Here is a 144,179-nt window from a genome sequence, read left to right as displayed (position 1 = left end):
GGACCCACTTGACTTACACACAATTTATCAAAAACAATTCCAACAACAACAAATGATGTTTGCTAAACAACAAGAGCAACTCAAGCAATAGTTGGAATACCAAAAATGCCTTGAGAAACAAATCGCATACCAGCAACATTTGTTACAATGACAACATATGCCACAACAACCACAAAAAATGCCTCTACAACAACAAGCACGCACATGGTCTCACATACAACCAATAGAGGTATCCCAACAACAACAACAACACATGGTACAACAATTGCAGTCAATACCACAACCAGTGCCACATCAAATACCACAACAAGTTCCCCAACAACAAGGACCTTTATGTCTTCAAGGTGCCAACATACCTCCACCACCTAGCAACACTTCATCAGACTCATTAGACACAAAAATGTCAGAACCAAGTAGACATAGTTCTCACCACAGCAAACGGTCTACTCATAGACACAAAAGACTTGAAGGAAAGACCATCATGCAAAAACCCAATGAAGAACTATTAGAACAATTCAAAAAACTTTCCAAAAAAGTCGAGGCATTGGGAGTCCAAAAGAAATAGGCTCTATATACAAAAAGGGACCTACGTCCTAACCCATTCGATAAAAATTTGTATATGCCTCCATTCCCAAAACACTTTGAAGCTCCAAGGTTTGAAAAATACTGAGGAAAAGGAAACCCTATTGATCACATTCAAGAATTTTGTGCTTCATGCACCAAACTCAGTAATGAGCCCACGTACCTTATGAGATTGTTCCCTCATTCTCTAGGTGGGCCTGCACTTGAGTGGTACTCCAAACTTCTTGGTAATATCACATCTTGGTCAGAGCTAGCAGACAAGTTTATCTCCCACTTTTCCTTTAACATTACAAATGAGGTGACACTTTTAGATTTGTGCTCAACTAAACAAAAGACTAGAGAATCATTCATCACATTCTTACTATGTTGGAGAAGCCTAGTTAGTCAATGCTCACTAGATATTCCTGCAGAACAACAAGTAAACCTGTGCATTGAAAACTTAGTCCCAGACTTAATGTATGAACTCAAAATCAAGAGTCCAAGCACCATTTCTAAACTAATGAAAAAAGGGGCTAGTATTGAAGATGCTCTTATCCATAAGGGAGACCTCAAGATAAACAAAGAAAACACAAACACCAACTCATCTAATGACAAAGCAAAATTTTTCTCCAAAAACAAGAACGTGACTAATGATGGTATTGTGGATGCTCGCACAATTAGCACAGAACAACCTCAATTGACTTTGAAAGGTGTAAACCCTACAAATTCACAAACCTCTAATCAAACATCAGCTCCACAATAGAAAACTGAGACTCCCATGCAAGATAAACCTTGAAAACATCCCAGAACCAAAGACAAGAAATTCACACTATTGGGGATACCACTTGAGACTGCATTACAATAGTTACTGAGTAATAACTTCCTGCAATTACCCCCAATCAAAGATGAACCATTGACTAAAGCTGATTGGTGGGATGACAAAAAGTATTGTGATTACCATCGCACCAAAGGACACAAGGCTTCATCATGCTTCCAATTGAAACATACAATACAAGACCTTATTGATGATGGTGTCATCACAATTGATCCATCACTATTAGCATCCAACTCTAATCACATTATTTTCAAAGATCCTTTGGGTAATCATGACAAAGAGAAACCCTCAAGTTCAAACTCAAACTCACAAGGTAATTTGAATTACACATGCACCGGCTATGACTACACCATCAATTGCTTTAATGAGTCTGACTTCTGCATATCCACATTCACATTGAAGGCTGAAGACCCTTGTTGTGCTATCACTACACACCATAGCAAGATCACCCTACGTGGAGCCCCATCTAGACCTACTGCTTCTACTAGACCTGCACCTCCAAGTAGACCTACTACTCCTACTTCAGCTGATTATAGCCTTGTTGAACAACTCGGCAAAACCCCTACACAAATATCCATTTTGGACCTACTATGCGTATCTTGCCAACACCATAATATCTTGGAGCAAGCCCTTAAAGAGTCAGTTGTCCTAGATAAAATTGATGTTGCCCAGTTCCAAGCCATGGTTGGGAACCTATCTGCATCACAACATATCACTTTTTCACCCCGAGATATTCCTAAGGACAAACTTAACCATAATGATCCCCTTTATCTCAAAGTCTTCATCCATAATGCCAAAGTTAGACGTGTCTTAGTAGATGGAGGAGCAGGACTGAACATCTGTACTCTTAAGGTTGTCAACAATTTGGGTTATTCTAAAGATGATGTGAATCCCTCTCGAAGAATCACAATAAAAGCCTATGATGATGGTGAACACTTCCCTAGGGGCATCATCACATTACCTATCAGAGTTGGTCCAGCTATTGAAGATGCATTATTCCATGTCCTAGATATAGAAATGAATTGCAACATGATACTAGGACACCCTTGGCTTCATGCTATGAAAGCAGTCCCTTCTACATATCATCAATGTCTGAAGTTTTCCTATCACAATGTAGAGGTTACCATTCCTGGCGATCTAGATCCTTTCCAATTTTGTGCTAATCTAAGAGATGCTACTGCATACCAAATCCCAATAAACAATGAAGCACAACCCAAAAATTCCTCTAAGTATGTGGATGTTGATATACTACTCAGTAAAGCCAATGAAAAGATGAATATTGAAGACAATGGGTGTGGAGAGTACTTTATGTCTCAAGTCTCTCACATTAGGGAGTCACCACTTTCTCCCATCACTACAAAGAATTATACTTCTATTAAATGAGAATACATCCGTATGTATTGAGAAAGCAAAAGAAAAATGAGAACCCACTTTGATATCTCCTAGCAAGTATGGACTTGGGTCTACCATCATGCAGAAACAAGGCTATGATGGCTACAGTGGTCTTGGATCTCAAAAACAAGGTATCATTGAACCTATCACTACAGAAGGACAACCTCCTAGTTTGGGGCTTGGTTTTAAACCATTACGAATAGGTCCTCCTAGTACCACAGTACCTACATGTAAGACTATGGATGTTTCAAAAGATGAAAAGGCATCTGAGGATATCCCACTTGAAACCAACAATCCCCTAGCCTCTGAGCATAACCCTAATGACCTAGTTGAATCAGTTACCCATATATCTACCTTCAACCAAAGCCCATTCAACACTGATGATGACATCTCCTCAAGTTATCTTGAACCTTTGGATTGGGACCAACGTGGACCACCAATTTTTGATCAATTTGACGATGATGACACTCTCATAATAGACTTTGAAGGCATTATGACTGAAGATCATAAAGAAGCAGTTTCTCCTAAAGAGAACACATTGGCATATTTTGGGGAGCCAACTCCACTTTCTAGTTACAAATCAAAAAGAGAAAAAGATAGCAAGCATAGGTCTCTTGGTAAAAATCAAAAGGCTCCATTAGACCATAAAAAATCAAAAGCTAAGAAGCTCCCAAGGATACAAAATGAAAAGTATGATGCCATGAATATTAGTGTTCCAGTGTTCAACATACCACAAAGTCTTTTGGAGCTCTCTCAATCAGCGTTCATGCGGAAGGTCATTGGTATCAACTCTCCCAACCCTCCCTTATATCCCTTTGTTTATCCTCCAATCTAGCTACCTAATTTGTCCTATAACCAAAATCATTCCTTTATCCAACAAGCCTTTGCATATGTCATCATCAGTGACATCCCACATGACATTTCTATTGACCTAGTTATCCTTAGATGCCTTGATTCGCAAGAGATAAACATTGTCTTACATATGGTACACGATGGTATCTCTCGAGGCCTTTCTAGTGGTTTGATTTTAGCTACAGACTCGGAACAAATCCTATGTAGTTATGGTCAGTCATGGATTCATAGCTCATTAGCTAGCAACACCAACAACAGATATCTTCTCAGCATTTGTCAGTGACATTCTTGATTTCATCCAAAAGTCCTAAAAAAATACCAAAAAAATAGCAAAAAGTCATGAAAAAAGAAAAGAAAAGAAAAGAAAAAGAAAAAAAATGGATGCCTTGATGAAAACTTGGTAAACAGGTGTCTTGGCACAAAAATTTGATTCAAGAGAAAAATTTCGTCCAAAAGTGAAAACCTAGCAAACAAGTGCTTTGGGCAAGTACCATGGTGAAAACCTGGCAAATAAGCACCATGTGTAATCAATTATTGCTCCTCCATCTATTAGGATTCCATCTAGACTTTTCCCCCTCTATCATTTCTTGATCATATCCTTCATATTGCAAGACATCCTTGGTCCCTTATCATGGCTCACAAACTAGTTAATGTCCTTTGTTACCTTGCCTAAGCATCACCAGTCTGCACACACACTCTGTCATTGGCCTTTGTACATAGTTTGAATCTTGTCTGGGGGCATATTACCTACATGGTGCATGAGTTTGAATTTGAACTGGGGGCATATCCCTAAGTGCTTTTTATCCATTAGACCTATCGCATAATAGATTGGAGCTAACACTTGTATATGCTTATACGATCCTAAAAAAATCCGTAAAAATCATAAAATGTCCTGAGAAAATCACTAAAAATCATAAGATGTCCTAAGAAAATCACTAAAAATCACATAATGTCCTGAAAAAATCCTAAAAATTCAAATATGATCTTGGAAAAAGCACTAAAAATCATAAAATGTCTTGAGATAAACCTTAAAAATTGTAAAATGACCTGAAGAAATCAGTTACACAAAAAAATCAAATATCCCCAAAAACCCTAAAAATCACAAAACCTGTCAAAAATTTGCAATAAACCTTGTACATATTCACTGTGGATAACCACCCCTTTTGCATTCACACTTGCACTTTGCAAATTGAAACTCAAAGCACTACACTTTCAAGACAATCACAATATCTGTGCAACATGAACCAACAGTCAATCCAACATGTCACTATGAACTTATCAATATGTCAAACACTATCTACACACCTAAAACATTAACAAGAACATAATAATGGACAAGAATAGCTGTTGGCTCACACTATTTAGTGAGTGATTTATTTTTGCTTTGTTTTTTCTTTGATCATGTCCCTATGCTACTCGATGATATAAATTGATCTATGAGAGTGGCCAGGATGGTTCATGGTCATCTTTTTTCCATTTCTGTCTATTACAATGTACCTTTTGAGAATTTGGGGCATGTACATATGCCTCAGGAAGGACAAGGTCATTCTCTATTTGCATCGTGCTTGTTTACGTAAAAGGCTTGCATTTGCGCTCTGGCCCTTTATGCCATGATGCGTTGCATTCCATTTGCCATATCAAAATAAAGCTCCATTTGACATATAGTGCACTTTCTAGAAGCAAAAGTCTTTCCATCATACTAACATCTACTCATCTCATCTTTCTTCATCATCTCATTCTCCATCACCATAATCATGTCTTCTGATTCACTAAATCATCTTCATCTCCCATTCATGCATTCCTGCATCATCCTGCACTGTCAATCAACTTTCTATGGCTTTCCACTTGGTTCAACCTTAGTTTGACATTTGTCTCATCATCTTCAACCAAATATGACCATTTTTGATGATTTCCCTCATGTTATGACATATTTCCATAATTTTGGGCATGCACGCACAATTTCGGATCATTCCGTCAGTTGCTATGGTTTTGTCTTCTTGTTGTCAATAAATTGACTTATCATATGATTATCTTAGTCAATTTCTTGAGGGGGCACCCATATATATCATCCCTACTAGGGCATGTTGTAGCTTTCTCATCAATTATTCTTTGATACAATGCTCTAAATCACATTGTATCAAAGAGGGGCAAAATGTAGATGCTCAAAAATAGTTCACATCTACAACCTCATCACTTCTTCATACTAATTTGTCCCATTTTCTCATTCTACTAACTTTGATCTTTTGGCCAGATTGACCATATTTTGCCATTTGTATCCCCTTTCACATCAATTTTATATCAACTCAGAATCATATCAAATCGACTCAAAATCAGTCCTAATCAACCCAAAACGTATCAAACATCCCAAATCAATCATCATTTATCCACTCCTAGGCATTGTTGTGGCTTTCAGTGTCTTGGAAACCTATCAAGTTATCAATCTTATAAATCTGACCTTAGTACTGTCATGGCTCTTAGTACTAGGTCAAAATATCATTCATGTCATTCAATCTTTGATCTTGTTGAGGCTTTCAATGTTAGATCATAGCATTATCAATCATTTTAATAATATTGACAGTGTCCATCAATGTTATTATGATCAAACCTTATCAATCAATTTCAATCTTGTAGCATTTACAATGTCGGTTAAATGTTACATATCAACCAATTCATGTCATGTGTTCTTGGCATGTTATCAACTTCAATCAATCAATTTGACCATGGCTTTGGTCTACCTGGTCATCATCTTATTCCATATCCATCATCATCACATTTTCATCAAAGGATACTGTTGCATTCATTTAATCAATTTGGCCAATTATCTACTAATTTTCTCTATAGGATTAAATAACCCATAATTTAATTCTATTATTCTCACTAATTATTCTTCCTAATTATCATCCTCAATAAATTAATTTTATTAATTAATTGATTCATTATCTGCAAACCATGGAAATTTACAATTTCCTAAGTTCTATTTTCCATCATTAATTCCATTTTCTACTAATTCTTATTTTGTGGAATAAAAGGATTTTTAATTCAAATATTCCATAAAATATTTCATCATCATGACACTTGGATGTGACACCTCATGGATTCTCCTTTGACACTTGGCTAAGATTTGTCATAATCAAATATTCTTATCTCTTATGCATGTCCCTATTTGGCTTATTCGTCATAGATTCTTGGCTTTAAGTGTGATGAGGAATCTTATGACGCGTCATAGATTCTCTTCCACATTTAGCCAAATTTGACTCTCATGTGTCATAGAATCTTACTTTTGGCATATTCTGTCATATGTGTCATAGGAATTATTATTACCTCTTATGCATGTCCCTATTTGGCTTATTCGTCATAGATTCTTGGCTTTAAGTGGGTTGAGGAATCTTATGACACATCATAGATTCTCTTCCACATTTAGCCAAGTTTGACTTGCATGTGTCATAGAATCTCACAATTGGCATATTTTGTCATATGTGTCATGGATTCTCAAAGGAATCTCTTCCCACATCACATATCTATGGGTGACAAATCCAATGCTCTCATCCTCCATGTCAATTATAAATTGGATACTCTTCCTCTCATTTTTGGTTCTTGAGTCTCTTGAATCTAGAATGTTTAAGTCTTGAGTCTCTTGAATCTAGAATGCTGAAGTCTTGAGTCTCTAATTTGCATTTTGCATTCTCTCTCTCACATAAAATCAGACTTCAAGTATTCTCATGGCATTATCCACATCATAGACTTTTGCTTCAATTTTGTGTGCACTATAGGCAACTTTGGAGCTTAAATCATTTGGAGAAGAAAGAAGGACATGGGAGCTACAAATGAAAAAGGGGGTTTCTATTGCTTTCTTGATTAGTTTGGCTTTCATGGTAGACTAGTGGGTGCTAACACATGATTATTGAGTTTTGTGATTTTCCCATAGTGTGTTATGCTTCTAACCCATTTTTCTAGTCCTACACATACCCAATGTAATGAAGTACTAATATTTTGAGAAGAGTGAAAAATGAATGTAATGATTAGCATGTGAATGTCAATCAATAGCAGAACAAAGTATTGTGCAAGGTGAAATCAAGAGTAGTCAAGTTACATCTATCACAAAGAGGTGATCAGCATTTTAAGGATCTAAATCAGCAATTTAGTTGTAAGTCAGATCTACTATTTCATCCTAACAGGTGAATCAACTTCAAATCCTTTAATAGGGTAGACTTAATAGTCTTTTCTTTAAATCTCTTTACTGAGTCCATACTTCATTATATGTTTGTAAAACCTCTAACAAGGTGGACCCAACAATCCTAATTGCTCCTAATACGAGAGATCATTAGAAGTGATCATTGTAATCCTTAAGAGGCCAACTTTATAATATAGTATTGAAGTTTTGTGGGTATCATCCCCAACCTAGTTTTACTTTCTATTTGTAAGGTTTCTGGGTCACCAAATATTATGTTCATGTGCCATGAAATTTTATGTTTCAATTTCTCATGCATGCAGTAGATTAGATCTATTAATGGTGAATGAATTATGTTAGTAAGTGCTAAATTTGTCAAAAAAAATTGAGGTTACTGATTCACCCCTCCACTCTCAGTAACCTAGCTAGTCTTTATTATTTCCAATAGGTTTTATGTCCTTATTCCATCTGTTTTTTCTCATTTGTTTGATGGGAAATGACTAGTTTATGATGGCTATTTCCTTCGTGTGGCTTCAAGGGTATTTATTTTTCCTTCATCTCCCTTCTAGTTTGCTAATAATTATCTTTGCCAGAGGGTACATGATCTTGATTTTTCTATTGTCATCTCTTGTCGCACTAGTACAAGAATACTTACTTTGCAATGAGCTACTAACCAACTATAGTTCACACACACCTAGCAACCTATTAAATGGGAGCTGAATCCACTACTGTATACAATGGTAGGTTCTACTAGTGACTAAAATAAAACCTAGGCTTCACAAAAAAGGTTTAGTAAGCTATAAAATTTCTTGGCCTCTAAACACTTTTTCCAACTCTTTCACAAAATCTCTCCCCAATAGTTGACATGGCCCACATTCTTCTCTTTAAATCAAAATCTATTGTATCCATCTTCTACCAATCACACACCCATAGCCATCAAAAACATGTTGAATTGGCTTATTTTGGTGAATATGTATGTGTCATAATGTCACTTGTATTTTGAAACTTTATATGATAGACATCTTGCCTCTTATTCTATCAGGATAATTTGGAGCTTTTGTCTAATTGTTTGTTTTGTGATCACCATCTATTATCACTTATCACTATTGTTTGTTTTCCTTCAAGAGGTAGTTACTATTCATTATTGTCTCACCTCCACACATCACAATATAAAGCTCATCCTCCCCTTCTTCACTATTAATTCACTAGTACCTATTAGATGAAACTTATTAATGTAAGAATTTGAGCTTATGTGTCCTTAGAAAAATCAACTCAAATGACTAGAAAATAGATTTGTAGTTGAATTAGTTGTTAAAATGATGGATATTCCTTAATTACACCATTCATCTAGGGTCTGAATTGAAGATATATAAAAAATGGAGCAAAATCATAAACATTTTTATAAAATAGATTGAAGAAGTATTAAAGCAAACTCATGAATGATATAAATTATTCTATTAAGAGACAACATTAAAAGCAGAACTATAAAACTTTTTATCCTTAGAGATATGTATGTATTTCATGACTTCATGGCTTGAAGCAATGTTTATATTGATTAAAAAATTTACAATGACTTGAGCTTACATTTTTTGGTTTTTGGTAATTTTAATATATGAATGGAGTAAATATGATGATATAAAAGATTCAAAGATTAGTTGTATGTTGATAATTAATACCACCCCCCCTCTCCCCCCCCCCCCCCCCACACACACACACACACAAGAAATGCATTATATTGTCTAATAATAAAACTCATTGTGTTAAATTTCTTCATGTAGTTCTTCAATAAGATAAGAAAGTCATTGTCTTAGATTTCCTTTTATATGAACCTATGAAGAAGGTTTAGAATTAATTGAAGTATAAGCACTATTTTTTAACAATAGAGAAATGATCTCAATGAAAAGAGTTTGTAAATATTTCTAAGACATAATAGAAAGTATTATAATAAAATGGATATGAGTTATTTTCCAATTTGTGCAACTAAAACTATTAGGTTATAGTATCAGAATCAGGAAATAGTGGGAACAAATTTTCATCTATACATGAAGGCTTCTGTTGGAATTATGATATATTTGTCATTAGTTAGAACACTTATTCAATTCTAAATTCTTATCGAGCTCATCACCTAGTCTATAGTTCACACCGAGCATTGAATGGTTACATTATAAATTCTACAGGTAAATAGTTGATACCGAGCACTCCTTTGGAAACCAAGCATATGGGAAGTTCCACAGTATTTACCATTTTCACAGTGGTTACCAAGCAGTTAGTGGTTATTGAGTAGAACAATGTTCTCCAAGCAGTTAGTGTTTACCGAGTGATCAAGGTAAACAAAGAACTTAGTGTTTATCGAGTGATCAAGGTAAACAAAATAATCAGTGTTTACCAAGTGATCAAGGTAAACAAAGAACTTAGTGTTTACCGAGTGATCAAGGTAAACAAAAAACTTAGTGCTTACCGAGTGACCAAGGTAAACAAAGGAATCAGTGTTTACCAAGTGGAGAAGGTTATCAATGGATTCAGTTTTTACCAAGTGACACAATATTCACTGAGTCACCAATGGTTACCGAGTTCAAAGCTACTTAGAATGATTAGTATGAACCGTGCCTCTACTCTTACCAAGTGCATGACAATGCAGTGTATTGTAGTGGATGTCGAGTATCAGAAGGTCACTGAGTGAGTTTGTGGAACCCAAGTTTTCTACAACATAGCCGACTCAGTAATGCTTGTTCACTTGTGTTTGGCCGACCTTGCCAGTGTAAATATTGGAATGGTATATATCATTTGAAATAATGAGATGTTGAAAATGGTTGGTTGGTGATGTGTTGCAATAATTTGAGAAGAGGGAAAGAAAATCACTAGCAGAACAGAGGAATACAGTAAAAAGTGAATCACCACTAGAACAAAGGAATACAACAAGGTCAACATTGATGCAAAAGGATATATCTGTCACATTAGGTGATCAGAGCACAAAGGATCTTATCAAAAATTAGTTCCAATCAAATCCACTGCTTCATCCTAATAGGTGAATCAGTTTGCTAAATCCTTTAATAAGGTAGACTTAACAGTCTTTTTTAAATCTCCTAACAGAGTGCATACTTCATTGTATGTTTGTAAATCCTTTAACAAGGTGGATCTAGAAATCCTACTTGCTCCTAACAGGGAAGATCATTAGAAGTGATCATTGTAAGCCTTAACTGGCCAACTTTATACTGTAGTATTGAAGTTTTGTGGGTATCATCCCCACCCCAGTTTTACTTTCTAATTGGAAGGTTTCTAGGTCACAAAATCTGTGTGTTCATGTGTTACAAATGTTTATCTTTTCATGCATATAGTAGATTAGATGGATGAATGGTAAAAATATTATTATGCAGAAATTCAATTAAAGTTTTAGAGTTACTGATTCACCCCTCCCCTCTCAGTAACCTTGTTAGTCTTGATTATTTCCAATAGGCTTCATGATTAAATAATTTTCAATTATATTTCAATAAGATTTTCATGGACATGAGAATGTTCTAAGAAAATATTTTTATCTAACCATGGACTTGGTATCATCTTAGGCTTCTTGTGATAAAAATGGTATGCCATTAAATTCTAGGTGAATTACTATAGACTGTAGTGGTGTCCCTTATAGTTTAGTATAGATTCTCCTTTTATAGTTTCCAAATAACATCAATCAACACCTTTCCTCTATTTATCTCTAATAGTGCTAGTCAGTTTCTTTGCAAGGATTTCACCATTTGAGCTAGATTTTGTTCGAATGACTTGGAAGGCATTAGTTGTGATGGGCATTATTGTCAACTTCTATTTTCCTATTGATATTACCATGACATTTCTCATTATTTACTTGGATAGAAATTCCTATTTATGGTAAGAAAAACTCAAGAATATTATCATCAAGTATTGAAGAGTACATTATTTTCAAATTAGTTCCTAGGGTATTATTGCTAGGAATACTACCCATATGCCTGCTGATAAAATAATATAGTATTTTCTATTCTTGAGATACTACCCATATTATTTCTAGGGTATTTAATTTTATTCAAAGATAGTAATCAGATATAGAATTGATTTTATATCTTATATATGTTGCTCCTAGCACAATGTCTATATTGTGCCACATTGAAAGACCACCCAAAAGGGAAACTAAAACTAACAAAACTCACATCACTAAAAGAACTATGGGAAGAATTCATTGTTAGTGAAGAGAAAGAAGACGTAGTAGTTCTCATACAATAAAAATTAATATCCACATTGATAACAATGAATTGTAATTCTACTTCCTTTTACCTACACAACTTGTGACTTGTATATAATATGCATTGAAAATCTAAAAAGGAAAAAGATGGGTCCAATTTAAGAACAAAGAAAATCCAATGCAAAGAGAATCTAGGTAAACTTTAGGTCAGGTGTAATCAATGAATCAAAGGCAATAAAACCATTGGGGATAATATTGAAGAATAGTGCTACTTAAAACAACAAAAGGATAGATAAAGAAAAATTGTGGCCTTGCAATTTAAACTTTGGGATACAAGCATAACTATTTGGGGAGACATTAATCCTCCCTATCTCCTTTCCTTTTATTCTCTCTCACTTTAAACTAATTCGAATGGATCTTTCACCATATTCATGAGAACTTCATGTTATTTTTGTAACTCTTTTGGGTAGCTCAACAAAATGAAGAGTGTATGAATCAACATATATATGAATGGGAATGTATGAATTATCATAGCCTTTCATGCACCATAATTTCTTATTATTATATATATTTAAATTGTATAATTTATTTTATTTTTTTGGATGTCACCCTTACTAAAGAGATAGTAATATTTGATTATTTAATTATTATCAATTATATACAAGATACTACTAATGCTTGTATTTCTATATTTGATATAATTTTATAGCTCAAATATTTTCCTCTAAAGAAAGTCCATGCCTAACAATTTGAACCTAGAAATAGGGTGACAATTTCTAGATTGTGGTCTTAGTTCAAAAGAAAAGGTGATGGAAAATGTTATTGTCCTTGCAAAAAAAGTAAGGGCTTCAACAATTGAAGAATTTTAATCATAATAGCTCAGAGACATTGTAGGAAACATGATTATAGTGAAGGGGGAAATGTTTTTCCTCCTTTGGTGAGTGTGGATATTGAACTGGTGGAGCATGGAGGTGTGAATATCAAAGAAAAAGGTAATGCTAACACAAGGAAAACCTGAGATGACCAAGGTCAAAAGGAACACCCATCTATCCAAGACACCTACAAGAGTAAAAATAATGGAAAAATAATAGAAAGAATAGAAACCAAATGAGATAGAAGAGGAAAACTATTTTATAGTTTCATCCAATCATCAATATACATGCCCAGCTATAATACCTTCTGGGTTATGACCAACATTACAATTTTGACTTCCATCTTCAATGATAAACTTTGCATTCTAACTTTACTTATTCTCCTCATCTACTTTCCCCCCTAAGACTCTACTTAGGACCCTTTAAATACATGCATGGCCACAAGTTGACCTATTTCAAATACCAAAAAAATAAATCCTTGCACTAAATGCAAACCAAGCCACAAGTTGGCTCTCAACAAATACAAATTACTAAATTAAATATATCATTTTCCAACATCACTTTATCATCAACTACTCTTTTCTTTTGTTCAGTGATTTCACATAACATTATGGCCTGTGATTCATGTTCCATCTTGTTGAAATATCTTAATGGAAAGAATGCTTCTGAGAGCGGGGGGTGAATCAAAAGTACTAGCTTTTAACCTATTTTTCTCAAATCCTTGTTAACATAATATTGAAATGTACATGCATGCATATCAACATTAAGAAATTATGAAAAACACATGTGCATCACCTCATAACACTAAAATTTTTGGTAACCTAGAAACCCTCCAGGAATAAGAAGGTAAAACTGGGGTGGGGATGATACCCACAAAATTACTGCAATAATAATGTTTGACCACTTCTGATGATCTACCCTGTTAAAGGCCTGCCCTATTAAAGGCTACAACACATTTTTAAATGTGACCTTGTTAGAGGATTTACAAACACTTTACATGAAGTGTTACCCTATTAAAGGATTTAATCACCTATTTAAAGGATCTACAAAATAGCTGTTAAGCTAACCTATCACCATAGGGTTTCCTTTGTAATACAGTTGCTAGAGAGTATTAGGTATAATAAACCTAATAGATTACAATCCTTTGATCACTAAATACAGGCACTTGATCTACTTTCTCTGATCTTAATCCTCTGAGATCTAATACTCTTCACTCTGAAATAGTTTTCCTTACACACCTTCATCCATTGACTCACATATTCAATGAGACTTCATATTCCTTATAAAGACATTTGAAGACTTAGGGTTAGATGTGGATCTACGATCCATATTGAATCTCTATTTCCTACTTATTCCTTGCACTTTTCTTATTGGTTGCATGCCTTCTCCATTTTTCTTATTGGCTGCATGTAGATTGCATAGGAAATACAAAAGATTTGATCTTATCATTTTAATCATTCGAGATTTATCATATGTCAGCCATGAAAATGGTTTACATCTGAATTAGTAAAGTTGCAAACTCATTTGTACATTCTGTGTTACTCGGCACTTACTGATTCCAAATGCTCGACACATGTAATAAACTAGCTCACTCAACTCCTGTTGCATTTATGTATTGCTCGGCATCGTCTGTGACTCACCACTCAAATATCACTCAGTACTTGTATCATGCTCGGCACCTAAAGTCATTTGGCACTTGATTCTCACTCAGCACCTGAAGATCACTCGGCACTTGTTGGTTTTTCTTACTCGACACATATTGTGGCTCGGCATACATAGTGTGCTCAGCTCCAATGTAGAAAATGGTTAAGTGTGGTGGCACTCAAATGTCAAAACCATTTTGAGACTAACAATCTCTCTCTTTGACATGAGTGACAAAAACACTTAACTGACTTCAAAATTGTTGTAACTCCTCCTGAGTTGATTATGTCATTATCTATGCTATCTTGGTAACCAAAATTTTATGGTGTATATCATGCTCTCCTTTTATCTTGTCTCCCCCTATTTAATTTGTCTCTTTATTTCCCTCATTTATCTTGTCTCCCCCTTTTTGACACTTATTTTAAAGGATTTTAAGGGTTAAGACCATATTTTGCCAAAAATGTGTTGTTTACCTCCATAATCATCCTGAGAGCTGTATCCCAATTATGCAAAGCAATTTCTAATGAATTGTGCTGGATGGTAGTCACGACAGCAAGGTGAATAAGTCCTTTTGAAGTAGAAAGATTAGGATCTTTCTTGAGAATAGTTTCAACATAGACCTATTCTTTATGGAGTACTTCTAAATGTGGGGTAATGGAGGATTGGAGCTATATTAGTTTTGCCTTGATGGTGGCCTCTTGTGCTGTTAATATAGCTATTTATTTTTGAGTGTGAAGCATTTGAGAAAAATGCTTCTTACTTTAAGCTAGATCCTTGGGTAACTGCATGCTTGAAATATTTAAATTCCTCTCCAGGCTCATTATCTTTTGGCTAGTTTCCTGTGTGAAGTATGAAAAGTAACACAACTTTGTGTACAATGAGAATATATTCTCAAGTACCTTTTCCACTTTGTCTATTACCTTTGCCAATTCAATCTGTGAAATTTCTATTTCACTAGATATTTTCTCATAAACTTTCCCTTGGAATTTTCTTTTAGACCATTCCATAAGTTTTACATTTGTCTCTTGGTCTACATTTTTCACCTGGTCAACAATATCTATCAATTGTTCCATTATATGCTTGGATTCATCTGGTGACTAAAAACTAAAGGCATCAATAAAGATGTCTTTAATCTCATGAAGTGTTTGTTTTTGTTTATGCTCCTTCCTGAGTATCTCTTGCCTTTTTCTTCTATTTAAGGCTTCCTATGCTTCATTGATTTTATCAATGCTTATTGTTTTTGAGTCATAACTCGGTATGACTATTTCCTCATCTAGTTTAGGGTCTCCATAGTGAAGTACCCTTGCAACTTTTGTAGAGCTCGATCTTGGTGCAAATATTTGCAGTGGCTTTTGTGAATGAGTTCCCAAGGTAGGCAAATTTATCAATGTTTGTATTGCCTCCTGCTCTTTAGGGGTTTCCTTTGTTTTCTCCTCCTACTATCTACCTTGATCAATTATTGTAATTTTAGGAAGTGCACCTTGAGTTTGTGCTGTAGGATTAGATGTAATAGTCTATCCTATTTGTTCTATTCCTTTGTCTCCTGCTGCACTTGGCTTTTGTATTGTTGTGTCAACTATGCCTAGTGAAACAACTGTTGGCATTTGAAGTTGACCACTAGTAGCTATAGAGATGATGGAAGGTGGTTCTTGTGGATTCACCTTATCTCTAATTTTGTTTTCTACTAGTTTTTGTAATTCATCCACACTGACCAATACTAGATTTGTACATAATCTTGCTTGTTGTGTGGATTGGTCAAGGATTCTTTTGAGATCCTCTGCAGTTAATGGATTGATGTTCTAAGCAAAAGTGTCAGAAACATCTTGTACTATTACAATTTTTGTAGGTGTGATGGGTACATGAGGAGGGCTAGAAGGCAGCAATTGTGTGTCTTGCACACTTTGGTCTTGTTTCTGCTCTTGCTCAGCTGTTGCTGCTTCATTTTTCTTTTGTGTCTCCTCCTCCATTTCTTTCTTTTCTTCTTCCTTCTTTTCCCCTTTTCCTTGGTCTACTTCTATCTTTTCTTCTCTCCTTTTCCTTCTTTCTTCAGGTGGAGTAGTAGCTTCCTCCTTGTATTCTTCTTCAAGAAAATCTTCAATCTTTTTGTACAAGTTCTTCCATGATTTTGTTGTTCTTTGTACAATTTCTTCCACTTTGTTTTGGAGAATGAAGAATGCCCTGTACTTAGGTGTAAACCTAGTATTATGCCTTTTGACTACTTTCTTTATTTTCTCCTTGGTCAAATCAGATAATATGCTTGCTAGGGTTGATTCTCTTATCTCCTTCTCCATTTTCAAACAAAAATGCCATTTGTCTTCTACAATTTTAGACAATTCATTTGGCAATTGTCCATCTAGTTCAAGAGGAGTATACTTGAACTATGCCATCATTTCATACACTGATTCTTCTATTCTATTTTGTTCATCTTTAGTGAACTTATTAAAAACATCTTTATTTATGTTACTTAAGTCTCCATTTCCAATCCTTTTACATTATGTATCAACTGAAAAATGGCTTACCTTTTCAGATTGATCTTCTTCATTAGTATCAAGTTGAGCCACATATTTTCTTCTTTTCCTTGGCTCTTCCTGTGTCTTTTTGATTGTTTTCTTCTTTGTAGCATCTTCTTTAGCTTTTTGTGTGGAGGCCCTCATTGTAGCTCTGGTTGTTGGCTTTTGTGGTGATGGCATGGTAGTTTTCTTTGGTTTGGACTGAGCTGGAGGCTATTCTATTGCCTTTCTTTTCTTTGGCTTAGCTATGGTTGGTGCATCCTTAGCTTCTTCTTCCTCAGCATCTTCCTCCTTGTCTTCACCTAGGCTTTGAGTTAATCCCATTGGGCTTTGTTCCTATTCATCTTCATCATCATCATTTTCATCATCATCTTGTTCTTCTACTTCAGCCTCTATTCCTTCACCAAATTTCTTCTTTATTTTCTTCATCAATTTATCTTTCTTCATCAATGTGGAGGCAGTCTTTAATTCCATATTTATCTTTGACCTTAACACATCATAAGTGCCAAAGTGTGGGGTACTCTTATCTATCTCTTCTACCAATAATGTAGTTATGGCTATAGATGCTTCATCTATGTTAATCTCATAACCAAATGTCCTTAGCCATCTCACCCTTGGAGCTGCTACTTGGATATAGTTGAAGCCAATGTCAACTAAGAAGCATATATCATTAATATGTTTTTCCACTAAGGAGGCTTGTATTCTCACCCTTTGCTTCATGGATTTCTTAAAATTCTCAAAATAGCTAGTCATTAGGGTATCAAAATTGTCTCCCATTTGTTCTATATATTCATTAATTTGGGATATGATAGTTTTATCACTTCTCCATGTAACTTTACCAAAAGAGGGAAATTCATTCTGAACATAAAAGAATACACAAAGTAGAATTGCTCCAAATTTGCATTGTGCACCCTTTATCCTTCTTATGGCAGCTAAGTTTTCATTAATCTATTGTAGTTGCAGTTCTGCAAGATCATAAGTAAGATCCCTTTTCATCAATTTGTAGCCTACATCTATTGCAATAAATGGCACACTGTTGAGTCTACTAGATTGATAGAACTTATGTGCAATAACTCTAACAAAAAATTCAACTAGAGGATCTTGAATGGTGTGAATTGTCATTCCTCTTTTGTTCCACTGAGAACCTATTTTCTTTTCAATAATCTCCTTGGATTCACTTCTCAAGGTCTTGAATCGATCTAGGGTAGGATATCCAGTTACTCTATGAATGATTCCTTTTGTGATTTTGATAGGGACATCTTCTAACCATAGACTATCATCATGAATTTTGCTCAACACAAGTCTAATCCATTCTATTTTAAATACGGTGGGAAAACTCAAAACTCGTGTTAAACCCTTCCTTTCAACAATTTTGTATTCATATTTCAAGACTCCATTGACACACATCTTCGCAAAGGCTTCTCTTATTTCCATGTCTCCTATGGCTCCTTTCTTTCAATTATAACATCTCCTTACATCCTAAACCATAACAACGTTTGGGGGTATGCAAGAAAGGGCTCTGGCAGGATCATTTTTGTATGAAACTTTAGGGATAGGGCAAAAATTAGGTTGTCTAACCTCATTAGATACTAATTGGACTTCAAACGACTCTTTATCTTGGGTTGTCTTAGAACATGAACCCATTTATACAAACTAGGGTTTCCTTTTTACAAAAATATGAAACTGCATAGCTCGGCATAAATGAAAATACCTCAAGACCGATGAAAATGCATTATAAGAGGTTGCAATCTACTTGGAATGCTGGATTCACTGGTATGAAGTTTCTCTACTCTCTTTCTCTTCTCTACTTCTTGATCATGATGAGGAAACATGATTTAAATTGTGATAATATACCCTATTTCCATCGCATTAAATGCTCAACTACAAACTTAGCTTCTAAAGGATTTTAACATTACTCTACTTGCACTACATTTCCACTTCACTCATCTTCCATAAGAGTTACTCAACTCGGCATTAGCTATTAACTTGGTCACTGTTAGGAACTTGGCATGTATTGGAGTTTTACTCAGCATCCAAAGACAACTCGGCATCATTATTCAAAATTTTGTCTTGGCATCTTGTTTCATGCAAATTTATACTTTGCATTGCTTCTACGTTTTTAGGGCTGATGTATGATACTTCCTTATATGTATCAGCCCTGTAGGCTCTTTCTTTTGTTTAATTGAATGAGAAATGATCACTTGACCTTGTTGGTAAAGTGACCCTTTCATTGTATGAACTTGATTCATTCTTTTTCTGCCATGTTTTCTTCATGTCTATTTTTATGTGTTCCACATCAATCTTTTCTTTGCCCTTTTTTACTTCAATCTTGGTGCCTTTGACCTTGTAGGACAGTTTCTGTTGATATGACCAATTTTCAAGCAATTGAAACATGTGGTTTGGTTCAACCACCTTTTATAGTTCCCTTTGAAATGTGTTCTTATCTAGTTCTGGGGTATATGTCCATATTCCTGACAACAATGACAGGTATACCTGGTGTTGTAATCCCAATGGTACTGACATTCATTTCCTTTTGTTTTTGCTAGTTGATTTGATGCCCACATAGACTTTGATCTACATTCAAATGCTCTATGTCCACACTTCTTACAATTATGACAATGTCCATCAAATCTTTGTGTCCTTGTGACTTTGGATCTACAGTCTTGTGTCATATGTCCTTGCATGTTGCACTTGTGATAGTAACTCTTGTTTTTAGGTGTGTTTGGCTGATTGATTCTTCTACTCTTGCAAACATTAGCAGTATGCCCCTTTTTATTACAATAATGGAAAATGGGTTTAGAATCCTTACCTTTGTCACTTCTTTGCTCAACACTCTTTCATTATTCTCCTACTTCAATGCTATTGTATCCAAGTCCTAATGTATCATGGGTTGATCTTGGAAATTTCATCAACTATTCAAAGTACTTGATGGCTTCACTTGACTTATTGAGATTCTCTGCTACCTCCTTTTTCTTTGTTCAATTCATTTTGCAGTTGTTCATTCTACATCTTCAAAGTATAGATCTCAATATCTTTCATATTAAGTTCATGATGAAGGTTCATCATTTGGGCAAGTGTATCCATTTGCATGTTTGAAATCCTTGTCAATTCAGTACATTTTTCTTCAAGTCTGTTTGCAAGATTTCTTTTATCATTTTACATCATGACTTTATCATCAACTATTCTTTTCTTTTGTTCAGTGATTTCACATAACATGATGGCCTGTGATTCATGTTCCATCTTGAGAGATCTTATCTCTTCTACTTGAACTTTTTTTTTCAACATCAATTCTGCTATTGCTGCATCAAACTCTTTAGTGTCTCCATTGGTAAATAGTTTTGTGATATCTATCTCCTTGTAGTTTGTATCATTTTCAGCTATGGCTATATCCTTTGTTCTTTTCAAGGATTTTCTTAGTTCCTCCCTTGCTTCCTCTACTTTTTGTAGAGCTAGTTGCACATCAATCACTTGATTGTCAATAATCTTTCCAAGTTTGAAGACTTCCATATTCAGACCTTTTTCTCCAAGCTATTAGACTTCTTCTTGTGAGAACCTTGTTGCTCTGATACCAATTGTTGAAATATCTTAATGGAAAGAATGCTTCTGAGAGGGGGGGGTGAATCAGAAGTACTAGCTTTTAACCTATTTTTCTCAAATCCTTGTTAACATAATATTGAAATGTACATGCATGCATATCAACATTAAGAAATTATGAAAAACACATTTGCATCACCTCATAACACTAGAAATTCTGGTAACCCAGAAACCCTCCAGGAATAAGAAGGTAAAATTGGGGTGGGGATGATACCCACAAAATTACTACAATAACAATTTTTGACCACTTCTGATGATCTGCCCTATTAAAGGCTACAACACTTTTTTAAATGTGACCTTGTTAGAGGATTTACAAACACTTTACATGAATTTTTACCCTGTTAAAGAATTTAATCACCTATTTAAAGGATCTACAAAATAGCTGTTAAGCTAACCTATCACCATAGGGTTTCCTTTCTAATACAATTGCTAGAGAGTATTAGGTATAATAAACTTGATAGATTACGATCCTTTGATCATTGAATAGAGGCACTTGATCTGCTTTCTTTGATCTTAATCCTCTGAGATCTAATACTCTTCACTCTGAAATAGTTTTCCTTACACACCTTCGTCCATTCAGTCACATATTCAATGAGACTTCATCTTCCTTATAAAGACATTTGAAGACTTAGGGTTAGATGTGGATCTACAATCCATTTTGAATCTTTTTTTCCCACGTTGCATCCCTTCTCCATTTTTCTTATTGGTTGCATGTAGATTGCATAGGCAATACAAAAGATTTGATCTTATCATTTTAATCCTTTGAGATTGGTTATATGTCGGCCATGAAAATGGTTTACATCTAAATTAGTAAAGTTACAAACTCATATGTACATTTTTTGTTACTCAACACTTACAGATTCCAGATGCTCTACACATGTAATAAACTGGCTTACTTAGCTGCTATTGCATTTATGTATTGCTCGGCGTCATCTGTGACTCAACACTCAAATATCACTAGGTACTTTTATCATGCTTAGCACCAAAAGTCATTTGGCACTTGATTCTCACTTGGCACCTTATCTTCACTGGACACCTAAAGGCTGCTCGACACTTGTTGGTTTTTTTGACTTGGCACATATTGTGGCTTGGCATACATAGTGTGCTCGACTTCAATGTAGAAAATGGTTAAGTGTGGTGGCACTCAAATTTCAAAACCATTTTGAGACTAACATTTCCCCCCTAAGACTCTACTCAAGACACTTTAAATACATGCATGGCCACAAGTTGACCTATTTCAAATACCAACAAAATAAATCCTTGCACTAAATGAAAACCAAGCCACAAGTTGGCTCTCAACAAATACAAATTACTAAATTAAATATGCAAGGTTGACCCAAACTGGAACCAAACACAAGCAACTAGGCTAAAGAAGGACCAGAACAAAATATTAACACTCAATAATGCTCTAAGTTGACAAAAAAAGAGAACTTGGAAACTAAAGAGAACTCAGCAACCAAAGAGAACTTGACAACCAAAGAGAACTAAAAAATCAAATAGAACTTGCAATCTAAAGAGAACTCAATAATCACTACAAACTCGACATAAATTAAGGAAATTGAAAATGCAAGCCATTATAACTTGACAACAACTAAAAAAAATGAAAGGATGCATGATAGCAATGCAACCCAATGATGTTCCTACATCAGACAATTAGGGTTGAAATAAATGATTTTCTTGAATCATTGAGATGTCATAGCCTGAGCTAAGTCCAACTCAAATTGGGAAATACATGTAGCATTTTTAGCTAGCCTATTTTACCATTTCACCAAGTATTCATAGTAATATTTTCTTCTTGTTCTCTTACTAAATTTATGATCCAAGACCTTTTCAACCTCTTCAATCTACTTCTTAGAATAATCATTTGATACAACAACTTCATCATCTAACTCATGATACTTATATAAATCAGAAACAATGAATATAGGAGATATATCCATGTCATTAGGTAAGTAAACTTACTATGTGTTCCAATTGGGAACCTTCCTTTCTTCAAATGAACCATCACATCATCACCAACTTCAAAAACATGATTCTTCTACACTTATCATAATTCTCCTAATACTTTTGATTACATTGTTCTAATCTCAACCTCAAATCCTTATGCAAAGAATTCATAAAATCAAAAAATTCTTCCCCTACAACACTTCTCTTATCTTCACTAGCAACATCCATTAAATCCAATATTCCTCTTGGTTGCAACCCAATAACAATCTTAAAAGGTATTTTCCCTATACTCCTATTCACAAAATTATTATATGTAAACTCAAATTGTGCCAATATTAGTTTCCAATTACTTGTCTTATCTCCAACTAAACATCTCAATAGATTACCCAAGATTCTATTCACAATCTCTTTCTGTCCATCTTTCTATGGATGGGATGTAGAACTAAACTTCAGCTTAGTACCCATATTCTTCCACAAAGTCTTTGAAAAGTAGCCTACAAACTTAATGTCTCTATAAGAAATAATACTCCTTGGTAATGCATGCAATCTAACAACCTCTTTGAAGAAAATCTTAGCAACATGCTTGGCATATGATTTCTTCTTACACGGTTTAAAATGATCCATTTTTAGAAAATCTATCCACAACAACAAATATAGTATCATACCCTTTCATTATCTTAGGCAATCCAAGAACAAAATCCATGTTGATGTCACTCCAAGGTTTCTTAAGAATAGAAATAGATGTATACAATCCAATATTCTAACTTACTCCTTTTGCAGCTTGACAAACCCCATAACTCTTTACAAATTTTTGAGCATCCTTATACATTTATGGCCAATAATGCTTATCCTTTGGCAAGCTCAATGTCTTATCAATTCCAAAATGTCTAGACAATCCACCACTATGTTTTTCCTTATTCAAATTCAACCTTATAGAAATTCTAGGAATACATAACTAAATTTCTATAAACATACCTTCTTTAATGAAATACTCAGCAAACTTACTTGGTTGTTCTATTAAACTAGGTGCTCTTCACTCTCTCCACATATAGAAAAATTAGGAATAGTATCTGACAACTCTTTCATCTCATTAAAACCAAGAGCTTCAATCTTAATATTAGTCAATAAAGAACATCTTCTACTCAATGCATTAGTAACTTGGTTAGTGACTCCAATTTTATGGTTAATCACAAAGGTAAAACTTTGCAAGTACTCAACCCACTTCATATGTCTTTGGTCCAATTTATCTTGACCTCAAAAGTATTCTAAAGATTTATGATCAATATACAATACATACTCCCTAGGAATCAAATAATTTCTCAACTTATTCAATGCTTGAATGATAGCATAAATCTCTTGGTCATATATAGAATATTTCCTTTTAGGATCATTGAACTTTTCACTAAATAAAGCGACATGTCTACCTTCTTGACTCAATACAACTCCTATTGCACTACCACTTGCATCACATTCAACTTCAAATACCTTATTGAAAGTAGGAAATGCCAAGATAGGTAACTTAGCAACCTTTTGTTTCAAAGTCTCAAAACTCTTATCAGCACCAAGTGTCCACTTGAACTCCTTTTTATCTCCCCTCATTGTACCTATCATAGAATTACAAATAGAATTTAAATTCTTGATAAAATTTCCATAGAAACTAGCCAAACCATGAAATAATCTTTCCTCACCCACATTCTCAGGTGTAGGCCATTCTAAAATTTCTTTAACCTTCATAGGATCCATTCTCAAACCATCAGCTGAAATCACAAATCCCAAATACATAATCTCCTCTTACATAAAAGAACACTTCTTCAAATTAGTCATCAACTTCTCCTTGTTCAATGACTGCAATACTTGTCTAACATACTCAATATATTCTTCCTTAGTCTTACTAAATATCAAAATATCATCCAAATAAACAATTAAAAACTTACCTATAAATCTATTGAGAACTTCATTCATCAACCTCATGAAAGCACTAGGTGCATTAGTCAAACCAAAAGGCATTACAATCCATTTATACAAACCAAATTTTGTCTTGAAAGAAGTAATCCATTCATCACCTTCTCTGATTCATATCTAGTGATAACCACTCTTCAAATCAATCTTGGTAAAATACTTTGCTCTAATCAAACACTACATTATGTCATCCATTGTTCGTATAGGAAACCTACATTTCACTATGTTCTTGTTGATAGCTTTGGAAATAGTACACATCCTCTATTCTCAATTCTTCTTAGGTGCTAATACAATAGGTACAAACACATGGACTCAAAATTCCTCTAATCAAACCTTCCTACAACAATGCATACACTTGGCTATTAAGTTCTTCATTCTTTATAGGTGTCAATCTATATTGTTCTTTATTTAGAAAAGTAACTCCAAGAATTAGATCCATGCAATGACTTATAATTCTCACTAGAGATAAACCATAAAGTATATCTTCTACAATAATATCCTTATACCCATTCAAAAAACTTACAATTTCCACTAGCACTTAGTCAATACTGCTAGTTTATGCTCTCACTCAATTACCACTAACTTCTATGACTTGGTCACTAGTAATTGGCCCTTAGATAATGCTATCTCCTATCACTCAGTCTCTACTAGTACAAATATTCTCCTACAAATTATGCAAAAATAGATTTTATTCTTCTTTATTTTCTTTTCAAATTCCTTTCCAATAACCATACAAATTCTCACAGTAGTACAATTAATTTTTGTCACAAAATCTTGCACCCTTGTCCAAAGTTTTTACTTGAGTACAACATTGTGAAACATGGAAACAACCTCCAAGCTATGGGACTTGAACTATGAGGTTGAGTCTCTAGAGAAGGTCGACTTCCTCTACTATTAGGTTGCACTTAAACTACTCTTGAAGAGAGAACAAAGAAGGAACACATAAAAGTAACTACCTAGTCTATTCTAAGGAGGTAATCCACCAAAATAGGGTGTTCAAATTTACCTTTTCCAACTAGTTATAAACTTAAAGGATACTAATCTAGACCTTGCTAGACCTTGATTACTCTAACAACCACATGAAAATGAGGCAATAAATGAATTCTAGAGGAAGAAACTTCACTCATTATCAGTCAATGCCAAAATAGATACAATCATGCAAATTGCAAAATATGGACAAGAACATGAACTAGAGGCAAAGAAGTCTTGCACAATGTCTTAATGGTTGAAAGAGATACAATAGAGAATTAAAATGGCTCAGAGACTGTTGGCCTAATTTTTCACTATGTAGAGGTTAAAGGAAAATCTTGTGAAAAATCATTTAAATCTTGAAATTTTGAAAATTAGGGTTTTATTCGTTGTATTTTTTCAAAGTCATCAGATTGCCCTAGTTTTAGAATACCCTCAAAATTGTTTTTAGAAAAATGTTTTCAATGACATTTTTCCCCAAGGGAGGGCTTGCATAAGCATGAGGTCATTATATTTTTGTTTAATCTTACATGACTGCGCTTAGCATACAAATTGATTAATCATTCTATTAATAATTACCTCTGATGACGCAAAGTCTTTTTAATTGTTGATACTATTCAGATCAATGAGTATCATATACCAACAATTTCAAGATGCAAGGCCTTTAAGTAATGTGGGCATGCAACTTGGTGACACGTAGCCTTTACATTCCTAAATTCTAGTGAATCATAAATTTTCAGGAACTTTTGTAGGTTTGTCATTACTTTTGCGCACGTCCTGATTTTCCCACAATGTCATTGTGGATTCGCCTGTAGATATATGCAGTTTATCACCAAGAAGCATCAGCCATTGATTTCATCTCAATCAAGGGCTAGTGCTTCCCCACAAGAAGAATATGCTCGATAGATAAATAATGCGGGGAAGCAAAAGTTGGACAAGTGGCATGGTCTAACAAGATGGGCCCACTGTTAAAAGAATAATGGTGAGATGTCCTTTGTGGTGTGTGTCAGATGAGTTGGAACAGGTGGAGGAACATCATTCATCACTATTAACCAATATGCTACTCAAATGGAAAAGTTTATATAACCATTGATCTATCAAAGATCAAAGGCCAGTGCATGCCCGCAATTTGAAATTGCATAGGAAATAAGTAATGTGGGAAAGTGGATTTTTGACATGTGGCAAGGTGGGGTCAAGTATTTGCAAAGCAGTATGCCACACTATAAACAATTGATGACATGTACTGCCAGATGTGCCACATGGAGGATTTTTGAATGCTGGATAGAAATGAAGTCTTATCAACTATAGATCTTTTGAAGATCTACGGTTAACGTAATCCTGCATTATGAAGCTACAAGTTAGATAAAAAAAGTGGGAATGCACCTTTGAAATGCATTTCACAGTGGGACCAAACCATGAAGAATGTAGGAGTCACACCATAGGTTCTGCCAAATGTGCTTAGCTAGAGCTATTTATGATCTAGGCCAGAAAGTTGTCAGAAATAAACACAATAGTTAGAACATGTGGGTTAAAAGCAGTCATGTCATTGGCCCAAGTGGATAATGAGAGCATAAAATGAAGAGTTGTCTCTGATCGTTGATCTTTATCCTGATCAACGAAAGGCGCTTCCTTGCATTTTGAATTTGAGTGAAGTTTAAACAAAGTGAGAATGTGCCCTGCAAACACGTATCCATGGTGACATCAAAAATTCTATTTAGATGCCCTGCATGGTAAAATAAGTATGGCCATTGATCTTTCAAAGATCGATGATTGGTGCAAGTTCACAATTTGAAGATGCTTGTTAGATAAGGAAAGCGGGAATGCGCCAGCACAACATGTGTACTGAATGATGCCAAGTACTTGCTCACCCAAAAGAAGATATGGGATCTACTGGTGTGGAATGTGGTTAGACAACATGAGCTCATATGGAAGTTTCTTATTGGTCAATACAGCTGATTGGTTTTTATTAGAAAGTGGATTAGTCTAGTCGTCGATCTTGTCTTGATCGACGAATGGCACTTCCTTGCAATTCTAAGATGAAAGGATTTTAAATAATGTGGGGAAGTAGAATTGTGACATGTAGCATTATTTTAAAAGCCATAATGCTTGTTACCTTTTAAATCAGGACCGTCTAATCTAGTGAAAATCTATGGATGGGATTCAAACTTGGATGCAAATTGCAGGTAATAGTTACTGAGAGAAAATATGATTCAGACCTTATGCGTGCAATTTTATTGTATGATAAGAGCCCAAAATTTCACCATTAATGAACCACTAAAGCACAGAGAGAATATTAGGGCATACAAAGTTTTTAGAGCTAGGACACAGAAATTCTTGGTTAACAATCCAATAAAATTGCAGAGGTTATCACATAGTGAAGAAGTGTGAATTTTGGTGGGTAAGTGTTGGAAATGAGAATGGAGTAACTGAGAGGGGGAGGGGGTGAATCAGTTACCACAAAAACATTTCACAGTCCCTTAGATGTCTAAAATCTTGATCTTAGTTACAGATTATTGAAACTTGATTATGCAGCAAATACTAATAATTATTAAGAACTGATAACCAAAACAATTCAGCAATCATGAACACTAGAGACACCAGATTTAACGTGGAAACCCAATATGGGAAAAACCACCAATGTAACTAGTTACTATTTTTCACTCTTTTGAAGTGATCCCTATTAGGAGCCAACCCTATTAAAGGTTACAAAACACACTGTTAGGTGTGACCCTATTAGAGGATTTAATCACCCTATTAGGAGTGGCCTTGCTAGAGGTCTTTAGAACAATTCAACTGAACTGTCACCTTGTTAGAGGATTTACAATAAGGCTATTAAACCCACTTTATTAAGATATTTGAAATCATGGCTACAATTTTTAGAAAGTAACAATGAATGATCAAAATATAATGCAACTTATCTTCGCTGATACAAATCTCTGTTCTGCTTCACTAGATCCTCTCTGATCACATAAAAGCTTTGTAGCTCCACAAGGATATCTGATCCTTCAAAAATTCGCTTGCACCTTCAAAATTTGCACATACATCTTATCCACACATGCACACTTGAATTTGCAACTTGATCCTTCATATATACCTTTCTGATTATCAAGTCGGCCTTAAATACAAGTTAAAATTATTAATAATTATACCGTGAGTCAGCTACATTCATCACATAAATTAATTTTAGCCTTAATTCCACACTTTTCAAAAATCCTTCGCTAACCAACCCAGCTCAGTAAACACTGTACCATAATGATCTTTAGTGTTAACCAAGTGAGGCTTGGTAAGCACTGTGAATTGTGAAAAAATCCTTTGGACACTGAGTGAACTCGGTAAACACTGACTTTCCTTCGCTTACCTTCCTAGCTCAGTAAACACCAAATTTTCTTCGCTTACCTTCCCAGCTCGGTAAACACTAACTTTTCTTCACTTACCTTCCCAGCTTGATAAATACTCTGTCACAGTTTCCTTCAATCACTGAGTGAGCTCAGTAAGTACTGAACTTCCTTCATTAACCAAGTTAGTTCGGTAGAAGCTATCTTTATAGTGTAATATACAACAACGCTCGGTAGACTCTGTAAACTACTATGCTTACCTTCTGAGCTCGGTAGACTTTGTCTGATGACTGATATGACATTTGTGTAACATCAAAGGCAACACTCAATTAACCAATTGTATCCAACAATCTCCCTCTTTGGCATTGATGGCAACACAACATGTCATAGCAGAATGAAATTTGAAAACAAGTCTTTCTCTTATAATGTAGCACAATATGTCAACATAATACTTCTCCCTCTTAGATAGAAACTTCTCCCTCTTTTAGTAATCTCCCTCTGTGAAGGAATTGTATAATAGAAAGATATGACAGTTTTATTCTCCCTTTAAAAATCCTTACAAATTTTAGAATAGATATTACAGTTTTACTCTCCCTCTTTGACAACACATGCCAAAGACAATGCAACACAGTAAAAGCTCTTCTTGTATGCCAAAAGTACTCTCAACTGGATTACAATGTACCTTATGTATAGATTCATATGCAATGACTTCAATACTCTGCTACATCAACTTGATAGATTTTCAACTTGTCATAGGTTGATGCATCACTTAAAACTTTATTTTAGTGAACTTCAGATAGGGGAGTGACCCCTAACTTACCTCTAAGATACAATAATGTATCCTTAGGTAATGGCTTTGTGAATATGTCAGAAATTTGTTCCTTTGTATGCACATATTCCAGTCTGATCTCCTTGTCATGCACCAATTCTCTAACAAAATGATATTTTATTACTATGTGCTTGGTTTTGGAATGCATTACTGGATTCTTAGGTATATTGATTGCACTAGTATTGTCACAGAACATAACAACTGGTTCTTTGATTCCCATCTTCATTCCTTGTAATAACTGCTTAAACCAAACAATGTTGGAACAGTTTACTACTGCAGCAACATACTCTACCTCTGCTGTAGATTGGGATGTACAATTCTACTTTTTGTTTGTCCAAGAAACCAATCTCTTTCCAAGAAAGAATGCTCCTCCACTTGTTCTTTTTCTGTCATCAAGATTCCCTTCCCAATCAGCATCAGTAAAAAATTTCAGATCCAAATTACCTCCAAATTCATACCATAGTCCATAATCTTCAGTTCCTTTCAAATATCTCATTATTCTTTTAATTTCCATTAGGTGAGTTTCTCTTGGTTTTGCTGAAAATCTTGCAACAATACCAACTACAAGAGCAATATCTAGCCTGGTATGAACTACATACTGCAACTTTCCAATCATAGATCTATACAATGTTTGGTCTACTTCTTTGGATTCATCATCTTTGGTAAGTTTCAATCCAGTACACATAGGAGTTCCAACAGGTTTGCAGTCCTCCATACCAAAATTTTTCAATATCTCCTTGATGTATTTTGATTGAGTAATGAAGATGCCATTCTTATTTTGTTGAATTTGAAGCCCAACAAAGAATTTTATTTCATCAAACATAGACATTTCAAATTCTTTGTTCATTTGTTCTAAAAATTCTTTGCAAAGATCATCATTCCCTATGAAAATAGTATCATCTACAAATATTTCTGCCAAGACAATCTTATTATCTGGTCCTTCCTTTATATACAAGCTACTATTATCATTAGTTCTTTGAAAACCAATATGAATAAGAGAGTTATGCAATCTTTCATACCATGCTCTAGGGGCTTGTTTCAAACCATACAGTGCCTTGTGTAATTTGCAGACCATGTTCCTTTTATTTGGATCAACAAAACCTTTAAGTTGTTCAATGTAAACCTCTTCATCCAGTATTCCATTGAGGAATGCTGACTTGACATCCATCTGATAAACTTTGAATCCTTTGTGAGCAGCATATGCAAGTCAGGTTTGGACTCCTTCCAATCTTGCAACATGAGCAAAAGTTTCCCCATAATCTATGCCTTCTTCTTGAGAGTATCCTTTGCATACCAATCTAGCTTTGTTTCTGGCTACCTTACCATCTTCAGTCAACTTGTTTCTGAATACCCACTTGGTTCCTATTATATTCTTATCTTTAGGCCTGGGTACAAGAGTCCATGTCTTGTTCTTGTCTATCTATTCTATTTCCTCATTCATTGCCTCAATCCAACTATCATTTGCCAATGTGTCTTTAATGCTTCTAGGATCAAAATCAGCAAGTAAACAAGTATTTTTCAACTTACTTCTTGTCAGGGTTCCTTCATATTTGTCTCCAATGATCTGATCTGGTGTATGATTTTTTCTGACATATTTAGCTAATACAGGTTCTTTACCTCTTGAATAAGTTTCATTGATATTTGCTTGTGCTTCAATTTCATATTTAGACTGTTCTGGCTTGGTTGCTTCAGACTCAGTAGATACTTGCTCGGTAGTGTCTGAATGTTGCTGTGGCTCGGTTTGAACTATTTGCAACTCGGTTACTAAAGAATCAGGAGTTGAGGATTCTTGAGTGAATGATATACTTGGTATAGTATCAGGTTCAATGTAAAAAAATCTCTTGTAGTCTTCAGGTATCTTTTTTCTTTTTTCTTCTGATTTGTCTGCAAACTCATCAACTTTCACATGTGCACTTTCTATGACTTTGTGAGTGGATAGATTTAAACATCTATATGCTTTGCTTTTGCAAGAATAACCCAAAAATATTCCTTTATCACCTTTTACATCAAATTTTCCTTTTCTAGATTCTTTCAAAATATAACATTTGCTTCCAAATACTTTCAAATAACTTACATTGGGTTTGTAGCCATACCATAATTCATAGGGAGTCTTGAATGAGTCCTTCTTCAACTATACTCGATTTAAGGTATGAACTATAGTGCTGATGGCTTCCTTCTAGTATTTGATAGCAATGTTTTTTTTTATCATTAGGTTTCTTGCACAATCCATAATGGATTTGTTTCTTCTTTCAGCTATTCCATTTTGTTCTAGAGTTCTTGGTGCTGAAACCTGCTTTTAATACCTCTTTCAATGCAGAAGTTATTGAATTCATGTGAAATGAATTCACCAGCTCTGTCTGACCTTAAACATTTCAGCATTTTCTGTGTTTCTTTTTCAACTCTTGCCAAATACCATTTGAATTTCTCAAATTCTTCTGATTTATTCCTTAGATACATGACAGCCATCATTCTTGAATAGTCATCAACAAAAAGAATGAAAAACTTTTCTCCAGTATAGCTTTCTATTCCAATGGGTCCACATAAATCAGTATGCACAATTTCTAATATATCTTTAGACTGATAGCTTTTACCTTCAAAACTAGTTTTTCCCATTTTACCAATTTGACAATTCTTGCATAGACCAACCTCAGGTTTCTTAATGTTAGGAATGCCTCTTACTTTCTTGAATTTTCTTATTTTTACCAAATTATCAAAATTGACATGACACAACCTTTTATGCCATAACCAACTCTCTTCAATTTGAGCAATAAAATATGAGCATTCACCAAGTTCTAGATAGAACAAGTTACCTTTAGTTTGGGTGCCAGATCCTATCAGTTTTCCTTGCTCATTCAACAGTCTCGCCTTTCCATGCATGAATTCTACCTTGAATCTAGTATTTAGTAACTGTGCAACACTTAGCAAATTATGTTTGAGACCTTCAACCCAGTAGGCATTATTACATATAAGTTCTTTGGATAGATAGATTCGTCCTCTTCATTTTATGAAATGAGGTTCATTATTACCAAACCTCACACTGCCACCATCATAGTCTTCAAACTGATCAAACTTAGTTTTATCACCAGTCATATGATGTGAGCAACCACTGTCTATAATCCATGTATCATTCTTACTTACATGAGAGATAAGAGCCATTTAATCTTCGTTATCACTATCAAAGTCATCTTTAACAACAATATAAACAATTTCATCCTCACTATTATCAGAATCCTTAGAATTTTCAGCCATAAAACATGATTTCTTACCTTTGTTCTTGGATGATTTAAAGTCTTTCTTGCCATTCCATTTGTGATCTTTCTTTTCATCATTGTTTTTCTTGTTTAGGCACCTTGCTACAATATGACCAATTTCATCACAAGAAAAATAGATTAGAGGAACTTTACCTTTTTATTTTCCTCTGCCTCTAGAATATTTCCTGGCTAGTAGAGCTTCAATCACTTCGAGATCACTGTCTGAACTTTGGCTTGATTCATTTTAACTTTCTGACTGTGATTCTATCTTCTTTTTGCTTTTCTCTTTGAGTGAGAGCTTGACTTGAAATGCTGATTCAATGTTTTTGGAGGCTGGAACATAGTTGTCAAAGTTATCTAGTTCAAATGCAATTAGTCTTCCGACTATGGCCTCAAGATTTATCTTATGATTTTCTTCACACCTTCTTTCTTGTATTGCAGAGACTCTGATTGCATAAACGGGAAGCAAGGTTCTAAGAACCTTGCTTACAACTGTTTCTCCTTTGATGTCATCTCTAGCTGCCCTAATTGCACTTACATATGCTTTAACTCTTTCAACATACTTTGCAATGTTTTCATCCTCTCTCATCCTCATTTGATCAAATTTTCCTCTTAGACTTTTTTCTTTTTCTCTTCTCACATTATCATCCCCTCCATAGATCTCCTTTAGCTTGTTCCACATGTCAAAGGTAGTTTTACAGTCCTTAATGTCATCAAATTCTTCATAGCTGAGAGCAGATGCTATTTCTATCATCATATTGTTGTGAGTCTTCTTTTCAGCAATATCATTAACTGACAATGTGCCAAAAGGTTCTTCATATTTTTCTTCAAGGTATTTCAGTCCAGTATCACCAATAGTAGCCAGATGAAGTTTCATCAATTCTTGCCATGCTGAGAAGTTATCTCTGTTAAGTTTTGGAATTTCTCTTTTGTAAGACATCTTGATCTTTGGCTTAGAACCTTGAAATCCTTTCCTGCAAGCACCAAAAAGCTCTGATACCAATTGTTGGAAATGAGAATGGAGTAACTGAGAGGGGGAGGGGCTGAATCAGTTACCACAAAAACATTTCACAGTCCCTTAGATGTCTAAAATCTTGATCTTAGTTACAAATTACTGAAACTTGATAATGCAGCAAATACTAATAATTATTAAGAACTGATAACCAAAACAATTCAGCAATCATGAACACTAGAGACACTAGATTTAATGTGGAAACCCAATATAGGAAAAACCACCAACGTAACTAGTTACTATTTTTCACTCTTCTGAAGTGAGCCCTGTTAGGAGCCAATCCTATTAAAGGTTACAAAACACACTATTAGGTGTGACCCTGTTAGAGGATTTAATCACCCTGTTAGGAGTGGCCTTGCTAGAGGTCTTTAGAACAATTCAACTGAACTGTCACCTTGTTAGAGGATTTACAATAAGGCTGTTAAACCCACTCTGTTAAGAGATTTGAAATCACGGCTACAATTGTTAGAAAGTAACAATGAATGATCTGAATATAATGCAACTTATCTTTGCTGATACAGATCTTTGTTCTACTTCACTAGATCCTCTCTGATCACATAAAAGCTTTGTAGCTCCACAAGGATATCTAATCCTTCAAAAATTCACTTGCACCTTCACAATTTGCACATACATCTTATACACACATGCACACTTGAATTCACAACTTGATCCTTCATATATACCCTTAAATACAAGTTAAAATTATTAATAATTATACTGTGAGTCAGCTACATTCATCACATAAATTAATTTTAGCCTTAATTCCACACTTTTCAAAAATTCTTCGCTAACCAACCCAGCTCGGTAAACACTATACCATAATGATCTTTAGTGTTAACCAAGTGAGGCTTGGTAAGCACTACGAATTGTGCAAAAATCCTTTGGACACTGAGTGAAATCAGTAAACACTAACTTTCCTTCACTTACCTTCCCAGCCCGGTAAACACTAACTTTTCTTCACTTACCTTCCCAGCTCGGTAAACACTAACTTTTCTTCGCTTACCTTCCCAGCTCCATAAATACTCTGTCACAGTTTCCTTCGATCACTGAGTGAGCTCGATAAGTACTGAACTTCCTTCGTTAACCAAGTTAGCTCAGTAGAAGCTATCTTTACAGTGTAATATACAGCAACGCTCAGTAGACTCTGTAAACTACTATGCTTACCTTCTGAGCTCGATAGACTTTGTCTGATGACTGATATGACATTTGTGTAACATAAAAGACAACACTCAATTAACCAATTTTATCCAAAAATAAGTACTCTGTGGTTTTCTAAGTAAATTTAAAGTATCTACTGTTGTGAAATTTCTAGGGTTCATTCAAAATGCCTCCCCAAAAAGAGTTTACTAGGAAAATAGATTATTTGAAATGTTCTGTGCATGATGACTTTCTTGAACAATTCCCCTTATCAGTGCATGAAATAACTAAGGGGAGGGAACTCATGCCAAAAAATTCTAGAATAGTTGTAGCAGAAGATTTTTACGACAAAGCTAATTGGGTAAGAGATGCCCAGGTTTCCATGGGAGGTCTAGAGTTATTTAAGAAATGGTTTTCAGAGTTAAAACTAGACACTCCTATGAGCAATGTTTGGGAGATTGATATTGGTAAATTAATAGTCCCCACTATTTTCTTTGATAGTGATTTATTGATGGACCTAGCAAAGAAATATGATCCTATTACGAGATGGGTATAAAATAATTCTGGAGACAATCTTTTTAGGCTTTTCCCTGAGCTATTCGGTGAGGTTTTCAACCTTAACCCTAACCATGTTGTGCATGAAATCATTGATATGGATGATTTATAAGCCATATATGATGCACAAAAAATTTACCTAAGAACTGGGCCACTACAGGAGCATACTGCCAAGGTTGGTAATTTTCCTGTGATTACAGCCAGTACCCCAGAGCCATTGTTGAGAAGACATTTCAACTTGAGAGCTCAAGCACTGTATTTTTCTCTTTGCAAGATTTTTGGGATAGATGAAGGTGATTAAATTCTAGGTTCTATTTTCCTTATAATGGCTCAAACCCTTCAATTTGGAATGAGTACCATTCTAGATTTTGCCACTTTTCTATCAAAAGAGATTCACAATGGTTTGGTTGGAATACCAAGGGGAAAAGTAAACAAACCATTCTGTTGATATTCATTGCTGATGCATGTATGCTTATACAAGGGATACACTTTCTTCTCCAAGGGTATGGAGTTGGAAACAACCAAGGATGGAGAAAGGAATCTAGTGCAGTTATGGAGTGTGGATATAGCTTCAGAAGCCACAGATGCTAGTTATGTAAGGTTTGATAGATTTTTCGCATCTAGGCTGAGATTACTTTGGAGAGGGGACAACCCCAAAATTCCACAAGCATTGTTGGAATTGGTTAGACCTAGAGATCATGCACAAGGACTATTGGTTAGTCATAATTGGGGGGATATAATCCCTTATAATGTTTCAACTATGATAAGGGTATATGGTTTTGTAGGAAAGCCACATGTGTTTCCTTTTCATGTGCCTTTGAAGATTGGGATTGCTGAGCTCTTATGGAAAATAGGCACTATAGATGAGAGGGAATTGATTAAGAAGGACACTTTCTTTCCAATTGTTACTGTAGTGCATGATTTTGTCTTTGTCAGAAAAGGGTGGAAGCACCTAAATTTGTTTTTAGATAGATATATAGAATGGCAGAGTCTCACACCAGATTCATGGACCCTAAAGGATTCTATGACCTTTTTAAAGAAAGGGAAAGAGCTTCCCATATGGTACATCAGGTTTACTATCTAGAAGATATAATTAGAAACATCTTCACATTGTAGGAACAAGAATTGAAAAAAGAGAAATGAATAGTTTTCAGTAAGACCCTGGAATTTATTAATGCTTTTGACCCCTAGTATGACCCATTGAAAGATAAGAAATACTGGGGAGCTAAAATACAAGCATTAATAAATAATTTTTCCATTATAATTCAAACCATGAATAAAAAGAAAGCTATGTATGTTGAGACACATCCAGACAAGGCTACAAAAGTACAAAGAAGAATAAGCAGTAGAAATGTGGTAGCTCCTAGCCAATATACATTGCAAAATAGAGGGCAGGTTATGTCATGATTCATAATGCGCAACAAGCACCCTATCATTAGAAGCCAAGGTCAAGAAGTCCATCTGCAGCTCGCTCTCCAAAAAGGCAAAAAATTAGAGCAGGGGTCTTCTTCTTCTCAAAAGGAACAATACTCCCCAAGGCAATCCCTAATCCATATAGATGATGAAGCATCTCTAAGGGAACAACTTAGACAAATGGGTGGAGAAGGGGATGTGATTGTCACTTCTATAGACCTGGATGTTGGAGAGCCACAAGAACCTCCTGTACCTTCATTGGACCTAACCATTGCTAATTACCAATGTAAGGAAATTGACCCAATATTTGCACAACTTCTGAAAGATTTATTAATGATGAAAATTTTGTAAGATATAGGGCTTTTGCTCAGTTTTTGTGGAGATTAAATATGGGAAATTTTGAGAAAGCCTTTGAGCAAATCAAGGCTGAGAAACCAGATAAACTTGACTTAGTTATTAAGGGAGAAGTGAAGTCAACATTTTTGAATGATTTTGCCCAGTTTACTCTTGAAGTCAGAGGCAAATAGTCAGACAGTCAGGAGTCCTCCTTCTGCCAGAATGGGATATAGAAAATGCTATTGTTTTTGATTCAGTAAGGAAGCAGAAAGATGTTCAACTAACAACTGCTAGAGAAATATAACAGGCTCATAGAGGAGTCAAGTTTAGTGATGACCACCAAGCCCTTGTTATATGGTCCATGGAAAAGAGGGAAAATACCAGGATGCATGAGTTTCCCACTGCAGAGCATACTGGTACATTGACAGTATATAGGTCTGGTGAAGTAAGTAGTAATAAAATAATGGGAATGGCCTCAAAAGTTCTAAAATTTGGTGGTGTTGTATCTGACCAGGAAGAGGATAGATTTACCCAACTCAATGCTAGGTTTGAAGAAGTTTTAAAAGCATATGAGGAAAGGGGTATATAGATATAGTCACTAGAAAACAAAGTGTCTCAAATGGAGAAGATACTTGGAAAGAGAAAGGTGGGAGAATCCAGTGCACCTAGAATTGCATACCATCCATAGTCATTTGTTAGAGCAACTCCTATTGTTGAAATACTAGACACCCCTGAAAGGCCCCAATTCTATACTGTAGAGGACTTTGAAGAAGAAAAAACCAAATTACATGAGTTGTAGGTAGAATTAAAAAATCAATATGAAGGAAAATTAAAGTAGGGTGTGATGTATTTAAGGGATAAAATACAATGGTCAACATTCTTTGATCAGTTGACAAGAATTGCAACCCTCATGGATGAGTTGAATAGAGATAAGGATAAATTGACTCCCCTTGCATAGAAGTGGAGGGAGAGGAATAATGATATCACAATTATGTGTATATCTGCCTTCCAAATGCCTTATCATCAAGTAGAGAAAATTTTTGACTTGTTAAATAAACTAGAAGATTTTGATGATAAAAGGGATTCTTTGTATAAAAGATTAACACATTGTTTTTCCCAGTATATTTATGAAAAAATCATTTTATTTCCTTGTGCTTTAGAATCTGTTGATACAATAAAGGAAAAGGAAAAGTGGAAGAAAGACTTGGATGAAATATTTTATGAAAGGATCAAGAACATCATGAGTGAAACTGGCCACTAGTTCTGGGCAAGGACAAATGAAGAGTTAATAAAGATACAGTTATTTTATAATGCCAAGAGAAAAGAGTTTGATGATTTAGAGGAATTTTCAAATTCTTTAGTGATTATACAAAGAGAGGCTCTAAATTTTGATTGGCCAGATGATGCTGCTTATAATGAATGGAAAAATTAGTTCATAGTACAAATGTCAGAAAATGATGAGGAGGAAGATACAAAAGTAAAAGTTACACTCATAGTTAGTAATGAAGACATGGAAAATCCCCAGATTAAAGTAAGTTTGCAGGTAGTTGAAGATGATATGTCACTTTTTAACCTCATGGTCACTTACTCTAATGATGAAGAATAAATGAAGAATTATATCATATTTTCTTGTCTCAACAATTAAGAAGTATAACAGAAAGGGACCCACCAAGCAATGTTCAATGTAATAGCCTTTCTGTTATTTTCTTTTGTCTTTTATGATAGATCTATGTCAGTATCTTTTAGAAGACACCTGTCACTTTCTTTTTGCCTGAAGCTTGTTGCATCTCACACTATTTAAGTGAGATTCCAAGGCTAAAGAATGGTCCAAATTCTAATTTTCTAAGTGATATGCTTAGTCTGTCTTTGGTCCAAATTGTTGAAAGCAAGTTTATGATGTATTTTCTCTGTCAATTCTCTGAGAATACATGAATATAGAATGAGCTATGTTTCTTTCTGAAGGTCATTCTGAGTCTATTGTAAATGATATACAATTTTCAAAGAAAATGAATACAAATTGTGAACTGTCCCCATATCAGTTCTTTGTGAATCTGGTCTCCTTCCAATTACTTGGTTATCTTAATATTGTATAAGTAAAGGCTTGTGCAATTGAATGCAATCTAGTTAGGTTGTATATCTGTTTATCACTTCTGTTAATTCAATGGATTAAATAAAAGCTTTGATGAATGTGATAAGGTTTCTTTAGTAATGGAAAGGGTTTTGAATGATAAATTCTAATCAGAATTGCTAATAGAATTTTTTGTAAGCCAACAAGTTAGATCTAAGAATTTGCTACAGACTCTGAACCCCAATGGATTAGGCATTGATCAAATTGATTCAGCTGAAGGAGAAATATGTCACAAATGATTGTCAAAAATGCAAAATTAAATCAATTTTACTTTTGTTTCCTATAGATCTTCAAAGCTGGCCAGTACTTGTCTGCATGGAATGTTTTAGCTTCAATTAGCCACTATTGTTAAGAACATCTACAGATCTGTAGAAGAAATTTTGGCCATATCTATTATATGGGATGTGTTTATCAAGTTATTAAGAATTATGTATGTGTTTGAGGATTTTGAGATGAGAATTAGAATAAAACTAAAAATAATCCTCATACAGTTTTCCCAGTCTTGAATCATCCCTGGGTATACCCACCCTGGTTTTGTAGAGCCAAAAGAGTAGAAAACCACCTTTGGTTTTGTTGAAGTTTGGTCCAAATTCTTTACACATGCAATTGTTAACAAGAATTGGCTGACCTTTATATTGTACAAGTATTATCATCTTGCTATTAAGCATTTTGTTGCTTAGTAGTTTTAGTCCTTTTAAAAACACCAACAGAGACAAAGGGAATTTACAATGTGTATGCAAAATATGCCAAGGAAAATAGAGAAGGATCTACTAGACTAAGAGGTTACCAAAAATGTGCTTCTATAGCTCAAGCATAACTAGATATTTCTAAAAAAACCACTTCACAACCACTACATCCAACCACTATTTAAAAATTGGAAAATATTTAATCATAGTACAAACTAGATGTTGGAAATTCACTTTTCCACCAAACAAGTCTTATAGAGGTCAGGAATGACCATCATTAATTTATAACTAGATAGATGGATCAATAAGTAATAATGGAGTGTCTTTCGCATTTATTAGACCTAGCGAATGATGAAAGTGGTTGTAAGAGATTAAAAAGATCAAATCCATCATCAAAGAGCTACCTCTTCTATCATAAGTGTTCCAAATTAGTTGTGTTATTTGGTCAACTAGAGTCAACCATCAAGCCTTGTTGTGTGGACGAAATATATTTTACAATTCTACCACTTTGCCAACATTTAGTCTTATATCTTATATTTGACTGCCCATGATAATAGCTTCACCACCACCTTTATTCAATAATAGTTTTTTCTTGTGAAACTACAACCAATTGGTTATTATTTCTTTGTAGCCTACCCTTGACATCCTTCATTAATCACCATGGCCTTGTGAAGACTAACATCCTAACCACATTTGCACCATCACCACTTTGACCCAAATTTCACTTTCTAACCCTACGACCAAGCAAAATAAAGAAATTTCTTGATCAAAACTCTAATTGTAGCTTCCCTCCTAACATGCTATGATAGCACACTGGCAATAGATATGAAAGATCTAACAGTGCAAAATGCTTCCTTGAAACACTAAAGATTTTTCCCTTACCACACTATCATGACTTAAATCATAGTATGCCAAATTCACCCTACAAAATATGATCACCCCATTGGGACCCTAAATTTGGTTGAACTAGCTAAATCTATGATGATGTGAACATAAAGAAATAATACCTTCACCACCTTGAGCCAACTTATCACTTACACCATTCTGATTGTGTGAATCACATGGTTTTAACTTGAAATGTTTCAAAGGAATACATGAAATAAAGTTGTGAGACTTAGGATAAGGACATGACCAATGTTTTAAAAATAGATCCTTGTGTAATATTGATCATTTTAATATCTAAAAAGTATGATTGTTATATTTCTCAACATTTTGAAATCAATCTTCTAATGGGAAGGCATTTTTGGCTAACGTTAACCTCATCTAGACTTTCAATCAAAGACATCAAGATTTTATTTCTCTCATTCACCAAAAGAGTATATTGGTTCAATATTCCATTATATATAGAATATCTATCATATTGTGAAGGTCTATCCAATAGAATATGACAATAATCCATAAGCATAATATCATAGAGAACTTTATCAAAATAATATCCAATCTTGAACTTCACAATACATTTTTCACTTACCAATATCTCATGCTCATCTTTGATCTGTAAAAAATGATAAGGTTTAGGATGCTTCATCCTTTGCAACTACAACTTCTTCTGATGCCAAATTTGTAGAACTTTGACTATCAATGATTACCTTGCAACATTTTCCAGCCATCTTACATCTAGTTTTGAAAAGACTTCTCCTAAGGACATGTTCCTCATCATTTCCCTTGTTAAATAAGCTTCTCCTCACCATTATATTTTCTTTAGCCTTAGGTCTACTTGGTGAACCCTAAATTTCCCCTTGAACCACAAAATTTATGTTACATTGTCCATTTCTAGAGGATCTATAGATAGATGCCCTTCTTTAACACATGTGAAATAATTACCATGAAAACCACCTCTGAAATAAGAATTACCTCTTCCTCAGTAAGAACTAGTACCTCATTGGTAACAACTACAACCTTCCCACTTAGTCATTCCTTTATCATCATTCTTCCATTTAGATTTTCCTTTTTCCTACATATAATTGTCAGAGCTTCCACCTTTTCCATAGGATCTACCTCTGGCTCTCTGGAATCTACCACCTCTACCTCTTTGTCTTTTCTCATGCTTCTTTGGCAAGATCTTCTTAGCCTTTTAAGGCATGTTGATATTATTCTTCTATACTTTCCAATTTCAAAAAACTTATTTCATCTTGAATCCCAAATCTCAATCTATTTATGTATCTTGCAATTTTCTCAACATCATCATCCACATGTCTAGATCTGATATCCAATCTATAGAATTCCTCAATGTACTTATTCACAATCATGTCACTTTGTCTCAAATTTTGGATCTTTCTCAACAAGATAACTTGGTCATCAATGAGAAGGAATTTTTTTTCACCTTGTTAACCATTTTCAGCCAAGTCCTAATTTTCTCCTTTCCTCTCCTTTCTCTATCAGTTTGCAAATGCTCCAACCATAGTGAGGCATGACCTTTCAATATTGTAACTACAATTTTCACCTTCCTCTTTTCACCTTCCTATTATTAGGAGTGTTTTCATACTCAAATAAATTTTCCATGACAGAGATCCAATCCAAAATAGCATTGGTGTCCAACTTTCCATTATAAGCAACAACTCCTATAGAAGGCTTGGAATGTGCCCTAGACAATACACTCAATAGTCTTGTTTCATTTTGATCTTCTTCGGGTTATAAATTATGGTATAGTGCCACTGCTTCATCATTACTTACATCATCAAGGTGTGCTCCTCTCCTTTGGGTTGTCTCTACAGCATCTAATCTGGCTTTGATTTATATCAATGTACCTAATATGACATTATAAGAATTTCCTTTACCTCAAACCATCTTTACAATTATGTTCCTACAAGATTGTAACCCTCTAAAAGTTATAGGTCAAGTCCTTGGATCTACCAACCTACAAACAAATTCAATTTAGGATTCTAGATCATCCAATCTCCACAAGGATGAACCTTAAGTTCTCATACCACCTAACATAGGGAAAAATTGACATAACTATGGCCAAAAGTACACCCAACTATCCAAGTCACTTGCAAGAGTAAACAATGCAAAAAATTAACACAAAAAAAAAACCAAACAAGATAGAAGAGGCAAAATATTTTAGAGATTGATCCAATCATCAATATACATGCCCAGCTATAAGGCCTTCTAGGTTATAACAAACTTTGCATTCCAACTTTACTTCTACTCTTCCTCATTTATCATTTCCCCTATGAATCTACTTAGGACCACTTTAAATACATGCACAACCATAATTCGACTTGTTGTAAATACCAAAACAATAAATCCTTACATTGAAATTTACACCAAGCCACAAGTTAGCTCTCAAAAATACAAATTACAAAATTAAATACACAAGGTCAGCCAAAAATGGGACTCGACATAAGTAGCTGAGCCAAAGAAGGACCCAGATAGGATACTAAAACTTGAGAATGCTCAAAACTTACACAAATAATAAAACCAAAGACAACTTTGTAACCAAAGACAACTTGTCAACCAAAGAGAACTTGAGAACCAAAGAGAAATTGGTAACCACTATGAACTCAAAATCAACTAAGGAACTCATAAATGCAATGCATTGCAACTTGGTAGCAACTAAGAAATGAGGAAAACATTCAAGATAACAATGCAACCCAGGATGCCCCTGCATCAAATGCTCACATGGAAGAAGATGATCCTAAGGTAAAGAACACAATTGAAGATGTTGGTTTTGGTGTAGTTGATAATGTGCCAGAGAAAAGGATTGAAGATGATGAAGATGATGATAGTCATGCATCTAATTATGATGATGAAGAGAACCTTGATACACCTATAATTGAAAAGGCATATGAGCCCCTATACCAAGGCTCCTAAATAATGATTCTCTCCACTATATTGTTGCCGGTAAACATCAAGGTTTTGAATGGTATATCCAATGTATAAATCTCATTTATGCTAAGGTATAGTGTCATTTTTGTAATATTTTATGTTAGTGTACCATTAATTTTCTTTATATTAATAATATTTTTCTATAGGTTGATAGGTGAGTGTTTGTTACCACCATCAAACATTCTACCTCACTCTTACCAAGAATTATCAACCATTATGAAAGATATTGGAATAGACTATCAAACAATACATGCATATCCGAATGATCATATTATATATCATAAACAACATAAATTTGCAACACAATGCCTTGATTTTCACATTAGCAGATATCAATTAGATCAAATAACCAAAAAGGTGTCTTGCAAGATTCTTTAGGACATTCCTAGTATTCCACATCTACAATGATTATTATGGTGTACTAGCTTTGTACAATTTATGGATTACCATGCACACAATAGAAGTCAAGATGACATTATGTGAATTCCTATGAATGGTTCTACATTTAACAACATAGAAGATAGGTGACCAGTATTTAAACAAGAACCTTGTAATATAAAGCTTTCATTGGTAGAAGACGATGTCAATCCATTTGGAGAGATGAGATTTGTTTACTTAGTCTAGGCTATTTTTGTTATTAACAATAAAATTCCTCCTTGGATGTCTATAAATATGGAGAACATAATGTTGGAAATAATTGTACTAGGTATTTTTCCACTTAATAGTCATCTAAATTAATTCATAAACATAGTATCAAAATGACCATAATAATTATGTTTTGTTTATGTTCATTCAACTAAGTAAGTACAAAGTCAAAGATATGAATGTATATATTAAGCCCTTAATTGATGTGTTCTTAGAGTTATGAAATGGGGTAACTATGTATGACATCTCTAGACCAATTGGTGAAGAATAATTTCAATTCCATGCAATGCTTATATGGACAATATATGATGCCACTAGACTAACACATTTTTGTGGTACGTAAAACTATCAACACATATTTTTGGTATGTAATATTGGTAACACATTTTCATTGTATGCTTAAGTTGTGTGTGATAATTGTATATATGAATCTTCTAGGACACATATCCAATTATACATGATCTTGTAGGTCTTTAGACAAAGGGGAAATTTCCATGTCCAATTTATGGTCCAAAGATGAAAACTTATCATTCAAAAAGTTAAGGAAAGTAGGTTTTCAATGAGCATAGATACTTTCTCCAAAAAAATCATAAGTATCAAATTACCAAAAATATATTTTTCAATGGGAGAGAAGAGACAACATCAAAGCCAAAAAGAATCACATTGTTGGCTCCTCAAATAATAGTTTTTTAATAACCTAGTGATAGGAAAACATACACCTAGGGGAGCTAATTCCTATGTTCAATGCACCTATTCAGACTTTGAGGCCAACTATAAGGTTATACTCCTTCTTAAGGCTTTACAAGACCTAGGTGGGTGAACCTTAGATTCATTCATATGGTACCAATTTCCAAAAACATACACTTAATCTATACAAGCATATAAAAACCTAAATCTTCTATGCTTATGTAAAAAATCATGGATATGAAATGGATAATAAGATAATGCATGAATTTGATAAACTAAGTGAGGGCTACTCTTTTCAACTCCTAAATAGAAAGGGAAAAGATATTTGATTAAAGATTTGAATCAGCATAACCCACATATGAAACAATAATATACATGTAATCTCCAAGTTGGTTAGTCCCTTATCCATTGGGTATTAACTAAGCTAGAACATACAAAAGGATACCAAAAATAGACTCATATACCTAGATATCAGATCTATCCATTCACTTTGAAACCAAACATTTATCTTCAAAACTCATACTTATCAAATACTTCCATGATCCCTATAATTCTGTCAATGCATTGTTGAAAATAATTGGTTAATTATATATTATCTTTGATGTTACATAAAACATCATATCTTTACTATATAGTGTATGTCAAGCTCACTTGGGAAATGAAGATAGTTTCCTATATCTATTGAGCATTCCAATGTTTGCCAAGTTTAGAAGGAAGTGACTACTAAGTTCACTTGGGAGTCAAAGAGAAGTTCATAGAAGTTGAGTATTAACTAAGATCACTAAGGTAACAAAGGAAATTTGGATGGAACTAGTATTAACCGAGCTCACTTGGTTACCAAAGGAACTTTGTGAAGATGTAGTGTTAATTGAGTTCACTTGGTTAACATAGGAAAAATCAGTTCTAAGTTAGTGTCTACCAAGCAGGGTCAACTAACAAAGGATTTTCTTGTTTTGGCATATTGAGTTCAATGAATTTTTTTGTTGGTTCTAGCTAACTAAGGAGATGATTATTAATTATTCTAAGATGTATTCAAGATGACTTGACAATGGATATGATACAAGTATTAGGTCAACTTAAGAATTGAATGTGTGTAAGCATATGGAAGAATAGAAGATGGTAAGAGGAAGAAAATTAGGAGGATAAGTAAAATATCCTTGAGGAGCTATAAGTATACATCTAATTAGGAAGGATCAAGTATTCAAACCAAAATTGAGATTTGTACTTAACAGTTCAATTGTGTTAGAAATCAAGTCATCTCATTGTTATTTTCTAACCATTGTAGGAGTGATCTAAATCTCTTAATAGAGTTGGCTTAATAGCTATTTGTAAATCCTATAATAGGGTCACACCTAACAATGTGTTTTTAACTTTTAATAGGTTTTTCTCCTAACAAGGCTCACTTCAAAAGAGTAAAAATCAGTAACTAGTTGCAATTGGTGGTTTTTTTGAAATTGGGCTTCCACGTTAAATCTTGGTGTCACTTGTTTTCATGCTACTTCTTTAATTTATATGAAACTAATTTAATTAAGGTTAATCATAGATAATATCATAATATTTGCATGTCAAGAATTTTCTTAGTTATAATTTTTATTTCAATGGTTACTGAGTTACAACATAACATCAATATTAATCAAATGCATGTGTGCTTGTTGAGAAACACTATTTTGAGTAGTGTTTATCTTTTGTGCTTAGATCCAAGGGATCTTAGATTTATTTTAGTGGTAACTAATTCATCCCTCCCATCTCAATTAATCTTATATTTCCAACAATTTCTATCAATCTTTTTGGTGCTTACAAAAAAGGTTTCAAGGACCTAAGCTAAAGATCAATATGTCTTACAAAAGGGAGATCTCTAAGTGAAACAGAGATAACTTCAAGGCATGGCATGAACTCATGAGACTTCATTTGGAAACCATTAGAGATTTATGTCTAAAGTACCTAGACACCAAATATATGAAACCTGCTAGAACTATGACTATTGAGAAAATTGTAGAGAAGAAGAGTCATACCATTATGATGATTGATATTTCTTCACCTCTCAACTATGCCAAATTTTTGAGGTCAAAGATTGTGGAACTTATTATAAGATGTGCATCAAGATTACTTACATTTATAGAGGAGATGATAATGTAATAAGAGCTAAAGATGAAAAACTCAGAGGAAAATTTGATCAAATAAAGATGAGATATGATGAAAACATTGCAAAGTATAGTAACAAAATGAAATCCAGTATTTGTGCAATCAAAGCTTTGAAATGAAAGATTGAAGATGAGATAGTGGTAAGCAGGTTTCTCAGAACACTTCCTCCTATATATGTAATTAGAGTATTAGAAATTCAAGAAATGAGATCCAATCCAAAGAGTGATATAACATTGGATGTAGTAGTTGGAATATTGACAACATTTGAGCTAGATAACTATGATAATTATATTCTTAGTTCTAGCAATCTTGAGTCTGCATTTGACACCAAATTGTCACTCAAAAAGAAAGATAAAAGGTCAAAAGGAAAATAATTTGAATGTGAAAAAGAAGATAGTTCTTATAATGATCTTGAAACTATTGAAGCATTACTTCCAAGAGGGTTTCCCAAAGGAAAAGGAAAATATAAAGGTAAAATTCTTGTTTCTATTTTTCTTGTGAAGAAGTTGATCACATTGCCGCAAGGTGTCCAAACAAAGAACTTCAAGGACTACAAGGATAAAGGTAAGAAGTCTTGTTACATGGCTAAATATACAAATAGTAGTAATGATGATGAGATGGTATATATTTTCGTAAAAGATGAATTTGATAATGATGAAGATAAAATGGCACTTATTTTGCATGTTAGAAAAAATGATACATGGATTATTGATAGTTTAAGCGGTATCTGGCCAGAGTAGAAAATGAAATAGGAAAGAAGATGAAATTTTTGAGATCAAATAGAGGAGGTGAATTTATTTCTAATGAAGTCAATGAATTCTATGCTAAAAGAGGAATCAAAAGACAAGTATCAACCCTTGGTACACCTTAGCAGAATGGTATAGTAGAAAGAAGGAATAGATCAATCATGGATTGTGCAAGAAATTTAATGATAGAAAATAATGTTGTAATAAAATAATTGAAGGAAGAAATTAGTACTACAGTGCATATAAATGTTTTAATTTATCCACTCATAAGGTCATAGAAAGTACACATGTAAGAACTGATGAGTTTACAAAAAATATTGAAGAAGAGAGCAACAAAGAACCTAAGGACTACACAAATTTTATCTAATTTGAACTTGATACATTGCCAAATCTAATTGGAATTCAGTTGACATCACCTCCCAAGTCCCCAATATCTCTAGAAGCTACTGAGTTGTAACTAGTGCAACTTGAGTCATAGTTTGAAGGACTCAAGTCATAGTTAGAGGCTACCAAGTTGTTGCTATAGAAAATCAAGTCTGGAGGACTTAAGTCACAAACAATGGGACTAGAGATTGATATAGAAGATCATGGTGAGGCTAGTGGAACAATTCCTAAATCTAAAGTACCCATGTTAGCAAGGTGTGTTAGAAGGCACCATGTATTAATCAGATCATTGGAGACAAGTCAGATAGAATAATGAAAAGAAAAAAAATTGAAAGGTAAATGTTTGCTTAGATTAGTTAAAGATGCTTTGGATAACAGAAGCTAGATTGAAGCAATGAATAAAGAGATGGAATAGATATAAAAGAATAAGACTTGGATTCTTGTTCCAAGACTGGAGGATAAGAATGTAATTGGCATAAAGTGGGTTTTCAAAAATAAGGTGAATGAAGATGGAGAAGTTTCCATAAACAAAGCAACATTAGTATGAAAAGGTTATTTTTAAGAAGGTATTAATTATGGTGACACGTTTGCTTCTATTGAAAGATTAGAAGGTGTTGGGACCTTAATTGCTTATGCTACACTTAAAGGATTTAAATTTTATCAAATGGATGTAAAATCTACATTCTCGAAGAGGAAGTTTACATAGAATAACCTAAAGGTTTGTAGATCCTATAAAAAATAATATGGTTTGTAAACTACATAAAGCATTGTATGGTCTCAAGAAAACTCCTAGAGCTTGGTATAAAAGACTTCATAACTATTTGATGAAGATTGGTTTTTAGAGAACAAGTGATAACAACAACCTATACATCAGAGAAGGACCAGACAAGAAGATTGTGTTGGAAAAAATCTTTGTGGGTGACATATTGTTCACTAGAAATGATGATTTATAAAAAGCATTTTTAGAGGATATGAGTGAAGAATTTGACATGTCCATGTTTGGAGAAATAAAATTCTTTGTTGCATTACAGATTTAGTAGAAGAAAGATGGTATCTACATTAATCAATCCAAGTATATCAAGGAGATATTAAAGAAGTTTGGAATGGAAGATTTAAGACTAGTTGGAACACCTATGTCTATTGGATATAATCTTTCCAAGAATGATGATTCCAAAGAGGTAGATCAAACCACTTATAGATTAATGATTGGAAAACTATAAAATGTAGTGTATACAAGGCCTAACACTACATTAGCAATTGGTATGTTGGCAATATTTTCACCCAATCCTAAAGAAAATCATATGATGACAATCAAAAGAATCATGCAATATATGAAGGGTAGTAAAGACTATGGATTATGGTACAAGAAAGGAGGCACTTTAGATTTGAAATCCTTTCAAGATGTTGATTGGGTAGGAAGTGTTGCTAATAGGAAGAGCATCGGTGGTGGAGCATTCTTTCTTGGTAAAAGACTAGTGTCTTTGACAAGTAAGAAGTGGAACTATATTTCTCAGTCTATAGCAGAAGTAGAGTATGTTGCAACAATAGTTAATTGTTCCAATGTTGTTTAGTTCAAGCAACTATTGGCAGGTATGAATGTAGAGATCAAGGATCTAGTGGTTATCTTTTTTTGTAACACCAGTACAATTAATATATCAAATAATCCTATGATGCATAATGAGACCAAGAACAATGTAATAAAATATCATTTTGTGATAGAATTGGTGCAAAATAAAGAGGTAGAATTGGAATATGTGAATACTAAAGAGAGAATTGTAGATATATTCACTAAGCCATTACCTAAGGATGATTTTTGTATCTAAGAGGTAAGTTAGGGGTTTCTCAGTCAGCTAAATACCTTAGTATCAAAGGATTGGACATCCTTTCACATTGACTCCATGATTAGATAGAATCATGTGTTTTCCTAAGAATAACATACTGACTTCATTTTATTTTGTCAATGTAAAAGTGTAAACTTGAGAGAGTGGTTGCAAAGTATATGCTCTAATTCCTCTTTAAGTCATTACAACTAAAATAGAAAAGGAATGATGAAGGAAACTAAGGTAGGAACTGAAATGACATCTTACCTTAAAGCTTAGAGTAATGTTGCAAGCAATGAATCTATCTATCTATCTGTGCTGCAGGAATAGTTTGATGATTATGTTATCAATGGTTGTAGGAGCAACATAAATCAAATTTTCGAAGAAAAAAACAAATAAATGAAATATATTATAAAAAAGTAGTTCACTCATCCAGTAGGCCCCCTTGGATGAGTGAATAGAAAAGAAAATCAAGACAAAAGGTGGAAACATGAACTTTGTATCCTATTGATTAATAGTAAGAGATTACATATGATTAAAAACAATTTTACACACTATTTTTATGAACAATAAATCTACTTTATCTTTCTCCTAGCTAAAAAATTCTTTCAAAGCTATAGCAAGCATTATTTAAAGGAAAACTACAACTTCCTACTTCTAGGATTACTCCATCAATGAGGATCAATTAAAAATTCATAAAGTTTACAATAGAAATATCATTAACTATGATTTAACTACTCCAAAAATATAGCAGATTGAGGGAGCTATATTAGTGCACTGTGATAATAGAAATCACACAACAATATACTTTTGTGATGATTCATCAATTTGGTTATCTTTGACTAAGCATTGAAATGCTAACTTTGAATATGTGTAATTAGTACCTACAAAGCATTGAGCACAACTTCTACATACATATATATTTATTTAATCATCAATGTTAGAAAAGGTCTAATGTTCAAACTATCACTTTTTGCAAATCCTATGGTTACATGAAGGAATCTACCCAAAGATATCATGGATGAGAAAGCATTTATCAGCATGTAATATTCCTTCAGTATACCATGGAAGTCCATAGATTCAAGCAAACACATCATATATGAACTATCTATACTTCAATCTTCATGTATTAACATATAGATAATATATTCATAAAAGCATAAGTTCCTTTGGTTAAACCATGGAGTTATAAAATGTTTTTGTAAGATAATTGTCTAAAAACAAGAAAAAAAGGTTCTCAAAATAATGGCTTTTTAGAGGCTAATAAGGGGTAATTCCCCTATCTAAAGTGCATTAAATGAATTTTAGTGATGCATCAACCATGATGTTGAAGATTAGTCAAGTTGATGCAGTATTGAAAAGAGAAGATTGCATATGAATCAATACATAAGGTACATTGTTATTCATTGAGTATTGCCTTTCGCATAAGATGTCAAAGAGGGAGAGTTTGATTTCATATTCATATAAATTTTATAATGAGGGAGAGTTATATTATGAGGTAGAATTTATAGAGATATAAAAGAAGAAGAGCTTGGCCTTATATGAAAGAAGGAAAGTTTTCTATTAGAAGAAGATATTGAAGACAGAGTTTACTAACAATGGGAGAAACTGAAGGGAGAGGGAGCTCAAACTAATAGAGGGAGTTCTCAAGGATGAGAATCAAAATTAAACTAAGGATATTTCCCTTACTTTAATTTTCTGTAAAATTTCATTGTATTATGACATATTGTGTTGACATCAATGCCAAAGAGGGAGATTGTTGAAAATAATTGGTTAATTGTGTATTGTCTTTGATGTTCCATACAATGTCATATCTTTACTAGACAATGTATGTCAAGCTCACTCGATTAATGAAGATAGTTTCTTTTCTTTACTGAGCATTCTAGTGTTTTCCAAGTTCAGACGCAGTGACACTAAGTTTACTTAGGTGTCAAAGAGAAGTTCATAGAAGTTTAGTGTTATCCAAGCTCACTTAGGTAACAAATGAAAGTTGATTGGAACCAGTGTTAACCAAGCTCACACCATTACCAAAGGGAATTTTTTAAGATGCAGTGTTAATTGAGTTCACTTGGTTAACACATGAAAATCAGTTCTAAGTTAGTGTCTACTGAGCAAGGTCAACTAATGAAGGATTTTCTTGTTTTGGCATATTGAGTTCAATGATTTGTTTGTTGGTTCTAGCTAATTGAGGAGATGAATATTAAGTATTCTAAGATGTACTCAAAATGACTTGAAAATGGATATGATATAAGTATAAGGTCAAGTTAAGGATTGAATGTGTAAAAGTGTCTGAAATAATAGAAGATGGTAAGAGAAAGAAAATTAGAAGGATAAAAAAAATATTCTTAAGGAGATGAAAAGATAAATTCAATCAAGAAGGATCAAGTAGTCAAAATATATTTGAGATCTATAATCAGCAATTCAATTACATCAGAATTTAGGTCATCTCATTGTTACTTTCTAACAATTGTAGCAATGATCTAAATCTCTTAATAGAGTTGGCTTAACAACTATTTGTAAATCCTCTAAAAAGGTGGCATTTCTAGATTGAAGTGTCTAAAGAACTCTAACAAGGCCATTCCTAATAGAGTTATTAAATCCTCTAATAGGGTCACACCTAACATTTTTTTGTAACCTTTAACAGGGTTGTCTCCTAATAGGGCTCAATTCATAAGAGTGAAAATCAGTAACTAGTTGCAATTGGTAGTTTTTCTCAAATTAGGTTTCCATGTTAAATATTTGTGTCACTTGTGTTCATTTTATTTATTTCATGTTTATGCAACTAAGTTAATAAATGTTAATGATAGATAATATTTGATGCAATGGAACTAGTAGTGTGTTTAGAAATAGAGTTCCTAGAATCCTCTTCACTGAAGGAATGATACAAATGGTGTCTTTTCCTTCCAAAATACACCAAAAACTTATCAAAAGTTCTCAAAAAGGTGGGTGATGTTATCCTAACCAAAAACCACTCCTAGGAAATCCTATCACCAAACAACTAATCACTAGTTCTTCTTAAGGGCATTAAAAAGGCTTATTTTGACTAGAAACTCCCCAAACAAAAAAAAGGACAAAGATTGACCCTAAAGAATATAAATGGTCTATTTAGGTCCTAAGAAACATGAATGAAGCATTAGATTCAAACTATGCAGCATTTCTTTAGTAGTTGCTTCACAAATCTAAGATAAGGCTTGTAGCCCTTCCAAAATTGAAAACATGATTTAAGTCAAAAAATATCCACACAACCCAAGGAATTAATAATATATTTAGATACCCTTTTGGGGTTTATACAACATTACAAGGCTCTAGGATCCCAAATTGAGAATGATGCAAGTAGGACTTGAAATCTCACTTGGGGTTATTAGGCAACTAGGCCTCACATAAAAAAGGAAGTACCAAAAATGCTGACTAAAAATCAAATTAAACACTTTGAAAATGAGGTGGATAAAATTAAATGGTCAAAAATCAAATCCTATTTCTTGGAACCACTATCTTGAGTTATAGAAGATGTTGATACGAATTCCTAGCATGCACATGGATCTAGCATGCCTAGGGCATCAAGTTTCTCTCTACTATATACCTCTTTTGTCCTAAAATGAAAAGAATCATATAATACATTTCTATAACTAGGATTCTACCCAAGGCCATTAAATTCCCATAGTGGAATCTTGAGTTATAAGAGAAAATAGATTAAACCCTGGGTATAGATGCAAAACTAGAGTTGTAATCAGTAATTTGAGGATATTTGGAGTTATGAAATGAATTAGAAACTCATTCCAAGTGAAAATAAAAGGTTATTCACTAGGATATCCAACCATGTTAGAGTTCCTTACATGTTTGTTAGAGGGCAATTGTACAACTTGCTACAACATCAGAATTGGTAGAAAACTTAGTATATTTTATTGATTCAAGGAAACATTACACATTGTATGCCTAAAACTCACCTAAAAGGGATATAAATTCCTTATCAATGGTTATAAAAACCATTTGAAATAGGTATGACCATTTGGGATTCAAAATAAAACTTTTACAAAAAGTTGCTAAAAGTTGCTTGACAACTTTTTAGCAAGTGTTGCATTTTTAGTGCAACTTTTTCTCCTAACAACTAAACCTGGTTTTAACCAATCCAACATGGATAATAAAATGTAAAAAAATGAAATACTAATATATCCTAATATTCTAGGCTATTTTACACCTTTGACAATAGTTGACCAAGGCCTTATAGTGTGCCAATAAGGCACATTTTCTAAATTTGTAGAGATACATGCAACATCACAATTACATCACCCTTATAAAGAGTTAGGTCAAAAACATTAAATATTAGTGAAATAAATAAAGTAGGGGGTAAGGTTATTTCATAAGCATTTTCTCCCATCTTATGCAATATTGTGCATGGGCCAAGTTTCTTCGTGTGAAGTATAGAATATCTACCTTTTCATAATCTCTCCTTCTTGAGGCATGCCCAAACTTTATCTCTTATCTAAAAGTGAACTTCTCTCCTTTTATCTACATGTTACTCATGGTGCTAATTGGTTTGCTATAGACTAACCTTTACCTCTTCTTGGACTTGGTTGACAAGTTTTACCAATTTTTCTCCCCAAGCACTGACTTTAAAGTCTGATGGTAGGTCTATCTAATCTAATGGATCTCTTGGATGTATACCATAGAATATTTGAAATGGTGTTTTTCTAGTGGATCTATACAAGGAATCATTGAAAGAAAATTATTTTTCAGGGAGTATAACATCCTAAATTTTATTGTATTTCTTGGTAAGGAACCTAAGAAGAATTCCAAGTGACATATTCACCACTTCTAATTGGTCATTAGTTTGTGGGTGATATGCAGAGCTATAGGTCAGGTTTGTGCCCAAATTTATTGTGAAGTGTACACCAAAAATGACTTTGGAACTTCACATCCCTATCTAAAACAATTTTTTTTGATAAACCATGAATTCTTACAATTTCTTTAAAGAAAACATGAGCAATGTGTGAGGTATCATTAGTACTTTTGCATGGCACAAAATGCACCATTTTGTTGAACCTGTCTACAACAACAAATACACTATCAAATACTTGTTTGTTTCTAGGAAGTCCTATGAAAAAATCTATTGAAATGGACTCCCAAGGTCTAGTAGGTATTGAAAAATCTTGGTATAACCCTTGATTTGTGCATACACCCTTAGATTGGTAACATATAGTGCAACTTTACACAAATTTCTTGATGTCATTGCACATTTTAGGTTAGTAAAAGCTCCTCTTGATCTGGTAAGTTGTTTTATCAATTCCAAAATGGACTCCCAAGATACCACATTTCTTCTCCTTAATGATTTTTAGCCTCATAGAACACCTTACAGTAAAAAGTTGAGAACCTTTAAACAAAAGATCATTTTGAATGATGTACTCAGAGAAATTAGTGTGATATCTCCCTATTAGTTCAAAAAGAACCTTAAATGCTTGTCCAAAGTCTAGATCTCCTATGATCCCAATGCTTTGTAGTTGAACTTCTTCAATGAGGAAAACCCTTCTACTGAGGGCATCAACCTCTTTATTTGATTAACCTTTCTTGTGCTTCAATGTGAAGGTGTATGCCTCTAGTTGCTCCATCCATTTGAGATGTTTGACACTTAATTTTTCCTAATAATTTAAAAATCTTAAGGCATTGTTGTTAGTATAAACAACAAATTCCTTTGGAAAAAGGTAAAGTCTCCACTTTTTGAGTGCCTGCACTATAGAATACAATTAAAGGGCACAAGTTGAGTATCTTTTCTTTGCATCATTCAATTTTTCAGAGAAGAAAACAATAAGATTTCCTTCCTAGCTTATAACAACACCAATGGATAGGTTAGTAGCATATACTTTAATATTGAAAACCTTCCTAAAATTAGGCAAGGTTAGAATAGGGTATTGAGCCACTCTATTTTTCAATTACTCAAAGGCATTATTTGCTTCATTTTTCCACAAAAAATTAGTTTTCTTCCCACCTTTGATTGTGTCAAGAATGGTAGCAAAAATATGACTAAATGTCTTTATGAAATTTCTATAAAAAAATTCTAAACCATGAAAAATTTTCACATCACCTTGGTTTTTAGGAGATGGCCAATTTCAATTTGCTTCCACTTTTCTTGGATCCATCTTTAAGGTTCCTTGATATATAACAAATCCCAAAATGGTAAGTTCTCTCTACATGAATGTACATTTCTCTAAATTGATGGTTAGCCTATGCTCATGAAGTCTTCTCAAGACTTGATCCAAATGGTTCAAGTTTTCTTCATTGTTGTTGCTAAAGATGTTAATATCATCAAGATAAACAACAAAAAATTTGCCAATAAATTCAATAAAAATTTCATTCATGAGTCTCATGAATGTACTTGGAGCATTGCTTAGACCAAATGGAATTGCAAGCCACTCAAAGAGTCCTTCATTTTTTTTAAAGGTTTTCTTCCAGTCATCTCTAGGTCTAATCCTTTTGATCCTTATTTGGTGATATCTTGATTTCAAATATATTTTAGAAAAATAGCAAACATTCCCAAGTTGATCAAGTAGGTCTTCAATCCTAACCCTAGGAAACCTATACATAGTAGTAATTTTTCTCATAGCTCTAATATTAGTGCATAACCTCCAAGTTCCATCCTTTTTTAGGTGCTAGGATAGAGGATACTACACAAGGGCTCAAATTTTTTTGAATTAGACCTTTGGCCAACATTTCCTTGATTTTTTTTGCAATCTCTAGATTCTGATTTGGAGTCATATATAGGATTCCTTGTTTTTCAATAAGGAACCAAGTATGAGTTCAATTTGGTGAGTAATGTCTCTAAGGGGAGGAAGGGAAGAAGGCATGTTCACTTTCCATGAAATTGTTGTATTTTCCTAGTAGATCTTTGACTCCTACTAGTACAGGTGACTTCTTATCATTTTTCTCACCATCCTTAGGCTTCATAATTAGTATGAAACCTCCCTCTTCTAATTCATCAATAGCTTTTATCATTTCCTTCTTCCCTATCACAATCCCTATGGTTTCCTTCTTATTTTTTGATTTCTAATCAGGTGATTTTTTCATGCTAAAATTTTTTCCATCTTGGATGATTTTATAAGTGTTTTTCCTACCACTATAGGTGGCATCCACATCATACCGCCATGGTCTCCCTAGGAGAGGATGAAAAGCATCCATTTCAACTATATCACACAAGAATTTTTCCTTAAAGTCCCCAAGAGAAAAATCTAATATGGTATGTTCAATAACCAATGTTTTTTCCTTTAGTTAGCCATGATACATTGTAAGGAAAATGATTGTGGTGCTTTCTTCAATCCTATTTTTTGCACCATTTATTTAGAAACTAAATTCTCTATAGATCTAGAATCAAAAAGTAAATCACACACCTTTCCTTGACATCTTACCCTTGTTCAGAACAAGTTATTCCTTCGGGGTGGCTCTTGGATGTGTGGGACTTATAAGAAGGTTTGCCTCATCATTAGGACTTCTCCTTCTTTTGCGTCTAGTTTAGAATAGTCTTCTTGGACCAATTGTGCTCTCCTTTCACCTTGTTTATTGTTATTTCTTTTCTTACGGCATCTGCTAGCATGATTTCCCAATTGGTTGAAATTAAAGTATTTGATAGTGCCATTACCTCTACCACCTCTTCCTTTGTTGAAGGTTCTACCTCCTCTATAGTTTCCTCTAGAGTTTGGTTCAATCTGATCTTTATCTTTTGAATTCTAATTAGTAACCTTACTATTGCTATACTATCCTTTGTTCAAAGAGTTCTTTGAAGGATTTATTGTCATTACCTTTTCCTTTGTTCTAATATTTCTTTCTCTTCCATTTCTCTTCCATCTTAATTCCCAGTTAATTGCATTTGTTTACAAAAGCAAGAGTATGCAAACTCAACTCTTCTTGAATGGGTAACTTCAAGCCATTCATATATCTAGAAAGTTTCTCCTCTTTACCATCTATTGCATTTGTCTTCATGCACAATTTTAAGAATTCTTCAGTATAAGAACTTACATCTAATTCCTTCTACTTCAAGCTTTGTTTCCTCCTATGAAGTTGAGCTCCATAGTCATTAGATACATAAGTCTCTCTCACCAATGCCACCATCTTATCCCGTGATGAGATCATATTTCTTCCTTTCTTTACCCTCTTTGTCTGGATGAAGTTCCACCAAATTAGGGCTGCTCCCTTCAACTTGGATCGAGCCATTTTTACCCTCTTCTTTTCTAGAATGTCTTCACATTCAAAGAAACTTGTCAAGGTTTCAATCCAATGCAATGCTATGTCAACATTCATTTTTCCATTGAAAGTTAGCAATTCCAACTTCCCCTCTATGGTTATTTTTTCTATGGACTTTAGAGCATTCAAGAGTGGTATTTGTTCAACAGGTACTTCACCTTCTTTTTCAAGGTCATCAAACTCAACATCTTAATTTTCATCACCAAATTGTGCCCCTTTTTTCTTCTCTACCCTTCCAATTCTCTCAACCTCTTGGAAAGTGTATTATTGGTTACTCATTGATCTCTCACTATCTTTTCTAATTCAACATTTATTACCTTAGTAGAGATTTCTCCATCTTCCTTAGTAAGAACCATGCTCTAAAACCACTTGATGCAATGGAACCAGTAGTGGGTTTAGAAAATATGGTTCCTAGAATCCTCTTCACTAAAGGAATGATATAAATGGTGTATTTTCAAGAAAAAATACCCAAAAACTTATCATAAGTGTTCAATAAGGTGGAAGAGATTATCTCAACCCAAAACTATTCCTAGGCAATCCGAATCACAAGGAAAACCTATCACAAAATACTAATCACTAGTTGTTCTTAAGGATATTAAAAAGGCTTATTTTGACACAAAACTTGCCAAACACAAACAAGATCAAGGGTGACCCTAGAGAACATACATGGTCTATTTAGGTCCTAAGAAACATGAATGAAGCATTAGATTCAAACTATGAAAAATTTCTTTAGTAGTTGCCTCACAAATATAAGATAAGGCTTGGAGCCCTTCCAAAACTAAAAACTTGATTTAACTCCACAAATCTCCACAGAAGCCAAGGAATGAATCATACATTCAAATTCCCTTTTTTTACTTATACAATATTTTAAGGCACTAGGATCACAAATTGAGAATGATGCAAGTAGGACTTGAAATCTCACTCAGGTTAATTAGGTAATTAAGCCTTCCATAACAAAGGAAGTACCAAAAATGCTAATCAAAACTCAAGTTCAACACTTTGAGCATGAGGGGGCTCACAAACCAAATCCTAGGCCTTTGAACCATCCCTATCTTGACTTATGGAAGATGTTTCTATGGATACCTAGCATGCACATGGATCTTGCATGCTTAAGGCATCAAGTTTACCTCTCTTGTCTACCTCTTTTTTACTAAAACAAAATAAATATCATATAATAGATTGTTCTAAATTAGATTCCACCTAGGGTCATTTAATTCCCATGGTGGAATCTTGAGTTATAGGATTAAATAGATGAAACCCTACATATAGATGCAAAACTAGAGTAGTAATAAGTAATTTGAGGATATATGGAATTATTCAATGCATTAGAAACTCATTCTAAGTGAAAATGAATTTTTTTTCACCACAAAATTCAACCATGGCAGATTTCCATACTTGTGCATTAGAGGCCATCTATAAAACTTGCTACAACATTAGAATTAACAAAAAATTTGGTATATTTTATTGATTCAAGAGAAAGTTACACATTGTATGCACATCACCCACTTGAAAGGAATATGTAGGCCTTCCTAGAAGTTATAACAACCATTTGAATTATATATGACCATTAGGGATTCAAAATACAACTTTTCCTAAATGTTGCTAAAAGTTGCTTGACAAATTTTTAGCAACTTTTGCTCATAACAACTAAAGTTGGTTTAAACTGATCTAACATGGATGATAAAATGTAGAAACATGAAATACTGATATATCCTAACATTCTAAGCTATTTGACATTGTTGGTGTTTGAAAACATTACCTGTTTCCAATTACCCTGATGAGAACAAAATGCATCTAGGGGCAACTAACTCCCATTATGAACACATCCATTCAGACACCAAGCCAACTATAAGACATGACCCTTCTTCTTATTCAGGCTCTACAAAACCTAGGCAGGTGGACCTACAGATTCTTTATATGGTACCAGTTGTCAAAGCATACACTGAATCTATTATGAAGCAGATAAAACCCTTATTTCTCTTGATAACTCATGAAATAACATCAATCTACAGTAGCTATAATGTAGATCTAGGAATCTCAAAAGATGAGTGAGGGCATTCTATTATAGCTCTTCAACATGAAAGGGAAAAGCATTGATTATTGATGTTGATGTTCAACAAATCCTCAAGCATGTAGCAAAACCTAATGATCCTGTAACTCATAAGTGCCTAATCCATTGGGCAATTTCATGAATCCAAAACATACATCTGTGACATCAGGACATATTCTGTATACCCAGACATCAAATCTATCTAATCACCTTGTGATTCAGACATCAATGTTCATTCAGATCTCATGGTCACAAAATATCCTTCTCAGCATGACTAGTAACCTTGTCAAACACATTAAGCATTTACTTGGCACTTTGTTCCAACGGCAAAATATATCAAACATACAGCCTTAAGGGGAAGAAAATTGATCTCAGCTCTTCGTTCTAGGACCACATAAGACTACAAATTACTGAGACAGGAGATGAGAACTAGAATGAAACTAATGAAATGCTTGCTCATATGTATTCATTTCCTTGAAACAATACAATGAAATGCATGAAATTAAAACATGAAACAACCTAATGTATCATAACTATCTGTACCATACTTCTTAATTGATGTTCACATGAGAAGGAATTGCTGAAGGAAAATTGTGTCACAGTCATGGGAATGCAACCAGAACTGGATCCAAGACCTTGGTATCACAGTAATGTGCAGATTTTCTCCAAAGAACTGGAACTTCCCAAAAACTGGAACCCTTCAAATGATAGAAAGAAAGAATGATATAGACAAAGGTGAATTCCCAGATTGAATCTGAAACTGACATCTGTCCACTTGAAATTCCCTCCTTTTGCAACTAGATAACTTCTTCCTTCCATCTCCCATTTTGATCTGATCTTATTTCATCATTTTCTGTAACTAAATTGCAAATGTCTATTTTTGAATGATGAAAGCTTGTTGAGTCATCAAAATATCTGAAAACCTGTTGAAATGCTTGGCAAAAATCGGGTTAAATTGAGTGAATGTGAGAAAAGTGAACTCCAACCACATTCTTACCAAGTTTTACTGATCCTCTAACTAGATTTTAAGCTTTTTACCCATTCCATTGAGAAAGCCTTAAAATTCACGTTTTTGGATATAGCTCAAACCAAGAAGCACCTGTGCAAAAACTAACTTTAGAAATGGAAAATTTGGATTCTCACAATTTCAACAGTATATGATAAAAGGCATATCTAGCCTTCCGAAAATACCCAAAATCTCAATTTGAAAAATGCTCCCCTGGTAGAAAATATTCAGGTCTGCAACTTTGATATTTTAAAATTTTTCAAAAATTTAAATTAATCCAAGGTTTAGACTTCTATTAAAAAGCCCCTTTGATTTTAAAACTCGTTCACGTGCAAACCCCCTTTTTTAAGAAAATAATTAAAAACTATTTTTTACATTCTTCAAATTTTCTCCTATCCTTTGAATCTGGGGTCAAACCTGTTGACCAAACTGATGACATGTGGCAAATCCTGATTGGTTCTCTTCGTACACTGTTGGTGCCACATCATCATCTTACTTGCTGTACAGTCATCATCGCTATTTCACTATGTTAATTTTCGTGCACCTTCCTCTTGGCGACATTATGATGACAGTCGGATCCGCCACATGGCACAATCTGGCACGCCCCTGACATTTGCTCGCCACATTATTATTTGATCATTTTTTTGCTGCCACTTGTCACCTTTCGATTCACTTTTGCTCCAGCATGAGGACCCACGATGCTTTACTAACTTCTCACCGAGTTTGAAATTTTCCTGCTAGTCTCTATGTCTCTAGCCAAAATTTTCTTAAATTTTTCGGCTAGCACCATAGCGACTAGCTGGATTTTTTGCTTTTCTAGCGGGCTTCAATTTGATGATGTAATCAGACTTTAATTGCATTTTCCTTCAAAATTATGCTCTAATCAGACCCAGCTGACATCATCATCTTTTGAGTTGAATTGAGAGGTCCCGCATACACGTGAGCTTCTGAAAGCTCTTTGCATTAGGACATTACTAAAGTTGTGTGCAATGGTATTTAAAATACAAAATACACTTCCACGCAAGGCATATGGGATTATAGGTTTCACCTTTGACCATGCCTGTAAAACAATTGGCATGGATTATGACCACCTTTGCTCTGTTCCCATGCTCAATAGAGAACCACAATCCTTTTTTAAGCCTCCCAATCCTTCATTTTTGATTGGGCTTGCTTTAAATAATGCCGCTAAAATTTTCTTTTAATGCCTAGTGTGGATTCCTTACTGCCAATGTGTGGGTTCTACTCATAATCTTGAACTATTTCTTGTCTAAAACCCACCCTGGGGTGCCCTACGCCTTTTCTTGTCTGTGGATTCCTACGGGCTTTTACTTTTGTTCTTTGATGGCAGCTTAATCTTATATTAGCCGTGGGTTTGGATGCCTTGGCAACTTCTCCCTTCAGCGTTGGTGGCTCCGTTCTTTCTTTGCATGGAGTTGGATCTCCTTTTCTTGATGGCGTCTCCCCTGCCACTCCAGTTCACATGCCATTTTTAACTGTTGCCTCTGCCTTTTAACATGCAGATTCTTTCATTTGTGAGCTCCCTCTGTTTGACTATTCTGATTTGTTGTCTTCAGTGGCGTGAGATCTTCAAGCAAGCTTCTTTGATCCATGTTTTTTATGATTAGAATGCTCTTCTTTTATCTGCGTTAATTCTACTATGTTCATAGGAGTGCTTTCAAACTAAAGTACCTCCCAATTTTCTTGACATGGGCTTGTCTTAAGTCTTAGCTGCTCCCCTGCTCTTCAAACGTAGAAGACTAAACCTCTTATGTGCAGCCAATGGGAGAAAAGGCTTTTTTTTTTTTTTTTTCAAAGTTTGCAGCTTCTTGCCTAGCGTGGTCATTCTTCTCCAAACACCTCCTCCTTTTAGATTGGGTGGTTTCCAACCTTGATGCCATGGGAGGTCTTTTTAGCTATGTGGCCATGAATGCTCTCACTGTCTGCAAAATTTGTGCATGATATGCTTGTCTTGTCATCCACAGTTCAGCTAAAGACCAAGCACAAGAAATTTCTATAAGTGATTGATTCTTTGGAGTCCATATTTTATTGCTCCAAGTGCTAGACAAGCATCACGCTCCTCGGGTTCTAGCATCTAAAGTAACAAAGCACACTCAAAATTATTTATAAGTTCTGACTCCAATCTCTTCAAGAAAAATCCCTTGTATAGCTGAGTAAATGTCTCCCTGATTACTTTGCGCTAAGCTGCATTCCTATGTCCCAATATCTCTATAATTAATTTCTCAATTGTGCCCCAACCTTCTCCCATTGCTCGAGACTTCCTTTATTCAAAATGCCTTGCTGCATGCCTTGGTTCTGATTGGATGTGGAAGATACACTGGCCTGCTACCTTCATTCATTGGGTTCTCTTTAAAGAATGTGGCTTTTAAAATTCACATGAGTGGCTACTCATGCCGCCTTGACTTGAAGTTTTTATCGAAAGGTGAATGAAATTGTAATAATATATTTCGTTGATTTCTCTTATTTTTTGTTCTCCTTCATTTCGATGCTCTTTTCACTTAGTTCCCCATCTTTACATCATCAAGGCACCTTCAAGATTCTACAAAAACTTGGATTCACCTAATGGAATCAGTCAGGCCCAAAGTGGGTCTGACTAAAAAAAAATTCATTTTTGAATGACTAAATCCTTAAATTGATCCACTGACCTTCTCAGACTAATTAGAATCAATTTTGATCATAGAATGATCGTTAAAATCCAATTTGTCAACTTTCTGCAAATTGTGAATTTGGTGTCAGGAGGTCTAATGTTCAAACTATCACTTTTTGCAAATCCTATGGTTACATGAAGGAATCTACCCAAAGATATCATGGATGAGAAAGCATTTATCAGCATGTAATATTCCTTCAGTATACCATGGAAGTCCATAGATTCAAGCAAACACATCATATATGAACTATCTATACTTCAATCTTCATGTATTAACATATAGATAATATATTCATAAAAGCATAAGTTCCTTTGGTTAAACCATGGAGTTATAAAATGTTTTTGTAAGATAATTGTCTAAAAACAAGAAAAAAGGTTCTCAAAATAATGGCTTTTTAGAGGCTAATAAGGGGTAATTCCCCTATCTAAAGTGCATTAAATGAATTTTAGTGATGCATCAACCATGATGTTGAAGATTAGTCAAGTTGATGCAGTATTGAAAAGGGAAGATTGCATATGAATCAATACATAAGGTACATTGTTATTCATTGAGTATTGCCTTTCGCATAAGATGTCAAAGAGGGAGAGTTTGATTTCATATTCATATAAATTTTATAATGAGGGAGAGTTATATTATGAGGTAGAATTTATAGAGATATAAAAGAAGAAGAACTTGGCCTTATATGAAAGAAGGAAAGTTTGCTATTAGAAGAAGATATTGAAGACAAAGTTTACTAACAATGGGAGAAACTGAAGGGAGAGGGAGCTCAAACTAATAGAGGGAGTTCTCAAGGATGAGAATCAAAATTAAACTAAGGATATTTCCCTTACTTTAATTTTCTGTAAAATTTCATTGTATTATGACATATTGTGTTGACATCAATGCCAAAGAGGGAGATTGTTGAAAATAATTGGTTAATTATGTATTGTCTTTGATGTTCCATACAATGTCATATCTTTACTAGACAATGTATGTCAAGCTCACTCGATTAATGAAGATAGTTTCTTTTCTTTACTGAGCATTCTAGTGTTTTCCAAGTTCAGACGCAGTGACACTAAGTTTACTTAGGTGTCAAAGAGAAGTTCATAGAAGTTTAGTGTTATCCAAGCTCACTTAGGTAACAAATGAAAGTTGATTGGAACCAGTGTTAACCAAGCTCACACCATTACCAAAGGGAATTTTTTAAGATGCAGTGTTAATTGAGTTCACTTGGTTAACACATGAAAATCAGTTCTAAGTTAGTGTCTACTGAGCAAGGTCAACTAATGAAGGATTTTCTTGTTTTGGCATATTGAGTTCAATGATTTGTTTGTTGGTTCTAGCTAATTGAGGAGATGAATATTAAGTATTCTAAGATGTACTCAAAATGACTTGAAAATGGATATGATATAAGTATAAGGTCAAGTTAAGGATTGAATGTGTAAAAGTGTCTGAAATAATAGAAGATGGTAAGAGAAAGCAAATTAGAAGGATAAAAAAAATATTCTTAAGGAGATGAAAAGATAAATTCAATCAAGAAGGATCAAGTAGTCAAAATATATTTGAGATCTATAATCAGCAATTCAATTACATCAGAATTTAGGTCATCTCATTGTTACTTTCTAACAATTGTAGCAATGATCTAAATCTCTTGATAGAGTTGGCTTAACAACTATTTGTAAGTCCTCTAAAAAGGTGGCATTTCTAGATTGAAGAGTCTAAAGAACTCTAACAAGGCCATTCCTAATAGAGTTATTAAATCCTCTAATAGGGTCACACCTAACATTTTTTTGTAACCTTTAATAGGGTTGTCTCCTAATAGGGCTCAATTCATAAGAGTGAAAATCAGTAACTAGTTGCAATTGGTAGTTTTTCTCAAATTAGGTTTCCATGTTAAATCTTTGTGTCACTTGTGTTCATTTTATTTATTTCATGTTTATGCAACTAAGTTAATAAATGTTAATGATAGATAATATTTGATGCAATGGAACTAGTAGTGAGTTTAGAAATAGAGTTCCTAGAATCCTCTTCACTGAAGGAATGATACAAATGGTGTCTTTTCATTCCAAACTACACCAAAAACTTATCAAAAGTTCTCAAAAAGGTGGGTGATGTTATCCTAACCAAAAACCACTCCTAGGAAATCCTATCACCAAACAACTAATCACTAGTTCTTCTTAAGGGCATTAAAAAGGCTTATTTTGACTAGAAACTCCCCAAACAAAAAAAAGGACAAAGATTGACCCTAAAGAATATAAATGGTCTATTTAGGTCCTAAGAAACATGAATGAAGCATTAGATACAAACTATGCAGCATTTCTTTAGTAGTTGCTTCACAAATCTAAGATAAGGCTTGTAGCCCTTCCAAAATTGAAAACATGATTTAAGTCAAAAAATATCCACACAACCCAAGGAATTAATAATATATTTAGATACCCTTTTGGGGTTTATACAACATTACAAGGCTCTAGGATCCCAAATTGAGAATGATGCAAGTAGGACTTGAAATCTCACTTGGGGTTATTAGGCAACTAGGCCTCACATAAAAAAGGAAGTACCAAAAATGCTGACTAAAAATCAAATTAAACACTTTGAAAATGAGGTGGATAAAATTAAATGGTCAAAAATCAAATCCTATTTCTTGGAACCACTATCTTGAGTTATAGAAGATGTTGATACGAATTCCTAGCATGCACATGGATCTAGCATGCCTAGGGCATCAAGTTTCTCTCTACTATATACCTCTTTTGTCCTAAAATGAAAAGAATCATATAATACATTTCTATAACTAGGATTCTACCCAAGGCCATTAAATTCCCATAGTGGAATCTTGAGTTATAAGAGAAAATAGATTAAACCCTGGGTATAGATGCAAAACTAGAGTTGTAATCAGTAATTTGAGGATATTTGGAGTTATGAAATGAATTAGAAACTCATTCCAAGTGAAAATAAAAGGTTATTCACTAGGATATCCAACCATGTTAGAGTTCCTTACATGTGTGCTAGAGGGAAATTGTACAACTTGCTACAACATCAGAATTGGTAGAATTATTGATTCAAGGAAACATTACACATTGTATGCCTAACACTCACCTAAAAGGGATATAAATTCCTTATCAATGGTTATAAAAACCATTTGAAATAGGTATGACCATTTGGGATTCAAAATAAAACTTTTGCTCCTAACAACTAAAGCTGGTTTTAACCAATCCAACATGGATAATAAAATGTAAAAAAATGAAATACTAATATATCCTAATATTCTAGGCTATTTTACACCTTTGACAATAGTTGACCAAGGCCTTATAGTGTGCCAATAAGGCACATTTTCTAAATTTTTAGAGATACATGCAACATCACAATTACATCACCCTTATAAAGAGTTAGGTCAGAAACATTAAATATTAGTGAAATAAATAAAGTAGGGGGTAAGGTTATTTCATAAGCATTTTCTCCCATCTTATGCAATATTGTGCATGGGCCAAGTTTCTTCGTGTGAAGTATAGAATATCTACCTTTTCATAATATCTCCTTCTTGAGGCATGCCCAAACTTTATCTCTGATCTAAAAATGAACTTCTCTCCTTTTATCTACATGTTACTCATGGTGATAATTGGTTTGCTGTAGACTAACCTTTACCTCTTCTTGGACTTGGTTGACAAGTTTTACCAATTTTTCTCCCCAAGCACTGACTTTAAAGTCTGATGGTAGGTCTATCTAATCTAATGGATCTCTTGGATGTATACCATAGAATATTTGAAATGGTGTTTTTCTAGTGGATCTATACAAGGAATCATTGAAAGAAAATTATTTTTCAGGGAGTATAACATCCTAAATTTTATTGTATTTCTTGGTAAGGAACCTAAGAAGAATTCCAAGTGACATATTCACCACTTCTAATTGGTCATTAGTTTGTGGGTGGTATGCAGAGCTATAGGTCAGGTTTGTGCCCAAATTTATTGTGAAGTGTACACCAAAAATGACTTTGGAACTTCACATCCCTATCTAAAACAATTTTTTTTGATAAACCATGAATTCTTACAATTTCTTTAAAGAAAACATGAGCAATGTGTGAGGTATCATTAGTACTTTTGCATGGCACAAAATGCACCATTTTGTTGAACCTGTCTACAACAACAAATACACTATCAAATACTTGTTTGTTTCTAGGAAGTCCTATGAAAAAATCTATTGAAATGGACTCCCAAGGTCTAGTAGGTATTGAAAAAGCTTGGTATAACCCTTGATTTGTGGATACACCCTTAGCTTGGTAACATATAGTGCAACTTTACACAAATTTCTTGATGTCATTGCACATTTTAGGTTAGTAAAAGCTCCTCTTGATCATGATAAGTTGTTTTATCAATTCCAAAATGGACTCCCAAGATACCACATTTCTTCTCCTTAATGATTTTTAGCCTCATAGAACACCTTAGAGTAAAAATTTGAGAACCTTTAAACAAAAGATCATTTTGAATGATGTACTCAGAGAAATTAGTGTGATATCTCCCTATTAGTTCAAAAAGAACCTTAAATGCTTGTCCAAAGTCTAGATCTCCTATGATCCCAATGCTTTGTAGTTGAACTTCTTCAATGAGGAAAACCCTTCTACTGAGGGCATCAACCTCTTTATTTGATTAACCTTTCTTGTGCTTCAATGTGAAGGTGTATGCCTCTAGTTGCTCCATCCATTTGAGATGTTTGACACTTAATTTTTCCTAAGAATTTAAAAATCTTAAGGCATTGTTGTTAGTATAAACAACAAATTCCTTTGGAAAAAGGTAAAGTCTCCACTTTTTGAGTGCCTGAACTATAGAATACAATTAAAGGGCACAAGTTGAGTATCTTTTCTTTGCATCATTAAATTTTTCAGAGAAGAAAACAATAAGATTTCCTTCCTAGCTTATAACAACACCAATGGATAGGTTAGTAGCATATACTTTAATATTGAAAACCTTCCTAAAATTAGGCAAGGTTAGAATAGGGTATTGAGCCACTCTATTTTTCAATTACTCAAAGGCATTATTTGCTTCATTTTTCCACAAAAAATTAGTTTTCTTCCCACCTTTGATTGTGTCAAGAATGGTAGCAAAAATATGACTAAATGTCTTTATGAAATTTCTATAAAAAAATTCTAAACCATGAAAACTTTTCACATCACCTTGGTTTTTAGGAGATGGCCAATTTAAATTTGCTTCCACTTTTCTTGGATCCATCTTTAAGGTTCCTTGATATATAACAAATCCCAAAATGGTAAGTTCTCTCTACATGAATGTACATTTCTCTAAATTGATGGTTAGCCTATGCTCATGAAGTCTTCTCAAGACTTGATCCAAATGGTTCAAGTTTTCTTCATTGTTGTTGCTAAAGATGTTAATATCATCAAGATAAACAACAAAAAATTTGCCAATAAATTCAATAAAAATTTCATTCATGAGTCTCATGAATGTACTTGGAGCATTGCTTAGACCAAATGGAATTGCAAGCCACTCAAAGAGTCCTTCATTTTTTTTAAAGGTTTTCTTCCAGTCATCTCTAGGTCTAATCCTTTTGATCCTTATTTGGTGATATCTTGATTTCAAATATATTTTAGAAAAATAGCAAACATTCCCAAGTTGATCAAGTAGGTCTTCAATCCTAACCGTAGGAAACCTATACATAGTAGTAATTTTTCTCATAGCTCTACTATTAGTGCATAACCTCCAAGTTCCATCCTTTTTTAGGTGCTAGGACAGAGGATACTACACAAGGGCTCAAATTTTTTTGAATTAGACCTTTGGCCAACATTTCCTTGATTTTTTTTGCAATCTCTAGATTCTGATTTGGAGTCATATATAGGATTCCTTGTTTGGCAATAAGGAACCAAGTATGAGTTCAATTTGGTGAGTAATGTCTCTAAGGGGAGGAAGGGAAGAAGGCATGTTCACTTTCCATGAAATTGTTGTATTTTCCTAGTAGATCTTTGACTCCTACTAGTACAGGTGACTTCTTATCATTTTTCTCACCATCCTTAGGCTTCATAATTAGTATGAAACCTCCCTCTTCTAATTCATCAATAGCTTTTATCATTTCCTTCTTCCCTATCACAATCCCTATGGTTTCCTTCTTCTTTTTTGATTTCTAATCAGGTGATTTTTTCATGCTAAAAGTTTTTCCATCTTGGATGATTTTATAAGTGTTTTTCCTACCAGTATAGGTGGCATCCACATCATACCGCCATGGTCTCCCTAGGAGAGGATGAAAAGCATCCATTTCAACTATATCACACAAGAATTTTTCCTTAAAGTCCCCAAGAGAAAAATCTAATATGGTATGTTCAATAACCAATGTTTTTTCCTTTAGTTAGCCATGATACATTGTAAGGAAAATGATTGTGGTGCTTTCTTCAATCCTATTTTTTGCACCATTTATTTAGAAACTAAATTCTCTATAGATCTAGAATCAAAAAGTAAATCACACACCTTTCCTTGACATCTTACCCTTGTTCAGAACAAGTTATTCCTTCGGGGTGGCTCTTGGATGTGTGGGACTTGTAAGAAGGTTTGCCTCATCATTAGGACTTCTCCTTCTTTTGCGTCTAGTTTAGAATAGTCTTCTTGGACCAATTGTGCTCTCCTTTCACCTTGTTTATTTTTATTTCTTTTCTTACGGCATCTGCTAGCATGATTTCCCAATTGGTTGAAATTAAAGTATTTGATAGTGCCATTACCTCTACCACCTCTTCCTTTGTTGAAGGTTCTACCTCCTCTATAGTTTCCTCTAGAGTTTGGTTCAATCTGATCTTTATCTTTTGAATTCTAATTAGTAACCTTACTATTGCTATACTATCCTTTGTTCAAAGAGTTCTTTGAAGGATTTATTGTCATTACCTTTTCCTTTGTTCTAATATTTCTTTCTCTTCCATTTCTCTTCCATCTTAATTCCCAGTTAATAGCATTTTTTTACAAAAGCAAGAGTATGCAAACTCAACTCTTCTTGAATGGGTAACTTCAAGCCATTCATATATCTATAAAGTTTCTCCTCTTTACCATCTATTGCATTTGTCTTCATGCACAATTTTAAGAATTCTTCAGTATAAGAACTTACATCTAAGTCCTTCTACTTCAAGCTTTGTTTCCTCCTATGAAGTTGAGCTCCATAGTCATTAGATACATAAGTCTCTCTCACCAATGCCACCATCTTATCCCGTGATGAGATCATATTTCTTCCTTTCTTTACCCTCTTTGTCTGGATGAAGTTCCACCAAATTAGGGCTGCTCCCTTCAACTTGGATCGAGCCATTTTTACCCTCTTCTTTTCTAGAATGTCTTCACATTCAAAGAAACTTGTCAAGGTTTCAATCCAATGCAATGCTATGTCAACATTCATTTTTCCATTGAAAGTTAGCAATTCCAACTTCCCCTCTATGGTTATTTTTTCTATTTACTTTAGAGCATTCAAGAGTGGTATTTGTTCAATAGGTACTTCACCTTCTTTTTCAAGGTCATCAAACTCAACATCTTGATTTTCATCATCAAATTGTGCCCCTTTTTGCTTCTCTACCCTTCCAATTCTCTCAACCTCTTGGAAAGTGTATTATTGGTTACTCATTGATCTCTCACTATCTTTTCTAATTCAACATTTATTACCTTAGTAGAGATTTCTCCATCTTCCTTAGTAAGAACCATGCTCTAAAACCACTTGATGCAATGGAACCAGTAGTGGGTTTAGAAAATATGGTTCCTAGAATCCTCTTCACTAAAGGAATGATATAAATGGTGTATTTTCAAGAAAAAATACCCAAATACTTATCATAAGTGTTCAATAAGGTGGAAGAGATTATCTCAACCCGAAACTATTCCTAGGCAATCCCAATCACAAGGAAAACCTATCACAAAATACTAATCACTAGTTGTTCTTAAGGATATTAAAAAGGCTTATTTTGACACAAAACTTGCCAAACACAAACAAGATCAAGGGTGACCCTAGAGAACATACATGGTCTATTTAGGTCCTAAGAAACATGAATGAAGCATTAGATTCAAACTATGCAAAATTTCTTTAGTAGTTGCCTCACAAATATAAGATAAGGCTTAGAGCCCTTCCAAAACTAAAAACTTGATTTAACTCCACAAATCTCCACAGAAGCCAAGGAATGAATCATACATTCAAATTCCCTTTTTTGACTTATACAATATTTTAAGGCACTAGGATCACAAATTGAGAATGATGCAAGTAGGACTTGAAATCTCACTCAAGGTAATTAGGTAATTAAGCCTTCCATAACAAAGGAAGTACCAAAAATGCTAATCAAAACTCAAGTTCAACACTTTGAGCATGAGGGGGCTCACAAAACAAATCCTAGGCCTTTGAACCATCCCTATCTTGACTTATGGAAGATGTTTCTATGGATACCTAGCATGCACATGGATCTTGCATGCTTAAGGCATCAAGTTTACCTCTCTTGTCTACCTCTTTTTTACTAAAAAAAAATAAATATCATATAATAGATTGTTCTAAATTAGATTCCACCTAGGGTCATTTAATTCCCATGGTGGAATCTTGAGTTATAGGATTAAATAGATGAAACCCTACATATAGATGCAAAACTAGAGTAGTAATAAGTAATTTGAGGAAATATGGAATTATTCAATGCATTAGAAACTCATTCTAAGTGAAAATGAATTTTTTTTCACCACAAAATGCAACCATGTCAGATTTCCATACTTGTGCATTAGAGGCCATCTATAAAACTTGCTACAACATTAGAATTAACAAAAAATTTGGTATATTTTATTGATTCAAGAGAAAGTTACACATTGTATGCACATCACCCACTTGAAAGGAATATGTAGGCCTTCCTAGAAGTTATAACAACCATTTGAATTATATATGACCATTAGGGATTCAAAATACAACTTTTCCTAAATGTTGATAAAAGTTGCTTGACAAATTTTTAGCAACTTTTGCTCATAACAACTAAAGTTAGTTTAAACTGATCTAACATGGATGATAAAATGTAGAAACATGAAATACTGATATATCCTAACATTCTGAGCTATTTGACATTGTTGGTGTTTGAAAACATTACCTGTTTCCAATTACCCTGATGAGAACAAAATGCATCTAGGGGCAACTAACTCCCATTATGAACACATCCATTCAGACACCAAGCCAACTATAAGACATGACCCTTCTTCTTATTCAGGCTCTACAAAACCTAGGCAGGTGGACCTACAGATTCTTTATATGGTACCAGTTGTCAAAGCATACACTGAATCTATTATGAAGCAGATAAAACCCTTATTTCTCTTGATAACTCATGAAATAACATCAATCAACAGTAGAAAATATTCAGGTCTGCAACTTTGATATTTTAAAATTTTTCAAAAATTTAAATTAATCCAAGGTTCAGACTTCTATTAAAAAGCCCCTTTGATTTTAAAACTCGTTCACGTGCAAACCCCCTTTTTTAAGAAAATAATTAAAAACTATTTTTTACATTCTTCAAATTTTCTCCTATCCTTTGAATCTGGGGTCAAACCTGTTGACCAAACTGATGACATGTGGCAAATCCTGATTGGTTCTCTTCGTACACTGTTGGTGCCACATCATCATCTTACTTGCTGTACAGTCATCATCGCTATTTCACTATGTTAATTTTCGTGCACCTTCCTCTTGGCGACATTATGATGACAGTCGGATCCGCCACATGGCACAATCTGGCACGCTCCTGACATTTGCTCGCCACATTATTATTTGTTCATTTTTTCGCTGCCACTTGTCACCTTTCGATTCACTTTTTCTCCAGCATGAGGACCCACGATGCTTTACTAACTTCTCACCGAGTTTGAAATTTTCCTGCTAGTCTCTATGTCTCTAGCCAAAATTATCTTAAATTTTTTGGCTAGCACCATAGCGACTAGCTGGATTTTTTGCTTTTCTGGCGGGCTTCAATTTGATGATGTAATCAGACTTTAATTGCATTTTCCTTCAAAATTATGCTCTAATCTGACCCAGATGATGTCATCATCTTTTGAGTTGAATTGAGAGGTCCTGCATACACATGAGCTTCTGAAAGCTCTTTGCATTAGGACATTACTAAAGTTGTGTGCAATGGTATTTAAAATACAAAATACACTTCCACGCAAGGCATATGGGATTATAGGTTTCTCCCTTGACCATGCCTGTAAAACAATTGGCATGGATTATGACCACCTTTGCTCTGTTCCCATGCTCAATAGAGAACCACAATCCTTTTTTAAGCCTCCCAATCCTTCATTTTCGATTGGGCTTGCTTTAAAAAATGCCGCTAAAATTTTCTTTTAATGCCTAGTGTGGATTCCTTACTGCCAATGCATGGTTTCTACTCATAATCTTGAACTATTTCTTGTCTAAAACCCACCCTGGGGTGCCCTACGCCTTTTCTTGTCTGTGGATTCCTACGGGCTTTTACTTTTGTTCTTTGATGGCAGCTTAATCTTATATTAGCCGTGGGTTTGGATGCCTTGGCAACTTCTCCCTTCAGCATTGGTGGCTTCGTTCTTTCTTTGCATGGAGTTGGATCTCCTTTTCTTGATGGCGTCTCCCCTGCCACTCCAGTTCACATGCCATTTTTAACTGTTGCCTCTGCCTTTTAACTTGCGGATTCTTTCATTTGTGAGCTCCCTCTATTTGACTATTCTGATTTGTTGTCTTCAGTGGCGTGAGATCTTCAAGCAAGCTTCTTTGATCCATGTTTTTTATGATTAGAATGCTCTTCTTTTATCTGCGTTAATTCTACTATGTTCATATGAGTGCTTTCAAACTAAAGTACCTCCCAATTTTCTTGACATGGGCTTGTCTTAAGTCTTAGCTGCTCCCCTGCTCTTCAAACGTAGAAGACTAAACCTCTTATGTGCAGCCAATGGGAGAAAAGGCTTTGTTTTTTTTTATTTCAAAGTTTGCAGCTTCTTGCCTAGCGTGGTCATTCTTCTCCAAACACCTCCTCCTTTTAGATTGGGTGGTTTCCAACCTTGATGCCATGGGAGGTCTTTTTAGCTATGTGGCCATGAATGCTCTCACTGTCTGCAAAATTTGTGCATGATATGCTTGTCTTGTCATCCACAGTTCAGCTGAAGACCAAGCACAAGAAATTTCTATAAGTGATTGATTCTTTGGAGTCCATATTTTATTGCTCCAAGTGCTAGACAAGCATCACGCTGCTCGGGTTCTAGCATCTAAAGTAACAAAGCACACTCAAAATTATTTATAAGTTCTGACTCCAATCTCTTCAAGAAAAATCCCTTATATAGCTGAGTAAATGTCTCCCTGATTACTTTGCGCTAAGCTACATTCCTATGTCCCAATATCTCTATAATTAATTTCTCAATTGTGCCCCAACCTTCTCCCATTGCTCAAGACTTCCTTTATTCAAAATGCCTTGCTGCATGCCTTGGTTCTGATTGGATGTGGAAGATACACTAGCTTGCTACCTTCATTCATTGGGTTCTCTTTAAAGAATGTGGCTTTTAAAATTCACATGAGTGGCTACTCATGCCGCCTTGACTTGAAGTTTTTATCGAAAGGTGAATGAAATTGTAATAATATATTTCGTTGATTTCTCTTATTTTTTGTTCTCCTTCATTTTGATGCTCTTTTCACTTAGTTCCCCATCTTTACATCATCAAGGCACCTTCAAGATTCTACAAAAACTTGGATTCACCTGATGGAATCAGTCGGGCCCAAAGTGGGTCTGATTAAAAAAAAATTCATTTTTGAATGACTAAATCCTTAAATTGATCCACTGACCTTCTCAGACTAATTAGAATCAATTTTGATCATAGAATGATCATTAAAATCCAATTTTTCAACTTTCTGCAAATTGTGAATTTGGTGCCAGGAGGTCTAATGTTCAAACTATCACTTTTTGCAAATCCTATGGTTACATGAAGGAATCTACCCAAAGATATCATGGATGAGAAAGCATTTATCAGCATGTAATATTCCTTCAGTATACCATGGAAGTCCATAGATTCAAGAAAACACATCATATATGAACTATCTATACTTCAATCTTCATGTATTAACATATAGATAATATATTCATAAAAGCATAAGTTCCTTTGGTTAAACCATGGAGTTATAAAATGTTTTTGTAAGATAATTGTCTAAAAACAAGAAAAAAGGTTCTCAAAATAATGGCTTTTTAGAGGCTAATAAGGGGTAATTCCCCTATCTAAAGTGCATTAAATGAATTTTACTGATGCATCAACCATGATGTTGAAGATTAGTCAAGTTGATGCAGTATTGAAAAGGGAAGATTGCATATGAATCAATACATAAGGTACATTGTTATTCATTGAGTATTGCCTTTCGCATAAGATGTCAAAGAGGGAGAGTTTGATTTCATATTCATATAAATTTTATAATGAGGGAGAGTTATATTATGAGGTAGAATTTATAGAGATATAAAAGAAGAAGAGCTTGGCCTTATATGAAAGAAGGAAAGTTTGCTATTAGAAGAAGATATTGAAGACAGAGTTTACTAACAATGGGAGAAACTGAAGGGAGAGGGAGCTCAAACTAATAGAGGGAGTTCTCAAGGATGAGAATCAAAATTAAACTAAGGATATTTCCCTTACTTTAATTTTTTGTAAAATTTCATTGTATTATGACATATTGTGTTGACATCAATGCCAAAGAGGGAGATTGTTGAAAATAATTGGTTAATTGTGTATTGTCTTTGATGTTCCATACAATGTCATATCTTTACTAGACAATGTATGTCAAGCTCACTCGATTAATGAAGATAGTTTCTTTTCTTTACTGAGCATTCTAGTGTTTTCCAAGTTCAGACGCAGTGACACTAAGTTTACTTAGGTGTCAAAGAGAAGTTCATAGAAGTTTAGTGTTATCCAAGCTCACTTAGGTAACAAATGAAAGTTGATTGGAACCAGTGTTAACCAAGCTCACACCATTACCAAAGGGAATTTTTTAAGATGCAGTGTTAATTGAGTTCACTTGGTTAACACATGAAAATCAGTTCTAAGTTAGTGTCTACTGAGCAAGGTCAACTAATGAAGGATTTTCTTGTTTTGGCATATTGAGTTCAATGATTTGTTTGTTGGTTCTAGCTAATTGAGGAGATGAATATTAAGTATTCTAAGATGTACTCAAAATGACTTGAAAATGGATATGATATAAGTATAAGGTCAAGTTAAGGATTGAATGTGTAAAAGTGTCTGAAATAATAGAAGATGGTAAGAGAAAGCAAATTAGAAGGATAAAAAAAATATCCTTAAGGAGATGAAAAGATAAATTCAATCAAGAAGGATCAAGTAGTCAAAATATATTTGAGATCTATAATCAGCAATTCAATTACATCAGAATTTAGGTCATCTCATTGTTACTTTCTAACAATTGTAGCAATGATCTAAATCTCTTAATAGAGTTGGCTTAACAACTATTTGTAAATCCTCTAAAAAGGTGGCATTTCTAGATTGAAGTGTCTAAAGAACTCTAACAAGGCCATTCCTAATAGAGTTATTAAATCCTCTAATAGGGTCACACCTAACATTTTTTTGTAACCTTTAACAGGGTTGTCTCCTAATAGGGCTCAATTCATAAGAGTGAAAATCAGTAACTAGTTGCAATTGGTAGTTTTTCTCAAATTAGGTTTCCATGTTAAATATTTGTGTCACTTGTGTTCATTTTATTTATTTCATGTTTATGCAACTAAGTTAATAAATGTTAATGATAGATAATATTTGATGCAATGGAACTAGTAGTGTGTTTAGAAATAGAGTTCCTAGAATCCTCTTCACTGAAGGAATGATACAAATGGTGTCTTTTCCTTCCAAAATACACCAAAAACTTATCAAAAGTTCTCAAAAAGGTGGGTGATGTTATCCTAACCAAAAACCACTCCTAGGAAATCCTATCACCAAACAACTAATCACTAGTTCTTCTTAAGGGCATTAAAAAGGCTTATTTTGACTAGAAACTCCCCAAACAAAAAAAAGGACAAAGATTGACCCTAAAGAATATAAATGGTCTATTTAGGTCCTAAGAAACATGAATGAAGCATTAGATTCAAACTATGCAGCATTTCTTTAGTAGTTGCTTCACAAATCTAAGATAAGGCTTGTAGCCCTTCCAAAATTGAAAACATGATTTAAGTCAAAAAATATCCACACAACCCAAGGAATTAATAATATATTTAGATACCCTTTTGGGGTTTATACAACATTACAAGGCTCTAGGATCCCAAATTGAGAATGATGCAAGTAGGACTTGAAATCTCACTTGGGGTTATTAGGCAACTAGGCCTCACATAAAAAAGGAAGTACCAAAAATGCTGACTAAAAATCAAATTAAACACTTTGAAAATGAGGTGGATAAAATTAAATGGTCAAAAATCAAATCCTATTTCTTGGAACCACTATCTTGAGTTATAGAAGATGTTGATACGAATTCCTAGCATGCACATGGATCTAGCATGCCTAGGGCATCAAGTTTCTCTCTACTATATACCTCTTTTGTCCTAAAATGAAAAGAATCATATAATACATTTCTATAACTAGGATTCTACCCAAGGCCATTAAATTCCCATAGTGGAATCTTGAGTTATAAGAGAAAATAGATTAAACCCTGGGTATAGATGCAAAACTAGAGTTGTAATCAGTAATTTGAGGATATTTGGAGTTATGAAATGAATTAGAAACTCATTCCAAGTGAAAATAAAAGGTTATTCACTAGGATATCCAACCATGTTAGATTTCCTTACATGTGTGTTAGAGGGAAATTGTACAACTTGCTACAACATCAGAATTGGTAGAAAACTTAGTATATTTTATTGATTCAAGGAAACATTACACATTGTATGCCTAACACTCACCTAAAAGGGATATAAATTCCTTATCAATGGTTATAAAAACCATTTGAAATAGGTATGACCATTTGGGATTCAAAATAAAACTTTTACAAAAAGTTGCTAAAAGTTGCTTGACAACTTTTTAGCAAGTGTTGCATTTTTAGTGCAACTTTTGCTCCTAACAACTAAAGCTGGTTTTAACCAATCCAACATGGATAATAAAATGTAAAAAAATGAAATACTAATATATCCTAATATTCTAGGCTATTTTACACCTTTGACAATAGTTGACCAAGGCCTTATAGTGTGCCAATAAGGCACATTTTCTAAATTTGTAGAGATACATGCAACATCACAATTACATCACCCTTATAAAGAGTTAGGTCAGAAACATTAAATATTAGTGAAATAAATAAAGTAGGGGGTAAGGTTATTTCATAAGCATTTTCTCGCATCTTATGCAATATTGTGCATGGGCCAAGTTTCTTCGTGTGAAGTATAGAATATCTACCTTTTCATAATCTCTCCTTCTTGAGGCATGCCCAAACTTTATCTCTGATCTAAAAGTGAACTTCTCTCCTTTTATCTACATGTTACTCATGGTGCTAATTGGTTTGCTGTATACTAACCTTTACCTCTTCTTGGACTTGGTTGACAAGATTTACCAATTTTTCTCCCCAAGCACTGACTTTAAAGTCTGATGGTAGGTCTATCTAATCTAATGGATCTCTTGGATGTATACCATAGAATATTTGAAATGGTGTTTTTCTAGTGGATCTATACAAGGAATCATTGAAAGAAATTTATTTTTCAAGGAGTATAACATCCTAAATTTTATTGTATTTCTTGGTAAGGCACCTAAGAAGAATTCCAAGTGACATATTCACCACTTCTAATTGGTCATTAGTTTGTGGGTGATATGCAGAGCTATAGGTCAGGTTTGTGCCCAAATTTATTGTGAAGTGTACACCAAAAATGACTTTGGAACTTCACATCCCTATCTAAAACAATATTTTTTGATAAACCATGAATTCTTACAATTTCTTTAAAGAAAACATGAGCAATGTGTGAGGTATCATTAGTACTTTTGCATGGCACAAAATGCACCATTTTGTTGAACCTGTCTACAACAACAAATACACTATCAAATACTTGTTTGTTTCTAGGAAGTCCTATGAAAAAATCTATTGAAATGGACTCTCAAGGTCTAGTAGGTATTGAAAAAGCTTGGTATAACCCTTGATTTGTGGATACACCCTTAGCTTGGTAACATATAGTGCAACTTTACACAAATTTCTTGATGTCATTGCACATTTTAGGTTAGTAAAAGCTCCTCTTGATCTGATAAGTTGTTTTATCAATTCCAAAATGGACTCCCAAGATACCACATTTCTTCTCCTTAATGATGTTTAGCCTCATAGAACACCTTAGAGTAAAAAGTTGAGAACCTTTAAACAAAAGATCATTTTGAATGATGTACTCAGAGAAATTAGTGTGATATCTCCCTATTAGTTCAAAAAGAACCTTAAATGCTTGTCCAAAGTCTAGATCTCCTATGATCCCAATGCTTTGTAGTTGAACTTCTTCAATGAGGAAAACCCTTCTACTGAGGGCATCAACCTCTTTATTTGATTAACCTTTCTTGTGCTTCAATGTGAAGGTGTATGCCTCTAGTTGCTCCATCCATTTGAGATGTTTGACACTTAATTTTTCCTAAGAATTTAAAAATCTTAAGGCATTGTTGTTAGTATAAACAACAAATTCCTTTGGAAAAAGGTAAAGTCTCCACTTTTTGAGTGCCTGCACTATAGAATACAATTAAAGGGCACAAGTTGAGTATCTTTTCTTTGCATCATTCAATTTTTCAGAGAAGAAAACAATAAGATTTCCTTCCTAGCTTATAACAACACCAATGGATAGGTTAGTAGCATATACTTTAATATTGAAAACCTTCCTAAAATTAGGTAAGGTTAGAATAGGGTATTGAGCCACTCTATTTTTCAATTACTCAAAGGAATTATTTGCTTCATTTTTCCACAAAAAATTAGTTTTCTTCCCACCTTTGATTGTGTCAAGAATGGTAGCAAAAATATGACTAAATGTCTTTATGAAATTTCTATAAAAAAATTCTAAACCATGAAAACTTTTCACATCACCTTGGTTTTCAGGAGATGGCCAATTTAAATTTTCTTCCACTTTTCTTGGATCCATCTTTAAGGTTCCTTGATATATAACAAATCCCAAAATGGTACGTTCTCTCTACATGAATGTACATTTCTCTAAATTGATGGTTAGCCTATGCTCATGAAGTCTTCTCAAGACTTGATCGAAATGTTTCAAGTTTTCTTCATTGTTGTTGCTAAAGATGTTAATATCATCAAGATAAACAACAAAAAATTTGCCAATAAATTCAATAAAAATTTCATTCATGAGTCTCATGAATGTACTTGGAGCATTTCTTAGACCAAATGGAATTGCAAGCCACTCAAAAAGTCCTTCATTTGTTTTAAAGGTTTTCTTCCGGTCATCTCTAGGTCTAATCCTTTTGATCCTTATTTGGTGATATCTTGATTTCAAATATATTTTAGAAAAATAGCAAACATTCCCAAGTTGATCAAGTAGGTCTTCAATCCTAACCATAGGAAACCTATACATAGTAGTAATTTTTCTCATAGCTCTACTATCAGTGAATAACCTCCAAGTTCCATCCTTTTTTAGGTGCTAGGACAGAGGATACTACACAAGGGCTCAAATTTTTTTGCATTAGACCTTTGGCCAACATTTCCTTGATTTTTTTTGCAATTTCTCGATTCTAATTTGGAGTCATATATAGGATTCCTTGTTTTTTAATAAGGAACCAAGTATGAGTTCAATTTGGTGAGTAATGTCTCTAAGGGGAGGAAGGGAAGAAGGCATGTTCACTTTCCATGAAATTGTTGTATTTTCCTAGTAGATCTTTGACTCCTACTAGTACAGGTGACTTCTTATCATTTTTCTCACCATCCTTAGGCTTCATAATTAGTATGAAACCTCCCTCTTCTAATTCATCAATAGCTTTTATCATTTCCTTCTTCCCTATCACAATCCCTATGGTTTCCTTCTTATTTTTTGATTTCTAATCAGGTGATTTTTTCATGCTAAAATTTTTTCCATCTTGGATGATTTTATAAGTGTTTTTCCTACCACTATAGGTGGCATCCACATCATACCGCCATGGTCTCCCTAGGAGAGGATGAAAAGCATCCATTTCAACTATATCACACAAGAATTTTTCCTTAAAGTCCCCAAGAGAAAAATCTAATATGGTATGTTCAATAACCAATGTTTTTTCCTTTAGTTAGCCATGATACATTGTAAGGAAAATGATTGTGGTGCTTTCTTCAATCCTATTTTTTGCACCATTTATTTAGAAACTAAATTCTCTATAGATCTAGAATCAAAAAGTAAATCACACACCTTTCCTTGACATCTTACCCTTGTTCAAAACAAGTTATTCCTTCGGGGTGGCTCTTGGATGTGTGGGACTTGTAAGAAGGTTTGCCTCATCATTAGGACTTCTCCTTCTTTTGCGTCTAGTTTAGAATAGTCTTCTTGGACCAATTGTGCTCTCCTTTCACCTTGTTTATTGTTATTTCTTTTCTTACGGCATCTGCTAGCATGATTTCCCAATTGGTTGAAATTAAAGTATTTGATAGTGCCATTACCTCTACCACCTCTTCCTTTGTTGAAGGTTCTACCTCCTCTATAGTTTCCTCTAGAGTTTGGTTCAATCTGATCTTTATCTTTTGAATTCTAATTAGTAACCTTACTATTGCTATACTATCCTTTGTTCAAAGAGTTCTTTGAAGGATTTATTGTCATTACCTTTTCCTTTGTTCTAATATTTCTTTCTCTTCCATTTCTCTTCCATCTTAATTCCCAGTTAATAGCATTTTTTTACAAAAGCAAGAGTATGCAAACTCAACTCTTCTTGAATGGGTAACTTCAAGCCATTCATATATCTAGAAAGTTTCTCCTCTTTACCATCTATTGCATTTGTCTTCATGCACAATTTTAAGAATTCTTCAGTATAAGAACTTACATCTAAGTCCTTCTACTTCAAGCTTTGTTTCCTCCTATGAAGTTGAGCTCCATAGTCATTAGATACATAAGTCTCTCTCACCAATGCCACCATCTTATCCCGTGATGAGATCATATTTCTTCCTTTCTTTACCCTCTTTGTCTGGATGAAGTTCCACCAAATTAGGGCTGCTCCCTTCAACTTGGATCGAGCCATTTTTACCCTCTTCTTTTCTAGAATGTCTTCACATTCAAAGAAACTTGTCAAGGTTTCAATCCAATGCAATGCTATGTCAACATTCATTTTTCCATTGAAAGTTAGCAATTCCAACTTCCCCTCTATGGTTATTTTTTCTATGGACTTTAGAGCATTCAAGAGTGGTATTTGTTCAACAGGTACTTCACCTTCTTTTTCAAGGTCATCAAACTCAACATCTTGATTTTCATCATCAAATTGTGCCCCTTTTTGCTTCTCTACCCTTCCAATTCTCTCAACCTCTTGGAAAGTGTATTATTGGTTACTCATTGATCTCTCACTATCTTTTCTAATTCAACATTTATTACCTTAGTAGAGATTTCTCCATCTTCCTTAGTAAGAACCATGCTCTAAAACCACTTGATGCAATGGAACCAGTAGTGGGTTTAGAAAATATGGTTCCTAGAATCCTCTTCACTAAAGGAATGATATAAATGGTGTATTTTCAAGAAAAAATACCCAAAAACTTATCATAAGTGTTCAATAAGGTGGAAGAGATTATCTCAACCCAAAACTATTCCTAGGCAATCCGAATCACAAGGAAAACCTATCACAAAATACTAATCACTAGTTGTTCTTAAGGATATTAAAAAGGCTTATTTTGACACAAAACTTGCCAAACACAAACAAGATCAAGGGTGACCCTAGAGAACATACATGGTCTATTTAGGTCCTAAGAAACATGAATGAAGCATTAGATTCAAACTATGAAAAATTTCTTTAGTAGTTGCCTCACAAATATAAGATAAGGCTTGGAGCCCTTCCAAAACTAAAAACTTGATTTAACTCCACAAATCTCCACAGAAGCCAAGGAATGAATCATACATTCAAATTCCCTTTTTTTACTTATACAATATTTTAAGGCACTAGGATCACAAATTGAGAATGATGCAAGTAGGACTTGAAATCTCACTCAGGGTAATTAGGTAATTAAGCCTTCCATAACAAAGGAAGTACCAAAAATGCTAATCAAAACTCAAGTTCAACACTTTGAGCATGAGGGGGCTCACAAACCAAATCCTAGGCCTTTGAACCATCCCTATCTTGACTTATGGAAGATGTTTCTATGGATACCTAGCATGCACATGGATCTTGCATGCTTAAGGCATCAAGTTTACCTCTCTTGTCTACCTCTTTTTTACTAAAACAAAATAAATATCATATAATAGATTGTTCTAAATTAGATTCCACCTAGGGTCATTTAATTCCCATGGTGGAATCTTGAGTTATAGGATTAAATAGATGAAACCCTACATATAGATGCAAAACTAGAGTAGTAATAAGTAATTTGAGGATATATGGAATTATTCAATGCATTAGAAACTCATTCTAAGTGAAAATGAATTTTTTTTCACCACAAAATGCAACCATGGCAGATTTCCATACTTGTGCATTAGAGGCCATCTATAAAACTTGCTACAACATTAGAATTAACAAAAAATTTGGTATATTTTATTGATTCAAGAGAAAGTTACACATTGTATGCACATCACCCACTTGAAAGGAATATGTAGGCCTTCCTAGAAGTTATAACAACCATTTGAATTATATATGACCATTAGGGATTCAAAATACAACTTTTCCTAAATGTTGCTAAAAGTTGCTTGACAAATTTTTAGCAACTTTTGCTCATAACAACTAAAGTTGGTTTAAACTGATCTAACATGGATGATAAAATGTAGAAACATGAAATACTGATATATCCTAACATTCTGAGCTATTTGACATTGTTGGTGTTTGAAAACATTACCTGTTTCCAATTACCCTGATGAGAACAAAATGCATCTAGGGGCAACTAACTCCCATTATGAACACATCCATTCAGACACCAAGCCAACTATAAGACATGACCCTTCTTCTTATTCAGGCTCTACAAAACCTAGGCAGGTGGACCTACAGATTCTTTATATGGTACCAGTTGTCAAAGCATACACTGAATCTATTATGAAGCAGATAAAACCCTTATTTCTCTTGATAACTCATGAAATAACATCAATCTACAGTAGCTATAATGTAGATCTAGGAATCTCAAAAGATGAGTGAGGGCATTCTATTATAGCTCTTCAACATGAAAGGGAAAAGCATTGATTATTGATGTTGATGTTCAACAAATCCTCAAGCATGTAGCAAAACCTAATGATCCTGTAACTCATAAGTGCCTAATCCATTGGGCAATTTCATGAATCCAAAACATACATCTGTGACATCAGGACATATTCTGTATACCCAGACATCAAATCTATCTAATCACCTTGTGATTCAGACATCAATGTTCATTCAGATCTCATGGTCACAAAATATCCTTCTCAGCATGACTAGTAACCTTGTCAAACACATTAAGCATTTACTTGGCACTTTGTTCCAACGGCAAAATATATCAAACATACAGCCTTAAGGGGAAGAAAATTGATCTCAGCTCTTCGTTCTAGGACCACATAAGACTACAAATTACTGAGACAGGAGATGAGAACTAGAATGAAACTAATGAAATGCTTGCTCATATGTATTCATTTCCTTGAAACAATACAATGAAATGCATGAAATTAAAACATGAAACAACCTAATGTATCATAACTATCTGTACCATACTTCTTAATTGATGTTCACATGAGAAGAAATTGCTGAAGGAAAATTGTGTCACAGTCATGGGAATGCAACCAGAACTGGATCCAAGACCTTGGTATCACAGTAATGTGCAGATTTTCTCCAAAGAACTGGAACTTCCCAAAAACTGGAACCCTTCAAATGATAGAAAGAAAGAATGATATAGACAAAGGTGAATTCCCAGATTGAATCTAAAACTAACATCTGTCCACTTGAAATTCCCTCCTTTTGCAACTAGATAACTTCTTCCTTCCATCTCCCATTTTGATCTGATCTTGTTTCATCATTTTCTGTAACTAAATTGCAAATGTCTATTTTTGAATGATGAAAGCTTGTTGAGTCATCAAAATATCTGAAAACCTATTGAAATGCTTGGCAAAAATCGGGTTAAATTGAGTGAATGTGAGAAAAGTGAACTCCAACCACATTCTTACCAAGTTTTACTGATCCTCTAACTAGATTTTAAGCTTTTTACCCATTCCATTGAGAAAGCCTTAAAATTCACGTTTTTGGATATAGCTCAAACCAAGAAGCACCTGTGCAAAAACTAACTTTAGAAATGAAAAATTTGGATTCTCACAATTTCAACAGTATATGATAAGGCATATCTAGCCTTCCAAAAATACCCAAAATCTCAATTTGAAAAATGCTCCCCTGGTAGAAAATATTCAAGTCTGCAACTTTGATATTTTAAAATTTTTCAAAAATTTAAATTAATCCAAGGTTCAGACTTCTATTAAAAAGCCCCTTTGATTTTAAAACTCGTTCACGTGCAAACCCCCTTTTTTAAGAAAATAATTAAAAACTATTTTTTACATTCTTCAAATTTTCTCCTATCCTTTGAATCTGGGGTCAAACCTGTTGACCAAACTGATGACATGTGGCAAATCCTGATTGGTTCTCTTCGTACACTGTTGGTGCCACATCATCATCTTACTTGCTGTACAGTCATCATCACTATTTCACTATGTTAATTTTCGTGCACCTTCCTCTTGGCGACATTATGATGACAGTCGGATCCGCCACATGGCACAATCTGGCACGCCCCTGACATTTGCTCGCCACATTATTATTTGATCATTTTTTTGCTGCCACTTGTCACCTTTCGATTCACTTTTGCTCCAGCATGAGGACCCACGATGCTTTACTAACTTCTCACCGAGTTTGAAATTTTCCTGCTAGTCTCTATGTCTCTAGCCAAAATTTTCTTAAATTTTTCGGCTAGCACCATAGCGACTAGCTGGATTTTTTGCTTTTCTGGCGGGCTTCAATTTGATGATGTAATCAGACTTTAATTGCATTTTCCTTCAAAATTATGCTCTAATCAGACCCAGCTGACATCATCATCTTTTGAGTTGAATTGAGAGGTCCCGCATACACGTGAGCTTCTGAAAGCTCTTTGCATTAGGACATTACTAAAGTTGTGTGCAATGGTATTTAAAATACAAAATACACTTCCACGCAAGGCATATGGGATTATAGGTTTCACCTTTGACCATTCCTGTAAAACAATTGGCATGGATTATGACCACCTTTGCTCTGTTCCCATGCTCAATAGAGAACCACAATCCTTTTTTAAGCCTCCCAATCCTTCATTTTTGATTGGGCTTGCTTTAAATAATGCCGCTAAAATTTTCTTTTAATGCCTAGTGTGGATTCCTTACTGCCAATGTGTGGGTTCTACTCATAATCTTGAACTATTTCTTGTCTAAAACCCACCCTGGGGTGCCCTACGCCTTTTCTTGTCTGTGGATTCCTACGGGCTTTTACTTTTGTTCTTTGATGGCAGCTTAATCTTATATTACCCGTGGGTTTGGATGCCTTGGCAACTTCTCCCTTCAGCGTTGGTGGCTCCGTTCTTTCTTTGCATGGAGTTGGATCTCCTTTTCTTGATGGCGTCTCCCCTGCCACTCTAGTTCACATGCCATTTTTAACTGTTGCCTCTGCCTTTTAACATGCAGATTCTTTCATTTGTGAGCTCCCTCTGTTTGACTATTCTGATTTGTTGTCTTCAGTGGCGTGAGATCTTCAAGCAAGCTTCTTTGATCCATGTTTTTTATGATTAGAATGCTCTTCTTTTATCTGCGTTAATTCTACTATGTTCATAGGAGTGCTTTCAAACTAAAGTACCTCCCAATTTTCTTGACATGGGCTTGTCTTAAGTCTTAGCTGCTCCCCTGCTCTTCAAACGTAGAAGACTAAACCTCTTATGTGCAGCCAATGGGAGAAAAGGCTTCTTTTTTTTTTATTTCAAAGTTTGCAGCTTCTTGCCTAGCATGGTCATTCTTCTCCAAACACCTCCTCCTTTTAGATTGGGTGGTTTCCAACCTTGATGCCATGGGAGGTCTTTTTAGCTATGTGGCCATGGATGCTCTCACTGTCTGCAAAATTTGTGCATGATATGCTTGTCTTGTCATCCACAGTTCAGCTGAAGACCAAGCACAAGAAATTTCTATAAGTGATTGATTCTTTGGAGTCCATATTTTATTGCTCCAAGTGCTAGACAAGCATCACGCTCCTCGGGTTCTAGCATCTAAAGTAACAAAGCACACTCAAAATTATTTATAAGTTTTGACTCCAATCTCTTCAAGAAAAATCCCTTGTATAGCTGAGTAAATGTCTCCCTGATTACTTTGCACTAAGCTGCATTCCTATGTCCCAATATCTCTATAATTAATTTCTCAATTGTGCCCCAACCTTCTCCCATTGCTCGAGACTTCCTTTATTCAAAATGCCTTGCTGCATGCCTTGGTTCTGATTGGATGTGGAAGATACACTGGCCTGCTACCTTCATTCATTGGGTTCTCTTTAAAGAATGTGGCTTTTAAAATTCACATGAGTGGCTACTCATGCCGCCTTGACTTGAAGTTTTTATCGAAAGGTGAATGAAATTGTAATAATATATTTCGTTGATTTCTCTTATTTTTTGTTCTCCTTCATTTCAATGCTCTTTTCACTTAGTTCCCCATCTTTACATCATCAAGGCACCTTCAAGATTCTACAAAAACTCGGATTCACCTGATGGAATCAGTCGGGCCCAAAGTGGGTCTGATTAAAAAAAATTTCATTTTTGAATGACTAAATCCTTAAATTGATCCACTGACCTTCTCAGACTAATTAGAATAAATTTTGATCATAGAATGATCGTGAAAATCCAATTTGTCAACTTTCTGCTAATTGTGAATTTGGTGCCAGGAGGTCTGTTGACTGCCTTTGAAAATTGACCCAAACCTCTGATCAAGCTCTGAAAACTGGCACACTAAATCTTTGTTCTACATTCTTCAATCTCGTCAAATCTTGTCTTATGATGAATTCCTAGTCAAAAGATATTTTTCATCAAACTTTCCTTCTCAGAATTACCTGCATGAAAACATGTGAGAATACCATATACTGGGTTTGGATTTGGCTCGGAAAACTTGACAAATGAGCATATGGAGAAATGAAAATTGGGACACTCATTCTCTGTCATGAGGACATTATGGATCTCCGATTTGGGCTCAAGAAAAATAATAGGACACATTTGGCGAGCTGTCAAAGTGAGCTACTCAGAATTTGTAGATTAAAAACACTGACAGAAAACATTTTTTGTGAATGGAATGACCCTGGTAAAGTGTGAAAATGGATTCGTCAAGGTCTAAAAATTGGCACACTTGTAGTATTTTTAGTATAGAACATAGGGAACAAACCATTTGATCTCACCTATCATGGATCAGGAGATATGATATCATGAACATGGGTTCCAATCAATCCGCAAATGCTGACACCAGTAAAAAGTTAGAAATTCCATTTTGAATCGTGTTTGAAAACTAATCAAACGGATTCATCAAGAGCTGAAACTTGGAACATAACAAGTATATGACATATACAATACAATGCAAAAAGAATTTTCTCATTTGGGTCAACTGGTCGAAAGTTATTGCATGTCAAATAGGGCTTCCCAGAATTTTGAGTATTTTGCAAATGTGTGAAAATAGTAATTGACCAACTTTGAGGGATTCAAAACCTAGTCAAACGGACTTGAAATGACTCAAAATCTAAAAAATAGGTTCTCAGATGTGGATACTAGACACTTTCAAAGTGGCAAGTCATGACACATTTCTGGATGTGAGATATTTAGATGCAAACACAGCCTCCTGTTGTTATTTAACACGGGCAAAATTGCAAATTTGACAAATGCTTGAAACAGGACTTGACAAAATGGTTTAGAATGATGCTTTAACTTCATGGAACATTTAGAAGCACTAAATGAAAGGTGCCAAAAGCATAAAACACCTCATAGGGTTCAAAAGTATAGCTGGGTACATAGACTTCACAAAGCATTTATAGGCCTCAAATTTCTCAATGGTGCTCAAAATGTGGGCTACAATTTTGAGCGCCAACAGTGGCTCTATCTAGGGATGCATGTCTCTTGCGGGCATGGAAAGATTTCAGATCTCTTGGAGAAGCAGACCGCTCCAAAAATTCAAAACTTCTCCTAAATAGCTTTATTGAAAACAGGGAAATCTACAACTACTATGTACAAGGGATGGCCTCGGGCCAACGAAAAGTTTCATAATTTTTTACATCTGTCATACACTTGATTTTCATTTAAATCTTCTTGAGGTAAACTGAAATTCTCATTATCATTTGTTTCACCCATCATATCAACACTTTCAATTACTTTGTTAGGAAAAACAAAACTGCTATCATCATCTTCATAGTGCATATAAAAATTAGACAAACTTTCTACACCTTTCTCACTATGAAAACATGGATCAAAATGATCATGACAACTGATATTAAACTGAAACTGATCACTACTGACTGAATCATGGATTCTTTCAACTAGAAACACAAAGTGCTCAAATTCAACTTCATTCAATGAGTTACATGGAGTAGATTGTAACTCACCTTGTGCCTTCGTAAATGAAGAGTATGTGAAATCTGATTGTTGCCTACTTGCAACCATGTTACTCATCGAATCAGATTTATCCTTTGCTAAAACCTCTTCACATTCAAACAACTGATTAGTCACCAAAATTGAAAACTCATTCTAAAAGTACTGATCCAAACTATGTTGATCACTATCATCTTCTTCATCAAACTGAAAGTTAAAATACACCTTGAACTTATCTTTACAAGACTTATCAGCACATGAAGAAAATCTATAACCAGATTGACAACACTCACTATTTTCCACTTCACCATATGAAACATCAAAACAATATTCAGCAAGATCAACATGAAAAGAATCTGAAACAACATTAAAATTTCCTTCATTAACATTCTCTACATCTAGCAAATTTTCATGTTCAAAGACATTTGAGGAACCGTCATCTACACCTCCAAAATCTGATAAGGATTGTTTGAATTCTACCTCTTTTTCTACATCAAACTTCGGGGAATTGATTTGACTGAATGAGAAAGTATTATGAGAGAACATATGAAGATCCTTAGAGATACTTACGTGCTTTTCAAACTCACGAGCCAACAATTCTGAGATTTTACTGGAACTCAAGAGGATTGCCTCACAAATCTTCTCCTGGCTATGATTGTCATCTGGACAATATGAAGAACTTTCAATAGTAGGATCCTTAGTGTAACAATCTGGAAAATTAGAATTATTACAACATTCTTTCTTATCATGGCAATTACTAGATCTACTATTGTTACAACTTTCTTCAACTTCATATGTATTGTAACTTAATTTATCTTCTCTCTTATATCCATCCTTTTCATGCTAATTGCTCTATGGACTCATTGTATTCATTACTACCTTGGCTTTCAGCACACTCATTATCATTAGGAGATATTTCATGAAATCTGTAATCACCACTTTCCATCTCCTCAATGAGTTTTTCAATTTGCAAAATTATTTTTAACCTTATAGGTGCTGACCAATTGATTGAATCAGGTACTAGAACATCAAGGAAAACACTAGGCAGTGAAGATTCCTCAAGTCTACAATGAAAAAGCATTTTACTGATTACTGACTTAAGCATTAAATAACATTGTTTGACACTTAGACCTTGAGTACTGCCTACTTTAGTTCTTATAATATTGAAAATCTTTTTGTAAATTAGTCTATTCAACATAGCAATGTTATTATTTACAATTTCCAAGCTCTCAAAATTTGGCAAACTAATCTCAGATCTGAGATCTAAATCTAGATCTGACTCCATTATATAACGATATTTCTACCTCTTCTTTCTAGTGCTGAAAATCACTGAATAGAGGCAACTTTTTTAAACACTTGACTTCCATGAAAAGAAGCATGAAAATCAAAATACCTCCAATGTTGATGCTGAACTTTGATCTACTAATTTGGCACAGGTGTAAGACTGGAATTCCTTCACACCACTGATCAAACTTTGTAGAGTCGCCACCTCTTTGCAAGAGAAATAAAATAACCACTGCTGTGATTGATTTTTTACATTTCAATTTCTTTATAACAACAAATTTTCAAAGAACACTTTAAAAATTATCCAGAATTTAAAACTTCCTTTCCAAGATACATCAACAGTTTTAGATCTTCCCATACAACTAAAAGTCCTTCAAAAATTTAGCAATGAAATCAACTAGGAACAAACGGGTATAGAGATTTGAGAGTCACCACTCACACTTTGTGAGAAATAAAACATAATATGTCACTTGAAAAATCTGAACCAGACCTTCAATGTACGAGGAATTTGCAGATCAATATTATCTTGAAAAGAAAATATACTTTATAAATCAATTCTTGGCTCTGGACTTCCTCAACAGCACTTGCAAACTGAACTAATTGAAGATAGATCTATGACAATCATGGAACACAATTTTCATCCAGTTTTACACATACTGTTGTCCATGAATAAAGCTTAACTAGGGAACATGAAACTTCAGCAAGGAAAAGTAACACATCTTGCTACATATTTGTTGTATCCAATCTGTTTCATGGCAAAGATTTTGGTTCTTTCTGAATGCAACTCCCCAGCAGAGTTGCCATTTTGTTGGTGTTTGAAAACGTTACCCGTTTCCAATTACCCTTATGAGAACAAAATGCATCTAGGGGCAGCTAACTCCCATTATGAACACATCCATTCAGACACTAGGCCAACTATAAGACATGAACCTTCTTCTTCTTTAGGCTCCACAAAACCTAGGCAGGTGGACCTGCAGATTCTTTATATGGTACCAGTTGTCAAAGCATACACTGAATCTATTATGAAATAGATAAAACCCTTATTTCTCCTCATAACTCATGAAATAACATCAATCTATAGTAGCTAAATGTAGATCTAGGAATCTCATAAGCTAAGTGAGGGCATTCTATTATAGCTCTTCAACATGAAAGGGAAAAGCGTTGATTATTGATGTTGATGTTCAACAAATCCTCAAGCATGCAGAAAAACCTAATGATCCTATAACTAATCAGTGCCTAATCCATTGGGCAATTTCATGAATCCAAAACATACATCTGTGACATCAGGACATATTCTGTATACCTAGACATCAAATCTATCTAATCAACTTGTGATTCAGACATCAATGTTCATTCAGATCTCATTGTCACAAAATATCCTTCTCAGCATAACCAGTAACCCTGTCAAACACATTAAGCATTTACTTGCCACTTTGTTCCAACAGCAAAATATATCAGACATATAACCTTAAGGGGAAGAAAATTGATCTTAGCTCTTCGTTCTAGGACCGCATAAGACTACAGATTACTGAGAGAGGAGACGAGAACCAAAATGAAACTAATGAAATGCTTGCTCATATGTATTCATTTCCTTGAAACAATACAATGAAATGCATGAAATTAAAACATGAAACAACCTAATGTATCATAACTATCTATACCATACTTCTTAATTGTTGTTCACATGAGAAGAAATTGCTGAAGGAAAATGGTGTCATAGTCATGGGAATGCAACCAAAACTGGATCCAAGACCTTGGTATCACAGTAATGTGCAAATTTTCTCCAAAGAACTGGAACTTCCCAGAAACTGGAACCCTTCAAATGATAGAAAGAAAGAATGATATAGACAAAGGTGAATTCTCGGATTGAATCTGAAACTGACATCTGTCCACTTGAAATTCCCTCCTTTTGCAACTGGATAACTTCTTCCTTCCATCTCCCATTTTGATCTGATCTTGTTTCATCATTTTCTGTAACTGATTTGCAAATGCCTATTTTTGAATCATGAAAGCTTGCTGAGTCATCAAAATATCTAAAAACCTGTTGAAATGCTTGGCAAAAATTGGGTTAAATTGAGTGAATGTGAGAAAAGTGAACTCCAACCACATTCTTACCAAGTTTTACTGATCCTCTAACTGGATTTTTAGTTTTTTACCCATTCCATTGAGAAAGCCCCAAAATTCACATTTTTGGCTATAGCTCAAACCAAGAAGCACCTATGCAAAAATTGACTTCAAAAATGGAAAATTTGGATTCTCACTATTCTGGCGGTATATGATAAGGCATATCTAGCCTTCCAAAAATGCCCAGAATCTCAATTTGAAAAATGCTCCCTTGGTAGAAAGTATTCAAGTCTGCAACTTTGATATTTTAAAATTTTTCAAAAAATTAAATTAATCCAAGGTTCAGACTTCTATTAAAAAGCCCCTTTGATTTTAAAACTCATTCATGTGCAAACCCCCTTTTTTAAGAAAATAATTAAAAACTATTTTTTATATTCTTCAAATTTTCTCCTATCCTTTGAATCTGGGGTCAAACCTGTTGACCAAATTGATGACATGTGGTGGATACTGATTGGTTCTCTTCCTACATTGTTGGCACCACATCATCATCTTACTCGCTGTATAGTCATCATCGCTATTTCGCTATGTTAATTGTTGTGCACCTTCCTCTTGGTGACATTACGATGACCATTAGATCTTCCACATGGCACAATCTGGCACGCCCCAAACATTTGCTCACCACATTATTATCTAATCATTTTGTCGCTGCCACTTTTCACCTTTCGATTCACTATTGCTCCTGCATGAGGACCCACGATGCTTTACTAACTTCTCATTGGGTTTGAATTTTTTGGCTAGTCTCTATGTTGCTAGCCGGAATTTTCTTAAATTTTTTGGCTAGCACCATAGCAACTAGCTGGATTTTTTGCTTTTCTGGCAGGCTTCAATTTGATGACGTAATTAACCCACGATGCTTTACTAACTTCTCATCGGGTTTGAATTTTTTGGCTAGTCGCTATGTTGCTAGCCGAAATTTTCTTAAATTTTTCGGCTAGCACCATAGCAACTAGCTGGATTTTTTGCTTTTCTGGCGGGCTTCAATTTGATGATGTAATCAATCTTTAATTGCGTTTGCCTTCAAAATTATGCTCTAATTGGACTCGGCCGACGTATCATCTTTTGGGTTGAATTGAGAGGTCCCACATACATGTGAGCTTCCAAAAGCTCTTTGCATTAGGACATTACTAAGGTTGTGTGCAATGGTATTTAAAATACAAAATACGCTTCCATGCAAGGCATATGGGATTATAGGTTTCACCTTTGACCATGCCTGTAAAACAATTGGCATGGATTATGACCACCTTTTCTCTATTCCCATGCTCAATAGAGAACCACAATTATTTTTTAAGCCTCCCAATCCGTCATTTTCGATTGGGCTTGCTTTAAATAATGCCCCTTAAGGTTTCTTTTAATGCCTGGTGTGGATTCCTTGCTTCCAATGCGTGGGTTCTGCTCATAATCTCTAACTATTTCTTGTCTAAAACCCACCCTGGGGTGCCTTACGCCTTTTCTTGTCTGTGGATTCCTACAAGCTTTTACTTTTGTTCTTTGATGGAAGCTTAATCTTATATCAGCCATGGGTTTGGATGCCTTGGAATTTTCTTCCTTCAGCGTTGGTGGCTTCGTTCTTTCTTTGCATGGCATTGGATCTCCTTTTATTGATGGCGTCTCCCCTGCCACTCCAATTTACATGCCATTTTTAACTGTTGCCTCTGCCTTTTAACATGCGGATTCTTTCATTCATGAGCTCCCTCTATTTGACTGTGCTTCTTTGTGGTGTTCAATGGCATGAGATCTTCAAGCAAGCTTCTTTGATCCATGTTTTTATGATTGGCATTCTCTTCTTTTATCTGCGCTAATTCTGTTGTGTTCATAGGAGTGCTTTCAAACTAAAGTAACTCCCAATTTTCTTGACGTGGGCTCATCTTAAGTCTTAGCCACTCCCCTGCTCTTCAAACTTAGAAGACTAAACCTCTTATGTGTAGCCAACGGGAGAAAAGGTTTTGTTTTGTTTTATTTCAAAGCTTGCAGCTTCTTGCCTAGTGTGATCATTCTTCTCCAAACACCTCCTCTTTTTAGATTGGGTAGTTTCCAACCTTGATGCCATGGGAGGTCTTTTTAGTTATGTGGCCATGAATGCTCTCGCTATCTACAAAATTTGTGGATGATATGCTTGTCTTATCATCCACAGTTCAGCTGAAGACCAAGCACAAGAAATTTCTATAAGTGATTGATTCTTTGGAGTCCATATTTTATTGCTCCAAGTGCTAGACAAGCATCACGCTCCTCGGGTTCTAGCATCTAAAGTAACAAAGCACACTCAAAATTATTTGTGAGTTCTGACTCCAATCTCTTCAAGAAAACTTCCTTGTATAGCTGAGTAAATGTCTCCCTAATTACTTTGCGCTAAGCTGCATTCCTATGTCCCAATATCTCTATAATTAATTTCTCAATTGTGCCCCAACCTTCTCCCATTGCTCAAGACTTCTTTTATTCAAAATGCTTTGCTCCATGCCTTGGTTCTCACTGGATGTGGAAGATACACTAGCCTACTACCTTCATTCACTGGGTTCTCTTCAAAGACTGCGGCTTTTAAAATTCACATGAGTGCCTACTCATTCCGCCTTGACTTGAAGTTTTTATCAAAAGGTGAATGAAATTCTAATAATATATTTCGTTGATTACTCTTATTTTTTGTTCTCCTTCATTTTGATGCTCTTTTCACTTAGTTCCCCATCTTTACATCATTAAGGCACCTTCAAGATTCTACAAAAACTCGGATTCACCTGATGGAATCAGTCGGGCCTAAAGTGGGTCCAACTTTAAAAAATTTCATTTCTGAACGACTGAATCCTTAAATTGATCCACTAACCTTCTCAAACTGATTATAATCAATTTTGATCATAGAATAATCGTTAAAAACTCAATTTGTCACTTTTCCAGCAAACTGTGAATTTGGTGCCAGGAGGTCTATTGACTACCTTTGAAAACTGACCCAAACCTCTGATCAAGCTCTAAAAACTGGCACACTAAATCTTTGTTCTACATTCTTCAATCCTGTCAAATCTCATCTTATGAAGAATTCCCAATCAAAAGATATTCACCGTCAAAGTTTCCTTCTTAGAATTACCTGCATGAAAACATGTCAGAATACCATAAACTGGGTTTGGATTTGGCTCGGAAAACTAGACAAATGAGCATATGGGGAAATGAAAACTGGGACACTCATTCTCTGTCATGAGGACATTATGGATCTCCAATTTGGGCTCACAAAAAATAACAGGACGCATTTGGTGAGCCGTCAAAGTGGGCTACTCAGAATTTGCAGATTAAAAACATTGACAGAAAACATTTTTTGCGAATGGAATGACCCTGGTAAAGTGTGAAAATGGATTTGTCAAGTTCTAAAAATTGGCCCACTTGTAGTATTTTCAGTATAGAACATAGGGAAACAAACCATTTGATCTCACCTATCGTGGATCAGGAGATATGATGTCACGAACAGGGGTTCCAATCAATCCGCAAATCCTGACACTAGTAAAAAGTTAGAAATTCCATTTGGAATCGCATTTGAAAATTGATCAAACAGATTTTTCAAGAGCTGAAACTTGGAACATAAAAAGTCTTTGTCGTCTACAATACAACTCAAAAGGAATTTTCTCATTTGGGTCAACTGGTCAAAAGTTATTGCATGTCAAACAGGGCTTCATAGAATTTTGAATATTTTGCAAATGTGTGAAAACAGTAACTGACCAACTTTGAGGGATTCAAAACCTAGTCAAACGGACTCAAAATGACTCAAAATCTGAAACATAGGTTCTTAGGTGTGGATACTAGACACTTTCAAAGTGGCAAGTCATTACACATTTTTTTGGGTGCGAGATATTCAGATGCAAACAAAGCCTCCTATCGTTATTTGAAACTAGGGTAGAATTGCAAATTTGACAAATGCTTGAAACAGGACTTGGCAAAATGGTTCAGAATGACGCTTTAACTTCATGGAACATTTAGACATACTAAATGAAAGGTGCTAGAAGCATAAAACACCTCATAGGGTTCAAAAGTACAGCTGGGTACATAGGCTTCACAAAGCATTTATAGGCCTCAAATTTCTCAATGGTGCTCAAAATGTGGGCTACAATTTTGAGCGCCAACAGACACCTTTGACCATAGTTGACCAAGGTCCTATATTGTGCCAATCTTGGAACTAGGTCTCACAAGTGGGTCAAAATTAATAGCCATCATTCCTAACTAATACTAATGATTTAAAAGGCTTCAAGAGAGTCTTGAGATTACATTTAAATAGAATTTAATAGGCTTCCCCTACACCAATATCTTAATATTTTCACGTTAAGGATTTTGTGAGTTACAGCGGTTATTGAGTTACACTATAATATCACTATTAACCGAGTGACTATGTGTTTGTCGAGCAAAAGTATTTTCAGTAGTGTTTATGTTTTGTGATGACATCTAAAGGATCTAGGATTTATTTTAGTTGTATCTAATTCACTCCACCCCTCTTAGTTACTCCTCTTATATGTCCAACATGCATATCAAGCAATTTACTCAAGTCCTTGACCCAACAACAAAATATACACTAGCATACAACTTCAAAGCCAAGATGCAACTAGAAAATATGTATTTTTTACATATATCAAAGAAAATTAAAAACTAATAAAGAGGAGACAAGGTTTATATTAAAACATTCAAGAAATTTTTGTATGCATTTCCTTGAAACCAATCCATCAAGTATATGTAAAAAACTCAAAAAATACACAACAAATGATTGTATTATCTAAATGCTAAAAAAAAATTACAATGTTGTTCAAAATAGAGAAATTTTTTGAGGATGGTAGTATCACAATAATAAATGTCATGAAATAAATTTTAACCAAATTGGAACCATCCTTGTGGTATCATAGTGGTAAAAAAAATCCAAAAACTAGAACCACCTTGTGGTAGCACATTAACACAACTGGAACCTCTACTCCACATCTTGGAAATCCCTTTATAGAGAAGGATATTGACAAGCCTTAGATGGGAGTACACATATCAAAATATTAATGAAAAATAAAAATATAGAGATATTTCTACAAAGTAATAGTTAAAACATTCTCTACATTTTGATAAAAATGGGAAAGTAGTTGCAAAGCTAGCATGAGGCACTTATTGCATGAATCCTCAACTTAATTCTATTTATCTTCTACTACACTTAATCATGTAAATCTCTAACTAATTTTTTGTCAATATATTTAAATCTATATGATACTACTACCCAATATTTTCAACTACTTCCAAAACATTCATTTCTTTCTTCGTGGTTATTCCATGAATCTAATTTTATCTGAATTTCTTGCTATCACACTCCACCTAAAAATTTGATCACCATCAAGGCTATACAACTTGAGCATCAATTCATCCTGCTAGCTCTATGTCCTCACACCACCTCAATGGAGCATAGACATAACTCTTTAGCTCAAATTTCCTTTAAAAATTTAAACCCTTCGTCTCATCTTTAGCGATGAATTTTTCCTTTATGATCTTATGATCACTTCCTTATTGCATGATTACGGATTTCTTTTGAGTCTATTAAAATCATATGATAAATACCCTTGCATAGCATCAAGCCTCTCCTTTTCTTATATTGTGATCTTTTGATAATGATTAACTAACTCTTTTTTGTGACTTAGGTAGTTTATTCTTAATCACTACTTTCACCTCTCGACAATATGCTCCCTCTTATCTGCCCTTTGTTGTAGCTTTGGAATCCTTACCCTTTACCTTTAAGATATTATGCTAACTATAGCCTTTCTTCATTGTCACTTAGGAAGCTCTCATGATTTTCCTTTTTGATCACATGATCATATTGTTTTTGTTATCTTCAAAAGACTAAAATAACATGTGCATATTTCTTGTATGCCTATGAGCTTGGCCCCACTTTGTAGAATTGTAATCCTTTACATCCTTAGTTTTTATGTCTTACAATCTTATGCTCCCCTTATCTTCATATGGTCAAAGGTCCCCCTTTAAGTCTTTTATGATCTCACAATCATCAATACTTCATGGCTTCAAAAACCTTCACTTTCTACTTCTGTGATCTCATGATTTATCTTCTTGGATCCAATCTTATGATTGGCATGAGATTGGAAGTCTTCATGTTTGCCTTCCTGATGTTATGAAATGGAGTAGCATCATAACTTATACACTTCAAGATATCCAAACATACCAATTATTGTACCATCTTAAGTCTCCAACCTTACCCTTATGATCACACACTATCCTTCCAAAGCATGCCACATGGTACCTTCTAATTTGTTGCATCCACCACCTCTTCCCTATTAGCAAGACCTTGTTGTTTGTCAACTTCTTGCAACCTCACGACCTTAACCCTTTACTATTCTCTAACTACCACAACCATATGATCAATGGTTAACTAACCATCTTTGCATCCTCGCACCTATTATCTCTAAACTATGGGTTAACCTTGTGACCATGTTATTACCTTCTTTCATACATTTAGATCTAGTTTCAATGACCCATCACTTAATAATGTGACCTGGTGATGTCCATCCAACTAACTATTTCATACCTTCATTGTAGTTGAAGACTTAACATCTTTTCTAGTTGTAAAATAATGATGGCCTTATCTTTACCTTGTTTCTTCCTTAGGACTACCAAATATAGGGTTTTCCTTAACTATGCAATAGTGCGGTAAACCTTTTTAATTAACCATCACATACTTCACAACCTCACAACTCAAGATCTTAACTATTTGATTAAAATGCAAGGCTGTAATGAATATTTAACTTAATAATTAACCATTATGAATGTGTGATCAGAGCACTTCACCATTTTTCTACTCAAACCTCAAGTTATATTTAAATCTGTATGATGCTATGACACCCTTTTTATTTGACTACCACATTGTTCTACAATATCATAACCATAAAACCTAACTACCATTGTAACCATGTGATGATGCAATAACTATTTAATGTTAACCATCTCTTTCAATCACAAAATCTCAACTTGAAGATCCTTAAGCCAAGATTAAATTGTGATCATGCAATCTCCATTGAATCACTCCCTCACAACTTTGACCACACGGTTACATTAACACTTGCAATGTCATGATAATCCTCTAATTTACCTCTTTTCTCCTTGATAGCTAATGAAATAGTTAGCATTAATGTTGTGGAAATGTTGCAACAAAATAAACTTTGCAACATCAAAACTTGAACAAATATAGAGGCACAACAGTATAATATGAAAAATAACCAAGAATCCCAGGGTTATCGAAATTCAAATGAATACCCATGGTTTTGGATGTATCCCTATCATACTTTCAAATCATTTTATGGAAAATTTATCAAAATATGAAACATGACTAGGTTTTTTCATGAGTGATAAATTTTTAGAAACCCTAAGCAACAAAAATCAATTTCTTCCTGATTTTCACAAGGTATTTCAAAACTTTTGGCTAGATGAAAAAATAGGCCAACGATGGCTCTTTCTAGCGATGCATGTCCCTTGTGGGCATGACAAGTATTCAAATTTTTCAGAAGAAGAAAACCACTACAACAAAATTCTCTTGAACAACTTTATTGAAAATAGGAAACCTACTCTAAATTGTACTAGTAATGGCCTTGAGCCACCAAAAACTTAACAAAATTTCTTACCTTTGTCATATACCTAGTTTTCATTTATACATTATTGAAGTAAGCTATAAGTTTCATTCTCAATTGTTTCACTAAACACATTAGAATTCTTCATTAGTAGATTAGGTAAAATAAAATCACTTTCATAGTGCATATAGAAACTTGAAACACTCTCTTCATCTTGCTCATTATGAAAATGCATATTAGCATGCTCTTGAATTTCAAAATCAAATTGAGAGTCACCATTATCAAAAGACTAATACATGTTATCAATTGGAAACACAAAGTGATCATGCTCTTCTTCATTTAAAGATTCATATTCCTCATAAATTTACAACTCACCTTGTGTACCTATATGTGAAGAGTATGTGAAATCCGATCCCTGCTCACTTCCAATCTCATTACTCATCCAATAAAATTTATCATGTCTTGAAATGTCTTCACCCTCAAATAATGGATTAGTTGCAAAGTTAGAAAAACAATCCTAGAATTGCTGACACAAAATATGTTGATCATAATCATAGTCTTCATCTAGCAACTTGCTAGTATGAACTCTAAACATATCATCATAAAATTCATCAACATAAATGGGAAACTTAGAATTAGAAATACAACTTCCACTATTTATATTTTCATTGTATAAAGCATCAAAATGTATTGCAAGATCACCAACATGAGAAAAATATGAAACAGTAGTGTTGACACAAAATTTTGCACCATCACCTAAAGGTTTTACCTAAAGGAAACCTTGTGTAACATGGAAATAATATCCAAAGTGTGGGACTTTGCAACCAGAGATTAAGTCTCTAGAGAAAGACAATTTCTTTACTATTTGGGTGTACCTAACTATTTCTTGAAAGGAAAAGGGAGAAGGAATGCATAAAATAAAACTACCTATTCTAATCTAGAGGTGGGTAATACAAAAAATAGTATTTTGTTCCACTTCTTTTCTAATGGCTGCCCTAGAATCTAACAGATTTCACAAGATATACCATTATCTTCATTTCCTCAATCTCAATATCATAGACAAGTCAAAAAGATAACATAAATATATAAGGAATACAAAAGATTGACTTAATAGATCAGTTAACTAAAATGAACATAATCATATGGTATTATAATTATCAAAGTACATCCACAAAAGTAAGGCCACATAGATTGTTTAAACTTAACTGATTGAGATTGGATATGATAGAGTTGATTTCTATTGAATAAGAGGTAGAACAATTATAGAGAATTTATGAAAGACTAGAAAAGAGATATGAATCCTTAGACCAACAACAAAAATTTCCTTTATAGGGTGTAGGCATAATCTAGATACAACCCTAAGTTTGAAATCCCTATATCATGAGATTAGATTACAAATGAGAAAAATAACTAAGGATTAGAAGAATATCTGATCATGAAGCACAACTACTCACAAGGGAAGACAAAAGGAACAAGGGAAAGGGTGTATTTAGCTACAAGAAATCAAATTGAAATAGGAATGATCATGGAGTTCTTTTAATAGGCATGGAGTGTAGCAGTGTTAAGGACACCAAAAAATAGTTGTAGATGAATCAGATCATTTATCTATTTTTCTTCCAACTACTATATGTATTATTTTACATTGTGCTAGATTAGCTACATCAACAAGTCAACTACATTCAATTCTTTTTCCAACCATGTGGCCCTATAACCTTGAAATATTTTTCCACCTTGCGAACATTCACCTATCAGTTTGTTGACCTATTTCTTCCCTTATTTATGACTCCATAGTCTATTTACATTTTATATCCATAACTATTGCAAGCCTATGATTGATATGAGATTGGCTCTTTGCACCATCATTATAGTTTATACTTAACAATCTTCTAGCTGTGTGGTGATGTGAAATCAATTATCATTCCTTTATCGCCCTTTCACATCTTGAAACTAAGGTTGGCATCAAATATCTATGATCTTTTGATTGTTGTAAACTCCACTACTTGTGTTGCCTTTAACCATGATCACTCCATCGTGGCTATCTTTTTCTTCTTTTATCTAACCATTGCAATCATGTGAAACCATCAGAATAATGGCCATCAAATTATTGCAACTTAATGTTGAATGTAGTTTGGACCACTGCAATTATGTGAAACCTTAACCTAACTATGATCACATCATTGAAACTACCAACTGACTTCCTCCACTAACCACTGCAAATGAATGAAACTATTATATTGACCAAATGATGAGATTGCTTGCATTCATGCAACTCAAACTAATCACTCTATCATAACTCATTTGATAGTTAGGCCTTAATTGTTGGAGTTAATGTTCTAGTAGTATTTAATAATAATTGTTACACATGTGGCAAGCCTTGTTGAGTTGCTATCAACACAAGTTTATTTTAGGATTGAATCAAAGAGTTTTAGTTTGAATCAAGTTATTATTGTAGATGTGTTGAGTTAGGTGTCCATAAGTTTCATTTAGTGTCAAGTTTATCTGTGTGTGTTGTCAATCATGAAGTATTTTGTTGTCAATCTAATTAGCAGTCATTTGGGAATGTTATTGAGTTAAGATATTGTACAAATTTTCATCTACTATTCGACAAAATGAAGCTGAAAGTTATTTCTTCTGTTATTTTTTATTGTTGTTCTATTTTTCTAATATGATACCAGAGTTATCTTCCAATTAAGTTTTGTTTGATCGAGAAGAACTTGTTAAGAAGATGAGGCTAGGAGAAGAACCACTAGATGATTATGTTCTCATTGATTTTGAAGAGATCAATGCTTTCAAAAATATGAAAAGATGTAGGGAAGGTTAGATGGATGCTCAAATAGTTTGAGGTTCTATAGGATCAAAGAAGCTATACCTTTGCTAGGGTTATGAGGCATTTCATGTAGAGATGGAATGTCCAATAGTTTTGGGAGATTTGAAAGTCTAGAATCTTGGCATCATACCTTTATGAGGGTTATGAGGCATTACATGTGGATATGGTGCATCCAATAGTGTTTTGAAGCTGGATGATAGCTACATAACTATGAGAAATTCTTACTCCTCTATTACCTATTTTGAAAGTTTAATTTCTACATAATGATTCCTTTAGTTTTTGCATTAAGTGGGGGTGTTGGAGTTAATGTTCCAATAGTAGTCAATAATAACTATTGCGCATGTGGCAAGCCTTGTTAAATTGTTGGCAACATAAGTTTAGTTTAGGATTGAGTTAAAGATTTTTAGTTTGAATCAAGTTCTTATTGTTGATGTGATGAGTTAGGTGTTCATAAGTTTCTGTTAGTGTCAAGTTTATGTGTGTGTTGTCATTCATGTAGTAGTTTGTTTTCAATCTAATTAGAAATCATTTAGGAATGTTTTTGAGTCAATCTATTGTATAAATTTGCATCTACTATTCAATAAAATGAAGTTGAAAGTTCTTTCTTCTCTTCTTCTTTAGTATTGTTCTATTAAGGATGGATCAGTGGCCTTTAAGAAATCCATTGGGTCAGAGTCATGAGAAATGAACCCTAAATTCCACTTGTACCCTATACTAAATTCTATCTCTTTTGCAACTACAAAACTTCAAAATTGCTATCTCACATAGAGAAAAGCCTATACTAGTGCATTTATTGAAAATAGGAAAACTACTCTACTTCATACAAAAAACCTTAACCTAGTCTAGAAGAAAGGTTTAAGATGAATTCCATTAATTGGGATTGGTAGGACATCACCATCAAGCCTAGATAGCTGAAAAGTGTTATCCTCCTTACAATTGGTGATAAAATATGACCCACTCCACATAGCATCAAATTTGGAGTGCCTACCTAGTCTAGTTATATTTGCATCCCACTTGAGAACAAGCTCTGCCTCTTTTGAAAATTCTGGCTATGGCCTTCTTGTCAAAAAAAATTTTGACCTATTACTAACATGCCTCAAGTGTATGCATATCTTATTGTCTCTTTTCTTCTAATTCCATTAGTTATAGTAGTTTGACTGTCATGGGATCATTTTTAGCTAGCTCCAATTGATGAGCTAGTTCAAGAGAGAGGAACTCTAGTGAAATAGGAAGCCTGGTTTCTTATCTATATACCATCATAAAAGGCAAGTTCCCAATTTCTCTCTTGGATGTAATTCTATCATCCGAAAGGGTAGTCTTTGACTTAGCAAGAAATCACCTTTGTTATCTTCAAATTTCCTCTTTATTATCTTGATGAGATTCTTGTTAGAAGATTTAGCCAAGCCATTCCTTTGGGGATAATAGTTCAAGGAAATGCTAAAATATATTCCATGTTTTAGAGCCCAAGAGCATATATGATTTCAAAATTTTTTTTTGGCATTATTAGATATGATGGTTAATGGAACACCAAATTTGTTCATAATCCCATCAAGGAACTCAACCACTCAAGCCTCTATTGCATCTTTTAGAGCCACTACCTTTGTCCATCTTGTGATGTAATTTGTGGCTTCCAAGATCCATTTATGACCAAAAATAGAGGATAGATTTATTGCACCAATGAAATACAAACCCCATTGAGCAAAGGGTTTGTCAGCTTGAATAGGGTGGAGAGGAAGGGCATCCAATCTTTGCTTTCTTGAGAAGAGTGCACACTTCTCACATATCCTTACAACTTATGGAAGTCATTCAATAAAATTGGCCAATAATAGCTAGCCCTCATTATCTTCATTACGATGATCTTGGATGAGAAATGACCACTAGTGGAGCCATCATGGAACTCAACCAATATCTTGCTAACCTAATCAGTATGTATACATCTCAATAGGGCTCCATTAGAATCCTGCTTGAATAGTATTCCATCCACCAAGACATAAGGGATAGAATGTAACCTAAATTATCTTCTCTTAGCCTAGTCTAAGCTTTGGGGATATCCTCATCCCATAAAGAAAGTAGTTGTGTCCTACAAACAATCATTCTGACCTTCATTCTCTATTGGTTTCTCACCTTGTAATAAGAGGCCAACAATTTCAGGTGTCTCAAAAGATGAGTCCATTTGTTCACACAATCTCTTGTCTCTTACAAGCTTGGTGATCTTGATATCAATGTCATACTCCATGACTTTGGTAACCCATCCAGCTCCTTTTTCATTGACATCCTTACTTAGGAGGAACTCCTTCACACTTTCATGTAGAACCAAGAGCTAAACTTTGTTATGAGGTAGAAAATATCTTAAAAAAATTAGAGCCCTTATAGTAGCAAGGACCTATTCTCTACATAGTTATATTTTACCTCATAATCTTTAAGCCCTTCACTAAATAAAACAATGGGCTACTCCAAATTATCATCATTTAATTGTGTTAGAAAACTAATATACTTGACTCTCCTCGAAGGGATTATTGGATGAAATTTCTATCAAACTTAAGATTGAAAAGAGTGGGAGTTGATGCAGTTGATCTCTTCATCTCCTCAAAATTGGCCTTCCCTTCCTTTCTCTAGGTGAATACCATATTCTTCTTCAACATGGCTAGGAGAGAGAGAATTTCCTCTACCCACTCAAGATCTATCTCTAGCCCATCTCTTGATACAATGTATCCTAGGAGCTTTCCTTGATCAGTGTAAACACACACTTCTTGGGATTTAGGGACACACCATACTGTCTGCATCAAATGAATACCTACCATAAATAATAAAAATGACATGTTACATGTTTTGAAAAGATATTTATATCATCAAAATATACTAGAACAAATTTCGATAGCACACCCTTGAAGGCCATCTACATTACATTGGCTAGTCCAAATGACATTTTACAATAGGCACAGGTACCCCATTTGGTAGCAAAGGTTGTCTTATATCGGTCTAACTCCTAGACAAGCACCTAATTATTTTCTTAAAAACCATCTAAGAAAAAAGCCTCTCTAAACCACTAACCTTGGAAAGAATTTGGTCATTAGAAGTGTGGGGATAGTGATCTTTAAGACACTAGTAAATTTGGACCCAATTTTCAACCAATTTTGATCAAATTTTGACCAAGGTTCGCTGCTATTTTTCTTGTCAAAATTTCAACTTTTTGGTCTCAAATTGGTTTGAAAATTGAGTGTCAACACACTTAACCAATTCTCAAGATGATGTTCAGTATAATATAGATGCTAAGCTATAGTGTGTGTCAAGCTAGAGATTCAATAGGTGTTGAATGAACTTTAGGTGCCAAGCAAGATTCAAGTACCAAATGATAAGTGAAATAAAGTCACTATAGGTTCCCAACAAAGTATAGATGTTGAGTGAAATGGAGTCTCTATAGGTGCCAAGAAAAGTATAGATGTTGAGTGAAACAAAATTACTATAGGAGTCTAGTGAGATAGAATTCCTATATGTGTTGAGCATCAACAATTAGTAAGTGCCGAGTAACACAAAATCAACATATGAGTTTGTGCCTTCACAAAATCAAATGTAAACCATTTTTGAAGCTGACTTAGGATTAATCTCAAAGGATTTTGAAGATAAGATTGAATCTTTTGCATTTTCTATGGAATCTACATGTAGCCAATAAGAAAAATGGAGAAACCATGCAACCAATAGGACAAGTGAATGAATTTAGCAGAAAAGAAGAATGAATAGTGATCATAGATTCATACCTAATTGTAAGTCTTTGAAGCCTTTAAAAGGAGGATGAAACCCCATTGTATAAATGTATGTGAGAAGTGTATGCATGAATTATAGTGAAGTTTAGAGGGGTGTTTAAAGACTTAGAAGGAAGAGTAGCATTGCAAAATTTAGTTGATTAGAATAGAGCAATCAAAATTTTGAGGAGAGACAAATCAAATCAAGCAAGGATCATAACAGGTAGAGTAGAACAAGGATCTAGAATCAGCAAATGATGATTTCAAGTCATCAAGTCAAGACTTTCTAATACTCTCTAGCCATTGTATTAGGAATGCAAATCCTATGATGATAAGTTGGTTGAATAGCCATGATTGTAAGCCTTTAAACAAGGTGCTACATCCATTAATAGGGTAACATTCAAAGTGCATGTTTGTAAATCCTTTAACCAGCTCACTTTTAATAGAGTGTAAGGTCTTTAACAAGATAGGCCTTTCATAGGGTAGACCATTAGAATTCGTCAAACTTTGTAACCTTGAATAGTTACATAATTGTTGCAGTGATACTTCGTGGGTGTCATTGCCAACCTAGTTTTACCTTCTCATTTTGGAGGGTTTCTAGGTTACCAAATCTTGTGTTATCTATTTTCATCCATGTCTTTACTTTCACGTTCATTAAATGAATTAGATGCATATGAATAGTTTCAATAAAATGTTTTCAAAGATTAAAGTTAGTTACTTCTGATTCACCCCCACCCCCTCCCACCCACCTCTTAGAAGTAAAACTTCCCACTTCTAAATTCCAAAAATTGGTATCAGAGCTAAGTTCTCACAAGAAGGAGCCTTACAACTTGAACAAAATATTTGAAAATGGAAGTCTACAAACTTGGGAAGGTCATAGAGAATTAGGCAATTGATGTACAACTTGCTCTACACACTTTGGAAGAAGCTAGAGAAGAATTGAGAAATCTTTAAGGAGGAGAAGAGAAATTTCCTTTGCTGAAGATGATACACAATACAAGGAGATTGACAACTCAAAATTGTTTGCAAATGGAGATTCCAAAGAGTTTGATGCAGCAATATCAAACCTAATGGAGAAAAATAGAGCTCAAGCAGAAGTACTCAGAACACTCAAGCTTGAACAAGAATCACAAGCCATGATGCTTTGTGAGGTGACTAAACATAAGAAAAGAGCCACTGAAGATAAGGCTATGCTAGAAGAAGATAAGAGAAACCTTGTCAATAGATTGGAAGAAAAGTCAATTGAGCTTGCAATAATTTCAAACATGCAGCTAGACACCCTAAGCCAAATGATGAATGCACATCATGAACTGAATATCAAGGACAATGAGATCTCTACACTAAAGATGCAAAATGGACAACTAAAAAATGACCTAAAAAGAGAGAAAGAGATTGCAGAATGCTTCAAACAACCAAATGAGGCCATCAAGTACTTTGAATAGCTACTAAAATCACCAAGGGCTCGCAATGATACTTCAAGACTAGGATACACCAGCATTAAAGAAGGAGAGTCATCCAAGACTATAGAAGAAAGAAGAAACAAAGGTAAGAACACTAAACCTACTTGTCATTTATGTGGTAAAAAAGGACATACATCTAATGTATGTAGGAGCAAGAATGCCCATCAACATGACAAACCTATTAATGTGAGTAATTATCATAAGTGTAACAAGAAAGGACATCAAGCACATGACTACAAGACTAGGACTATTAGAACACCAAGATTTGAAGGTCACTACTACAATTGCAAGACATATGGTCATAGAGCTTTTGAGTGCAGATCAAAGCCTATGTGGACACCTAATCAGCCAACAAGGGGAAATAACCATGGACATCACTACAATTGGAACTACAACACCGGGTATAGCTATCATTACTGTCAAGAATATGGACACATCCCTAAAAACTACATAAGAACACATTTAAATAGAAACTACAATAGATGGTTAAGCCAAACTACATGCTTTAGTTGTTTAAAGACTAGTCATATCAGTAGGAATTTCCCAACAACGTCAAAGGCACTCAACTTAGAGAAGAACAAAGGAAAAGAGAAGGTGGACATTGAACATATCAGAGGAGAAATGAATAAGATATGGAAGAAGAAAGATGGGAGTAGTACATCAAATGAGGGGATCACTTCACCTAAAAGGTCAAGTGGTCACACCTCATCCAACTAAGGAAAAGAAGGCATGAGGAACTAATATACAAAGCTTTATCATACATCAGTTCCTAAACAAGCAAGTACTAGAAATAAGAGATCAACGTCAATAGAGATGCAAAGTTAAAACTTTAAGATTCCATAAGTGTTGCCAATTTTCCCTTAGATGCTGAGAAAAATTTCTATACATGCCAAGTTGATTGCCAAAGACAGTAGAAGTCAAATGACTAGTTATAGCTGAATTGGTACTGGAAACCAAGAGAAGAGAAATTTTAGTTGAAGCTGAGTAAGGGATACTTCTACAGATGTTGAGTGTTGAAAAGACAATGGAAGATGAGTAATGTAGGAATGCTTAAAAAGCCAAGTGGATAGCAATAAATGCACTAAGCATTAAATGCTATGGAAATAGGGTATATTATTGCATTTTGAATCATTTTTCTTCATTGCAAATGAAGAGAAAAGACAAAGAAAAGTTTAGAATGACTTCAAAGTAGAGAATCCAATATTTGAGCCAATTTCAATAGTGATTCGACATAGTTTCAATGAATTCAAGGTATTTACATTTGTGCTAAGATACACAGTTTTAAAATTTCTTCTTGTTAAAATTCTAGCTAGCACAAATGGCCTCCAATTCTAGGAAACCATAGGAGAAAGAACTATTTGAGGTACAACCAGTGTCAAACAAAGTGAAACAACTAGATTTTTGGCTAATTCCAGAGGTAGCATACAAAAATGACCCAACCAGAGCCCTATCTGTTATACCCCCTAAGGTAGTTATGGTTCAAGATGTTAGAAGATGTTACAATTGCAAAATTGGAGCCATAGGAGATATGGAAATGATGGAAGTATACAAGAGATTGTGTGAAAATGGAGTAATAATAGAGGAATATCAAATTGTTGAGAAGAAGTGTTTGATTTGTGCCCTAGAATTCCCCACAGTTTTCAATACTAAATGGATCAGGATAGTGCTTAGTACAATTCATGATGGAAGCTTATGGTTGGAGGATGGTCTAGTGAAACTAACAAAAAGGATTGTGCATAGAGTAATAGGGTATCCAACCCTAGATCAGCCAAAGACCCTTAGAAGTGATTCTAAGGAAGCAATTGAGAAGAACATTGGTGCCAAGTGGAACAAGAGAGGAATGACAATAGACACCATTCAAGACCCTCTTGTTGACTTTGTTGTTAGGGTTATTGCACATAAATTTTACCAATCTAGCAAACTTAATAGTGTACCATGCATTGCAGTGGATGTGAGTTACAAACTAGTAAAGAAGGATCATACTAATGATCTTTCAGAACTGCAATTGCAATAAATCAATGAGAATTTAGCAAAAATAAGGAGAAAAAAGGGAGCACAGTGCAAGTTTGGAACAATTTTGATGAATAAATTTCCATCTTTTGGTAAATTTGATTGGAAAAAAAATAGGTCTATAATAGCTCAAGTGAATGAATATATAGAACAAATGGGAGATAATTTTGAAACTCCTATGACTAGCTATTTTGAAGACTTCAAGAAGACCATGAAGCAAAGGCTAAGAATACCAGTTTCATTGGTAGAAAAACATGTAAATGATGTATGATTTCTTGTAGATATTGACTATACTTAGATTCAAGTTGCTACATCAAAAGTTAAATGGTTAAGACCTCTTAGCTATGAAATAAACATAGATGAGTCATCTGCAACCATAATTGCATTATTAGCTGAGGAAGTAGATAAGAATACACCACATTTCGAGACTTTTTTTTATGAGATGAAAGGTAGATATGGAGTTGAATACTACCACCACACTAAAGAAGAAGGACAAACTTTTTAAGAAGTTAAAGGCCAAATTTGGCGAGGGCACTGTAGAAGGAGAAGAAGAAGATGAAGAAGCTGAGGATGATTAAAAAGAACAAGGATAGGAAACACTTGGTTTGACCCAAGGCATGGGTAAGGATGTAGAAGAAGAAGGTGTTGAGTAGGAAGCACCAAAGCTAGAGCCTAAGAAGTGAAAGGCATAGAAATAGCTAGTTGCACAACCCAAGGGGAAGAAGAAAGCAACAAATATGAGTCTAGCCAAGACAACTATAAGGGAAGACACAAGGGCAACAACACAAGTGGAAAAGGAATAGGGGAAGAAAAAAGCCACAGAGTAAGGAGGGCCTATAGAACAAAAGAAATGAAGAAAATATGTTGCACTCCCAGAGTCAGATGAAGAAAAGATAGAATTTGACAATGATCAATTTCGATTGGTAAGACATTCTACCAAGTCTAAATTGGAAAATGTTTGTAATAACATTAGAGATAATGTAGATCTAACTAGTTTAAAGACCATTTTTTTCAATAAATTTTCAAGAGAAGAATAGAATATAGTGGAGGAGTCTATCTACACTGTGATGGCCAAGTTCAAGACTACCCCACTTGAACTAGACAATTTTATGCGTAAGGAGCTAAGCTCATTAGTTGAAAACAAATGGCATTATTTCCTAAAAATGCAAAAGGAAATAAAGGAGTCAACATTGGTTCATGTAATTCTAGACCTTATAAAATGTCAAATAAGAAATGTTAATAAGAAACATGGAAGCAAATTTGCACCTAAATACAGAGCCTTTAGAATTTTACAAAATTAAATTGAAGATGCTTTGCAAAAGTCCACACAAATGTGGAAATTGATTTATGGATTAACTACTCCTAAGGAAGGTCAAGAAGATCCCTTTAAGGGAAGGAATAATTGAGAAGAGGAAGAGGAAAATGAAAAAGAGGAGGAAGGAGAGAAAGAGAAAGAAATGGCTACTAAGGAGGAGAAGACATAGAAAGGTGAAGAGGCAATAGCTGAGGAGCACCAACTAGAACATAGTGTCCAAGACACCCAATTGCCACCACCAAGTCCTCCACATACAAAACCTACACCTACAGACATTGTAATTGTTAAGGATGTTCCTGATAGCTCAGGTTAGAACATCAATCCATTAATTGTAGAGGATCTCAAAAAGATCCTTCACAAAACAACACTGCAATCACAATTGTGCATAAATCTTGTTTTGGTGAGTGTGAAAGAGTTGTAAAAAGCTATAGTAGAAATTAACAAGGAGAAGGTGAAAACACAAGAACCACCTTCACAACCTCCCACAACTATAGATGATCAACCCAAAGAGCAAGCAGTACAAGACATAACTGCTAAGGTTGATCCCACATCAATAGAAACAACAACTACCAAGGAGCCAACAAAGGAGAAAATAGGACAAGATATTCCTATAGAAAAAAGTCAAGGTGCACCTCCTCAAATAATTATCATTGATCAAGGAAGAAGAGAAGAAGATAAGGAAGAGGAGAAAACCCCAAAGGAAAGAGAGCAAGAGGTAATACAAACACTGGTAAACTTGCCTACCTTAGGGACTCCTACTATGTAGCTAAGTACTGATGTAGTACCATTGCAAGTTTCAACTTCAAGCTTGAGCTCTATCAAGGTAGAAAGGATACTTCGCTATGGAGACCCTACAATTGATGAGGAAATAGTCACACCAAGTTATGAATACAAAACAATGAACCTGCAACAGATTAATGAAGTGCAAGAGGCACTGGAAAGGAAGAAGAAGCAAGAGATACTTAGAAATGAGTATAGACATAGGAAAGCATTAATAGAGATCAAAGACATCTTCCTTGATGCATTTAGATTTCCTTTACCTGATGAAACAAATCCTATCATGGAGAAATTGTCCAATATAGTGGACTAGGTATAGAATGAAGACCTTGATGCTAATGTCAAATTATTAGAATGGTTTGAAAAGAAGTTTCAAATTAAAGTTATTGAGAAAATATCTAGTGAGATAGCACCAACACAAGTGGAACTAGCCAAGAAGATAGAAAAGGTAAAAATAGTACTTGAGAACATATTCTCATTGTACTCCTAATTTTGTGACTCATTATATGTCACACAAGAAACTAGCTAGAGAATACTGAGCTTGGAGAGAATTCTTAAGATATCTAGCACATAGCTACATCAAGATTTAGCTCAATGTGAGAAGAATTTTTCCACAATGCTTCACACTTAGAAGGAGTTAGCTATATTAATAGCACAAAAGGAAAATGTCAAGGCCAAACTAATGCAAATTCAATCTCTTATCACTTCACATTTGGAAGTACTACATAAAGAAGTGGTCTATGTAGAAAATGTTTTAAAAAATGACCCTAACCTTTCTACTTTAGAAGGCTTAGAACATCTTGTAGCAGAGATAGCCATCTAGCTCAAATCACTAGAAATTGCCCTAGATAACTAGGATTCTTCTCTAAAGATGATATTGGAGGTAAATAAAACATTTTTGGCTAAATATTCTATTCATTCTTAGACCCTTTGACATAAGTGTCGAAAAGGGGATAGAAATTCATTTGTGAGATCAATAATAAAGAAAGGGGGAGATATACCCAAAGGGGGAGAAGACAAGATAGAGTTTCAAACACATTAGCATTCAAGACAAATTAAACTTAAAGGAATTTTGGTTACAAGAAATGGCACATCAACTTAGAGGGAGCTACAATTTTATGAGGTATATGATCATCTACATAATTTTGAAAAAGTTTTTGAAAGTTTTGTACATATGCTGAACAGAATAGTATACTCATGGAGATCAGATTCATAATGCTTAGTTAAGTGTTTTTTCCACTCATGTCAAAGGGGGAGATTGTTTGTCTCAGATTAGTTTTGATAATTGAGTGTCAACACACTTAACCAATTCTAAAGATGATGCTAAGTATAATATATATGTTGAGCTATAGTGTGTGCCAAGCCAGAGATTCAATAGGTGTTGAATCAACTTTAGGTGTCGAGCAAGATTAAAGTGTTGAATGATAAGTGAAATAGAGTCACTATATATGTAGAAGAAAATTATAGATGCTAAGTGAAATAGAGTCACTATAGGTGTCGAGAAAAGTATACATGTTGAGTGAAACAAAATTACTATAGGAGCTGAGTAAGAAAAAATTCCTATATGTGTTGAGCATCAACAAGTAGTAAGTGCTGAGTAACACAGAATCCACATATGAGTTTGTGCCTTCACAAAATCATATGTAAACCATTTTTGAAGTTGACTTAGGATTAATCTTGAAGGATCTTGAAGATAAGATCAAATCTTTTACATTTCCTATGAAATCTACATGTAGCCAATAAGAAAAATGGAGAAGACATGCTGTATATGCTATATTAGTATGTTAGAAACACTAAATTAAGAAATCAAAAGCATTTACAAACTAAAATACCATATCATAAATGAGAGACTAAAGAGGAAACCCCAATTGGAAATATGAGCCAAATGAATGGACTCTCCCAATAGGATTTAGCTCTTTGCTTGGTAGATGAGTCTAAGGATTGGGATGTATGCTCAAGCTACTCAAACTATTCTTAAATGGTGGGGATGAGTGAATGGAAAATTGGTAGCTTTGTGAGCTCTCAATTTGGCATTATAAGAGTATGGTTGATGGCTTTTGGTTCTCAAACTAGCATTATAACTTTGGCTCAAAGGTTGTGATGAAATGGCTTGGGAGGGGATTCAATTTATAGGCTAAGGGCTTGAGGGATGGAGGGTTAAGATGGAAGGAAAGAAAAAAGCTTAAGGAGGGCTAGGATGCACTCAAAGGGGAGCACATGGATTGTGCTTGTTTAGCCCCAATCAAGAAGTGACACATGTCACAGGGTGAGTGGATGGAGGAAAGGGGAAGGATGAGTAATAAAGGAGGTTCAAGGGATACTATCTTCATAAAGACCCTTCATTATGGCTTGTAAGAGCAATGAATGGGCTTGTAAGAGTCTTTATGGCCTTTGTAAGAGCATTGACGGCTTAGTGGTTGAGATATTTTGGAGGGAGTTGAGATTGTTGACTTTGCTTGGCTTAGGAAAGTCTTAAGCTTACTTAGGGAATGTGCCAAGGTTAGGGGGGGATTAGGCTTGGGTTTAGGATTAGATTAGGGATGTTAGAGATTTGCAAGTGGATGGCATTCATGAGGGTGGGGAGTTAGTAGCTAAGCTTGGTTAGTATGGGTGAATGGGGTGGATTAGGCTAAAAAGGGGGTTTAGGATAGTTTAGGGGTTATTAGATTTGAGGGCTTTATTTATCAAATAGATTTATTTAATAAATGAGGATTTTAGAATTTAGATGGAATAATAGGATTAATTGATAAATAATAGGTTATTTGATTTATCAATTAGGACTATAGATGATTAATTAAATTAATCAGCTAGGGGATGGCAAAGGATTAATTAAATAGCAATTTAATTAATGATGCCTTTATAGATAACTAAATAGGATTACCAAAGCGGTGTAATCAAATTTAGGTGTCTACATTTTGCCCCTCTTTGACATAGTGTTGAGACAACACTATTTCAAAGAAGTTCAAATGAAGAAGACACGGAGAAGATGTTTTAGCAACAAGGTTGCCCCAGTCTCGAATAAGAAGAGGAGAGACTAGACGTAGAGATGCCCCTACAAGGAGACTCAGATTGGCTTAAGAGAAGAGGTTTAGCTAGCTCAAACTCTCACTACGGGAGAATGATAAAGGGATAATCAGAGGCACAAGAGGAAGCAAGCTTAAGACTTTTGGGATTGGGGGGAGGATGAAGGAGCAGAGCACTATAAAAAGGAATCCAGGATAGGGAGATGGATGAGGGGATTATAAAGCTGATGCAACAGGATTTCAAAGAGTTAGATTGGCAGAAGATGGGTTTTAGAGATCCCTAGGACTCAGATTGTGGATCTCGAAAGATGAGGCTTGGTGGATTGATTTGGATTGGTGGATCCCTAAGACTAGGATTATGGATCCCTAAAGCTAAAGATGAGAAGTGATTCAAAGAGATACTGATGCATAAGCTGGGGGAGGAGCGACAGATGATAGATATGGATGGGGGATAATGGAGATGAAGGGAATCCATTGAAGCTTTTTGAGTAGGGGATACTTCAAAGAGAAGTACCACCATGTAATTGAGCACTAGATTTGCTATAGGATTGTTGTTTAATTGCCAAGGTTACCAAGAACATCAAGGCCTTTTCACCAACTATCTAGAGGATTGATGAACTGACTCAAAAAATACGCACAAGGATTGCCCCAGTATCACACATGAATCCCAAAGGAAGAAACATGGAAATGACATTGGGTAACCCACAAGCATAAAAGAAAATAAGCAAAAGACATGATCAAGACCTAATGCTCAGATTGCCCCATACGCAATATACCATGATATGGAAGATTGTGGAAACCTTGAGGAGGGAACAAAAAGATTTCTTGGAAAAGATACTTTAAGACCCAAAAGGGAAGATTCCAAATCAAAAGAAAGAAAAAATCCAAAAGAGAACTGTTTGCCAATGGGATGGGTAGGATGAGGTACTAACAGACCAAGATCAAAAATGAGGAAAGCTATATCCTGCAAGGATCTATCAGAGAGCAACTAAGCTGATGGATCTGGATGAGTGATGCATCTGGCAAGCTAAACTAAGAAGGATAACACTTTGGTGACAGGAGATCTAGCTAAAGGATGCATTGGAATAGCTAACCAAGGGTTGTGCGATGTGTGCAAGATGTTGATCAAGTAGGAACTAACACAAAAGTTGGATAGATACAATGGTACTAAGCTAAAGAGGATGTACAAGCTGATGGACCAAGATATGTTACAAATGGACAAGGTTGATCATGTTTTGGTTTTGGTGAGATGGAAATGTTGGTGAAGGTTGGGATGTCAGTAATAGTTGATAGGCGGATAGGTAGATGGTTTGTGAAAAGCTTAAGTGAGGTTCAAACTTGCCTTTCTTTTCTCAATCTGCTTGGACTTTCATGTTTTCTTTGAGGACCATGTCACCTGGTCGAAAGTGTCATGGAAGCACCTTCTTGTTGAAATTCCTTTTGAGATGAGTTTGATAGATGGTGAGATGATCATAGGCTTGTTGTCACTTCTCATCTAAGAGATCTAGCTGGGTGAGCCGAGCTACTCTGTATTCTTCATCTGATATTTGCCCTTGCAAAGATATGCGCAAGGACCACTTTGGAACCATAGACTAAGGAGTATGGAGTTGTGTCAGTGGATGTATGGAAGGAGGTTCGATAGGCCCATAGGGCTGGATTTATTTGTAGGTACCAATCGTGGCCGGAATTATTGACAACTTTCTTTAGAATTTTGAGGAGGGTTTTGTTAGTTGCCTCTACTTGGCCATTACCTTGTGGGAAATATGGGCTAGAAAAGTGGTGATGGATGTAGAGGGAAGTGCACAATTCTTCCATGTTCAAATTTTCAAAGCTACCTCTGTGGTCGGTGAAGATGGTGGATGGGATGTCGAAGCAACAAACAATGTGGTACAAGATGAACTTGGAGACCTGAACTCCTGTAGCTGAGACTAGGGGGACTACTTCCACCCACTTAGTGAAATAGTTTGTAGCTATTATTATCCATTTATGTCCATTAGATGAGAGGGGTGTGATAGTTCCAACTAGATCAAGGCCCCAACAAGCGAAAGGCCAAGGTGGTGCAATATGCTATAGATCCTGTGCTGGAGCAAGCACAAGATTTGCATGCTACTAACATGGGAGACACTTTCTAAAAAAGTCACAGGAGACTTCTTCAATGGTAGGCCAATAGTAGCCTACTCTAAGGATTTGTCGCACTAGGACAATACCACTCGTGTGGGCACTGCAAAGTCTGGAGTGTACTTCTTTTAACACCATCACAACCTCATTTTGGTCTAAACATCGAGAGAGAGTATCATGATAACCCTGACGATATAGGGTATTGGCTATGATAACATAGTGGGAGGATTTTTGGATGAGGTTCTGGCATTGGGTACGTGTGAGGTGAGGGGATATGATACCATCATTAAGGTAAGTGTGAAGCTCATGGCACCAAGGGGATTGGGGACCAACCAAGATACAAACATGATTTGAATCCTCATTCCCATAGGCGGGTGTGAGGAGCTGCTCAACTAAAAACTCATACTGTGTAGCTGCTTGGGGAATTTCCAAGAGCGAGTCAATAGTAGCCATAGAGTCTACTGCTTTGTTCTATATTTGAGGCACTTGTGTAAACTGAATCTTTGTAAAATGTTGGGTTAGCTGATCAAATAGCTCTTTGTAGGGTAATAGCTTTTCATTTTTGGTTTGATATTCATTTAGGGCTTGCTTGATAATGAGTTGAGAATCACCAAAGATTTGTAACTCAACAATGTTCCATTCTGTAGCTATCTTTAATCCTACTATGAGAGCCTCATATTCAGCTATATTGTTGGTGCTAGGGAATTGTAGCTTGAAAGCTTTTGGAATGTAATCCCCTTGAGGTGTGACCAACAATATTCCTACCCCTGATCCATGAGATGTGTATGAGCCATAAAAATAAACTTTCCATGGGGGCTGTTCTTCAATTAGACAAATATGCTCATCTAGAAATTCTGTGATCAAGGGATATGCATCTATTAGAGGTGCATCAACTAGGTGATTTTCTATAGCTTTCCCTCTGATTGCCTTTCTATCTACATACTAGATGTCAAATTTGCTAAGGAGCATAACCCATTTGGCCAAACAACCTGTAAGTGCTGTTCTAGAGAGCATATAATTGAGAGGGTCAATCTTGGAGACTAGTTGGATGGTATGAATTAGCATGTAGTGGCGAAGCTTTTGAGTTGAGAAAACAACTACCAAACAAGCTTTTTCCATAGGAGTATAATTGAGTTCATAACCAACTAGGGTTCGACTGATGTAGTAGATGGCTCTTTCTCTGTCGTAGTCATCAAGTTGTGCTAGAAGTGCCCCTAGAGCAGTAGGCATTGCTAATATGTACAAAGTTAGGGGATGACCAAGAATTGGTGGAACCAAGATAGGGGGATTGGTGAGATACTGCTTGAGTTGATCGAAGCTACGCTAACATAAAGGAGCCCACTTGAAGTTCTCATTCTTCTTCAGTAAATGTGAAAATGGCATACACTTATTTGCAAGCTGGGAGATGAAGCACTAGACTAATTGAAGTTTTCCCTGAAGAGAGCAAAGCTACTGCAGTGTCTGAGGAGGAGGCATTTCTAAGATAGCCTTGACCTTCTTGGGGTCAATCTCTATACCTCGTTTAGAACCTATAAAGCCTAGAAGCTTGCCAGATGTGACCCCAAAGAAACACTTCTTGGGATTCAACATGAGATGATATTTGGCTAACCTATCAAAGACTTTCTCCAGGTTAGCAAGATGATCCATGAAGGTATGATATTTGACCAAGATATCATCCACATAATCCTCCAAAATGCTATGGATGAGATCATGAAAAATGTTTGTCATAGCTCTTTGATAGGTAGCCCTAGCATTCTTTAGGCCAAAAGGCATCATGTTATAGCAAAAGGTTCCCCAAGGGGTAGTGAATGATGTCTTATGCTGATCTTCTTCTACAATCTTGATTTGATTATACCCAAAAAATCCATCCATGAGGGACAAAATTTCATGTCTAGCTATAAGATCTATGATCATATCTATGTTGGGCAAGGGAAAATCATCTTTTGGACAAGCTTTGTTAAGATCTCTGAAATCAGTGTAGATTCTGATGTCACCGGAAGGCTTAGTGATAGGAACAATTTTGGAGATCCACTTTGAGTAGTTGATAGGCCGGATAACCTTAGCAGCTAACATTCTTTCTAATTCAGCTTTGACCAATAATGCCACCTTGGGGTGCATTTTTCTAAGCTTTTGTCTGATGGGCTTGATCTTTGGATCGACTGCAAGATGATGAACTACAAGCTTTGGATCAAGTCCTGGCATGTTCTGATATGACCATGAAAATTAGCCAATGTTCTCTCTTAAGACCTCAAAGAAGAGGTCAACTTGGTCTTGTAATAGGGATGCAGCAATGTGAACAAGTTTGGGGATCTCTGAAGAACCGATGTTGACTTCTCTAGTATCCTCAATTAGAATAGAGGACACCTCTAGTCGATTATCTTGAGGAGGTAATGCTAAATCCTCATGTTCTGCTTGTGGCTCTAGATTTTCTTGCTGAGGGGTGTTCTTCGCTGCCTTAGCTAGTCTCGAATTCTCCTTAGTTCTAGTTTTGGGTGTATCAGAACTAGGTTGGGGATTTTCTCCAAAATACCCCTTGGGATCTAGCTTGTAGATATAGGCAGAATTTGGCTTTGTTTTCTTATGAGGATTTTTAGCTCCCATGAATCTCAGAAGTGCTTCCTCTAATGTGAACTCATCAATGTGTATGACGCTTGGTTGGTCCCAATCTATGAGTTGTGGATGGGCGAGTGTTAGGTCAATGAGCTGGATGGATAGTTCTTGGAGAATAGAGTCTCCAAGGGAGATTTGGTCTAGTATATCATTGTAGGCTCTCTTTTCAACTTCCTTAGGAATGTCTTTGATTTTGACAAGGTCACGATGAATGTTCAAAAAAGCATGACTGTTCGTATTGGTGCCCCCAGTTGTGGGTATGCCAAAGCCAAGACCTGACTTTGATTCCCACTTGTGTGCATCGATAGGGCACTGCATGCCTCTTTCTTCTAGTCCTAGACCACCACCTTGATAGTTCCATTTGTTAGTGATGAGCTTATGTTCTTGGGGATACTTTTGGCTGAATTGATCAAGGCATGCTTGATTTCTTTGAGGCGCATCCTTATGTAACCAATTGTTGATATCTGGAGTGAGCTCCTCATGAAGAGGGATTTACGAGGATACAAAGGTTGTTGGGCCAAACTATTTTTAGCAAGGAGGGGGGATCTCCTTATCTTTGTGATGTGTCAGTCATCCATGGGCATGTGGATCAAGTGGGAGTGCACCGACAAAAAATGCATCTGACAGACTATACTCTCCACAACCTTTGTTATTGATCTTCATGGTAGACAGGGTGGAAGCAAGGATGGTTTCTGGGTCATTACAAGTGTGGGATGAGCTAGTGATGGTTGTGCCGATATTAATTCCAGGATAATGGTTTGTATATGAGGCTTTAACTACATTTCTATAAGCAAAGGGTTCTAGATCAGCATGGATGGTTACCTCAGTGCCTTGATGCAAAAATTTGATGCACTGATGGTAAGTAGATGGAACGGCTTTCATGGCATGAATCCATGGGTGATCGAGGAGGATGTTAAATGGTAGGTTTAGATCAATAACATGGTAGAGTGTCTCTTGGATGACTGGCCCAACCTTGATTGGCAGCAAAATAGTTCCTTCTGTGGTTCTTTCCAAGTTGTCATAAGCTTTGATGGTGATAACCTCACTGATGATATCTGCCTCAGTATACCCAGCTTGTTGTATGAATTTTAGGGTGCAAATATTCAAGGCTGATCCATTATCTATCATTACTCTTTTCACGGAAAAATTGGATACCATGATGGCTATGCAAAGTGGAAGGGTGTGATCTGGCTCGACCACAGGTATGTCAGTGGGTTTGAATGATAGGGCACATGAGGAGGATAGGTGTCCAAAAAGATTACAAAAATTAGTAGTGTTGATATCTGAATGGACATGGGATTCTATAAGAGCACTGTCAAGGATGTTCTTCTATACAGGACTGGTGTGAAGAAGGTCTAAAATGGATATTTGGACTGGCATGTTCCCAAGGTGTTCCAAGATATTGTACTAGCTTTTTGATGGAGTTGATGGTGCTGGTGAAACTGGTGGGCCTGCGATTTTAAATCACGCTCTTCGAGTGGTGACTGCACACTCATTGTTTGGTCCTTGGATATTGATAACATTGATAGAAGGCTCTTTCTTGGATATACAACCTATGAGGCTACCATAGTCTATATAGGATGAAGTGTGGTCATTGTTCTTCTCATGTTGTTGGTTTGGCTGGCGGTTTTTGGTGTTGTTGTTGTGGGCTTGGATAGGTGCTTTTCTAGGATTTTGGTTGTTGTGAGGAGGAAAAGCATTTTTGTAGATCTGTAAGCCTACATTGGGAGAGTTTTGGGCACCAACAGTGATTTCCTTCTGATCAATGAGGTCCTACACATAATCTTTCAGTTTCATGCATCTGAGGGTGGTGTGACCTTTTACCCTATGAAATTTTTAGTACTCATTTTCTTTGTACCATGCAGCTTTGGATTGGCTTGGGTTGATTTTCTGGGTAGGAGGAAATTTGATGAGGTTTTCCTTGACTAATTTCTCAAAAATGACATCCAAAGGTTCACCAAAGGGTGTATAATTTCTAGGTGCAGGTTGGAATCTAGACTTTTGTCCTGTAGCTACATTGATGGCATTAGCTTGATTTCTAGACCCTTGAAAGTTGGGTCTTGGATTGTGGTTTTGATAACTTTAGTTATTTTTCTATTGGTAGTTGATAGCTTGCTAATTTTTTGGTTGATATGGTGGGTTGGACGAGTTTTGAGAAGGACCAACAATATTCACGTGTCTAGTGTCAGTGACGCCATTTGTTGCAACATGTTTGTTTTTGTTCCAATACCTAGACTTGTCATTGGAAAGTGATTAATTTTGGTTGGCTTCCTTGTAAATCTTGACCACACCATCTTTAATGGGTCCTTGCTCAAGGATCATTCCTTTCTCTTTGATATCTTTGTAGGTCTGCAAATAGTTCATGGTCATGTGGTGAGCCAAGCTCAGATGGGCATTATCAATAAACATTTTCACCAAATGACACTCTGCCAAGGTGCAAGATATGTGGGTGGTAAGGGTTTTCCATCTTTGTAGATATTCGAGAAGGCTTTCTCCACCTTTTTTCTTAGTGTGGACAAGATCAACTATTAATAGCTCTGTTTCAACAAGATGGGCATATTGGGCTACAAATGCCTCAGACAATTCAGTAAATTTTTTAGTTGTGCCATAGGGGGTTCTATAAAACCATTCAAGAGCTGGTCCAGCCAAGCTTTTGAGAAAGAGACGCAAGAGAAAGATGTCATCATATGCCACTTCTTGGTAGTGCATGTAAAATTCATTGATATGTGTGATAGGGTCTCCTTTTCCTCTGAATTTGTCAAACTTGGGTGTCTCAAAATGCTTGGGAAATGGTGTCATGGTAATGGCTCTGTCAAATGGGTAAGGACACACATTCTCAAACTTGAAGGTTTTTGAATCATTTCCCTCCTGGATGTTCTTCAAAGTTGTCTTATGGCTTCCCATTCTAAATTAATGGGTGATGGCTGGGGTACCCCTAATGTAGGAGTGCCCTGAGGTAGGTATGTGCTAGATGGAGCAATGGAATATGGATGACTTTGAGGTATGGGATGGTAGGGATTGTACATGGCTTAGGAAACTAAATGGTGGATGATGGGTTGCTGAGGTGGAGGGGGCACATATTGCTACATGTGTTGTGAGGCTTGTTGCTGATATTGGATTTGAGGTTGGGATTGAGGAACATAAGCTGGCTGTGGGATAAATGGATTGCTTTGTGGAGGTAAGGTATAAGATGGTTGTGAAGCTTGGGGAAAGGATCAGGGAGCTTGTGGAACTTGACTTTGGATTTGAGGATTTTGACCAATATATGTGGGTTGTGGCCCCATTTGGGAAGGTATCTGCATGGCAAAGGAGGCCAAGTAATTGGTGGTTGGTGGTGGTGGATTTCCTCCTAGAAGTGGCATAGAAAAATAGTTGGTAATAGGAGGTAATGGATTAGTTGGTGGTGGAGGTGGTGGGAATTGAAAGCTTGGAAATGGAACTGATGGGGCTTGATAGCTTGGTGGCTAGATTTGAAAGCTTGGTAGAGTGGTGGTAGGAGCTTGGGTCACTTGAGAGCTGGGAAAAATATTGGTAGTAGCTTGTGGGGCTTGATAGCTTTGTGGAGTGAGGGTAGTAGCTTGTGGATTTGTGGCTGATGGCACTGAGCTCCAAGGACCTAGTGTAAATGATGGAATTGTGTTTTGAGCTGAGGTAAACAAGTTGGGGGTGATGAAGGGTTGGTTACTTGGCCCCATGGGTGGCATCCTGGTTGTGTATTTTTGAGGTTGGCCAAAGATACTAGCACTGATTTGGGAGATGGGTGGATTTGGAAGGCTGGGTTGGAGAGCAGCAAAAAAAATAGTGAAGGGATTGAATGATGAGGTGTTTTGGGTGAAGGAAGTTTGGGATGGAGTGGTATGGACCAATGGTGGAGTGGTGGTGGCTGGATTGGCTTGTGGAAGGGAGATTTCAACTTGAGTGGAGGCTGGTATGTTTGGGTTTGTTGGATCATATGGGGTGGGTCGAGGCTCTTCTTTTGGCACGTATTGAGGATAATTTGAATCATAAGAGCCTATGGGTGGTGGGAGTTTCTCAAAAAATGGGTAAGATGGATCTGATAAGGGGGGAGGTCTTCCAAAGTTGAAGGTTCCAATGTTGTCCCTTCAAAAGTTAGCCATGATTGTTTCCTTGTTTTTGTCTATGATGGCGTTCACCAATACTGCATTTCCTAGTTGGTTCATGAAAGCTTCAATGTCAGTAGGTGATGGTATAGCATTCTCTGTGCTGAAGGATGGTTGAGTGCTCAAGGGGAGCGATGTTATTGGATCCAAATGATAGGGCTCCATTGTTTCCTTCTTCTTCTTCCTTCCTAAGCGAGTGATGGGTGGCATGAAAATGCAGAATGTTCCTAGGGATGAGATGCAGTAATGCTGATGGATGCAAAAGGGGGGAAGGCTTTTCTATGCAAATGATTTCCTAGGTTGAGGCAAAGCTATATGATAAAACCTAATGAGGATTAAGTTGGGGATGCTAACTTCAAAGATATGTTGCCAAAGCATGAAAGGTCTACTTTCCTATGTGCAAGCTTGGTGGTGATTGTGTCAACTTAAGGATAGACTGATGATCCTTTAGGAAGAACACGAGATTGACCACTTGTGGATCCCAACCTTTAGCCCAATGTGATGAGGGATAATAAGTGACAAAGCTAGATTACCCTAGATAAAGCTCTGTTAAAGGGATAACCTTGGTGAGGCTGGTGGATTTGAAAGATGTTAGGAATGGAAAACTTTTGGCAAAGTGATAACAATTTTGAAGGCTTGGATGTGAAGATTTTTTGGATTTCTGGCTAGATGGTTTGGTTCTAAATGAGATGGATGAGCTAAAATGATTAAGGGGATGACTAAAGATGGTTGGCTTTCCTACAAAGATGACTCTTAAGTGAAACTTATGCAAGAAGATGTGGAGAAACAAGGGAGTCTAATCATAGAAGTCATGCCTAGTTGGTAAGGCATAAGCATTGTTAACTCCTGGATGTTGGTTAAATTGGATGGTGCGATCTAACCAGGTGTCTTGAAGGGCTTTGTCAGCAGCTTTTTCCTCTACTTTGTGGAGTTTAGCAATTCGAGGGCTTGGTGTTAGTTCCTTTCTCTTGGCTGAAAGTTCTTGGTATGCCTGACATGGTTTGAGTTTAACTTTGTGAAACTTCTATTTGGGTTTGGGTTGCTCTGACATGAATTCTTGAATCTGCTTAGCTTTGAGAGATCTCAGTTGTTTTTCTTCAACTTGTTCAACTTTTGGAATAGGTAGTGACTACGCTAAGTATGCCCTAAGCTAGAATTGACCAAGTTTGGCAAACATTCATTCAAAAAATAAAAAATCATGCAATAGATAGGAACAACCAGATAGAAGTTTTTGATTCTTAGAATGTGATACTTGTGCCAAGGAGTGTGTATGTTTTACAAATGTTTTGATCAGTTACTTCAAACACATTAACATCCTAGATGGTTGTCTACAAGGCTGATAGCTTGTTTAGCTAGGGAGTACTCGATATACCCAAGGTACATGAGGCCCAAATCCATAGATAAAACTAAAACAATGTCACACAGCCGAGAGGAGCGGTAACCCACTTCTCCTCTTTCACTTCTCAAGGGTATAAAGTTCCTTGAGGCTTAGCCCAAGTGTCAAAATCTTGATTCCAAGAGAGGTGTCTTTGGATTCACCTCCCGATCTTTATAGTCCACCGGGATGCTGGAGTTGAGGTCGTCCCAAGGGGTGATGAAATCCCCAAGCAAGCCTCCTAAAAAGAGAAACAAGGTTTTGGATCCTAATCTTATGCACCCAGGATGGCCTTGAAAGATGACAAGGGGAGAGAAGACTTGGATGACCTTGGGCTAAAAAGCACGCTTGTTCTTTTACCAACTGACTCTTATGTGTATTGATCTAGACTTTGCAAGCACTCATGTTTAAGAGACAATGTTCAATTCCAACTTTGAAATGCACCAACAAAGAAAAATTGATCGAAGAATGCAAACAAGAAGAAGAGTTAGGGTCAACAAGAAAGTAAACCCGTATGCCGAGAGGCCCTACACGTCAAGTATCGATTAATTTTCTTTAAGGCATTCAACATTGAGTGTTTGTTCATTTTAAACCCAAAACAAAGATGTGTGAAACTCGATTGTCAAGTGCACACCCAGAGGCCCTCCATGTCAATAGTTGTTCAATTTTAGTACCCAAACTTGAAGTGTGATCGATTTAATCTAGATTTTTGGACATTGAAGAAATCTTATAAGTTTAAGAAAAACCCTCAATCAAAAGCGAATTAAGTAGAATTTGATTATGGAACACTTAACAGTCTCTTAGGTGGACCCATCCCCATAGATGGCGCTTAGATTGCAACCAATGGTTAAATTGATGGGTGATTAAAGAGGGTGAGTCCAATGAAGAAACTACTAAATTTGATTTTCGTTGATTTGTTTTTAACTTAACAAATTTCTTAAGTGTTCAAAAATTAACTTTGTCTAAGTTGCATGCAAAAGAGAGATTTGTTTGTTCCTTTTAATGCACCAAAAATTGAAGTGTGAGATATTGCAATGGTTAATTAATTTTTTGCATTCAAGATTGAGTTGTTTGTTTTAAGCATGCATTCCACAGAAAATTGATTTTAATCCATGGCATTCAAGAGTGTGTTTTGAAAAACATACATTCAAAGAAAATTGTGTTTAACCATTCAAGTTCATTCAATGAAAAACCTAAAAAACAAGATTAAATCTATTGCTCCAACCTGCAATAAGACCAAAAAAAAAGCAAATTGATTAGTCACCCAAAATCTTCCAAAATGAAAGCTTAACTATGGGAAAAAAAAATTTTAAACTTTTTTTGTTGTTTTTCCTACGCATAAAAATGCTTAGAATGGTCTAAATCCTATGGAACCACTAAAAATGCAAGAACTAATATGCTAAAATAGAAATGCAACATAAACAGGTAGAGATGACATTTCATCAGGCAGAGATGTCAAAATTCAGAGATGCTGATCTGCAGAGACATCAATCTGTGGAGATGATAGAAAAAGAAGTGAAGATGACAGGTTGGTTTGGCAGTGTAGAAAACTTGAGACAACTAGAGACACTGATTTATGGAGATGATAGTTTGGGTTGGCAGCAGCAGAGATGACAGAATAGGAGAGGTGGTGGCAGAGACGACAGAGTATCTGGCAGAGATGTTGATCTGTGGAGATGATAGTTAAGGATGCAGAGATGACAGTCTAGTGGCAGCGCTGATAGTAGAAGACTAGGCAGAGACGTTGATCTGCGGAGATGTCAGTTTGGTTGTGGAGATGACAAAGTAGCTGGCAGAGATGACAGTTTGCAGGCGCAGATGCCAATCTGTGGAAATGACACTACGCAAAAAAAATAGAAATGCACGGATTTTTTCTAGAATTTTTTATATTTTTTGTTATTTTTAGATTTTTAGAGGGTATGTCTTCTTCCCAAGTGCGTTCTTTAACCTGCAAAAATAAGAAAAACACCCTACAACCCACTCAAACAATAACAAACATTAGATGGTTAGTTTATAAGAACAAAACATAGGGTGAAATGGATGAATGAATGACCCATAGTGGGGTCCCACCAGGCATGCCAAAATGTATATGCTATATTAGTATGTTAGAAACACTAAATTAAGAAATCAAAAGCATTTACAAACTAAAATATCATACCATAAATGAGAGACTAAAGAGGAAACCCCAATTGGAAATATGAGCCAAATGAATGGACTCTCCCAATAGGATTTAGCTCTTTGCTTGGTAGATGATTCTAAGGATTGGGTGTATGCTCAAGATGCTCAAACTATGATTCAATGGTGGGGATGAGTAAATGGAAAATTGGTAGCTTTGTGAGCTCTCAATTTGGCATTATAAGGGTATGGTTGATGGCTTTTGGTTCTTAAACTAGCATTATAACTTTGGCTTAAAGGTTGTGATGAAATGGCTTGGGAGGGGATTCAATTTATAGGCTAAGGGCTTGAGGGATGGAGGTTTAAGATGGAAGGAAAGGAAAAAGCTTAAGGAGGGCTAGGATGTACTCAAAGGGGAGCACATGGATTGTGCTTGGTTAGCACCAATCAGGGAGTGACACATGTCACAGGGTGAGTGGATGGAGGAAAGGGGAAGGATGAGTCAACAAAGGAGGCTCAAGGGATAATATCTTCATAAAGACCCTTCATTATGGCTTGTAAGAGCAATGAATGGGCTTGTAAGAGTCTTTATGACCTTTATACGAGAATTGAAGGCTTAGTGGTTGGGATATTTTGGAGAGAGTTGAGGTTGTTGACTTTGCTTGGCTTAGGAAAGTCTTAAGCTTACTTAGGGAATGTGACAAGGTTAGGAGGGGGATTAGGCTTGGGTTTAGGATTAGATTAGGGATGTTAGAGATTTTCAAGTGGATGGCATTCATGAGGGTGGGTGAGTTAGTAGCTAAGCTTGGTTAGTATGGGTGGATGGGGTGGATTAGGCTAAAAAGGGGGTTTAGGATAGTTTAGGGGTTATTAGATTTGAGGGCTTTATTTATCAAATAGATTTATTTAATAAATGAGGATTTTGGAATTTAGATAGAAGAATAGGATTAATTGATAAATAATAGGTTATTTGATTTATCAATTAGGACTATAGATGATTAATTAAATTAATTGGCTAGGGGATGGAAAAGGGTTAATTAAATAGCAATTTAATTAATGATTCCTTTAGAGATAACTAAATAGGATTACCAAAGCAATGTAATCAAATTTAGGTGTCTACACATGTAATCAATAGGAAAAGTGAATGAATTGACCAGAAAAAAAGAATAAATAGTGATCATAGATTCATACCTAACCCTAAGTCTTTGAAGCTTTTAAAAGGAGGAAAAACCCCATTGTATGAATGTATGTGAGAAGTGTATGGGTTAATTATAGAAAAGTTTATAGAGGTTTTTAAAGACTTAGAAGGAAGAGTAGCATTGCAAAATTTCGTTGATCATAATAGAGCAATCAAAATTTTGAGGAGAGACAAATCAGATCAAGTAAGGATCAGAATAGGTAGAGTAGAACAAGGATCTTGAATCAACAATTGAAGATTGCAAGTCATCAAGTCAAGACTTTCTAATACTCTCTAGCCATTGTATTAGGAATTCAAATCCTATGATGATAGGTTGGTTTAATAGCCATGATTGTAAGCCTTTAAATAAGGTGCTAAATCCTTTAACAGGGTAACATTCCATGTGAGTGTTTGTAAATCCTTTAATAGGTCACTTTTAACAGAGTGTAAATTCTTTAACAAGACATGCCTTTCATAGGGTAGACCATTGGAAGTGGTCAAACTTTGTAACCTTGAACAGTTACATAATTGTTGTAGGGATACTTTGTGGGTGTCATCCCCACCCCAATTTTACCTTCTCATTTTGGAGTGTTTTTGGGTTACCAAATCTTGTGTTATCTATTTTCATGCATGTCTTTACATTCATGTTCATTAGATGAATTAGATGCATGTGAATGGTTTCAATAAAATGTTTTAAAATATTAAATTTAGTTACTTTTGATTCACCACCCCTCTGAGAAGTAAATCTTCCCACTTGTAAATTCCAACACAACCAAATTGTAGGTTGGTTGAAATTTTGATGAATAAATTGTAGGTTGGTCAAAATTTTGATGAGAAAAATAGTGACAAACCTTGGTCAAAAATTTGGTCCAAATGTAGTAGTGAGATAAGCCTTATTAAGGTTCCTAAAATCTACACACATCTTAATTTCTCCACTTTTCTTCCTTAAAGGGGCAAGGTTAGCTATCCATGATGAGTGCTTGATAGGTAAAATGATGTTAGCCTCTACAAGATTTGATAGTTCTTTCCTCATTAATGGTTTAAACTTGAAATTTACTGGCCTTTGCTTCTTTTTAATAGGATTTGCATCATGATTTAAATCTATAGTATGCTGAAATAAGATTGGGTCAAAACCTTTTAATTATTCATATGTCCAAGCAATAACATCACTGAATTCTTGACATAAATTAATGAAGAATTCTTGTTCAGTGTTAGTACATACCTTTCCCAAGTTGAGAGTCTTTACATTAGCAATGTTGATAGGTATGTAGTCATCCCTTTTTGAAGATAAGTTTGACCATTTGCTTCCTTATTGATCATCAAAGTTGAATATGCCTTCCAAAGTGACTAGACCTTTAGGAAAATTTTTGTAGTTGAGATTCATAATCTGATCCCAATACCGACTTTGTGGCTTAGACTAATTTATAGAAGAGAACTCTAATTCATTTTTTAGGAAATTAACAATTTGCAAATCAAAATCAAATACTTGTCAATTAGCACAATTATTTGGAACAATAGGCCTTACAAAAAGTCTGATCTATTGCTCCTTTTCATCAACAACATGTTCTAGTATATCATGATGAGAAAAAATCATTGCAAGCCTATCAACATATTTGTTCTTATTTCTCAGAACACTCTAAATGTTAATTGCTTGGAATCCTTCAAGTAGATCCCCAACTCTTCACTTGTATGACTTGAGAAGGATGTTCTTTGTAACATTCTAATTTATAATTTGACTTACAACCAAGTCATTGTCACCAAATACTTTCAAGATTCTAATGTCTCTCCTTTGTGCAAGTTGGAGACTTTGGATCAATGCTTCATACTTTTCTACATTATTAGTGTAACTAAATTGGAGTCTATATGAAAAGTAATAATTTTCCAAATTAGGAGAAACCAACATTACACTAGCACCTAAACCATTCTTATTCCTTGAGTCATCAAAGAACATGATCAATAATCCACTTGTATCTTCTTCTTTTTTCATGAGATTGGGAATAGGAGAATTCTCCTCAAATATGCAATAAGTTCCAAGACTTATCTCCATAGCTTCCTACATTGGATCAAATTGATAAGTAGTGACTCACTCATCCAAAAGACAATCAAGAAACTCTACTAAAGAAGTGGAAAGTTTATGAGTTATGCATTCCTCATCTTCCTCCTAGATTGTGCAATTTATGTTTATGGGGCCAGGAGTATATGTCTTTATGTGATTGAGGGCCAGAGGATCTATCTTTATAAAAGATTTTGTTTCATATTTTTTTTCTAAAAAACATGTAGGACTAGTCAGATGCAATATAGCCACCTATTTGTGTAGAGAATTCCCTATAAAGATAGATGGAAAAATGTGGCTCAACCTTAGCTATTGACATTTCTTGTTTGACAATACAACTAGGGCATGCATGCAATGTCATTTCAACATTTTTAAGATTCCTACTATCTTGATAGAGATACCATCTAACTAGAGTACATCCTTAATCATTGGCTCATATTTAATACACAGAAGGTTAGCTATACACCTTATAGGCATTACAAAACTACTAGACCTAGAATCTATCATGTAGCTATGAACTAGCTTGTCTCCTACGATCAAAGTGAAATAAAAGAGAGGAGGGCTATTTTTCTTTCTTGTTTCTCCTTCCTATATTGGCTTCACAAGGCTTGTTGCACCATCGTATCTAACTAATTGATTTGTCACCTTTATACTATTCAACTCCTATTTTAGTAGTTCCAGTTGTGATGACATAGTGGAAACAACATCCCACATAGGAAAACTGACATTAGTCCTCTTCATTTTAATCTACAATATTGAGAGGAGTGCCAACCATCTTGAATAGAACCATGGGAGCTATAAGGTTGATGACTGAGATTGAGTAGTTTGAGATTTAGTAGGCTTCTTATTGCTCATATATTGCTTATTTCTAGGAGAAACCTTTGGTTGCACAATTGTAACTGGAGTAGAAGAGGCAACAACTAAAATTGGAACTTGGCTCAATGGAGAAGATGTAATATTTTCAATAGCTCTACTTTTTCTTCTAGTATTATGGGAAATGGAATCATAGTTATCATGATTAGCATGGTAGTTTTCTTCTAGTTGATGGCTCATAAAAGAGTGATCACCCTACTACTGTAGATGACAAGCATTAGGTGATTGATTAGCACTACTTTTTTTTCTTGCTGCTTGACTTTGTATAGTTAGTTTTTACAATGATTTTTCATTTTGGCACATATAGTACCCATACAAATAATTTCAAGAGGGACATAAATCTTGATCTTGAAAAAGATTGTTCTGAGTAACTAATGCCCTATTAGGATTTCTATTTGTATTTGTAGGGGCATTACCCATATGCCTATTCTAGTTATGTAGAACATAACCTTGATTTTGATTTTGTGTTTTTTTGTATGTTGGACCTTGATAATGAGATTGAAAAGGCCTATTATTTTGACCTTGTTTCCTTTCCAAGGTCACCACTTTGTTAATCATTTTTTCCACCACTAAGAAGTTGTCTTCCATATTCTTTTCTTGATCCTACAACTTCTTGTCTATATTTTGCATCAAGGCCTACATCATGTCCTTTAATTCTTCCAAATCGCTAGAGGATGTAGAGGCTATTGGAGCTATGGTGAGAGGTTGGCTTGTATATGTGGGAGGGATAGGGGCAACTATAAGTTGATGATTAGGTATGTCAGGGAAGAAAGGAATTAGAGTTCTTGGAGCTAGTTTCCCTCCTTGAATTAAGATATTTTCTTCACTTGTGGTGATTTCATAAGAAGCTAGCAAGGTTTCCCGTCCCATGGTTTGCACTATAGTAGCAATATCACTATTAAAAGCTCTAAGATAGTGTAAGAAGGCATTACTAGCAGTAGGCTTCACTATAGCAAGTATTTTATCCCATGTCTTTTGGAGCCTATAGTTGAAATCTTTCATAAACCCATGAGATCTCCTTATGATTGTAGTTAGTTGCTCCAAGAGTGATAAATGATCACTCTTATCTTTGAAGTGTTTACATAATCCTTCTCCTAGCCCATCCAAATAAATAATAGAGTTATGTAGAAAAATCTATACCACTTTAAGGCTTTTCCTTTTAGAGATGTAGCTAACAATCTAACATTAACATCATCTTTTATAATACCATATATGTTACATATATTTGAAATCTCTTGAATATGCTCTATAGGAGAAATGGAAGTCTTGCCAGTGAAGTCAAGTTGGCTTTTAAGAGTAGTTACTAAGATATCATGTTCTTGGGATAGGACAAGAGGACTTCCACCATAGAAGGTGGAAAAAACTTGATTTCTAGGGAGTAACATGAGCTACTAAAATGAAAATATGGTACACTAGGTTGTGTTCTATCAATAGGAGGAGCAGAAAAATATCTTGCAGGTGTATATGCTACTGCTAAAGTCCTAATTGGCTATAAAGAGAGTCTAGTTATTTTTCTTCTAGGATTAGAAAATGAAAGTTCAATATATTGAAAGGTACCTCTATAAGATAGCCTTGTTTGAGCTTGGTGCATGAATCACATTAATCCTGGTCTAAAACCAAGATATAGAAGTAGAGTCACTAAGTGCTTGATTGTGAGCCTCTTGAAGGCCTGTAATATTAAGAGTAGTACTATCTCATCAACATTACTTTGAATATCTTTTCTTAACACCAAGGAACCAGTAGAGTTAATAAATGATTCAATGCTTGGTCCTACTAGGCACGCCAAATACTATTGATATGAAATTTTGTACCCTCACCTAAAGTTTTTACCTATAGGAAACCTATTGTAACATGGAAACAATCTCCAAAGTGTGGGACTTTGTAATCAGAGATTAAGTATTTAGAGAAGGCTAGTTTATTTATTTTAAGCCTACACCTAATTCTTGAAAGGAAAAGTAAGAAGGAATGCATAAAATAAAACTACATATTCTAATCTAGAGGGGGTTGATACTGTATATGAGAAAATGTTAGTATGCTAATAGAAACCAAATTTAAATAAAGCTTCTACAAACTAAACAAAATTCATAAACTTCAAGATAGACTAAGATGAGCTCTTAATTGAGAATATGAGCCATTAATGGGCTCTCTCAATAAGAAGCTCTCTTGTTGAGTAGCTTTGTCTAAATAGATAGGATGTATGCTCAAGCTTTATGCTTCAAAAAGGGCTTCAATGGATGATTGTAGATTTTTGGTGGGGATAGATGGCTTTAGTATGGATTTGGCTCTCAAAATAGCATTATAACTTTACTTCATGGATTGTGTTATTTTGTAAAAGGGAAGGATCCAATTTATAGGCAAGAGGCTTGAGGGATTGAGGGCTAAGATGCAAGGATGGGAAAAAGTTTATGGAAGGCTCAGATTGCATGAGAGGAGAGCACATGGATTGTGCTTCCTTATAGCCAATCAAGGAGTGACACATGTCACATGGTGAGAGGATGGAGGAAAGGGCAAGGATGAGCTAACAAAGGAGGCTCAAGGGATAAAATCTTCATAAAGACCCTCATAATGACTTGTAAGAGCAATAAAAGGGCTTGGAAGAGTCATTTATGTCCTAGTGGGCTTCATAAAGTTTTATGGTTGAGATATTTTGAGGGTGTTGAGAGAAATTTCAACTTGGACTTGATTAGGAGGGTTTTAAGCTTTCTTAAGCTTGTGCAAATGATTAGAGGATGGATTAGGATGGTTTAGGATTAGCTTAGGGATAGGCAAGTGGATGGCATTTAATGAGGGTGGGTGAAGGAGGAGATATTTGTTAACTTTGGCTTGGGTTAGTAATTCTTAAACCATGTTTAGGGAATGTGACAAGGTTAGGAGGGGATTAGGATTAGGTTTAAAGACATCTTCTAGAAGAGTCTAGACTTTGGATGAGGATAAAGACTTTCTAGAATAGTCTAGAATTTCCTACGATGAGGATGAAGACTTTCTAGAAGAGTCTAGAACTTCTTAGGATGAGGATAAATTAGATTTTTAAGAAATAAATAAAGTTTTATTTATTTCAAGGGTTTGGGTTGAGGAGATATTTATTAAAACTTTTTTAATAAACATGAGGATTAATATTTAATCTTGATTAAATATTTTGAGTTGGGATTAGGGGTAGGAAATGATGGGATTAGCCTTTAATCAAAATTAAAGAAGGATTAGAAGATTTTGGAATAGGTTAGTGGTATTAAGGAAATTGGCCAAGTTTTGGGCAAAAAATAAAATTTTTATTTATTTTGGGTTTTTTGGTCAATTTATTAATTAAATAATTAATAAATAAGGAAACAATGTTTAAATAAGATTTAAACATTTTTGGGAGGGATTTCTTAATTAAATATTTTTAATTAAGATAAAGGGATTTAATGGCATAAAAATAAATTAATTAATTAAATAAATAATTAATTAATAAATAATGATGTCATCAGGACTTTTTCAGAAAATAAAAATACTTTATTTTCTAAAGGTTTTTAGGTGTCTACATTTTGCCCCTCTTTGATGTGATGCCGCAAGTGGCATGACATCAAAGATAAGAAAATAAGATGCCCAAGGCTAGAGCAGAAGAGGAGAGAATGGACTGCGAGATGCCCCCTCAAGAAGGCAGCGGGGAGAGAAAGTGAGGCTCAACGACTTCTTGAAAAGTACAAGAATCCGAGATGAGTAAGAAGACTCAGATTGGCTTAAGAGAAGAGGTTTAGTTAGCTCAAACTCTCACTACGGGAGAAGGATAAAGGGAGAATCAGAGGCACAAGAGGAAGCAAGCTTAAGATCTCAGGAATTGCAGAGGATGAAGGAGCAGAGCGCTATAAAAAGGAATCCAGGATGGGGAGATGGATGAGGGGATTAAATAGCTGATGCAACAGGATTTCAAAGAGTCAAATTGGTGAAAGATGGGTTTCGGAGATCCCTAGGACTAGGATTGTGGATCTCGAAAGATGAGGCTTGGTGGATTGATTTGGATTGGTGGATCCCTAAGACTATGATTGTGGATCCCTAAAGCTAAAGGTGAGGAGTGATTCAAAGAGATACTAATGCATAAGCTGGGGTAGGAGAGATGGATGCTGGATATGGATGGGGGATAATGGAGATGAAGGAAAACCATTGAAGCTTTTTGAGCGGGGGGATACTTCAAAGAGAAATACCACCATGTAGTTGAGCACTAGATTTGCTATAGGACTGTTGGTTAATTGCCAAGGTTACCCAGAACATCAAGGACTTTTCACCAACTGTCCAGAGGACTGATGGACTAACTCAAAACAAACATGCAAGGATTGCCCCAGTATCACACATGAATCCCAGAGGAAGCAGTGTGGAAATGACACTGGGTAACCCACAAGCAGAAAAGAAAACATGCAAAAGACATGATCAAGACCCTACGCTCTGATTGCCCCATTCACAGTATACCATGATATGGAAGATCGTGGCAACTTTAAGGAGGGAACAAGGAGATTTCTTGGAAAAGATATTTCAAGACCCAATAGGGAAGAGTCCAAATCAAAAGAAAGTGAAAATCTAAAAGAGAACCGTTTGCCAACGAGATGGGTAGGACGAGGTACTAACGGACCAAGATCAGACATGAGGAAAGCTATATCCTGCAAGGACCTATCGGAGAGCACCTAAGCTAGTGGATTTGGATGAGTGATGCATCTGGCAAGCTGAACTAAGAAAGATAACACTTTGGTGATAGGAAATCTAGCTAAAGGATGCATTGGAATAGCTAACCAAGATGTGCGATGGGTGCAAGATGTTGATCAAGGAAAAACTGACATGAACGCTGGATAGATACAATGGTACTAAGTTAAAGAGGATGTACAAGCTGACAGACCAAGATATTTACAAGTTGAAGCTGACCAAGATAGTTACAAGTAGGAAAAAACTCAAGATGATAAGATAGCGGGATGGTTCGATGTTGTGCAAGATGCGAAAGGTAAGGGTGGGTTGATAGCGAAAGATATGGATTTGGAAGGATGCATCTAATGATAATGAGAGATTTTGTGACCAAGGATAGCTAGAGGAGCAGGATGGGATGGCTAGATAGGATGGTAGATAGCTAGGATTATGATGGATATAAAGAGATGACATTGGGTTTGCATGAGGATAGCCTAGAGCTAGATACCAATGACAAGGGAGGATGGACAAGACAAGATCTCCAAGGAATATAGTACCCCCAATCAGAAGATAACATGTGGAAGGAGGTCTTATGATGGATGTGATAGGATTGAAGCTAGGATGGAAAAGCTGAAGGCGCTAGGGAGATGGATGATAACTGGGATGATGGGGTGAGGTTGCAGAAGATAAGTCGATAGCGATAGATAAAAGCTGGAGGATGAAAGATAGGTGGATAAATTGGAAGATGGAGCTAGATGGAAAGATGTGACCAAAAGCATGAGGATGATAGGCTAAGCTGGGGATGGCTGGATTACGCATGATGCTTGTTTGCCAAGTTTTCATCATGGTACTTGTCCAAGGTGCTTGAATTGCCAAGTTTTCACCAGTGGACGCTTAATTTTTTTTAATTATTTTTTGACTTTTTGACTTTGGACTTAGTTGGAATGATTTTTGCTTTCTTCAGATATTTTGACTCATAGATGTTGGTAGGATGGATGAAAAAGGATTGGATTGAACAAGTGGAATGGTGGGTGGGAGTTTGACGGATAATGGATGCAAAGACATAAGGCTTGTGGGTAAATGGATGAGGAAAATGGAAAGATCATCATTGGCACACACCTTGAGAGGTTATAAAGTAGTGGGAAAGATGGTTTTGAGCGAGGTTGAGGAGAAAATGGAGGAAGAGAAAGATAAGGACTAAAAGTAGAGTTGGAAGATGGAGGATGGGAAATTTAGGATAAGAAGCATATGGACTAAAAGTGGATTGGGGGGATGAAGGATGCTTATATGGGGATTTGGATGAAGGATGGATGGATGAGGCTTTTTGAGTAGCATGAATGGATGCCAATTGAGATTTTTCTTTGAGATGCATTTCTTTTATGAGCATCTTAGATATCCACATGATTTTTGATTTTTTTAGCTTGGGCTTTTGTGGCCTCTTGACTTTTTCTTTGATTGGGATTAAATGTTTCTTGTTTTGAACATCTATTTTAGAAGGAACATGTTGAGACTTGGATTTTTGTGGATTTTTGGATTTATGCTTTTGTATTTTGGCATCCAATATGCTTCTATTAGCCATGGGATGGGAACAAGAGCATGGAAGAGATGGAGGGATAATTGATGGAGTGATAGGGTTTAAAGGTTGGAAGGGATTCAAGGGTGAGTGCCTTTGATGATCTAGCTGGTGGATTTGAGGGGATGGAAGGATAGATTGGAACATAGGATATGGATGGATATAATTGCCCAAAATGGATGGAGGGAAGGAAGGATATGGGCCCAAAATAGATGGAAACGGGGAAGGTGGAGGTCCCAAAATAGATGGAGGGGATAAAGGATTCATATTAGGTATGTAAGGACCCAAAATGGATGGAAAGGGTGTGGGATTTAGATAAGGGATATATGGACCCAAAATGGAGGGTTGGAGATAAGGAGTAGGATGAGGGCCCAAAATAGATGCGGAATAAGATGGATGGGAACTTTGGGGTGGAGATGGAAGGACTTGGGACCATGCAGGAATATTGGGGATACCAACATCTAGAAATACATTTTCATTTCTTTTTTCAATATGATGTTCATTATTTGGAACACAAGATGTGATTCTATTACTAGCTAAAGGAGTTGGAGCTTCGGATATGATAATTAGTTCTTTTTTGATGGATCTATCATCATGGATTATGGGAGATGTATGATCATGAAGCAAAGGAGATGGGAGGATAGGATCTTAAGTTGGGTGGGCTGAGGGAAAGGGATCTTGAGATGGAGTAAGTAAGATGGTAGGATTTAGATATGGAGGGGATGGTAAAAGTGGATCATGTAGGGGAATAAGTGGGATGGTGGGATCTGCTATTCTGTCAGAGGATATTTCAACATTCTTTTGGACAAGATCTTGACAGGAATGGATGGGAGTGGATGCATGAGGTTCATTATATGGGATTTGGATAATGCTTGGAGGAGGAGATGTGGATGGGATTTGGAGCGATTCAATGGGTGGTGGGATTTTGATGCTTGTGGGAAGTGGAAGGATTTTAAGCAATTTGATGGATGGTATGGGGATGGTAGCTATGGGAGATGGAGGTGATATTATAGATGGGGAAGCTTCATCACTAACTACTTCACATGGTTGGATTAGATGGCATGGCTTATCGATTGTTGGAGGAAGCTTTTCTTGTATTTCCTCTAGGAGATTCCTTGGAGACTCATGTGTCAGAGGTGGAGGTGGTGGATTGATAGGAATAGCTAGTGTGATGAGGGTGGAAGATTGGAAGCTTGGTTGATTGGGTGATGGAGGAGAAGCTAGGATATCAGACGGCATGACTAGATAGTTTGGAATAACTCTTGGATTTTGGAGGATGCTTGGGGGAATGTTTCTAAGGCTTTCAATATACCCGTCATAGTCAACAAGATTTTCATCATCATTGGAATAGGAGGTGGAGGGAGCAAGGACAATACGATCGAACACATCATGATAGGTTTGGGATTTCATGTTTTGATGATGATTCGGATGGGGATGGGGTCTTGCATACGGATGAACACGGAAGCTCATGGTTGGATTTGGATTAAGCGCAAATTTTGGATTGGATAATGAAGGATTTCCTAGGGAGAGTCAAAGCTATATGACAGACCTAAGGAGGATTGGCTAGAGATTTTTGGATTTCCTATGGATGGAAGACTTCAAGGGCATGTTGTCAAAAAGTGAGAGTTTTGCTTTCCTATGCACTGGATTGGTGGAGATTGTGTCAACTTAAGGATAGACTAATGATCCTGTGGGCATGACACAAGATTGACCACTTTTGGATCCCAACCTTTAGCTCAAGGTGATGAGGGATAACAAGTGACAAAGCTAGATTACCCTAGACAAAGCTCTGTCAAAGAGATAACCTTGGTGAGGCTAGTGGATTGGTCAGATTAATTGGATAGAAAATTCTAGCAGAATGACAACAACTCTCAAAAGGCTTGGGTGTGATTTTGGATTGGGTTGCTAGCTAGCTAGGGGGATGACTTGGATGGACTTTGGATTTGGGATTGTTCTAAAGCAAAGAACTGGATAGATTCATTTGCGGCGGGGGAGCTTGGATGATTTTTTGATGAGGCAGTGACTATGCTAAGTATGCCTTGAGCTGGGAGATTTTTGCTTTTTTGGGATTTTGACCAAAGTTGGCAAACATTCATTCAAAATCTATGAACAAACAAGCAGACAAAATTTTGGAGCAAGCACGTCAAACACACCAACATCCTAGGAAGCTTTCTACAAGGATGAAAGTTGGTTTAGCTAGGGAGTCCTTGATATATGCAAGGTATGTCAGGCCCAAATCCATAGATGAAACCAAAAAGATGTCACACAGCCGAGAGGAGCGGTAACCCACTTCTCCTCTTTCACTTCTCAAGGGTATAAAGTTCCTTGAGGCTTAGCCCGAGTGACAAAATCTTGATCCCAAGAGAGGTGTCTTTCGATTCACCTCTCGGTTCTTATACTCCATCGGAACGCTGGAGTTGAGGTCGTCCCAAGGGGTGATGAAATCCCCAAGCAGGCCTCCTAAAAAGTGTAAAACAAGACCACATACATGATCTTGGGCTTTAACAGACACGCGTTTATTCTAATTGATGATTTAGATTTTGTAAGCTATGATTGAAGACACTTGTGATTATGGCATACAATGTTCATTCCAATTTGACAACATCGTCAGCATAATGAAAATTGAGAGATAGTCACAATAAGAAATGCAAGCATCATTGAAAATGTGTCAAAACCATGCGATGTTCATTGCTTTTTAGGCATTCAAGATTGAGTGTGAGTTTTTTTTAAGCCCAAAACAAAGATATGTGAAACTCAATTTGTCAAGCGCGCGCCCGGAGGCCCTCCACGTCAAGAGTTGTTCAATTTTTATGCCCAAATGAAGTGTTAGCGAGACTAATGCGCATTCAAGGAATTTTCTAACTTAGAAAAATTACTAAAAACCCAAGTGAGTGGAGTTTGATTTGCGTGGAGCACTTAACACCCTCTTAGGTAGAGCCATCCCCATAGATGGCGCTGAGATTGCAACCAATGGTTAAATTGATGGGTGATTAAAGAGGGTGAGTCCAACTACAAACTTACTCAAAGCATCTTTATTAGTTTTTATAACTTAGAAGATTTCAAAAATGTGGATTCTTTTTATACCCCAAAAGATGATTATTTGATCTATGGCATTCAAGATTGGATTTTTTGTTTTAATCATGCATTCAAGGAAAATTTGATTTTAATCGATGGCATTCAAGAGTGTGTTTAGCAACATGCATTCAAAGACAAGTGATTAAACATTCAAGTTTTTTTCCTTTGAGCATTCAAGATTGAGATTTTGTGTGTTGTTTTAAGAACTTTGAAGTGCTTTTTTTTAACCTTAGATCATTCAAGATTTTTTTTTGGACTCAAAAGTGAAAATGACTCTTTGGACTTTGGTTTTCATTCAAGATTTTGTGTTCTAATTTGCATATTTTAAGCCCAAAAATGATATTCCTAGATTGTTTTGATGCATGAAAAACCTAAGAAACATTCAAGATTTTGCAACAAGACATTTGTTTGGAACAAATAACAAAGCTTTTAGGACAATTTTTGGAAACCATTTAGGACTCTTAGTTTTCATGAGATTTTTAAAAGAACTTTAAAATATTTGCAAATGAGGTTCATTTTATCCTTGATTGATGATTTGAGTTTGATTTAGATTTTAGTGTGCACTTAGTGTTGATTTTGAACCTTTTGAAATTGAAACTTGAAGTTCTTTTTAAATTCCCAAAAATGAAGTGTTCCTAACTTTGCATGAATGCATCTAAAACCTTGATGTTGCAAGGATAAAAATGATTGGATTGGTTTAGTATCACTTGTTAAAATGCTTTTTTTTTTTTTTTTTTTTTTTTGCAAATTTTTAGTTTTTTAATGGATTTAAGTATGATTTGGGGGTTCATTTTAAGGACTAAAAAGAAGTGTGTATGATTTTTCTTTCTTAAAAAAAAAATGGCCAAGATCTCCCACAAGAAGAAGAAGAAGAAGTAGATGGAATAAGAAGAATATAGACAAGAAGAGGAAGAAGAATTTCAAGTTCTTTGTCCACCTATAAGCTTGAAAAATCTGCAAACACTATGAGATAGATTATGAGTTCCTTTGTCTTCCTCATGCTCATGTGGACCTACAAAACCAATTTATACAATCCTACCAATCACAAAAACAAGAAAAATTAGCCAAAATCAGCAAATAACATACAAAACTTTGACTAAAAAAGCTAATGAAGATGACCCATGCGGGGTCCCACCGGGCGTGCCAAAATGTATATGAGAAAATGTTAGTATGCTAATAGAAACCAAATTCAAATAAAGCTTCTACAAACTAAACAAAATTCATAAACTTCAAGATAGACTAAGATGAGCTCTTAATTGAGAATATGAGCCATTAATGGGCTCTCTCAATAAGAAGCTCTCTTGTTGAGTAGCTTTGTCTAAATAGATAGGAT

The sequence above is a fragment of the Cupressus sempervirens genome, chromosome 5 (genome assembly GCF_028749045.1).
Source record: "Cupressus sempervirens isolate cs-2001-9-10 chromosome 5, ASM2874904v1, whole genome shotgun sequence".
Lineage (NCBI taxonomy): Eukaryota > Viridiplantae > Streptophyta > Pinopsida > Cupressales > Cupressaceae > Cupressus > Cupressus sempervirens.
The sequence above is the reverse complement of the archived record's forward strand: the minus strand, read 5'-3'. Positions refer to the sequence as shown.